This window comes from Melanaphis sacchari, unplaced genomic scaffold, assembly GCF_002803265.2.
Source record: "Melanaphis sacchari strain LSU unplaced genomic scaffold, SCAv2.0 Contig4_pilon_pilon, whole genome shotgun sequence".
In the NCBI taxonomy this organism is placed as follows: domain Eukaryota; kingdom Metazoa; phylum Arthropoda; class Insecta; order Hemiptera; family Aphididae; genus Melanaphis; species Melanaphis sacchari.
Window position 1 is genome coordinate 3223930 of NW_020271335.1, and position 141945 is coordinate 3365874.

The 141945-nt window shown below is 24.2% G+C and overlaps 7 protein-coding genes across 12 annotated transcripts; 3 read left to right on the top strand and 4 right to left on the bottom strand.

Annotated features, from left to right (window-relative positions):
- Window positions 1-4644: 4644 nt before the first annotated feature.
- Window positions 4645-20296, top strand: LOC112599095 (A disintegrin and metalloproteinase with thrombospondin motifs adt-1-like). The gene is made up of 17 exons (XM_025345829.1): window positions 4645-4707; window positions 10340-10409; window positions 10850-11103; window positions 11157-11483; window positions 11938-12199; window positions 12628-12733; window positions 13178-13312; window positions 14074-14323; window positions 14628-14830; window positions 15609-15675; window positions 15747-15861; window positions 15921-16057; window positions 16605-16886; window positions 17821-17935; window positions 18018-18175; window positions 19938-20091; window positions 20159-20296. Exons 1-17 carry the CDS (start codon window positions 4645-4647, stop codon window positions 20233-20235), a joined length of 2775 nt encoding a protein of 924 aa, XP_025201614.1. The 3' UTR covers window positions 20236-20296.
- Window positions 20297-20966: 670 nt separating this feature from the next.
- On the bottom strand, window positions 20967-81672 carry LOC112598965 (multiple C2 and transmembrane domain-containing protein). Of its 4 annotated transcripts, XM_025345645.1 has the most exons (20): window positions 81319-81672; window positions 65607-65646; window positions 46014-46381; window positions 42383-42403; window positions 42099-42252; window positions 41727-41839; window positions 41324-41432; window positions 41108-41250; window positions 35813-35892; window positions 35317-35425; window positions 35001-35143; window positions 34782-34937; window positions 30477-30923; window positions 24662-24875; window positions 24443-24588; window positions 22637-22877; window positions 22465-22571; window positions 22197-22404; window positions 21672-21762; window positions 21156-21242 (listed from the first exon to the last, which is right to left on the bottom strand). In XM_025345645.1, exons 1-19 carry the CDS (start codon window positions 81337-81339, stop codon window positions 21700-21702), a joined length of 2883 nt encoding a protein of 960 aa, XP_025201430.1. In that variant the 5' UTR covers window positions 81340-81672; the 3' UTR covers window positions 21156-21242; window positions 21672-21699. The 4 variants fall into 4 exon arrangements, with proteins under 4 accessions (XP_025201426.1, XP_025201427.1, XP_025201428.1 ...); XM_025345641.1 differs by lacking the exon at window positions 21672-21762 and having other exon boundaries at window positions 20967-21242; XM_025345642.1 differs by lacking the exons at window positions 21672-21762; window positions 65607-65646 and having other exon boundaries at window positions 20967-21242.
- Window positions 81673-92697: 11025 nt separating this feature from the next.
- Window positions 92698-95281, bottom strand: LOC112598735 (gastrula zinc finger protein XlCGF46.1-like). The gene is made up of 3 exons (XM_025345315.1): window positions 94759-95281; window positions 94555-94687; window positions 92698-93695 (listed from the first exon to the last, which is right to left on the bottom strand). The coding sequence occupies exons 1-3, from the start codon at window positions 95176-95178 to the stop codon at window positions 92770-92772; spliced, it is 1479 nt and encodes a 492-aa protein (XP_025201100.1). The 5' UTR covers window positions 95179-95281; the 3' UTR covers window positions 92698-92769.
- Window positions 95282-96060: 779 nt separating this feature from the next.
- LOC112598736 (sorting nexin-24-like) lies at window positions 96061-97164 on the top strand. Of its 2 annotated transcripts, none has more exons than XM_025345316.1 (4): window positions 96061-96173; window positions 96245-96542; window positions 96614-96786; window positions 96898-97164. In XM_025345316.1, the coding sequence occupies exons 2-4, from the start codon at window positions 96402-96404 to the stop codon at window positions 97034-97036; spliced, it is 453 nt and encodes a 150-aa protein (XP_025201101.1). In that variant the 5' UTR covers window positions 96061-96173; window positions 96245-96401; the 3' UTR covers window positions 97037-97164. The 2 variants fall into 2 exon arrangements, with proteins under 2 accessions (XP_025201101.1, XP_025201102.1); XM_025345317.1 differs by having other exon boundaries at window positions 96296-96542.
- Window positions 97165-97194: 30 nt separating this feature from the next.
- On the bottom strand, window positions 97195-99946 carry LOC112598738 (caltractin-like). The gene is made up of 2 exons (XM_025345321.1): window positions 99780-99946; window positions 97195-97690 (listed from the first exon to the last, which is right to left on the bottom strand). The coding sequence occupies exon 2, from the start codon at window positions 97658-97660 to the stop codon at window positions 97256-97258; it is 405 nt and encodes a 134-aa protein (XP_025201106.1). The 5' UTR covers window positions 97661-97690; window positions 99780-99946; the 3' UTR covers window positions 97195-97255.
- On the top strand, window positions 98626-105699 carry LOC112598737. 2 transcript variants are annotated; one of them, XM_025345320.1, is made up of 3 exons: window positions 98626-98775; window positions 102846-102972; window positions 103471-105699. In XM_025345320.1, exons 2-3 carry the CDS (start codon window positions 102886-102888, stop codon window positions 105337-105339), a joined length of 1956 nt encoding a protein of 651 aa, XP_025201105.1. In that variant the 5' UTR covers window positions 98626-98775; window positions 102846-102885; the 3' UTR covers window positions 105340-105699. The 2 variants fall into 2 exon arrangements, with proteins under 2 accessions (XP_025201105.1, XP_025201104.1); XM_025345319.1 differs by lacking the exon at window positions 98626-98775 and adding an exon at window positions 102136-102238.
- A 1508-nt stretch (window positions 105700-107207) lies between these two features.
- LOC112598769 (sialin-like) lies at window positions 107208-112112 on the bottom strand. The gene is made up of 8 exons (XM_025345370.1): window positions 111660-112112; window positions 109756-110219; window positions 109599-109686; window positions 109237-109460; window positions 108992-109144; window positions 108764-108896; window positions 108458-108696; window positions 107208-107532 (listed from the first exon to the last, which is right to left on the bottom strand). The coding sequence occupies exons 1-8, from the start codon at window positions 111673-111675 to the stop codon at window positions 107305-107307; spliced, it is 1545 nt and encodes a 514-aa protein (XP_025201155.1). The 5' UTR covers window positions 111676-112112; the 3' UTR covers window positions 107208-107304.
- Window positions 112113-141945: the final 29833 nt, after the last annotated feature.

The following is a 141945-nucleotide window of genomic DNA, read 5'->3' on the forward strand; positions in this document are numbered from 1 at the left end:
CTTATACTTACCTAATAGTTTCTTTTGAATATTTAATGGCATATTGGTATAGTTTTCTAAATAAATAAATGTTACAAAATACATAATAAATGGACAATAGAATTATTAATATATAATTATGCGAATATAATTATGGTTGAAAAGGATTAGATAAAACTGTATTAAATGTTAAAAAATAGTTTTATGATTGTAATTTTAAATAATAATATTATAACTAAACGATTTAATCAATTTTGTGTTAAATACATTATTTTTGTTTGATAAAATAATATAATACATTTTCAGTTAATTGATGTAACCTGCATAATAAATGCTTAATTTAGTTTTATAAATATTTTTTTCGTTATATATCTGTGTAAGCAATCTATAAATTAGTAAAGATTAAAATATTAATTTAACATTATAATTAAAAAAAATAAATAGTAGGTTAAATATTATATTATAGTCCATTTTCAAATAATAAAAATAAAGTTATAATTAATTATATTTGTTAGATACATAAAAAACAATGTACCATATGGTTAAGTGTAGTATTTAAAATTTAAATAATTACATATACTTAAGTAAGTTTATATTTTGATGACGTCTTATCATAGGACAATGAATTTATATATTTATAAGTCAAGAACTACAAGACAAAAGATAAGGAAATTACTTTACGATTCAAACAACGATAAATAAATATTTTGAAGAATTCGTGGCTCGCATGACAAACAAGGCGTGGAAGTTCGATTTCATAGACATATACGTACTATGTTTGGCTAGCGTATTATATTTTTTTTTCATTGACGAAGGACGAGCTACTATATGAGGTATAATGTATTTTAATTCTTTTTTCACGGATGAATTGATGTACGTTTAGTAGGCATAGTAATCGGTATAATATGTTAAACCTATTGAATGCATCTATCAGTTAAAATTATAATTCTCACGAATACAATAAAATGCAGATCATGTAATAATCAGACAAGGGGCTTTATGTACTAATTTTTATTATTATTTTAGCATTTAGTGGGTACTAGTTGAATTTGCAATAAAACTAGTTGTTCTGAGAAAAATGTATTTAATAATGGTTTTATGTTAAAATATGTATATTAAATAATTTATATGATTGTTTATTTACAGTTAACATTTTTTTTGTAATATTTATTTATATGATAATAAAGTGATTTGAACATATATTTTTGAAATATTTAATTTTTTTTTTTTTTTTGAATAAACGTAGGTTCATAAGTAGAATACATACTTAAATTATATTAAATAGATTTTTATAGACTATGTTCATTGTTAATATTGTCTGAAAATAAAATTTCACAAGTCAGTGGGCCCCATTCGATACGCCTGTATCTGAAACATGTGTGCAATTTAATACACACCCTGCATACCTAGTTTTTACGGTACCTACCAACGCGAATGTGTAACACATGTATAATGTATATTTTTTTTATTTATGCATAATTTACTGTAAATAAACCTATATAGCTTTAATATATATATATATATATATAATATGTAAGATATATAAAATTAAAAAGCGTGAATTAATTACACATACATAAACATTTGATGTGATGATTCATATGATAAACTTAATTACCTTTTACAAAATATTTCATTTGAAATTTAATTAAACAAAAGTAAGTCAAACACAATTAATTCGCGTTTTTATTTTTAATGATTATATAATTTTTAGTTTTTAAATAAACTCCATTATATAATTTCAATATCGTGAACCCAAAAATAGATAAATATGTATTTTTAGTTAGGATTTTTACGTAGACATATAATGTTATATTTGTTTTAGTAAAATAACGGTTTTAAGTAATCAAATTTGTTTTTTAATAATGGTAATTTTTTATGTTACATTTACCATAGATTATATTTTTAAATTGTTGTGATATAATTGAAAATGCGACATAAAATATGCCAACTACATGCCGATTTCTATAATCATATTAGGATGCTTATAGAGATACTTTCACAGCATGCTTAACATGATTATCCTCTTGATAGTAATAGCTTTCGAAAAAAATAGAGATTGATAGTTTCAATTAATCTTTTTATGTAATCGGAATCCGGAGCATTCAATAATAATTTAATAAACAATAGCATACTACCCACAATACGCCAATCTCATTTTTGTAGTTTTACAGCCTTACAGGTATAAAAGTATACAACATTGTAAAAAATATTACACTTATAATACATTTAAAAAAAATGGTTACCTGCTTTAATTGTATGCAAATAAATTACAATAATTAATATAAAATAAATATATTTATTATGTATTATTCTACTGCACTTATAACTAACCTTATAAATTTAATTATATTATATGAGTTTATTATTAGAACAATAGTCTATACTCTATACTATAATCTATAATGTCTTACAACATATGTCAATAAATAAAAAGCAATATAATTATTGGTTTAAAATACGTATAAGTGATTGAATTCACTTTAAGTACTTATAATAATATCGTATTATAGTAGTAACTAGTGAGTCTCATATGTTATATACTAAGATCTTAAATAAAATTTTGAAGCTTATAGAAATCATAAATTTTAACATTGTGTAGGTCTTATTCATTAAAACGCATTGTAAGTAGGGTATTTTGTGCTTTGTTAAAATATAGGGGGCCCACGGAAAATAAATGACTTTTGAATAAATAATACTTAATTATTTTTTTAAATAAAACAATTTATAAACATTTTATTGTAAAAATAATTTTATTCACAAATCTTATAATTCAATTAAATGTATATAATTTATTTTATTTTTAAAAATTATGTCAATTTTATGGTAAAAATGTTGTTTATAGCACGATATGTGTTCATAAAGTTGAGGTGAACATACTCTAAGCTTTTTAGTAATGTGTTCATCAGTCTTTACAAATTGTTGAAAATAAATAATGCATAATAATGGGGGTTATATAGTTTTAAAATGACGTGTAATTGTTAAATAAAATTAGCGAATAAAATTATTTTGAATTAAAAAATAACTGAGTACAGTTTATTAAAAAATAATTTGTGTTTTACGGGTTTCTCTGTGTGTACTCTGTTCTATGCATATACGAGTACCTAGTAATATTGAATATTGCACATGAAAAATTTTAAAATTTTTATAACGTATTGGGTACGTATTTGATTTTTTAAATATACACAGATTTATGTTAATAGTATTTTTATTTTTTTGTTTTTAAGGCTTCAAGTACTTAGATTAGCCTACCTATATTTTTTATATTTAAACTAAACTAAATAATTTGCTGACAGAATATGAATAGAGAATAATCTTTATAAAAAATAAACTTTATTTCAATTATAAACAGTCATGAGACCTAAGATATTATAAAGAATTTAGATTCTTATATCGATTAGTTATAATTATATAATGTATTTTAATTTTATTATTAATCAATAAATAAAAATGCATATGATAACAGCAAATATATTTACATAATATAATATATTTATAATTGAATGTACTGTAAGTTTTTAAGACTGTATTTTATTTTAATTTAAATAATTAATTGTATGATTTATTTCAACAATCGTTTTACTGATTTATATCTATATCACATAGTTTATATATTTATGAATATAGTACATTTATTTAATATGAATTTTCGTTAGTTTTATTAAACACCAAATACTTAAGTAAAAAACATTTTTTAATATTTTATTATTTTATCTGTCTTCATTATTTGTTTTAACTATAGATTTGCAATTATTTTTAGTTTTAAATTAAAATTTGATAAGAAAATTATAAAAAAAATGTTGAGGTTTGTTTTTAATGAATAATTGATAAACCAACTTGTTAATAATTCATTTTTCTCACATTTCTCAAAATATTTAAAAATTTGGATTAGAAAAATTAATGTTTATTACGTACTATAACTTACATAATTTAATAGAATTTAATAGCTATGTTATAATTAAATTAATGCATAGTTATAGAAACACAACATAGTATAATTTAATAATTATTAAAATCTATAAAACTAAATGAAATTGTGATACTTAATATAATTAATGTATATATATATATAATAAATTGATTTTAAGTTATTTTATTGTTAAAATATTTTATATTACAGACGTTCAAAAATATCACATACACACTTTTAGGATTATGCAGAAGAACCAGTTTATAATATTATGATTACTGTTATTAATGTACGAGTGCGTCAAAACGACATCAGGGAAGTAACATATAGGTACACGCTTAAACAATCATTATGCTGTAATTTTTAAACAAGTGGCGGTATTATTTTTTACCTGTAAATATATATATATATATATATATATTTAGGTATACACAGTGCGATAGAGCAGGTATACCGGCAGTCAGTTTCCAGCAGAACACCATTCGTTTTAGTCTAGCGAATGAAATGGTTTAGTGCGATTATTTATATTTTATCGTGTTTTTCACGCAATTGATTTATTATATTTTTTTTTCTGATATCGTTAAATTGTACGATATTATAAAAAGTGTAATGTGTTATTTAACTATTGTAAGTTAAGACAGATAACATGCAGTCTAACAACTGTAACTTACAAAAGTATCAGTGCAAAATAACCATATTATCAATGTAGATTTAAAATACATTTGATAGTTATGAAACTAGATGTTTGAAAAATAATGCAGTTATTATTTGATTTATTTTTGATATTATGGATGCTTCAACCGTTAAAAAGTATTAAGGTAATTTTTATATCATATTTGTAATTTTAAATTGCGTTATAAATATTTAATTTATATGAATAATAGGTATTTAACACATAGATTATTTAGGTACCTTGATACCTAGTTATAATTAAATTTAAATAATTTTATTCAGTTAATACTATTTAATAAATAATTTGATTTAAATATTAGCAGATTTGTTAACAAGGAAATACGTTTCATGCAAATTATAACTTTGTTATAATTTTGTAATTAACTAACACGTCATAATAAGACGTAGTTAAACAATTATTGTATAGAATCTGTTATATAAATAACATAACTTTATGAGAAGTGACTAAATGGTTGAAGACTTTAAAACTACTACAGAATTTATTTAATACATAATGTATTAAATAGATATCCCCTCAAATTACAATTTTAAATCTTAAGATATCAATCTTAATGACTGTATAAAAAAAAATTATTATTTTTTGATAATGAAAATAAAAATATTAAGTATCAATCATAGTTTATGAGTATGGTAAAAATTTAACAGAAATATTTTTCTATTTTAGATTTTTTTTTTTTAAACTCTAGACTTAAAGATTTTAAAACTATTGTTCCGAAATGTTTATTTTACCCACTAATAACATAAATAAAATTCATTTTTTTTTAAAATATTAAATTCAATTTAATATGCATTATTATTATATAATTTATGTGTTTATATATAAATTACATACATTAAATTTTTATAGTAATTTAATTAAAATTTTCATTCTGTCATGATAATTTTATGCATGACCACCATATGATATTTTTCATTAAGAAAATTTTCATTTGCTTTCTTATTAAAATTAAAAATAGGAATTTTCTGAAACTTAATTTCCAGTATTTGTATTAATACAAAGACACGTACTTTATTTCTATATTGATATATTATGTTTTGAGTTGGGTCAACTGTGGAGTATAGAAAAGTAAAAAAAAAACTTAAGGTACATAAAATAAATAATATAAATAAAAAGAGATTCTATTACTTTGTAAAAAAATTTTAGTGATAAGTAATTTTATTATATTTGAATAGTGATGTTTCAAGTGATTTAAAGATTTAAATGGGTATTTATAGGTATCGCAGTCTATATGTTTTTTTTTACAAACCAACCACACGATAATATATGTGGCTTTTTTTCATTTTATAATTCATTCATTGAAATTCGAACTTAATAAATTTTAGTTTTTTTAGGAATCTCGAAAATATTGATAATTTTATATAAAAAATTAAAAAATAAGTTTAACTGTTTAATTAATGTGTTAATTAAAATGAAATACATTATAAAATATTTAAAAAAAGGATTTTAAATGTACGTACATAAAATACGTAAATATTTAAACATTATTTCGATGTACTACACTCCGTTTCACGGATTAAGAGTAATGTATGTTTATGGATAAACTTCGATATTACGTTTATATACAAATAATAAATTGATATATTAAAGGTTTATTTACTGTACTAAACTGATAAGTTTCGTTGGTCTTTGCACGGCAAGGTCATTGTTAGAACACAAATAGTTTTAAATTAGGCATATGTAATCGGCTGTTTAGCTAAACGATTATTTTTGATTTGTATGTATAATAAATAATTGAGAAATTTCTCGACAATGGTTAGAAAACTATAAGAATGTTCTTTTGTTTTAACTTACAAGTTGTTTCTGTGTATAAAGTAATTATTGTATTTTAAAATCATTCTCTCCAGTGTTTAAACTCATCATTTCATAAGACATTTCTGGATCGATTAACAAACATAATCGATCCGAATAAGAGTTTTCTTTTTTATCGTATATTCATTACATTTATTATATTTGTTATTCGTGAAGCGCAACGGACCACAGACGATGTGTTTCCGTGAAGGAAAATCGTATGCGTTCTCAATAACAGTAGGTATGAACAGAATGATTATCTTACTTGGAAACCAAACGCAAGGAAAGTAACGATTCGGTAATAACTTTAAAAATTGCCTTCGTATATAGATACTATATGTCTATACGCCTTTTACTTTCATAGCACATCCTGTCTTAGGTCCACTGGACCATTGTTTTTATAATCCAATTGCTAGAACAGAGAATATTTTACTATTTCTCTTTATGCTAAATATAGGTAACTGGTTCTGATACCTAACTAACTATTACACACGAAATGAAAAATTATAAAAAATGGTTGGTTATCAATTTGATAAACATGAAATTGTTAAAATGATGAGAAAAGACCATTAGTATTCGAATACTCGTATAGTAGCAATGCTTATGTTCCGATAACCTTGCCCATTCAGGACATATTTGATTTGCACGCATCAGTGACACACTTTATAGTAAATAAAAAAAAAATTATTTTATGTAGGTATCCAAATATTGAATATGATTATACATAATATTACATTGTTAGAGCTAGTGCATTTTTTTTATTTTAGTCTGTTTAGATAATAATGTAAAATTCCTACTATTGTCAGGAAATATTATAAAATAAAACCATTTCTATTCTCTAGGTTGATAACCTTAAATATTTCAAAATTAGTTTTCAAGGATAAATAACAATTTATAGCTAATAAAAATTATTTTGAATATATGAGTTCAAATTAATTATTTACTTCCAGTGAAGAATAAAAAAATTAAATAGTAAAAATTACTTGACAACAAAAATTAAAATAAATTTTATAAGAAAGGTGATGTTGATTGATTATTTGAAGTTAATTACCTATACTTTTATAATTTATTAAAATTGAAACATTTTATAAATATATATGTATACTTGATTTATAAATTTTTACTTAGTTGAAATATATATTATAAATATAGTTAATTAACTCTTAAGTAGACACTTAAAGTTGATCTTAAGCTTTAGAAATATGAATTAACTTAAATAAATATGTTTGAATAAAGTAATATAGTTGATTGTATTTAACTTTTTAGAAAATGTCAGAAGTGAGAAATCTCTATAATATGAAATGTGTTAAATCTTAGTTATTTACAGGCTGAAAAATGAATTATTGAGAAATGTATTATACTTAATATTTTTTCTTATAAAATTAGGTTCAGTAAAGTATTTTTAATTTCACACTACTTTAAAAAATATATAATATATAAAATAATCATTTTATAAAGTACTTATTTTTTATAATAAACATGAAATTTATAAATTTAACAATATAATTTATTGCAATCGCTTTGTATCATTATAAAATAACCGAATGAGTTTTTTAATTATTTTTTTCAACAATTATATCATTGCTAAAGTTGTATTTTAATGTGCAGAATTTTTCCTATTTCTTTATACTTAGGAACATTTTTTGGGGGTTTTCGCATTAATTAGATATTTAAAATACTTAAAAATAATTTATTTTACTACTTATTATTGATAAATATTTCTTTTAAATGTATTTATAAAACAAAGTTATATCACAGTTGTAACACAACACTATGATAAACTTCATGTAACATAATATATTATAAACTTACTGATGAACACATTATACATATTAATGTCAATGGGTTGAATGACATAGACTAACTTTAAGAAAAAAAAATAAACAACTCAGTCAATCAGAAAATACACTTTCAAATTACTAACATTAAAGTAATACTCTAATGCTATAACATGTCATATCTTATCGTGTCTAATATGGACAATTAAAAATCTTATATCAGATATCCTATTATTCTATAATATTTTGGAATAAATAATATTTTTTAATTTTACTATCTATTATTTTATGCTTACTATTTAAGTAACTATAAGTCTGCACAAATACCAATTAATATAATATTATATATAATATTCATAATATTCGTGACTTGAAGTTATTTTAATTTTGATTTAATTAAGGAATTCCCCAATATATTTGTATACCTAATACTTATTTAATTTATTACTTTGTTAAAATTCTTGTAATTCTTGTAATAATCTTGTTTTATTTATATATGTATTATTTTGCGTGTCTAATATTGAAACTGCTTTCGTATAAACTTCCATTTTTTTATTTAAAAATAATTTATACATATTATTATCATGCGTAAATAGTTATTGATATAAATTATTTTCCTGAAATGTTAAATAATAATATAAAATATAACACAAATATATACATACTTAATTAGTAAGGTACCTTTTTTTTCAAATATGAAAATTATTTATAGATTATGGATCCATGTACGGACGACTTAATAAATAATGTAAAATATAAATTATGCTTCTATCGCTAATAACACTGTTCGTGTCGTGAAAAGGATGTTTTTTGTTCCAATATTATTCAATTCGGATTACAAGGCCATAACTGTTACATAATATATTATCATTTTCTTGAATAATTTTTGTTAATAATAAGTTGATTTAAATTTTTAAATAAAATTAAGAAAAATTGTCATAAAAAGAAACCCAAGACTAAAGCCTAATTATATATTTACTATAGGTTATGGGGTAGTAACTTAATAATATCATAATAATGATTGTGATGCAATATTACTACTAATAATAATGTTGGTGACTATTAATGACTTGACCAGAAATTTATTTATAACGAATTTATGATTTATGTATTATATACAAATTTTAATTGTAACACTTAGTAACATATTACGTATAAATGTATAATATACGTTTTTATATTCGTTTTATCGAAATTTTTAGAAGAGCTTCATTCCTTTCTGCCTTTCTTATTAAAACCATTAGTATTTATAGTTGTTACAAGTATTTGCTAAAAGAACTAAAGGGGATTATTTTCATTCACCGGATTGTGATTTAAAATTTTTGAAATAAGATGATTTATTTTGAGTTCAAACAAAGTTCATAGTACTTATATTGTTCAATTAGAATAACCTAAGCAGTTAATAGTTGTTTGGGTTACAGAGTTTATATAAGATACGTTTGATACTGTTTAACATCAATGCAAGAGATTCCATCACATTTATCTACTATGATCATATCTATAGTGATGGCTTCACCAATTTTATATAATATAGCAATCATGATGTTAAGCTGAATATATGGAAGAAATTTATAAAATCTTAAATACAATGTACTTTATATATTATACTTATAAGTTTTTTGAATAAGTATAAAATGATTACATGATGCGAGTTAGGCACAACTGAAGTATTGTAATGCAATGTATGCAGTGTGAATATATTACATTGTATTTAGATAAAATAATATATATTTACAATAAATTATAAATCTATTATAATAGTTAGATTAGATTTACATATTAAAGAAATTATTTAATAAATGTACAGAAAATAAAAAATTATAAAATAAAATATATTTTTTCAATTATCAGAAGTTATAGCCGTATTAAAAACTATGATTTTCTAAAAGAATTTTATTAGGTACCCTCATGTCTACCGTAAAAAAAAAAAATTTAAATAAATTTGCGCCAGGTTGATAGGCGTTATAAAATATGTTAAAAATATATCTTAAGTCTATAATTGAATTATATATTATTCTTTAATTCTGGTAATAATCAAATAGTATTATAAGACATGTATTTACTTAGTTTATTTTTTCAAAAACGTCACTTTAAGTAAAAAATTGTCAACCGATAAGTTTATTGTTGTTATTAAAATTTACTTTCAATAATAATCAAAAACAAATCCTCTAATGTAATAATTATTTTTAGATTAACGAGACGAATCTGATTGAACATTTAACACCATCAGAATGGAGACATTTCATTGGACCCAATGCAAGTAAGTAGTATTGGTTATGCTTTAGTTCCGCACAGCAATTATTATTTGAACATATATAGAGAGGGAGAATGCAAAAGAAAAAAAGTGAAAATGTGTGAATTGTTATTAAAGTTGTTACAAAATATTTGAAATAGGGTGGGAGGTATGCATATATCTATGCTTAAAAGAATAAATGTTAATCGTTATGGTTCCGTGGGTTTCCGAAGAGGTCAATAACACGTGGACAGTATTATAATTGTTGTGTATTTACACGCTATAGATTTAGATAGGGTTTTCTCGTTAGTTGACAGCGTTATCTTACAGGAAAAAACTAATTACACATGAATTGCATACTACCTACCTTTGTGTGAAAAATTCTGTTTTTAAAATTAGATCTAATTGATATGATGCACGTATGATAAAATTGCATAATACAATATGTATGTTTTAAATTATTCCAGGTCAACATTTTGGCGTAACTTACTTAAATCCAAGTATATTGAAAATCGGACTGGTCAATTTTACGTCTAACAGATTGGGACGTAATTTTCAATTAGATTTGCAAAAAAATGATGATTTATTTGACGATAAATTTGTTATACTAAAAAGAAAAAATGGAAAATCAGAAATAATAGATAATGAATGGAATGATACGGGTTGTTATTACCATAGTTTTTCACCCCATGTGGCTGCACTTGACGTCTGCAATGGATTAGTAAATTTAACCGAAATTTCAAAATTATTTTTTATAATATTGCCTTTATTTAGAGAGGAATTCTTAAATCAAGTGAGGATGATTTTTATGCCATAAGTCCATTACCAGAACGATTTCAAGGTTTGGATGAAACACCGCACGTAATTGTTCGACTTGAAAACGCAGCGAAGTTAAGAGATTCTCTTGGCAAATTTATTGCCGTGAATGAATATAATAAATCACATAAAGTTCGAAAAAAAAGAGGTATTTGGTCACCATCTGTGTTGAATCTGGAAATAGCCATTTTTGTAGACCAAGACCTTTATAGACTCATGGCCATTAATTTTGAACCAAATACCGAAAAAGAAATTATTCGATTTGTTTTGGCTATGGTCAATGCTGTAAGTAAATTATTAAACTTAATGAAACAACTGATTACTTTTCCATTTATTATAGAATATTTTTTTTTTATCAAATTTAAATATCGCCAGGTGTATGACGAGAGTTTGTCAATAATTTCACTTTGAGTTTATACTTAAATATGTCAAATCCTCATAAATCATAAGATACTCTCTTGTCTAATTTGTATATTAAAAATGATGCAATTTAATGCTTGACAACAAATAATTATTATCTAATGACGATGTTCAATGAACAATATTATAATAGCGGAAACAATAAAGTAAAAAGTGACAAACGTATTTAAAAATGGTATCAATAATATTGTCACATCTTACGCATGAATAATAATGGAATCGTAACAGTTGTAGTATTATGGCCTAGTTGGATCTTACCAGTGTGTCAGAAAATACGTGTTAAAAAAAAAAAAAAATAAACGGTTTTTGGGTCATTTAGGTTGATTTGTTGTACCACGACCCTTCGTTAGGTCGTCAAATTAACTTTATTTTAAAAAGACTGGAGATCCTTCATTCAGACCCCGAAGGTCTGTCAAGGTCTAATGATATAGACCGATTCTTAAGCAATTTTTGTAAATGGCAACAGACGGAAAATCCACCGCTAGATTCGGATCCTCTGCATTGGGATCATGCTGTTATACTGACTGGCCTTGATTTGTTTGTGACCGGAAAAAATGGTAAAATCAGTAACCAAGTGGTAGGTAAGTAGACGATACACCGCATATTATATTATATATAATGACCAGTGGTGTAACTACAAAATTTTGAATTAAGAGTGAGATTTTCAACACTTTCCCTATCCATCTAGATATTTTATACGGGGGTCAGAGAGAGATGGTGTATTCATCTTACTAAAATTATTTTAAACATTTTTTCAAAAATATCATTGCATTTATTATTTATTTAAAATTATCAAAAGAAAATCATTGTACGTATTATTTTGGGCCCCTAAGTAAACTGGTCTAGGTGTTCCGCACACTCTGATTCCTCTTAGTTATGCCACTGATGATGACTACGAATTATTAGGATAATATATTATTTATAAATGTATATAATAAATTTTCATTGGTAGATTTATACGATATCTTTAAATCACCTATTTTATATACTAATCTATATGATATCACAGGTCTCGCTCCAGTTGCCGGTATGTGCACGAAAACTAGCAGTTGTACTGTAAATGAAGGTCGTCATTTTGAAAGTGTTTATGTGGTTGCACACGAGATTGGTCATAAGTAAGAAATAAAAAGTTAATATATTTCTATATAATATCAATTTTATACTAAAATGTAAAAATAAAATTTATATATGTTGTGCTCAGTGAATTCAATACTTATGATAGTGAACTACAGTGAATATTATATAAATCTTATTTGAAAAATTAAATGTAATAACTAATAAGTTATTTTTTTGTTTTTTAATAAAACTAAAAAACTGTATTTACAGTAATAAAAAGAAAAAATTTAATTTTTTTACGCTCTATTGTAATATTATTTTGGTATTGATAATCAACAAATTTGTTGGATAGTGTAAAATAATTATAGAAATAAGACTTCAAGGGCACGACAACCAGTTATACGTGAAGAATGTTGATTATTTAATTTAATAAACTATTACCATGGTTTATACAAATGAATTATCAATCCATCTGGTTAATAATTTATTTATTTTTTGTGTAGTTTGGGAATGCGACATGATGGAACTTCATCGGATAACAATTGTGATCCAACAAGTTACTTGATGTCACCGACCCTGGGAAGTGGTAAAATTACATGGTCCACGTGTAGCCATGAGTACTTAGAGAAGTTTTTACAGTAAGATTTTCAAGTTTTTTCAGAAACTATTATTTATATTATTTAATATTTATTAGTAGCACAATATACCTAGATAAATATAGTTTAAACCTATTTGTTTTCAATTTTTAATTCTTAATTAAGTGTATACAATAATAATACGTAACTAGAAATATAGCAAGTTATTTAATCTGTAAAAGTTAAAGTGTTTATGTTATTTTTGATAATTTAAGTTGAATAAATTGTATTTTTAATATTTTATCATAAAATTGAAAAAAAAAATTATGGTTAATTAAAAATATTAAAACGAATATATTTTTATTTTTTTATTGTGTACAACACAAATAAATAGTTGAGCTTATATTATTATTATTTTTTAAATAAATTATATTATCTGAGCTTAAAGACTGATTTTTATTACCTACTGTAATTATTAAGTATTAATAACTGTAATAATTAATATAGTTATATTATCATACGTTATATTTATAATCTAAATTAGCAATACAATATTGAATATAGTGAGATTTAAATTCTTTTAATAAATATCATCATTGTAGGAATAGCAAGTCACTTATTTAATTTTACGAACTATTTTAATTTTAAATAAATAATATATATTTTTAATGTATATCTTCATTTTTCAAAAAAAAAAATAATAATATAATTCAACTAATAATATGCACTATCAAAAAATATGTAACTATTTCAAACATAATACAAACTTTAATTTTATTGTAAAAAGTTATATAATAAGTAATAATAATTTAAAATATGTCTAGGAGTTCACAAGCAGGGTGCTTATTTGACGACAGTGGTACTTCTGGATACATAGACCATAAAAATTTCGGTCGTTTGCCTGGTGAGCGGTTCGACGCACACGAACAATGTCTGCTTAAATATGGACGAGGAAGTGTACACGCCACTAGTCAAGATTTGAGTGAGGTATGTCGGGATTTACATTGCCAACGAGACCGATATACATGGACTTCGCATCCTGCATTAGAAGGAACTCTGTGTGGCCCAAACAAAGTAAGATTTTAAGTGTTGAATATAGCCAATATAATATATATCGCGTTAGATAAAATAAATTAAAATAATTTTTAATTTAAGAATGCATTAAAAAACATGTATTGCATAGTACTACTTATAAATTTAATGTTAATACATAATATGAGAAACTAATTTTGTTTAACACATTTTAAAAATTAAAACTTATCATTTATTAGAATGTTTTATTATTTAATGAAATATATAAATTATATACCTTTCATTTATAACTAAATAAAACGTATTTATATTTATTTATTATTGTTATTTTTAATAATAATGTTAGTGGTGTAGAAGTGGTCGGTGCATACATAAGGGTTTGTCTGCCCTTCAAGCTGGATTTGCACCACATCAGAGTATCGATGGTGGATGGAGTGATTGGCAACCGTTCTCAGATTGTGCTTCATCATGTTTGTTAGGTGATAAAAATGATCTAGATAGCGGTAGCACCGGCATAATGACCTCGTTAAGAAGATGCAACAATCCCAGGTAAATTTTTACCATGTAATAGTTTATTTAGTGATGTTTATATTATTTCAATCGAATAACCAAAAATATAATATTGTTTAATAAATTTAAAATAATTATAAATATTTTTAAAATCATAAAATCATGATTCTTCTTTATTTAAATAAAAAAATGAAAAATTCTAGCATTATTAATGTTTTTGATGAAGTATCTTCTACTTAATGCTTCATAATTTCAAACATAGTTTTTTTTATGAACATTCACATTTGGTAAAATATAGTGCAATATCAATGTCAACGCTGTATAAATTATTATGAGTATGTGCTAAAAATAATAACTGTGTAAAGGAAAGCTGCCCAAATGTTTTCTCAGGAATCCAGGGTATTATTAATCACTATATGTTTGAAACAATAATGTGAACCAAAAAAATTCGAAGTAAAAGAAACAAAGAAGCGTAGCTAAGCTTTTGATAATTATTACAGTTTTTAGTTATTTTAATTTTTAGCATTTAATAATATACATTTGTGTAAACAATTCACATAAGCGAGTATCTAAAGATTTATATTTGTGTAGTTTCAACTAATGTAAATAACGAATACTTAAAACAAAAGAAAAAACAAAAATATCTTAGATCGGAGATATAGTATACAATTTATGGTAAAGTAAAATTATATTTGTATGTAAATATTTTATTAAGAAATTAAGGTAATGATGTATAATATCATATTATATTTTACGAAGTTGTTATAGTAATTTTTTAAATTATAGAAATAGTATTTATTATTTTAATGATTTATAGGCCAGAAAATAGCGGTAAATCATGTTCAGGTGGTGATCAAAAGTACAAATCATGTTCCACAGAACAAGTAAATGTTTTTATTTTTAAATAAAAATAAAAATAATTGATCAAAAATTAATTAACTGGATGACTTTTTAGTGTATAAATGCACCACAGCTTACTATTAAAGACTTCGCTAATGAGATATGTTTAAGAGCTAAAGAATACGATGTGGAGCTTTTGGGAACTGGTTATCAAAAAATTAGTTCAGATCGTATGTATAAATGTACTATTATTGGTGTTATTACATTTATATAAACAATTTTATTTTAGCTAAAGATGCGTGTACTGTTTGGTGTCATAAAGAAAAGGGTGGTACTAAAAGTCGAGGTTGGTCTTTTCCAGATGGAACAACATGTCAAATGAACAAAAATAAGGAATCTACTTATTGTATTGGTGGTTATTGTAAGGTAAATTATAAATACAATAAAATTAACTTCTCAAATATAGGTTAATAAAATAATTATTAATTGATTACGAGTTACAAGAATAATTGTTGTAAATATCGATCGTTTATTATATCTAGTTATTAAAAAAAAAAAAAAAATTAGTACTCGTAATTTAATGAATTTTTAAAAAGAAGATAATTATGTTCTTGAAATATAATAAATTATTATACTTAGGAATTATATTTAAATGTCATCTGTGTAATGAAGATGTTACATTTCCATATAAAATATGCACCTTCAGATTTCAGCAATGTATAATTTAGTCAATCGTGAAGATATAATTTAATACGCAATACATAATGATTTATATATTAAATATTAATAAACAAAAAATAGTTATTACGATTCAATTATTAGCTTAAATAATAATTTTATTTCTACCTTAACATTATTTCAGTGTAATTATCATATTTTAATTATATCTCTATAAACAACTATTAGATGCTAACTATACTTGTTTTATAATTATTAAGTATTACGATAAATTTGTTTAATTTTGTGTGCAAAGGAATTCCTTTGTGATAAATCATCATCACCTGATACACTTTACATTGAGGAGGCAAAAAAATGTGAATCAAATGAACCGCCAGTAAATCGGTTGAGACCGCCTTCTCAACCGTTGCCGCTTTTGCCTGCGGAGTCCAGTATTGATGGATGGAAATGGCAGCCAATTTCTGTGTGCCACTATAGTTGTATGATTCCGGGCGTCGGTCTTAAGCTGGTTGAAGGTAAAACGTGCAAAACGTGCGAGCCAGTTATGAGCATAAAGATTTGCCGTCCACAAAAAGAAGCGAGTATACATTTTAGATAAGAGTTTATTTATGTTATTTAAACAGTAAAGAAACGCATAGTACTATTGTCTGTTTGTCTTTGTTTACCTACGTCTTATTTTATTCAATAGTATATTATATATGTGAAACGAATCGAATACAAGAGTTCAAATAAATTGTTTAATAAATGTGAAATAAAAATATAATTTTTAGTATTTAAGAGCTCTTGATTAAACTTTGATTTGTTATATAATTCGTATTGATATCTAAATATTAATTAATTTTAATCTCTATTTTTAAGCAAATAGCTGATCAAGGTCTTATTTATGGTTTTAATATAATTATTCATTACGTTCCTTATTTATTGAGCCAAATATCTTTAAAAATTTTGATTTATAAAGGTAGAATATGTTATGGGTATTTCTACTTTTCGAAATTCGATAAAAATGTAATCAATAATGAAATCGATATCTAAATGTGTATAGCTTAGCTTTCTTTAAATTCTAAAATATAGAATTTTAATAATTTTAAAATATTATTTATGAGTTTGGACTTATTTATAATGTTTTGATTTTTTAGTTTAAAACAGATGAATTATAATAATTTAAATTCAATAATAGTATTGCTTATAAATTTACTATAATTTAGTGAATCATAAGAATTTTGTATGAAAATTTTTTGAGGGATGAATATTCATTATAACTTCACAATATTTTAAAGATCCTTAAAGAAATAAATTAAAAAAATTTATATTTGAGATTTAAGTTGTGAATGACTAAAGGTTTTTTGATTTTCAATTTTAATTTTTGGTTTTATAAACTTAAATTTGGGTATTAGAAACTATAATTAATTTATTTATCGAGTGAGTAGTGAAAATTTTTAGTTTTACAAAATAATATATGAACATTAATATTGTAATCATTTTTTTAACATTTATCTTTTGCATTATAATAGCAATGCAAAATGGGTTTGAAATCCGTAGTAGATTATGCAACTTCAATCTGTACTAAATATGGTCAAAAAGTGCAGCGACTTTCTGGTTTAGGAATGCAACTATCATCAGTACCAGGTAAAAAAGTGTAATTTAAAAACATATTTTTCAATAAATATAATAAATTAGTTTTTTAAATTTTAATATTAACGATTTATAGAGGATAAGGATAGACCATGTAGACTTGCATGTCAAGATCAAACAGTGCAGCACAGGTTTTATATTGTTAATGGAGAAGTTGGATGGTTTCCATTCGGTACGGATTGTGCTCGAGGAGATCCGGACCGACAGGCATTTTGTTTGAGTGGAAAATGTTTGGTGAGTACTTTTATATAATAAATTAAATAAAGTAAAATAATTAATATTCTGAACTAATTTTGTACTGTAGTTTTTATGTATTCTTTTATTTAAAATATAAAAGTTTACCATCTGTACAAAATATACTTTAAGTATAGGAAGTAAATTCAACGGAAAAAGGGATCAAGAGGTATGAGTGAGGAAGTCGCCTAATGGCAGCACCCTATATGAGATTTTTAAGCGGAATGTAGGTTTTTCCAGTTTATTTTCAGATGACTGAGTGGTTGGTGGTTTATCTTGATTTGTTTAGAGGGGAGACTATTGGCGATTGGATTTGAAAGGTTACTAAATTTAGTTACCTTGCTTTATTATATGTATATATCATTATTTGCATCGTATAATTTATTATTTTATTACACTCTAGGATTGTATAATATCATTTGATTTTCATTTGTCTAAAATTAATACTATTTATAGTCCAAACATAATTTTTTAATAGACCTGATATAATCATTAGACGTGTTACCTCGTCATCTATAAATAATATTGAAAAGACACTTAAAAACAATCGAAAGCACCAAAACCACTAGAACATTTTGTTTATAATTATGAATATAATTTTTTATTTTTGTATAATATTCATACTAAATTATCACAAATAACAATATTTTCTTCAAATTCTTCAAAATATTTACCTAAACACATGGAATACGAAATATTAAGCTTCGAAATTTCTGAAGAAATTAAATAAATAATAAACCCAATTTATGTAAAAAAACAAAAAAAATACATTCGTAATGAATCAATTAACGCAAAAAATAATTAACTACGTCCTTTTAGAACTTGTTACAAGTTTATGGTACATAATTTCTTACTTACATTGTATATTTAAATATTAAATATTACAAACAAATTAATTGGATACATCAACACAAATTTCGTGATAAAAAAAAAAAACAATTACATTTTTTGAGCCTAATCATGATATTCATATTTGTATGTCTATATCAATTTTTGAGTTGTAGTAAAATTTTAGAAAACAATTTATGTCCAAATTGTGTCATAGAGAATACCATAATAAATTTAACGTACATATATATACATATATATTTTTTCATTATCAATATTATAAATAAAAGACTTCGACTGCACTGATCATTGGTCGTTATTAGTATGTTACACATTGATTTTTAAGTAATCATAAGGATACTAGTTCTTTTTTATTATTTATTTAGGTACATTAATTAATAATTAAAATCCAAAATAAATAGATAATTTTAGAGATAAAATTGAAACGTTTTTATTTTTATTTTATGGTTTTGTTATTAGTGTTTTTGAAGAATTTTAGTAAGTTATAAATGTTTAAAGATTTATTGTTAAGGCATTCGGAAAGGCTGTTTACGAAAATATTATATTAAGAAGTATTATAGGGATTTCATAATTTATAACATTTTTTTTTAGTAAAATTAATTGCAATTTTTTATTTAAAAAGTAAGTTATTCTCGTTAATCAAAACTAATTTTTATCTATTAATTGCACGTTTGTGACAGATATTTAAATCTATAAAAATAATTTTGTAATAAATGTAACACTGTATTGTTATAATAGTATATTTTTTTTAGAATTCATTTAAAATCATAACATTATGATTTTATACCGATTTGAACAATTCAAACTTTATTTAATACTATGAGATTATAAGCAACGAATTTATAAAATAAAATAAATATCAATACTTAATGATGTTAAATTAATGTTTGTACTTGTTTATATTTTTTGTCAGGATTTTGGACCCGATAACATGCCACTATCGGTAGATGAAATTACATCACATAATAATTTCAGTTCAAATAATCGTATAAAAAGAAGTTTGTCGACACAGGATAGTGATTATACCGTGCAACAGATCATACAATCTTTCTTTGATATGAATAGAGGTATGATGTTTATTTCTTATCATAGGTATATGTTTATAAACTCTTTTTATTTTATTATTTATTGCAGAGAAGAGAAAACCAATAATAGATCATGAAATTATATCGTTAGACTTTGAAAATCCTGTAGAAATACATACTACGTGATAAGATGTAAAAATTACATTATTATTTTGCATTGAAAATATAAAAATGTGCTATAAATCAATTTGTGTGTTAACTGTTATTGTTTTCTAATTCACCACGGCGTCATATATATGCAATTTTAGTACACGAATGTGTACACGCATAATAATATTATTATGGTAATATTAAATTTAATATTAATACGTACGTACTTACATATTATTATAATTTATTATAATTAATAGGTCCGTATGTGCTTATAATTTATTATAATCGACCATAGTCTATTATAGTCTATTATAATTTATCTAAAATTCGCAATAAATCGTATATTTTTTTTTATATAAATATAGGTAGAATTCTTGAACTTTATTTTAACCGGACTATATGACATCACAATATTTTTAAAAAGTTATGTACACATGTTCATGTATTGTAGATCAAAATATTTTATTCAAATTTATTATATATTTATATATAAATAATTTAAAAATCACTCAATAACAATAAATACGTTAAACAGTATCGAATAAAATTTAGAAATAAGTAATAGTAAATAATAACTAAACAATATGATTTTAAAACAGTTATTACATTTTATATACCGATTTGGGTAAAATAAGACCAAACCAATAAAAAGACAAAAAGTAAGCTTAAAAATAGTTCAAATTTTATACAATACAGAATTGTTTAAAAAATATAGATAAAAATTAAAGAAGGAAAATTTTTAAGTGTTTAAAATATAAGCCCATTTTTTAAGTAAAATTAAAAAATCTTAATATCACACAATTATTTCAAAAAAAAAAAAGGAATTAAGTTTGAATCGATGAAATCAGATTTAAAAGTAATATTAATAGTAATAAAATAGCGATTGTATATTATAAATTTAATTACTAAGAACAACCAAAATTAATACCTTGCAAAATTGTAAAAAATAATCACAGTTTCTGTTTTCTTCTTAAATCCTTATTATTTGATTTATCACCACTGTCCACATTATCGACAGTTGTTAATTCTTTGTAATATATCTAAACATAAACATTATGAATATTAATTTTATTGATATTTGTAAATAATATATACTTTGAAATTAATGTATTAAAAATAAATAATAAATAGTAAATTGTTACAATTTTAATTTTAAAATTATTTGCATTATAGTACCAGAAGTAATAAAATATAATTTATATTTTATTTTTAACTCATGGAATTCATTGTTTTTTTAATAAAAAAAATGATTAAAAAGAGGTGACTCAAAGTGTTTGTTTATTTATAAAATATTATCATTTTAGTTTTTAATTGATTGTAAAATAAAGATATATTATACTGGGAGTTAATTATTTTATTTTTTGATTATTACAGAGTTATAAATTTTTTATTATTATTCTAATCATATAATTCTTAAAAATAAATTGAAAACATTATATTTTAATACAATATTATTCCAAGTTACGTACCTTGAAGTTCATTATATAAAAAGATCATCTATTCTATTTGAAACCATTTTACATTTTTTACTGGCTTATATTTAACTTCCTTGTAATGACGCTGTGCAAAATATTTATTTTCTATTATTAATTTAATATTGAATGGGATTAACATTAATATTTTCACATAATACAGCAATTTTTTGACGTATGCACTCAATTCAATTGAGTTTTTAACTTTTTTACATGCTTTATAAAATTAAACTATATTGAAATATTATGGTTTTTAAATACATTTAAAAAACATTACATTTTATTTTTACTATTTTAAATTTTTAACTTTTTTTAAATTTTAAAACTACAAATATTATGTTATTATATATTAAACTAGTCGTTTATTATTAATAATCTATAAACATTGAAAAACTTTTTTTTTTAATGGTCAAGTTACTTATATGAAATATTTCATTGAAAACCAAAAAGTTTTACTACAAAAGTTTGTTTAAACTATTGATTCATGTAATGTTTGGATATACTTTACAAATTGATTTTTACCTTCTCTTCGTTGTCGGGTACCCTAGAAATCAAATCCAAGAGCTCGTTGTTTGGAATTGTATGTGGACGAAGTATTTTCCTGGTAAACTTATTGATGCCCCAACCCATAATCAGGTATCTTATTGGAATATAATACAGTACTATGATTACGGCAATCAGTAACACGATGGCCAAGTACGATAAGAATGGTACGGAAAAGTTTAAAAGGCTGTGGTATAAAAATAGAGTATTAAGCTTATTTTATTTGATAAATTTAAAAGATTTTTACTTTTTAATTTTTTCACCAAACGAAGCTATGTCTCCGATTGTGTTCTGAACTAATTGCGTGACTTCTTGTACAGCGGCTACTCGTTCTTTCAAAGATTTTTTTTCTTCCTATAAATATTTTCATTTAGCTATCATGTACAATAACTTTCTCTACATTTATATGTACAAGTTACCTTTGCTTTTTCGTCATCTTGATCGTCCTGTTGATCGTCTTGTTGATCGTCTTCATCGATCTGTTGATCGTCATCTTCGTCAATTAATTTAGATGCACCCCACGAATATGATATATAATATTTAAGAAACACCAGTAATAGAGCAATAGGTGCCATGTACGGTTCAAAAAATTGACAAGCCACCACGAATCCAATTAATACTAGAATAGTGTGCATCGGTGACTCCCATTCTACCCAGTACCTGGAGATAAGTTATAGTTAAATATAATTTTGTTTAATAACTTAATAGCATAATTAAGTAATAATTAATGACATAAGAACAAACACTTAAGTAATACATAAATATTGAATGAAATTTCACCTAATATAATATATCATATTTTATGTTTGATGATAAAATTTTAATAATTATATGAAATTTTAAAATTTGATATGCAAAAGTACAATTTGTATATAATACTACCACGAATAAGAATACGAATGTAGGTCAACGTGTTGAAACTTTTATCCTAAAAACAAAACTATGGCACAACCACTACCATTATAGTAAACAGAACACCGTTGATTTATTTTACTACGGTAGTGAAGTTCTAAAATATATGAATATTTAGTATAACCACTTAGTCTATCGAAGAAATAATGTATAATTAAAATTACCAAGGTTACGGATGAAATTAAAAGTGTTTTTGCATTTATGACTTATTATCAAACTATCTGCATTATATTTACTTTATTATATTAGTATGGTTTTTCCTAAAATTAATAAATTATACTTGTTATTTATCTAAACCTTATGGATTAATATAATATACTTATGTATATTAAGAACGAACTTTTGTTAAAATCTTTATTTAAAAATGGAATAAAAAAAGATAGAACACCGTACAAAGAATTTATAAAAGTCAGTTGTAAAAAAAAAAAATATATATAACTGTTAAAAGTCGATCGATCAGAGAGCTCTTCCGAGAATTACATACTAGTGAACGATATGAACGATATAAATGGTTCATAGGTTATACATAAAAAAAAAAGGATCATAAAAAAAGTAAAGTAGGTATATCAATCGATATTATATTATGTTTGGAAAATTACTTTATCTATACAAACTGGTGTGTCGATAGTGAAACCAAAAGAACCTTTTGAAACTACTTTAAATAAATAGAATGTATTATTTTGTTAATAGATAAAAAAGTAAATCGATAGATTTTTTTTTATTGATACAGTATAATAATATGGAAAGAATTTTTAGTATTTTTAATAAAATATATTGGTGGAAAATTCAAATGTTTAGATAGCTACTCTAATTTTATTTTTACATATTTTAATCAACGAACTGTGAGAAAAATTTAATTGGATGAACAATCAAACATAACATATGTGAGTTGTAATTTAAAAGTACAATTAAAAATAATAATGTTAAAAGAAAAAAAAATGTAACTAGTTCATACAATTAAAGCAAAGTATTATAAATAAGAATAAACAAAACACAAAATTGTTGTAGCTTATATTGCCCAAGTTTAACTGGAAAATTTTAAATAGATAAGGCAATGAATATTTTTGCTTTATTATCAGTTAAATTGGCCAGTACACATTGCCAATTAGCATTTTTATATTATCCATATGTATTTTTAATATATTTCTATCTATCTCAATCTCTTTGTACACATTATACATATGCATCAGACATATCTTATAAAGTTTATTATATAATGTTAAGTAATGAAATAGTATGACAATATTTATTAATAATTTCTACAATATTTAAAGTAAATATTATTTAGGGCTAAATAAAATTTAAATATTTACTCAAAGTATTTTCCAATATCTATAGCCCATAAAATGAGCTGTTTGAGCCTCATAACATTTTTGATTAGTGTTTGTCTTTTAAACTTAATGTCTTGTTGCATATATTTTTCCTCTTTTGGATTTAATGTCCTGATAAATGCTCGTATCTAAACTTAACCAAAAATAGAATTAAATTAGGCAATATTAGAAAAAAATATTACACAAATTTAGTAAAGATACCGGGTTCCAGATGAGCCGCATTTCTAATAAGATTTTTGGGTCGTTTCCTTTAGCTCGGCCCGATAACTTTTTATCCTTGAGAGAATACCATTTTTGTATACCACTATTTATAGAAAGCAATGGTATGGCAACTTTTCCCAAAAACTCTACTTTATAATCAGGATCTTCATCAAAAACTGTCACTTCGAGAACAGAGTTAATATCTTTAACGTTGCTGAAACAAACAATTTGTTAAAATTAAAATTTTTTTTTTCAAAATATCTTTAACTAAAAAATGTTAAAGATATGATTTTTATTTTTAGTGATTATTGGAAAAATAAAAAATAAATAAAATTGTGTGTTACATTTTATATTTATAGGAATTTAATTTTCAAAATTAATATACATAATTTTTTTAACTATTTAAATTATATTTATGTATTTAAGACTAAAATTTATCATTTTAATATATAATTAACTCCGGTTTATTAACAAGTATCTAATTTTAGATTAGTCTTTTTAGAAATAGATTTCTTGTTAATACCTACGGTTATAATATTTAAAGTTGAAAATTAATTTTTAGATTGTTTAATTTACAAATCATTACCAATTGTATGTATTTATAATAGTAACTATTATTAGTATACACTAATCATCTTAAACAATATAGATATTTTAAGACTGAAAAATTAAAATTTTTTTTTATATAATCAAAAAATACCTTTTTTAATGATAACGAAGCGAATTTATTTATTCATCATTCTTAGCGCCGATCATTTAAAATTTGTTAAAAAATTTGTCATGTTTTAAAATATAATACATTTAAAGATATTAAAATAACACATTTATTTTTTTCCTCGGGACAGATAATCGTCTCCATTTTAATGAAATTCATTATTGTATATGAAAAATAACAATTCTATGTTGAATATTTTATCCCAACTTTTGAGTTAAATATAACATTTTTTTTTAATTATTTATTTCTGTAGACAATGAAAAATACCTATATAACAAATCAATTTGAATGACAATTTATTGATTGATCGCAGTACCCATCTACCAATTTTTGTTAGTACAATGAATTCAAATCGTCATATTTATTGTTCGTAAATCCGAAATTGTAAATATCGTGTATTATGTCTACGTTATTAATCATTTCACAGGTATGCGTGGAGTATGAACTAATTAATAGTAGGTATACACATTTCAGATTTTATAAATACAATTATAATTGCCTATATTTCTATGGTGACTTTAGAAGAGTAAGTAAATTAAGTTACAGTATAAAATGTACGTATTATTGCTTTATTTTAACATAATTAAAATTTATCATTTATAATTAACCTTTTTACTCGGTCAAGATTAGTTTTTTTTACAAAAAAATTTTATTTAATCTGACAAATATTTTATTTAATGACATTATTTTTGCTTTTTTAAGAACTAACTTTTAAAAACTTGACAATTATTTGTTTAGAAAATAATACTTCCATTTTTTTTTTTTTTTTTATGGAAGTGTATTTACTCGTAGTATTAACCATTGCTGAAATATTAAAAATACTAAACATTTTGTAAGTAATAATACATTTTTATTTTTATTTATTTAATCTTTTTTTTTTTTAATTTTAGATTTATTTAGTTTCGTTTTAAAATAGATTATTCTTAGAGAAAGTTATACCTAACGGATTGAGAGATGAAGGTTTGAAATAATTTTTTGTTGAAGTACAAAATAGTTTGTTTTGTTATTTCTGTTTTAAACAATAAGATTTTAATATTTTAACTATCTATTTTAAAATTACTTTTTTCACAAAATGCATATAATATGTTGTACATTTATAAAAATATAATAAGAATCTTATAGTAGAAACTGTCTCCAAAACAACACGATTACTCAAGCATAGCATAATTTCTAACAAAATTATTTTACATTCACACTTAAGAGATAAGGGAGGGCAAGAGTTAATACATTAACATAATTTATAACAATAGAGTTATGTAAAAGATAATTAAATATATATATATCAAAAAATAAATGGTTTTTTAGTAGAATAAATTTATAATAAAAATAATATATTTATAATCAAATTTATTTTCATAAATTTGATAAATTTTATAATATGCTTGAAATCGTATACCTAATAAATTATATAATTCAGTTCTTTTAAAATCATGTCTTTTAATATTATCTTTTGTATTAATCGATGAACTCTGTAAGATATAAATATTTGTATTGCACATAAAATTATTAACTGTGACGATATAATATTTCAATATTTCTCTTCACCAAACTTGTAATATTAGTCAGCTGAAATACGTATACTGTACAATTTACTGTAGTATTTTACATACTATACTCAGTAATACATGTACCTATGTATATATATATTTTATATCAAAGTTTAAAACAAAAATTCAAACCATAAGTTAACATCAGCAACAAAAAAGAGTGTTTTCAAATTTTTTAGTCGATAACTTTTTTGTATTCATAGTTTGTTTGCAAATAGTTAAAATATGTTAGTTAAACCCACATGTTTATTAGATAACCGAAAAAATTAAAGTATTTTATAATTTTTACACTAATAATTTTTCCAGAAATAAATAAATAATGCACAATTTTTCGAGAATTTGTACCCACTAAATGTTATTATGATATTAAAATATAAATGTATACACGATTTTTACTGTTATTAAAATCTTGTAGATACGGTTTTAAGTTTAAATGTAAAGTATCTATTTTTTAGTATTTATAATTACACATTAAGGATAATATATTATGTATAAAATATACAAAGAATACATTTTAATAACAAATTAGAAATAATTTATTATGCATTGAATGCAAGTTTGGTTACGCCCTAAGATAGAACATAGTACTTACTCTAAATTAAAAGATATATGCCATTTTTTTTTTTTTTTAATAGAAGGGTTATTGTTAATTCATTAGTAACCTTCTTATGTCAATCGATGTTTGATCGAGTGATTGAACAATATATTGGGTCAAGCTTACAATTTTGTGATGGAACAATGAAACTGAAAATGTTGAAACAGTAAACTTGAATAGTTTATAGATTCATATTTTATGATACAATTATGATATTTATTTGTTGGTATCTATATTTTTAGCAAGCTTAAATATCAGAGGTATTTAGAGGTTATTAAGAGATAGATATAATTTGAACGAAATTATATACAATACAAAATTTAAGGTTATATGATTTAAAAATACAATTTGTTTACAAGTGCTTAAAATATTTATTAACGTGTTTATAACACCAAATTAATTTTTTGTTTTTATTATTTTGTGTATGTTATTTAGTTAATTTTTGTTTAACAATTAAAAGTTATATCATAGGTTGAATAAAATAAAATATATGTTAAAGTGGTTATTTAGATAAAAATCCCAGATAGTCATCCAACCGAAAAAACACTTGGAACAACAAATGATAAATTTCAATTTCAAATGATCTCAAAACTCATTAGATGTAATTTTTCTTTTTTATAGTTATTTAAATGATATTGAATAACTTTATACATCAAGAATATGATATTATTAAGTAAATATAGTTAGTTTTTCTAATAACATTAAATATCTGAAATGACAGTTATTATTTTATGAAGATTTTAAAATTTAAAATTACTTGTTTTGTATTTTTCAATATTGTATAAAATTATTCTTCTAAAATTGTATTTGATAAAATAATAAAATTTTGAATTTTGAACATAATGGTTTAAAATAAATATCAACTTATAGATTATTTTTTAAATATATTGGATTAGTAATTTTTAAAATATACCTATAATAAATCTATAATGAGATAAAAAATAACAGAATTATTCCTTTTTTAACTATATAAATTCAATTCAAAAATTATTTTAAAAACATATTTTTAACTTGACGGAATAAAAAATGTAATTGACTTTAATATATATAAGTTTTAAAAAAGAAAAGAAAAATATCTCTTTTTTTTAATCCGATTTTAATATTTTTATTTAATTGTTTTTGTAAAAAATAATTAATAATGCTAACATTAACATAGATTTTGGGTACTATAAGCTAAAATAAAAAACTGTTTAAATATTTGTAATAATACTTCATAAGAATTAGTCATTGGAGATGACAAATTATGAATGTAATGTTCCATATTTCCTAAACTGATTGAATTATATGGTATACGATGATTTTCCATAATTCGACATAAAAATGTTAATTTGCCTAATATACAACAAATTAGTAGTGTATTTATATCATTAGATTATTATTGCTGTAGTAAATATTTATACGCATTAACGTAAAAAAAAAAATTGTATTAAGTTTTTATTAATAATATAAATTTATTACTTTAGTTTTATATAAAAATAATTAATTTTAAACCGTTGTATTGAATTAAATTACAAATTTATTTGATAAGTACTGGGATTTTATTTTAAAAAGATTTTGTTTTTCTCATTATTAGGTATTTTTTTTTACGTAAATTAAAAATAGATTTAATGATGATATAGTATTAGGTAGGTACTTATTAGTTAATAGTTATCATTGTTCAAGCTTTGGTTTCATTAATATTAATAGGTATAATAAGTATTGCTTTATACTATAGATTTGTATAGCTGATTTAGTAGTGCATTTAGGATTTCTCAAAGGATCAAAGTGATTTCAGAAGAGGATTTTCTATTTACAATATTGGTAGTAATTATTTTGAATTAAATATTAAATTAGTTCGAGGAAATTGTGAAATCGAAATTATTTAAAATTAAATTTTTTTATACCGAATTTAATATACACTAAAAGTTTGTACTCAAATATCTACTATTTTTTATACAATTATACAGATATAGAGATAATAAATAACAGAAAATACTTTTTTTAATTAAAATATAATCAAACTTGAGAATGAAAACTTTGGCAATATAAATTTGTAAGAATATATTTAATACACATTTTTTAATTTGTAATAATATATTTGGGGAAGATTAAATTTTATTTGAAGTACCGAAAATATATCATGTTAGTTATTAAGTAATAATATAAATACTTTTATCATTTTTATACATTTACTTATCTAACTTCAGTTTTATTTTAATTGTAGATATATAATATAATATAAATAAATTACAAAAGTAATAAATATGTAAGCTAATAATTTTCTACTTTAAACTAATGATTTATCACTTTGCTAACATATTATCCTTTATACAATGAATCTAACGACACGTTCAATTAAAATAGTTGATGTATTTATAAACTATGATATACTGGGTGAGAATAAATATTTAAGTAATAAACATGACATAAGTTTTGAGATTTTAAGCACACAATATATTAATTATTCGTTCAAACATTGAACAATACTGATTATCGTGTAAAGGTGTTATATATTTTCGTGTCTTATGCTCTTCATAATTTGAATTTGTTTAAATCATGCATTAAAGTAAATTGTTTTGGCCATTGTGTTTTATGAATATTGCTCGTATCCTCAAAAAGATAGGTGAACAATTAAGTAGATATACGAGTATATCGAAATTCCATAGGTAACTATTGCTTACTGCTAGCCGGTCGTGAATATCAAAAGTTTATACGATTAACGATAATAATTTCAAAGTTATATACACATTAATGAATAATATAAAAATTTATAAAAATAATAAGTTTTAGAGGAACACAATAACGATGATATTGTAATATTATAGGCTTGTTGCATAATTATAAAATTATAGGGGCTTCCTATACGACCGAAACTAACAATGTATTTAAGGACAAAAAGAAATCCCTTGTCGAAGAACTTAAAACAAAAATCAGTCATCGGGTGGTGATGTAATTACCAACTAATATATAATTACTCACAATGTAAATATCTTGTCCCATGTGGGTGACAATGTTTTGTATTCCGTGTGCGTCTGAAGTCGGGCGTTGACCAGCTCAAGCACGCAAAACGGGTCGGACTTGCCACACAGGTCAGCTGACGTCAGTCCTTGGGCTTTGTACACGCGGACCGTGAGCATGCCGATGTCGTGGAGGTCACAAAACGTCCGGCTGGGTGCGTACTTTTGCCGGATATGTTCCTGTTCCGTGGTGTCACGTTCATAGTTGGACAAGTCCGATACCATCGCGATCGTTGAAGTGCCGCTGATGGTCAGCAACAAGTATAAAACACCCCCACAGGTCGCGTCACGTTGTTGATGAAGATCACCACCACAATCATCACCTACGCAGCTGCTGCCACCAACGTTCAGTTTGTGTTTGATTTTATGCGTCTTTTCCCGTTCCAATTTACTCAGGTCCATGATAGTACTGTAAACAAAAATTGCAGTTGATATAGATATGGGTACTTAAAAATATCTGAAATTAAGTCATTATTTCGGTTTTATTTTTTATGTCTGTTATATATTCTATACTTTATAAGCGAGTGTATTTGATACCAGACGCGTAACCAAAATTTATTTTTAGAGGGTTGTGTTAATTGTATGCTAAAATATAACTTATGGGGGATTAAACATTCCATTTTAGTAAATAATATCAAAAAATATATGAAATAACATCATATGACAGCATGTAAAAAAGAAATCGTTATTTATTTATTTATCAGTAAAAATATGAAGCTAACAAAAAATATCATATAATTTTTTCATACATAATTCACACACATTTTTAATATAAAATACACCCTTTTCCTCCTCTAATTGTGCTTCTGCCTGATATTATATAACAGTGTTGTTTTCTCGTTAAATATTAAAACATTAAAAATATTATGTAAGAATAATGAATAAATACTTATAATTAACCTGAGAAATCTTTATGTTTACTTTGCATAATGAGGAATTTATTGATCTTGAATGATGAGTTTTTTATGCTTTTTATTACTTTTTGTGAATACTCTTATAATAGTAAAAAATATCTTATCAAGCTTTAAGTTTACTACACTTGCTATACTTTAATATATTTTAAATTTTGTTTTTTGATTCTTTTTATCTGTATTTTTCAAATATATGAAAAAGCTAGAGAAAAATATTAAAAAATAAGCGCGTAGTTTATTTAGCACGCACGGTTTTAACGAGCTCCACCCATATTAGTTTTTTGTGTGCGATAATGTATTATTACTTTTAAATTTAACATAACAAAACATTTACTCAATTTCTATATCAGCACTTTTTTGTTGATATTTTAGTTTAATGTCATTTTTATCTTTTTAGATTCTAAATCTAGATATTTTAATACATAGTTATATCTCTATGCAAGTTTTTATATTCAATAAATTATTTAAGTATTAATTTGTTTTATTATACATTTATGGTTTTAAAAATATCCTATGAGAACTACAATATATCGTGATACGATCAGAATCGTTTATTAAAAAAATATGAAGATTTATCATAACATTAATTATTATAACTAAATATTACATAAATTTCCAGATATGTCAAGATGAATGAAGATGACCAATTTTGAGAAAATTACTCTAATTCCCAGTTTTCATATTCTATGTAATAGGTTTTCTGTCCAGTTGGCACCACAAAATTATTGAAACTATCACTCAATATAAAATATCTATGCTACAGTGTATATTTTTTGATTCATTTCAAAATGATAGTATTAAATTTATAGAGTAGCATGTTTATCGAATCCTTCCATTCATTATGCTCATGGAAGTAGTTATTTAATTACCTACATGGATAATGTGTTATATATTATTCAAAACACGATAGATATATTTAGTAAGTTAATTATCATATATCAAGTTAAAATAGTTATTTTCATGTTTGCTAAAAAGAAATATAAAAAATTAATTTTGAATGTTAGTGTATGACGTCATTAGTTATATGAGTTGGGCAATTTTTGCAAAAGAATTTTAATATTTATAAAGAAAACATTACATGGTTATGATTTTCCAGTTGCGAAGCGTTATAAAAGACAATGAGACAATATCTCCCCATTTGGAAATTAAAACATAGGACAAATCATTTTTTTTTATAAATTATTTATAAATTTGAATGTCATTTATGTTATAAATATGAGGGTATGTTTTAAAATTGGTTAAAATCGGTTCTTCGTTGTACAAGTTATAGTCTTATAGAATTCTTAAAATAAATTAATTGTGCGCGATACAGCTGTGCATACGGATCATTCAAAATGTCATGGAAGGTATATTATACCAAAGAGACATTGCAGTGCAACGTTTCACAATATGGGCACGCGGGTACAGAAGGAATTTTAATGTGATTGGGGTTTACTATGTACGCTATGAGATGCGTCTCGCAGTTTGTATTTCCTCAATTATCGACGTCGCTATCATCCTCTGCAAATCCTGATATAGCCGATAGGTATGTGCTTTTTAATATTTGTTGTTTTTATAATATTTACGATTTGTAATTTGTTCTCGTGGCCTATGACTTAATTAATGCCATTTTGAACGATGGAATTATTAATTACTCATACGAAAAAAAATTTGAATTAAAAAAAATAAAAGACCCTGTTCTATGTTAAATTTAACGGGAGCTGTAAATTGAGGGAAAATCAGTTTGTGTGGTATTCAAGATATAAATAGCTTAATGGTAGTCAAGTTAGAAATAAATTATATTGTTATTATTGCCTATTATTAATAATAGGTGTTATTAGTTTCATTTTTTCAATGTCTCCCCAACCAAAAACTTACGCCTTGCCACTGTTATTTTCTTATTCCATAAGTCTATTTTTTTGTGATTTTTTTTTTTTTTTGATTCGTAATTAGTGCAGTGAAGCTTTAAGATTTATGACAAGCGTATATACCATATTTTAAAAATTTTACAAATTGGTATAAACATTTATTTATTTTAGGTTTTTGTACGGCGTCAATAAATATAAAGTTACAAATCGAGAAATTATTTGTTTACCTAATGTAATACATTTTAATGATATTTTGCCTGTTGTATACCTATAAAATATATGGCCGATAAACACGAAATATCTAAAAAGCTTCCAGTTAGTAAATATGTACCAAAGTTATGGTTACTTTTCAAAGAAAATTGATTTACTTAAATAATCCTTTCGAAAATATCGCTTATAATATTATCCAAAATTGTGCCTATACATTTTATTTTTTTTAAATAATGGCTATGATGTTTTTCCATTAGTACTTATTATATTAATTAAAATAAATTATAATGATTATAAAATCATTATTTTCTGTATTATTACTTTAATTGCAATTATTAATATTTTTAATAATAAATTCATTGTTGTTAATAGTTTATCAAGTAGAATTGTTTAAAATCTTTTGAGTTTATGTGTTTTAATTCTATTGGAACTTATAAAGTTTACTTAGTATACACATCATTCATGATTGAAAAATGATAAGTATATATAGTATATCTATTACAGCTATTTATATTATGTATATTATACATACAGAAAGCATCTAAATATTGTATTCATCCCATATAAATCACTAATTATATAATATTAGGCTCCGTAAAAGGATAACCGAAAAACCAATAGACTTTCAACTGTAATGGACTAACCATGTATTTTAACAAACTACTCGTATTTGTTAACATATGTAAAGCTTATAAGTTTTAATTTATACATAAATATTATAATAACAATAGGTGCAAGTAAAATGATGAAAAAGAAATGTTTACTATTTTTCTTTTATTAAATATTAATTTTTTTAGTTTTAAATTTAGAGATAAAAATAAATATTAAGTCAAAGAAAATCGGATAAAATACTTGATGAAGAAATATGCCAGGGAAAAAATCAATTACCTCTACTTATAATATTAGCCGAATTTCTACTTTTAATTGACTTTAATTGACAAGATAATAAAAATTTAAGAGATAAAACTAAAACTTCGTTTCTCATTGTACATTAATACATTGGTTAAATAAAACTAAATAAAAAAAACTCGAGAATTCAAAAAATCTAGTACATATTCTTCTAAAGTTCTTTGGAAATTGTTTATGTTACGTAGTAAAGTAATGCAATATTTGTATAATAATTTTTATGAAAAAATGTTAACAAATGAAATCGGAGAAGTTTTTAAATTTTACACTTTTACAGTATAATAAGCTAAAATTGTAAAATTTTTGGAGGACTTTGCCTTAGAAGTTAAAAATTAACCATAACGGTACACAACTATACATTATATGGTAGCTTATTAAAAAATTAAATCATACCTTGCTACTATTTCTTCACGTGAACGTTCTTTCGCACACACGTTTATTTCTAATTCTTGAGTTTGATCGTCAAACAAGTGTAAATCGAATTGTTCCAGCCAAGTAGGCGTTGGCATTCGATTACTAACTTTGCTCTTGAATTTTTCTCCTCCCAATCTATGTACAAAATAAACTTTGATAATATAATGGAATCCCTGACACAAACAAAAGTAAACATACCTGAAACGAACGTAAGGGTCACATAAACCTTCAGGTATTGTACAGTTTTTTATTTTGATTAAGACAATAGTTACTACTGAACTCCAGACTTGACATTTGTACTTTCTACCTATTTCTGTTACTTTTCCTGTCTTTTGGAGACTCTATAGAAATAGTATAATACAATTTAGTGATAAATTAATTTTATTTTTTAATTATATTTTAAATAATTTATATATAAATCTTAATTCTTACGAACACTAATAAAAAAAAAATAGTCAATTAATAATCATTTGATATTGTTACAGTAAAGTTATACATTGATTATATAATGCACCTGTTCACGTTCTTCTCGGGATTGAGGCGTTAAAGTTACATCTAGATAAATTTCACCGAGGTATTCAGCATTTTGTGTATCTCGTAACTGCAAACATAACTCGTGCTGTCTAAAATTAAAACAAGAAAAAAATAAAAATAAAAGAAAAACAATATTAAATAGTAAAGTTAATAATATATGATAAATCATTTTTATAAAATTCTTATTTTTCAGGTATTTGGCTATTACTAATAGCATTTTATTAATATTATTTAAATCGCGAAAAAAAAAATTTTGAAACGTTATTTTAATCATGAAAAATACTAACACATATTTTACGTCAATGTTACTTGAAACTTTTTCATGGTTTAAAATGTTTTCTTATTTTGACTAAATATTGTTTTACTTTATTTATCATTCTCTCTTTGGGTTGACGTTTTAGTATAATGGTGTTATATTTAGTCGTAGGCATAAATCATTAATTTATTCTAACGATATTAAGTGATGTTAAACTTACTTGCCCAATTCTAAGGTCGTCAAAGCGATCTGTGCTGCACCCATAAAGTCATCTTGAAGACCCCAATCATAATCAAAAACCTAAAACGATAAAATAATATTGATTTAGATAGTTTGAAGTTTGATGTTCTAAACTAATTATTGAAATATCATAATATCCTAAGTTAATTAAAATTAAAATACTAATTTCAATTGAATTAGGTAAAATAAAGATATTATAATATTGTATACATTTGTTGAAAATTAAAATCAATAATGATATCTAATACATAATTATTACTGTGAATTTCATAAATCAACCACTAAGAATTACTTTAAAAATTTTATTTTTACTCATCAGAAAACCACATAATCTTACTATAATATTACATGTTGAACTCAATAAAATCAGACAAGTGCTTAACAATTTAATACTTGAATATTGTTCAATTTTTTTTTAAATATAGGTTTTTATTTTCTTGTTTTTGGAAATTAATTTAATCTTAATGAAAAATATATAATTTAAGATTCATGATTATATCATGTATTCATTTCATAATTTTAAATATATGAAGTTAATTCAAAGTATTTCATGTTTTTTTTATAAATTTAAAAAATTTAAATATTTTTGAATACCTATAAACAATTATTACTTTTACATTAAAACTTATAGGATACACACAAAGAGCGTATTATATTATTTTCCCATCACTAATATATGGCTATAAAAAATTATATATTTATATTATATACTAATTGAATTTATAAATTATTAAATTATATATTTCAATATATTTTGAGTTAAATTTTTTTTTTTTTTTTTTAACAAAAACAAACATTCATTGATATCATTGTAATTAAATAATTCTATAAACAGAATAAATTTGTTGCCAAAATTTTTGTAACTTTAATTTATTGCTGTAAAAAAAAATAATTTGATATAGTGCATGATTAATAATATCTTGGAAAAAATAGTGCATATGAATTCTTAAATTATAGAATTATACATTACATTTCGTGACACGCTCTTATTTTCAACAGCGTTTCGTGTTTAATAAACCTTTTACCGGCTGGTAGGCGGTAGCTAGGCATAATATGTACACAAAAAAAAATATGAAATAAAAATCGAAAGTAGACAAAAATATTTAAGTTAATATTAGTTATCTAAATTGGGTCGGGCAATGATAGAATTATGAGATATTAACTTTATTTTGAATTCTGAATATTGAACATTAGTATGATTGACAACGTAACAAGTAATTCAATAAAAAAAATTAATAGAAAATATTTTATCATTGTTAAATTTTTTTTTTTAAGTTAAAATAAAAATTATATTAACACATACCTATATAAAATTAAATAAATTCATTTTTAACACCTCAGTAAATTTGTATTTAACAAATTCTGCTAAATGTGTAACCAATTATACTAATAATTACTACATAAATTCACTGAAAATCATTAATTCCGTGTTGAGTAATACATTTAATGATTATTAATTAAATAGTTTTAGTAAGTAGAGATGAAATTATTAAATATTTAGGTCCATAGTCCTTATTTTCTGATAAATCATGAATTTTGATTGAACGCATGTTCTGGCAATTGGTTTTTAAATAGTTATTTTAATTTATTATTATTTATTTTTTAATTGATTATACAACTAATATTTATACAATACATTATGATGTGAAATAAATAAAACTTGTAAGAAAAATAAAAATGCCTTAAATTAAAAATATAATTATTTATTATATTTATTATTATGTTAAGTATTGTTACATAAAAAATAGGTATTAATTTTTAAATTACACTAAAAAAAAACCTAGCTAAAAGTTTTGAATATTGAATTATTAAAATTTGATTATTAATTATCATATGAAAATGGTTGGACAACCCGATAATTATCTACCTGTAATATGATAGCTAAATTAATTATTTTTGCTTTGATTAATAATGAATGATTTTCTATAAATTTATGATCATCGTAATGCATATCAATAAAGTTCGAAATATACACAGATTTTTTTGAAAAAAAGTATTATTGAAATAGATCGTTCATGATTGCAGTTAACCACAATGAATAGCAGTTTTCGTACAAGTACTCGTATTCATAGCTCAAAGCTCACATATTTAAAAGTACTTGCATAGAATCAATATAATTTATTTAACTAATAACATCCATTATTATAGTACGCTTAAATAATATACAATTGATTATGATCAGTAAAGATTAACGATAATATAACTGTATTCAAATTTTAATTATTGACTGTAAATGATACTGGATAATAAAAATGTCTACGAGTCAATATCGTTTAATTATGTGTTGGCAACTACAGTATATTGTTACCTATTTAAATATAAATCATTCAGACTTATATAGGTATTATAAGTTAATAACTATTGATAGTTTTAATAAATACTTACAAAATTAAATAAATTTACGTGATTTTGTAGATAGGTATTTCAGCTGTACTTGATGAGTATTAAATTAAATTAAACTCGAGTAACACTAATTGAAATACTTTCATGACCAATTTGCTTTATTAACAAGAAAATATTAGGATGTGGTGAAAAGTAAAATAACTGCTCATTGTACTTTTTATATTGCGTATAAAGCTATACCTTAAGGTACGAGTAGTATTCACCATTATTATTAAGTTATAAAACTACATGGTATTTAATATATATAAATATTATACAAAGTACAACTAACGGTTATTTTAATAGTCAATACTTACATATTATAAATACGAAAATAAAAAATAAAATAAAATGAGATAGTTGTTATTATGATATGGTTACGAATTTCACAGTGTAAACTTTAAAATATTATCTTTACGATTGGAAATTAGTTTAGCGAAACCCTTAGTCTTAATAAAGGGGTTAATAAACTGCGGGTCCGCGCTCAGCTCCATTTCTATAATCTTATAAAAGTATAATAAAATGAAATCTTCTATTTTCAATATAGTTAATTTTTTTAGGATTTAAAGTCAATATTTTAATTATTATAACATTAGTAAAAATTGAATAACGGCAACAAAAATGATCAAGCCGTGGGAAAACATACATATTTTTATGTAATATATATCATCATAAAATTAAAAAAAAAAAAACATTAGTTTGCTCATCATAATGATTCACTGTGATTGAAACCTGAGTTTGACATTCAATTATTCAAAGTACATTATGTAACAACATTATGTATTAATTTAAAATGAAACCAATGGAATATATTTTATTAAATCAGTATTAATGGAATATAAACAAAGGTTTTACTATCTATTGTACGTGATAAATACTTATAATATAATATTTTTAACCTGCATATAAACCTGATTATTTTTTTTAAATTTTATTACCGATTTAATTATTTAAATTAAACAATAATTATCTATTAATAATCGAGCAATATATTATACATAATGTTGCAATTTCGAGTTGGAGATTTTTCGTTAATATGTATATTATGTAAATATCGCAAAGGTAAATTTATTTATATGAAGTCCTACTGGTCATGAAGTTTCTATTTTTATGAAAATATATTTTTTTTATGACATATTAAAAATAATATATCAAAGTATATAAATAGTATATTTCAAAAACATTTTAATTTAATATGTAATTTAAATCGAAGAATCATCAATCATCGCTCATTTGTAACCATAATATTATGGCAAATTGTTAACGAATATTACTAATCAAAAATAGGTATACATAACAAACATTAAACTTAGACGAAATTCAAATCAATAACATCGTACATTTTTTACTTAAAAAAATATGGGTTTAGAACGCAGTCAATAATTATTGTAAATACAACGAAATATGAAGACAAAGAGAACACTTGAACAAATTGTACAATTGCGTACGGTCTGCATTCATTGGATCGTGTATAATTTTATGACGCATGAAACAATAAATTTGTTCAAGTGTGTAGCCGTCGTCAAATTACACAATAACAAACAGATTTGTTTCCATAGGAATGTATTATTCCTTAATAAATTTCGGTAATTTAAAACATTATAGATGTTTTCATTTTTATTGTACAAAAAATATTGTGATTTTCAAGTACAACTTCAATAGCTTAATATTAAATTTAAATAAGAAACTTCGATGACACACAATGAATATTAAATTGGCCATGCATTTGTAGCAATAGAATTTTAGATATCATGAAAAATATTTTTATATATTATATGTTATATGTATCTATTAAAGAGAGTTCATCAAGCATGCCTTCTTTTGTTCTTTAATAATGCAGTTGTTTAAAATTTATAACTTTGAATTGTTTAATATGTTTCCACCGCTCAAGGAAAACTTTTTCCATTTAAAGATATTACTTTATGATAATGTGAGGTTAATTTATTTGGCAATTTTATTCCAATATTAAAATTAGGTTAAATAAACTGTGTGTTAACCAATTTAGGGAAAACACTGAATTTCTTTGCCGAAATTTACTGATATAAATAGAAATTATTTTAACTAGCTGGTGGTATAAAAAACACATTTATAGATATATTTCAAAATTTGTATCATTTCGGTATGCGTAATAAAAATATATATTTTTTAAAAAGCAACATCTATTTAAAACACCAAATTCAGATAAGCCTATTTTGTCAAGGTAAATTTGATATATCAACAATGGTTCTAAATTAAAAATTGACTGAATAACCTAACACGTGTTATAAACAAGATTAATATGGATATAAACTTATTTATTAAATATCGATTATTACTATAGTTTGTTCCATTATTTTCGATGCATAATTGAAAAAGTTGTAAATATCCTCCCATAAGTTGCTGACATTATTTAATGTTCAGCAAGGTCATTATACGCAATCACGATTTTATTTTTTTAAATCTGCTAGATTTACTGGCTGATCTTTGTAAACTATTGTTTTCTAATGTTCCCATGAAAAAATTAAAAAATGAACCAATATTAAATAATTATTAATGGTTGAATACACTTAAATGAATAGTAAAAATGTATTATTTATTGAGTTGCAGTATACAAATTAAGCTTTATTTATTACTGAATTGCTTAATATTTATAATAATTTAATAGCTGTATAACCCAACTTCGTCGTGAGAAAAAAGAACAAATATAAAATAATACAAAATGTAAAAAACTATACTTAAACAAATTAGTAAAAACCAAATAATATATTAAAATATAATACATCGGAAAGTTTACATTATGTTTTTAATTTATTTCTAATAAACTGTACCATATTACCATAGTTTTTACCTTCCACTTATTTAAATAAATATTGTTTTGTATATTTTGGTATTTTAAAATAGAATAAATTCATACCTTTATTTGAATTGGTTCAAAGGGATCATCTAGTAAGTGTGTAACCGTTTCGTCCCAATTTGGATTTAGACTTTTATACACAATTTTTGATTTGTGAATCTGTCTTCCACCTATCTTAAATTTCACATAGGGATCACTGAGACCTGAAATATTGATTAATTTTAGTAAGACAGTTTTGATATATTTTCTCAAAAAAAATTTATTTTGATTAACTACCATTTTTATCTCGAGCTATGAGATCTTTTCCTTTTTTCAAATGTATTTTTACTTGAAAAAAGTCATGTTTTCTGAGCAAAGCTTCATTTTGAATTGGATTTTTACCTTCCTGAAAAATCCAAATTTATCCACAAAATTTAATTTTAAAGCATTTTATATTTTTAATAATAAATTTGTTTTAAAATATAAATTATAAACCAAGTAATAATTATATTTTATAACTCAAACTTGTGAGATTAGTATTTATCTAAATTAAATATCTTAAATAATGAAAAGTTATTCTATTACAGAAGGTTTGTTTTTTGTAGAAATTTTCTCTATTCTATGATAGGTGTATATTTATTATCTATTAAATTATATTAAATTAATAAAATTAAAAAAAAAAAAAATGGTAGAAATTTACTGGTGTAGTTATATCGATTTGTTGCTCAGATCTTATTGAATTTTGTCTTCGAAGCCGAATTTGATGATCACGTGAAACGACTTTTTGGAACCAATTCTGAGTCAATCCAAATTCTAAAATACAAAATAGTTAAAATTATAATTATTCTTATTTTTACAATTTGATTTAACTGGCACTATTATACATAATTAATATTAAAATTTAAGTATAATTTATAACTGTTTGATAAAAAATAATAATTACTATTTTCAATTTTATTTATAAACAATAATTGGCAATATTAAATCATAATACATTACAAATTTTTCATGTTAATTTTTTATTTTAAAAAGATCCACATTTTCAATTTTCAATTTATTTAAAATACTTTACCACTAGTAATTGAATTTTGAGTATTTTTTGAGTCTGAACTTTTAGTTTGTTGTAATGTATCAGGACGGACTAGTCTTGCTAATATAGGAGATTCAGAGGGCGACTCATCAGTGTCAGAGCCTCGTGCTTTGTTTCTTCCTTTAGCCCATTTTTCCTAAAAATAGCATCATATTAAATGTAAATGTATATCAATTTAAATAGGTTTCAGTTTGAAAAAAAAAAATATAACGTATAAACACTATAAACTAGTAAATTTTTTAAATCAAATATAAATTTTGATTTACCTCAGTAGAAAACCACAGATTCTTATAAAACATAAAATAAAAAAAAAATTGTTAATTTATATCAATATTGCATGATATTAATTAAATTATTTAAATAATAATAAAGTTTAGTAAGTTTATTTATTTATTATGTGTTAAATACTTCTCTATAGAAGCTAAAAATCAGTTCAGTTTATATGCATAGAAATACAGCGTTTAAAGATAAGTTATAAGTACTGAATACTTAGATTGAATCGTACTTTTTTATGTACCACAATTCAAAATTATGCTTAACAAAAATTACTGAAAACATAGTTTTTATATCATAAATGTTAAATATTATGTATGAAAATTCTTAGTTATGTTACTATACTGAATTATTTTCCTTAAATTTCTAAGTTACTAAAAATATATACTTTGTCATTATTAGGTTCAAAGGTTTGGTAGAACTAACCCTAACCTAAACTGGTCTAATTTATTATAGTAGGTTAGCCCAACTATCGGTAATATAATAGAATTTGTGTCAAAATATAAAAGTAATATATTAACAGCTATATGTAGCTGTATGTACCTATTTTTAATTTGAGTACAAATTCGTAGTACTTGAGAAATAAGTATTGAACAAAGACATTTTAAAATCTTTAATTAATTTGATACATAAAAAAAAAACTCGATAAAAAGTTTAAAATTTATAAATAATGATTATGTTATATAATATCAAGATGAATAAGTACACAATATAATATTTTTCATTTATAGTGGTACATAAAGTGATAAATACTATAGTGATCGAGCATGATATATATTTTCTGAAATAAATTGTTGTAAATACATTTATGTTTTAAATAATGTTTTGGTTATTTCATGTTTCAACGAAGCCATTTAAAATAAAAAAACTAATGAATCATAAAATATAAAATAAATGTTAATAAATGTTATTCATTGAATTAATTGGTTATGTTAACTCCTCTTCAGTCCTCACATAATATTGTTTAATTCGTAAAATATTAAAAAATTTAATAACTATATAAATATATCGTAACCTAACCTAACAATATTGTTCCTAAGTAATTTTTACCAGTTCTTGCTTCTTTTTTTTTCTTAAAGAAATGTTATCAAAACGTAATATATTTTAAAGTTACCATTTTAAACTGTTACATTATGGTAATAATAATATTTTTGAGTTAAATTAGATAAACTCTTATTAGTTTCAATTCAAAAAATAAATAAATCCAGAATGCCAAACTGTGTATTACTAGAAATTATTTACTGTATGCAACAGATTTATTTTGATAATAAAACATGTGTTCATAACTAAATTTCTATTAAAACATTAACTATATAGTCAAAATGTAATTTCAGTATTTTTATTTTAAAATTCCAAAAAATAATACTATTTAAGTATTAAATAAGCTTATTTGGCAAACGTGTTATAGTTTTAGATGTAAGTTTATATATATATATGTTACGGTAAATGATGTTAAATGGAAATTAACGTTATTCACCGGTTATTAACGTTATTTACCAAATATACAGGTAATTATCGTTATAAACTGGATAATCACGTTAATGACCAAATACACAGGTAATTGATGTTATAAACCAGATAAGCGCATGAATCTCAAATACTACAATTTGAAAAATTATGTAAGTACCCAGATATTTTTAAAAATAGAATAAATGCATTATTATTTTTATTTATTTTTACAAGTTTTACTCCCATGACATTTAATATAACATAATTTTTCAGCCCCAAGGTAGGCACAATGCTTATTATTATTACAACTAGTCTTGCAATGACAACGCTGGTACTTTCGAGGGCTCGCAACCGAATTATTACTAGCTACTTCCCTCAGTGTCAACTGTCTACCATCTGCTAATTTTATCACATTGTCCATGTCTAATAGATTTTATTTGCAAACAGCTATTTTTGACATGTGAAATAATATTTAAAAAAACTATATTCCGTACTTATAAAATAATAAAACAAATTTTAATTTTAATAGTATATTTTTTCATTAAGAATTAACTTACAGAGTTTGTATAAATCATGTTCAACTTGAGTGACAACTTTACTGATAGTATATTTTGCATAGAACCACGAGCTCTATCAACGTTTGGTATAAATACACATACAGTTAAGCCTATTTCAAGCTGAGGAAACTTTTCTTTAGAAAATTTCATCATTTCCTCTCCTTGTTTTTCTAAATTTTTTTTTGAATTTTTACATGCAATACAAATATTTTCTTGACAATCATCAAAAAAATATTTAAAATAATTTTCAAATATTTATATTTTAGTTTTATTTTTGTTATATTTAAAATTCGGAAATTTATCGTTAAATAATTAAAAAATATTTAAGTACCAAGTTCCGAATTTTTTTCTGCGATTTCTATGATTTAATTTCCGATTTTGTCTTCTTTGATGATTGGTTCTTTGGTTATTTTTTTAAATCTTCCGCAATAACCTCTTTTATTTTATAATCAGATCAAAATTTCCCAAATCATACGGTTATTAACGTTATTCACTAGAAAATAACGATAATTCCCACATTCGTAGGTAAATAACGTTAATAACCGGCGAATAACGTTAATTTCTGATATAACATCATTTACCGTAACATATATATATACATACAATATAACGTTTATATTGTTAATATGATGTAAACTATTTACCGAGTAGGATCCAAATTTTTAATAAAATTATATACCTCATACTTTTAAAATTTAGCAATCAATAATTCCACAACAATTATGAAAATTGGATTTGTATTAAACTGTTAGTAATTTGTTTATGGTTGAATGATCTAATTCTACTATTCGAATTATTATCATCTAATATTATTACTTATTAATTGTATTAAATGTATTTATGCGTGAACTTAAATTTAAAAAAAAACAATTATAAAAAACAATCAATTTAATTTTAATGCTATTATTTTATAAGTTTTGTACAATTAGATAAAAGTTACAAACATGAAAAGACCATTCGAAAACAAATAGAATCAAAATATATTGATTTTACGGTCGTATAATCCTATGGTATGCTAATATTATTCTGAATACTGTAAAATACAAATGCTACATTATGTAACTACAAATTACAATAACACGTGTTTGGAACTCTGGTGTAATTGTATTATTCATTTTAAATACCACAGGTAAAAAAAATAAAATAAACATTTATAAATATTATTGTAATATAGCGGAAATGGCTTTTAGTATTTTTTTTTTTTTTTTTTTTTTTTTGTCATTGGAGTATCTAGTAATGAAGTTTGCATAATTTTTGCCACACGGGTATTCTTGAACACTTTAGGGACGCAAGTAGTTTGTATATTATAGATAAAAGATAATATTACATAATTTATAATGTCTTATTTTTTGATAGTTTATCATTAAGCAAGAATGCATATTTTTTATTTTAATAATTGTATAATTGACCTTATGAAGCACGATTTCTTTCAAATTTTATCTACAGACCCTCTTTTCAGATTATAAACCGTTCATATTTAATTTTATTTTTCATAAGAAAATACTAATATCATTCATTAGAAATAATTATTATAAAGTACTCATTCATTATTATAATTTCCATTGAATTTTTATCCGATTAACTACAAGTATGATTAAACGTGAGATGTCGGGTTTACCTTCAAGGAATTGAAAAAGGAATGGGTCTTTTGCACCACGTTGATGCTTTGTATAGTAGACTGAGCAGTAACGCTGGCGCAGGAAGACGAATTGATTGCGGATGGACAGCACCCTTGACCGGCACCTGGAGTGCTCGGCGATGATGACGATGCAAAGCTTTCCATTGTGACATGCCGCCGTTCTGCAGCTGCAAACTTCTTACACAAATAATCCAAGTCTTCGGGAAAACTAAGGTCGAAATCGGACTTCGACAACGGTCGACGTCGGACCAAGTCACTGGTTCCCGATTCATCAGGTACTGACGATCGGTGATGACTATGTTCTCTCAAAGATTTCGCATTAAATTTCACGTGGCATACATTCTCAGCTAAAGTAAACATAAATAAGAAAACGGTGCTATAAATAAAAAATATATTTCTTATAGACATTTTATTACACAGGTTTGCAAAACACCCATTTTATTAGAGCTCATAACTCAGAAAAGTTTTTATGAAATATTAATAATTTTTAAATGAACTAAAAAGACAATTTGAATTTTAAATTATTGTGTGGTTTATAATATAAACATATAACCTAGAAAAAGTACAAAGAGCGTTAAAAAGACTTTTGTCCAACCCTGAAAGTATAGTTCATATAAAGAAAGAAATAACACACAATATACCCTATTGCACATAAAAATACCACAGGATCACTCATCCAGGATTTAGTAACGTCTTGTTGGCTTCATGTCTGATAAGATATTCCTCTATTACACAGCATAGACACATTATTGTCATGTGAAAAATAGAAAAGGCCTTTTTAGGTCACACATAACAAATACTTATTTCAATCAATTATTAAAATCGAATACTATCGATTGAATTACTAACAATATATTGACTATCATAAAATATAATTAAATAATATATTGATAAAAATATATCAAAAATATTAAAAAATATAAATTTGCATTTTATTTAACATAAAATCTTTAAGAATTATATTTAAATACAGCAGTGTAGGTACATTTGACTTACTACTTAAGCATAGTTAATAAAAAAAAAACCACTAAAATAAAGAAAAATCATGTTCCATTATAAGCAAAAAAACTAATATTTTACATGTCAACTTATTCGGAAATGATTAATAAAGTATATTATAATGAAAAATATGATTCTTTTATCACATCATTAAATTGTTGAGTTAGATAATTCAATTGTAAGATTTTTTACGACGGACTTATAAAATTCAAATAATCTTCCATTGATTGACCGATTATAATCTTAATACAGCAGTAGTTCATTATGAATATTTTATGATAATATATAGTTCCTATCAGAAATACTTAATTTTTTTTTTTTTTTCAAAATACCATTGTTTTATTATTATTATGCTGCAGCAGCTCAGATAATACAAACATTATGAGATTATATCAACATACTTTAATTAAAAGGAATAACTTTAAAAACCAGACAAAATTCTTTGATACTTTTATAAGTTTGTATGGTGATATGAAGCAACTATTGTTATATTAAAAAAAAAAAAAAAATATTAGTGTATATTTATTATTTACATATGACTATCTAACTTGCAAAAGGCTTAGTAATAAACATTTTTTTGGGATATGCATTTGCACACGATTTTAAATTATTTTTTAACACTATCACATTGTTGTCCTATAAATAAAAAAAGTTAGGGATTAGCCACCAGTTTATATTTTAATTGCTGTGATAGATAAAAATCGGAAATATTTTAAGAAATCCCTAATACACAATTAGATTAAAGTTATATTGTTGAATAAGAAATATAAATAATTTGGATAGTTTTATTTGTATAGTATACAATATACAATATTCTTCTACTAACATATATAAATTTAAGAAAGAAAATGATTTGGATTATACCTATTAAAAGTTAAATAATTAGATTAGAAAAAAAAAACAAGATATATATTGTTATAGCATTTTTATTTAAATTATAATAATTATTTAATTCTATTAATATATTTATACCTATTTTTTATTAATTCAATTTAATCACTAATTAAACTATATTTCTAATATTTATTTAAAATGTTTCTTACGTCAATAAGTATCGGAACATTCAGAACATTAAGATTATCTAAACTCATTATAATATCTTTTTACATTTATTATTTGTGTATCAACTTACACCGACAACTTAAAATTTTTAAACATGCAATAAATATTAAAAATACCACGCAAAGTTTATTTTACATTCGTGTAAAAGCAATATAACATATAGTAGGTACAAGGCGATCGACAAAAATCTAACGTTTTTCAGATTATATCTGCATTCAAAAGGATAGGCACCACCTACCCAACATTATCTTTTAAAATTAACAAATGTTTCAAATAGCATGTAACTTGGAGTATTAAATTTCAATTTTCTTTAAAAAATAAAAGTTATTTTTCATTTCAATCATGTCAGGTTTCCGTCAGTCACCAGGCATACGCTATATATATAAAAATATCAAATATGTAACACTACCTAATATTTTTAAACTAGTAAGAAACCCATTTAGATGTAAATCTGAACTTTAAACTGTCCGTGTTATAGTTTATATCATTATACTTACGAGTATTTTCCGATTACTTCTTTCTTTGCTTTTAGGAATCACTACTCGTGATCACTATAAAATATACCTAATAGTTATGTATAGTAATATACCGTTATATTACAGTTAAAACTTCTAATAGTTTTATGTTACTATAATATTATCGTTTATTATTATTCAAATTAAAACTCTCAAGTTACGGTCGTGTTTGTGATATACATAAAAACAGAAGAGCAGTATGAGTTCAAAGTTCAGACAGCTTGAAACGCAAAACTTTTTACTTTCTCTCACCCGTACAAAATACTAAGTATTTTTAAAATAACTCTTTTGCTAAATAAATAAATCATCTTACATTCGCCCAGATTTTTGAAGGTATACAACATATATGTTTAATCAACTTAAGTAGACGTCTAACTAGTGGAAAGTTCAATGGAATATTTGAATGTTTACTACTTACTATTATAAATTTATAAAACTACATATGCATTCACTTTAAATATGAAAATGTCTAGAGTTAATTTATATTCTGTAATTTTTATAAGAATTCTATAATATGGTGTTTGTATTCTTATCGTGCATAAAATTCGTTTAATTAAAAGCATGATACTATGAATAATCATTACAATGATAATTGCCTTTATGTAAAAAAAATATACGAGTACTTATAATTTGACTATACACAATATTAAAATTTAAAACAATTGTATATTAATTTATTCACATCTTTAAAATATATACTCTTTTAAAATTTAAAATATTATTTTGATGCCTCTTTCTACGTATCATATATTTATTTATAAGATATAAATATGATAAGATTGATTTTGAAAAATTTTGGTATGTTATCAAAAATTAATTTGAATGTGTAATGTGTTTGTAAAGTTACAGTTAATATTATTGTGTACATTAGACAAAACTATATGACACAGATTTTATACAATTTTAAATTAACAGTTTTTTGAAATTAAAAACACCCTGATCTTAATATAAAATCAAAAGACTATTATTTGTATTATTATCATTAACGATTTAGAATTAGATATATAACTGGTTTGATCAAAATAAATTAATACGAGTAATCGAAATAAATTGATTTATTAATTTTATAAATTAGCATAATTCAAATTTCCTTTGAATTATAAATTTCATAATATCTGAATTATAGTTATTAATTCCTTGTAGTATACGTAATATTGTGCAAAAACGTATGTTATTGTCAATATTGATTACTACGATTTTTTTAAATAAATAATAACTTAATTCAGATCAACTAAATAGTCAATTAATTATTTAAATTGTTTCACCTTTACTAATTTCATATTTATTAAATATTTTTATTTAAAATAGTGAAAAGTATAAATAAGAATAAAACAAGCCATACGTGGTATAAAGATACTTCTGTACTTATAAATGAAACAGTTTATAATTTACTACAATACTTATAAAAACTAAACTAAAACTAAATTTTAAGCATAAATTAATAACTAAATACTAAATTAAATATCTTTTTGATGATTCATTTTAGAACAATTTTCCATCTAAAAAGTTGAAGTGTAAAACTTTTGGTGTACCAATTTTACTCTAAAAAATAATTGTTATGTTCATTATAATAACAAAAGAACTAATAACTGTAAAGCTTATACTTTTTTAATTTCGCATAGAATGTTTTACTCGAGGTACTACTACAGTTAATAAGATCTTTATTTATTTGAATAAATTATGTATTATACTTATACTTTGCTGCAATTAAAAGATTAGTAACGGATCGTGAGTAAATATTCTGGGGAGATTTAAACTTCATACAACAATGAACAAGAAAATCCTTTATATTGAAAAATGAATTATACTTAATACTTAATTAGCTAAACAATTGTACAGGTATACATACATTAGTATTGTTTAATGTTATAATGATTTAAATTTTTTGATAAACTAATTCAATTTTACAATCATTTATAATAATAAATGAGGTGTTGGGCAATTTTATTAAGTTTCAATTGATTTTTTGTTCATACGTTATAATATTAAAACCACTGATTAATAAAAAATCTATTTCTTGGTCTTTTTGCATTTCGAAAATAGTTATAAATATTAAAAATTTCGAAAATAATAAATATCAGATAGTATAAAAGTATAATAATTATTAAATAATAAATGTAACTAATTATGATGGTGTACAGAGACAAACAATGGTGCGGTAGTACTGCAAATATTGTTGTGAACTCAATTTCAATACATAACGTCTATAATACGTGGCTTATTCTCCCCAGCCAACCAGGAATACTACTACATGTTACAATTGAAACTGCCGACCGACAGTTTCACTGAAATAACTAAAATAATATTTTCATTGAAATAACTATTAATAAGTTTTAGGTTTTGTGGACGTCAATAATAATAAACATAAAAAAATATATAATACATTTTCAATTCAAATAAAAATATTTCTATACATTTTATTTATAGTTAATTATTATTTACAAGTAGTTGTTTTATTTAAGGAGAGATGCAGTTTCAATCACCCTTGGCAAGCCACCCTTATAAAAGGTATCGTTAATTTATTTTAATTATATTTTAAATATAATTTAATACAATTATTATAAGTTATCATCTAATAAACCCGTATCATAGATTAGTTCATTAGAATAAAACGTACAATTTTATGTTCACCTAAATACTTTTATTTAAATGTCGGTAATATTTTAGTTTCAAAAATTATTTTGTTCTATTTTAAATACTACAAAGGTTCTACACCATTTTTTAAAGAAATTATAAAAAAATATTTATTGCTTGGAGTTTAAATTTTATCAGGTATCTGAAATAAGAATAAAATAATAAGTAGATTGACGTTTTGCAGTTAAGAGATGGAAGTGTAGGGAGAAGTTATAGATAAATGGAAAATCGAAAAAAGGTTGATAGATACATTATCAAAATGGGTGTACATGTAAGAATAACGTGAAAAACGAAAAAAAATCGACATAGCACGAATCAAGGTATTTGGCGATATAAAAAAGCTAAAATAGTTCCTCTGAGATTTCTGATGATTGAATACGAATGTTTGAATTATGTAAATAATCTTTTCATTTTTTATTTTTTATTAATTATACACTGTGCATAAAGTTGTGACAAATAAACTAAAAATATAAGAATAATATAAATGTATTACCACCTAGTTTATTGTATATTATTTTGTAAACATTTAATAATTTAATAGATAATTATTATAAACAAATTAAATAAAAACTATAAAATATAGTAATATAATATAATTAAAACATCCTAATACTTACTATTTACAAATGATTCATCAAAATCATGTATAGAAAATACATAGTGTAGTGTGTTAAAGTGAAGAGTTTCTCGTCATTAGTATATGTATTATGTCTAATGTGTATTCAGGATCTATCGTGAAACATCGTTGAATAATATCTCTACTAAAATTTAAAGTTAGGAGAATTAATTAATTTATTCAAATTATTTTTTTACACTGTTGTTACATATTACTCTTATTATATGTTTGTGAAGTTCATTGGTATGATATTACTAAAATGATACAATTTTAATAAAATAAAATATTTACGTGATAGAAAAAATAAAATGAATTATGAAGACACTAATAATAATAAAATTAAGTGTAAATGATCGGCACTACCATATTATAATTATTTTTATTTTTTTGCTATTTAAATATTTTAATGAATTAAAAATGTATCATTTAAATAATATTTACTAATAAACTTAAAAAATATAATATTATAATTTAAAACAATAATAATTAATCATCTAACTTTTAATCTTAATAGAGATGTTACTAAACGATTCGTCACAAAATTGTATCATGCAATGATACATTACAACAGTCCTGAACGCGTACATACACTAATAATGATAAACTTGTCTAATTAACACACTGTATTTATTATACACGATTCTAATGAATCATTGCTCAAATTCTCAAAAACAAAATTTTTGAAGAAAAAATACAATTTAAGCCTATTTTAAACGCTTAAAATAACAGCTAAAGAAAAATATTCTATTTTTTTTAGATTGAAATCTTCGTGTAGATATCACCAAAAGATAAGTCATCTTAAAATTCTATCCTAAAATGATGTGTCGCATAATTTAAAAAAAACGTATTATCAGCTTTACTAATTTCATATAGGTAAGTATAAGTTTACATTTCATTTCATTTTAGAAATTTTCATCCAGCTTTGTGATGATAACCATTTTTACCTATCATCAAAAGTCAATATCTATTTAATAATCATAGTATTTATACTAGTAAGATTATCATCAATACACATTAAAATAAATGTAAAATAGTCATACATTTATCATTATTTTAATATCACCAAATAAGTTTACATGCCATTGTAGTCATTTTAATGATACGAGTACTTTTGGTTAATATCCTCATGCGATTTCGTAAACCAATCACACAACGTTAATACAAAACCAAAAGTTCTTTCACCCATGTGTCCGGTGGTGATAAATTTTTCAAATATTATTGTTAGTTATTTACAAATTATTAATTTAAAATATTCAAAAGAGCCTCATTCCCAATAGTTTAGTTTAAAAATCTAAATTAATACTGAATTTTAGACAAGAAACTTTAAGAAATTTTTAGTATTTTCTATCTTTATTTTATCGGAAAATAATTTTTACAAATGTTTAGAATTTTTAGATCTTGATTTAATATAATAAATTTGGTTCAATTTGAAGTCATTAAATTTAAAAATCGATCCGTCCTAGAGAATTAAGGTTTGTAATATTAGTAGTTAATTCTTATCTATATTGCACTGTGTAGAATACTCAAATTACACAATTTTCTTATTTCTAAATTCTGTACTACGGAGAAAGATTAATGGAGTGATACTTTGACTTTAGAATGTCAGATGAGAAAAAATGACGATCAAATGTCGTGTCAAATTTCAGATATGTACCTTTTATCAAGATAAACTACGTAAATTAACCATCGTTTAGATAATAAAATGCAAAAATGTTTCTTTCTTTTGGCAACTAATTATTCAATAAAATTATTATTATTATTATGTATTCAAATTATACATAACTTTACAAAAAGATATTAAAACCGGTTCTGAATATGAATGCAATGATGATAGAAGTGAGAACTAAAATTTAGAGTTTCACGAGTGCGTTTTGAAATAAACCTTTTTAATAAGTACGTCCGAAATAAAGTATCACCCGAGTGCCTCCCAAGAAAAAAAGTCATATTTTTGGCAAAGCCTTAGTGAGTCCTTGTCTATTTAGTTATCCGAGGTACACCATAAGGAGGTGAACTGGCTTACGCCTCAAAAAATATTTTTTGTTTTTTAATTTATGATAATATCTTTTATTTTAGTTTACACTCTTAAATTTGGGCGAGCGTACTAATTATTTTAAATGTTTTTTTTTTTTTTTTTTAGTATATCTATATAGACTGATGTTTAAATGCCATTTTTTTGACAAAATCTAATCTTAATATATTATTGTTTTGAAATTGATAAATATTGTCTTTGATGTATGCAATTTTCTTGCATATGGATTGAGAACGCCCTATGGCTATTCAATATAATTTGTTAATAAAATTGAGGGAGCACTAGGACCATTTAAAAAGTAAAAATTAAAAATCAGACGATTGAGATATTCACGAAATTTAAGCTATCAATTGAGAAGTAAAAAATTGTCGTTCAGTCGTTAAATTGACAAACAAATTTTTTATTAAAATTAAAATTTTCTTTTTTACCGATTGCAGTGAAGTCAATACATGTGGTTTTCGATTGCGTCGCTGCAATCACCCGCGAATCGGCACAGAGAACAAAATTATAATTTCTGTTCCGTTTCAATTAACCACCGTTGATTCATTGCAGTTTCAGTTGAGCGTGCTGTGGCACGGCAAAAAGTTTGTAGGCACGAGATACTCACAGGAAGGTCTTTATATGCAAATCAATGTCGGTGGTTTGGCTCATAGAGTTTCTAAATTCTATAGACACTTCTGTAATCTGTTGAGATCGAACATCTCAAGTAATAGATTGATGTCGGCTGTTAAACTATAATATTATTACGGAAATGCATAACAACACATACAATACGTAAATCAATAGTAATCGAATGTTGAAATAAATTTCAAACGATGTTGTGTCGTCACAAAAACTTGTTATCCTTGTGTTATTCGTTAAGCTGTGGGCCCATGGACGACGGTATCGTGTTCTTTTATACGCTCGTGATTCCAGTTTCCGCGTATTTCACGTCATGTGTTATACTCGTATTTATTTTGATTTTATACACTCGTTTAACAAGCAACAGTGCATTTTTTAATATTTATTTCACAATATTTTAGGAATCAATTATTGATCTCGAAATTATTTTAATAGTCCCTTATATAAAATAGACGATGAAACCTTAAATTGTTAATTACTTGTATAATATATCATAACAATTCTTATTTCAGAGTAACATCAGAAGGTCTAAACAAAATCGGAGATGGCTTTACATTTCTCTAAATAATCTTTAATAAATTTAATTTACAATATATTTGTGGGCTAAGTTTTAATAATTGGGGGTCTATGTTACACCCTACTTGTTGGGTACAACGAAGGCTTCTAAATTATTTTTGCGGTAGAGTGATTACCATATATTTAAAAACTCAATCGCAAAAAAATTAATGAATATACCTTTCATTAATTTGTTTATCTATGGTAATATAATAAATATATATTATACTGAGATAAAGATCGAGAAGATAATTCACTAAATGTTTACGACAAAGTCTTGAGTACTTACTTTTATTTTTCATGTAACTTATGAGTACATAACTAATTGATTATTAATGACTGATATATTATTTATATTCCTAGTAATATATAAATAAAACATTGTAATATTTTATTACGATTAATTCGTTAGTATAAAACTCAGTTTTTAACAGAGTAGTATGAAATTATAATATTATTTTAATCAATAAAAAATGTATTACAAATAAGGATTTTTTTCTATTTAATGATTAATAATATATATATAGACTTTATAAATGATTATAGCTTAATATATAATTGAGTAATAAATAAAGAATATAAAAATTATAATAAAATAGATTTGATTTTACATAATATAGGTACTATAAGAAATAAGTTTATTTTAATGAATATTTAAAGAACAAAATTATGCACTATTTTTTTTTTTTTTTAATAATATGCATTTAATAGAAAAACTGTTTTATTTAATATTATACCCTATAGTTTATGTCATTATTATTATAATATTTCATGCTACTAAGATGACATACTTTCATAATAATATTTAATGCTATTAGACGCGAAGCTGTTAACAAAGTATCTAAAACAATTTTTTTTTCAATTTCGGCTATTTTTCTATTTATCTTGTTAGTTTTGTGTAAACTTTTGTCAAGATTGGAATTGGTCCAACTATGTAACAATGTTTAAAAAATAAAAAATAATAAGAAAATATGGTTTTGTCTTAATATCCGTAAACCATTAAATTCGTAAGCACGTTAGCGTTTTCGATTATAAATATGTTATAAATAAAATAAGTTCTTACATCTATGATCTATATTCTATAATACTATTTACTAATATATTTATTTAATTATAAAAAGTTTTCACATTAAGTTAATTATATCTAATAAATAATGATATAACGTATGATTATAATATTTCTATTTCATTTAAACTATCAATGTTAAAAACAAAAATTATTTTTACAACAAAATTATATTTAATAAATAGTTCATTAATAAACTTTGAAAGCAGTATATCTGGTATAAAACTTATTCATTACTTTAAGCAGTATAACAATGTGACGTATAAAAAATTAATGAATAAATAATATTTATAAATAAAATCATTTTTATTAAATAACAGTTATTATGTATTATAATTTACTATAGAATCATCGATTAAATTAAATAAACTGCTTATATAATTAACTTCGTTCATTTTCATAAACAAATATGGGTGATAATTTGTTTAAACTATATATATAAAAAAAAAAAAATAAACCTGATGCAACTATCAATTTTCAATTTTTATTCATAATATTTATTTCGAATTAATTTAATATGCAAAAAAATTGAAAAGTATAAGTGAATAAAGTATGATAAATTGATATCTAAATTTAAGTTTGAGTTACTACTAATCAAGCATAGATACTTATTTATTTTTATTTTTTATTTCTTTATACATAAATAACTGTTAGGTGGGTAAGTAATATATATATATATAAATATTATTGATGTTTGGCATTTGAAAAGTATAATATTTGGCTAAATTATGTTAGTATTTAGTTCATTATTATTTATTCAGAAAATGAAATAAATTGTAATATGGAATATGTAAGAATCATAAATTATCTTTATAATAATATAGTATATGCATATAAAATATAAAATATATTATATTATGTATATAAATATAACAAATTCAAACATAAATAAATACAAAAAAAAAAATTAATTTGATTTAAAAATAAGTAGTAATTTGAAAATATAAAAACAGTATTAAATTTCCATAAACAATTCAAAATGAACAAAAGAGTTTTAAATTATGTATTAGGTACTTAAATATTTTATAGGACATAATAATTTTATTTTAAAGGTTATATTATTTGTATAAAAAAAAAAATATTAAATAGGACATATGTAAAATAGGTTAAAATAAAATTATAGAATTCTTTGTATAAAATATTCCTGGATTGTTGATAAAAAAAAAATTTGTATCTCAAACTTTTTAAATATATGATTTATAAAATGAAAAATCAGTAATTTGTTGATTTTAAAATGTTGTAATATTTAACTATAAATGACCACAGACTAACTAATAACAGTATTTATAGGAACCTCCTTTGGTATTTTCGTATTCTACATTTTGTAATTTATTATCACTTTTTAGGACAGAAAAAAAATTGCACCAATATGTAAGTTTAAGAAACTAATATTTATAAATTTGATTTGGTTGGTAACTTAGAGAAGTTAGTTTTCAATTTTCAATCATTTAATTACTTTTGTTATAGAATTAGGATTTCTATGAACAAGGTTTCACACTGTTTTACTTCTACTATAAGGTATCATATTTATTAATATAACCAATTAATTTTCAATTTACCTTATGAATTTATTCTTAGATGAGTTTCAAAAATGTTTACTATATAGTATATACAAATAAATATATTTATATTTTAATGCTATAATGAAAATCAAACATTGTTTTCAAATTAGAGTACATGACATATCAATATCTAGTTTTGGAGATAATAATAAATAAAATCAAAAATAAAATTTAATTACATTGTATTATATTTTTTTTTCAGCTAACCTTAATGGTACATTTTAAATCATAATTTTATTTATTTTTAATAATTTAATTAACAGAAAAAGTTATTTTTTGAATGTATAAAACCATTAAATGTATTATTCCTTACTTAATTATATTCCAATTAGTTTAAAATAAAATAAATTCTTTGATTTTTATTGATTTACAAAATAAATTAAAATGTTTGCAATATCATCAAATAAAGGCTATACAGGAAATTAAAAACTTAACATAATATTATAGTATAGATTTTCTGCGTTTAAATCTTTTTATTATGATTTAATTTGACTAAAATACTGTAGATGCACGAGTTATACTCGAGTCATTGTAAACAAAGAAGGTTGAAAGTAATAAATAAATAAACGAAAACTATTTTCCTTTTAATATTATTATCTTTTGGTAAATGAAAAATGTTACTTATCGTAGAAAAATTATGAATTTAATTATATTTAATAAAGTTCATAGTTAAATGTGGTAAAAGTTATAAAAATTAAATTTGATATAAATATAATTACAGCATAAGTAATAAGGTAAAAATATAATATTTTTATAGTTATGTATTTGTGATAAGAAGGCTCGTGCCGACATTGTTTAAATTTGATACATGCAATTGGATAAAATGTTGTCAAATGGTGGAGTATACTTAAATAAATAACGATATATTATTACGAACAAATTTAAAAATTTTACTAATTTATATAAAATTCAAGCTTATTAATACTTAGCGAATAAATCGAACATACTAAATATATAAATATTATGATGTAATGTTAGAATAAATACATATTTTTATTATATGACAATATATGTTTGTATTATAAATATTACTTTGTTGGCATGTTTAATTTTAGATTTATATTTAAATTACACTATAATACTATGCGATTCTTAATATTTATTTATTTTTAATATTTATATACATTTTTATTTTTATACTGCGATCAATTTTACTAGTGTTTTAGTACTACAAAATCTGTGTCCCACTTATTAGCATTATGCTTATTAAATATTACGTTTTAATGGGGAGAATATTTTGATGATTCGATGATTTAAGTCGACTGATTAATTTTGATCGTATAAAGAATTCAATGAGACTGTATAGATTAACGAATACATTTTGTTATATTCACAAATAAAATAATATTTTTAATGTAATAAAGTTTAAAACTGTTCAATACACATCAAAAGTTAACCAAGATGGCAAGATATAATAAAAAAATGAATAATTTATAATGGTTTTCGTAACGTACACGCGTATTAAACTCAAAACAAATATATATTATATTTTAAAGGTGGTAAATAAAAAATGAAATATAAATATTTTCGGAGAAAATTTCACGTATCTATGGTAACATGAAAAAACAAAATCAATTTTCTTAAAAATAGAATTTGCATAAAAAAAAATTTTTTCTTTAATTCTTTTTTTTTGTTTTAACAAAAATAAAAATAAAATACTGAGAATTTTTAATTTTGACTACCATAAATTACAAACTAGATCCAATTTCTAATCCAAAACCATCCTCAACGTTGGAAATTAAAACATTTTTTCAATTATTTACTTTATACACGCACATACACATAAAAAATGCACATCATTGTAAAATCTATACAATAATATACATCACTGCACTCAAAATTTAAAATTAAATAATAAATTCAAAATATTTTAATTTACGACTTCCTAACAAGTAATTGCTCAACTCAATTTATAGTTATTGATTTCAAATTATTTTTTATCAATCACATGTAATACACTACAGAGTTTATTTATAGTCATAGTAAACACTGCATAATGTATTATATCTATGAAGTACGAATATAATTTTTTTTTTATATAAATAGCTTAAATAATGTACTTTCAGTCAGTAATTATGTAATTTCTATGAATATTTAGTGTCAACATATTGACGAATAAATAGACATATGTTTATTCATAAAAACCATAAAATGAGTAAGTATATACTACAATTTTATTTAAATAATATAAAATAATTGTTACAGCAATATTTTATACGAAAAAAAAAATTGTACTATACAGTTTCAGTTGTATATAAACATCATTAGACTAAGTAAACAGACACTTTGAATAATAATTTTATCAAATAATGGCTGGGATAAAAACATTTGAGTAAACAAAAAAGTAGTGACACTATCTAAACCTACAAAAATAATAGAGTTATCGCCATCCAATGTATCTATAATGTTTTTGATAAAATACTAAATGCTACAACTGCCAATTCAGATATTAAATCATGAACTATAATATTGTTTAAATGGGCAATTATTTGAAGAGTAAAAACGCATGATCTAGAAAAGTATCAATATCACATATTTTGTAACGGAACACACAAATCTAGCATGTAGATTTACTAGTCGGTACGGTGACAGATATACGAATGCACTAAAGCAAATGATAGTCAGTAATCTTCCAACCCTAAAACCATCAACAACTTTAATAATAAACAACACCATGGATTTGAATACTAAAGAATTAACAAAACAACAACTAGTGACCATTACTGGCGAGAAACCGTTAGCAGCCACCGCCGACTGCTGGTGAATGACCCAGCTAACCACGAACGGAAACAAGGAAACGTTGCTGACCGCGGACCAGTAACTGATGTGAAGAACCACGGCGTCTTTCATCTACGGACAACGAACCACCACCGAATGCTTATGACTTAGTCATCCGATACCGGTGGAAAGTTGTGAGTTACTAATGACGACGTACAACGGGTTATTGTGTATACTTTTTGTACGATTGAAAACCGTCTTTTTAGGACCAAACCGAAGTAAAAGCCCTTTAAGCGCACCTACTTAAACCACGCTTTACTGAACGAGAGTTGTACGTTGATGTTACTTGTTTCAATGGACCTGACACAATTAACCCAGTCTTTCTATGCTCTTGTAAAATCTGTAGTTATACTTCTATTTTTATTGTAACGAGATCTACGGAAATACGATTGCCAGACTACCGGGATCGGCTGAGTTCGGCGACGATACCTCACCCCTAATTAAATATTCTAGAAATAAAAAAAATGCACTACTTTAAATTGCAACCAGCATGTTTATATTTCAAAAAAAATCAGTAGCACAGGAGTATACCGATTAACGTTGGTTTATTACGCCACCCATTTTAATTTTAAAATTTGTATTTATATTTCGGTTTGTAATTATTAAAAATCATGAAACATGTAAGTTAATGACAAAAGTTTTTTCGCATACTCGTATTTGTGAATATTTCATATAATAAAGAATATTAGATAATATATAGATTCATTTTAAAGATTTTCGATATTTTGTGTTGCAGTGATGTAAATATAATAAATTATATGCCTAATTATATAGTGATATAGATCGTATTATATATCGTATCGTATGTATTATAATTATATCCAGTGGTCTATACGACAAATACCCAATAAGCAATTTTTATTCATGGTGAATATACGGCCGTATTTACCATATATCCTACATGACAATAATCATAAAAAATATATAAACTTTTATAAAATAAATTTAGTGACCAGCATAAATTGTAATATCAGAGGAAATACGAAATTTTATTATTTGAAAATTAAGTTTATATTATACACCTTGTTATCAAGCGTTCATAATCAAAACTCGTGGTATATTATCTATAGAGTTGTATGATCTTAAACAGTCGACTTAAAGAGTAGGGTTATTACTTATAACTTATTATGACATATTATTCTATACTATAGTCGACCCAAATCTCATTATAAAGTAGTATTTTTATTAAATATTGTGGTTAGGTTCGCACTATAACATATTATAACATGTACTTTACAAAAATGTTTGTTAGGTATGTGTATATCGGCGTTTTGTAAAATTTAAAGTGGATGAAAAAACAAAGGATAACTTTACTATCATATTTTAACAAAAAAAGCTAAAAATTGACTTTATGCATTGTACTCGTATAACACATTTCGCAAAAACGAAAAAGAGCTTAAACATAAATAGTACGATTCAGGTAATTATTTTTGAAAATGGAACACGTTCTATTTGTTCATTAGGTAGTCAAGAATTAAAAACATATCAAAGTTTTTGAAAAATGTATCCAAATTTATGCTAAAATTTATTAAAAGCATCAGAAGAAACTAAAAATAATTTAAATCAAGAAGAAAATATCATGGTTTAAAATCAAGATTAGCTAGTCTAGAATTTTTAACCGATTTAGCTATTATGTGCGACTGTCTTTAAAAATTAGCCATTTTATCAAAACAATTACAATATCATTCTACAATATTCAATAATGATCAGAAATACATCAATAAACAAGTTATTAGATTATTAAATTTATTTGATAACATAAGTTTAAATTTTTGAAGATTAAAGAAACGATGAAATTCAAAAATATTAAACCCGTTACTAAAATAAAATAAATTAAAGTTAATACATCACTAGCCTAATTAACAACTTAAAATCTATACTACACGAAAATAAATAAGATGATATTATTATTCAAGATATGCAAATAATAAATACTACTAACTGGCCAGAAAATATTGACATAAGGTCTAAAGAAATGAAAGTTAAACGTTTATGTAAACGTTTTATGCTCTACCAAGAAAATACGATAGATGAAATCAGACAACTTATTCATAATTCTACAGTTTTACCAAAAAAGACATGTCAAAATTCGATAACTTTTTTTGTTTCAACAGCGGAATGTGAAAGATGATTCAGTTTATGTACAAAATATGCACTAAAATAAGAGCAAGGTTAACTACAAAGAATATTTCTAATCTAATGTTTATAATTATTAATGGCCCTCCATTAGAAAATAGGAACCCACAAAATATGTAAAATCATAGACGGTTAATACAATTATAGATCAGCAGAAGATACTAGAATCAAATTATGTCAACTAGCTGCTAGTTCAAATAATAATAAAAATAAATTAAATCTTTGAAATATTTTATAAAAAATAAAAATATAAAATATTTTGATTAATAATTTTAAAAATTATTTATTGTTTTTATATTATATTTTACTTCGAGCGAAGTGAAAAACATTGCTTAACACTACCATTGGATCTCTCGATGTATTTACGTGTAAAGGCGTATCCTCATGATTTATTTTACCAATACATCACTGATTATACTCTATATAGAAATTGTATGGTTTGTAGTAGATAATAATGCTCGATAAAAAATTAATTGGAATTATACTTTAAAAATAAGTCCAAGCGTCGTGTATGACGTACTATTAGTAAGGTAGTTGGCATATTTGAGTGTAGTTTTATTTTATTAGTTGCTTGTTTTTACTTGTCTTGTTGTCATTTTTCATAATTTTCCAAAACACCATCAACAAAATTAAAAAAAATTATTTGCACAATGAATATTATCATTAAATAAAAATAATATAAATTTTACAACTAATAACACAACTCTTTTTTATCAAATGCTTAATAAAAATAAACCGTACGTTAAAAAGTCTCAGCTATCACAACATTTAAATATATCTTCACACTAAAAAGCGCTAAAGCGTTAATTAAACACGTGAAAACAATTGTTTTCATCAGAATCAACTTCAAAAAATAATATAAATTAATTTTATGTAGATATATGTTTGAGTTTTTATTGTTACAATATTGTTCCATGGTATAAAAATAGCAAAATCCACAATTTTGGAAATTTTTAGAAAAATATACTAGCAGACAAATCCTCAATGAAAGTTTATTAAAAAAAAAATTATCTATTATATTGTTATGATAAAACTTTATCCAATATAAAGATGAAATAAGTAATAATAACTAAATTACAATTGATGAGACAGCGGATATGAGTGGCCATTAAATGTGGTGAATTTATTGGTAAGGATTCTAAAATCAAATCATTAGGATTCGTTCTTTTTTCTAAACATGTAAAATTTTAGAAAGGACTAATCTTTCTATTATGGCATAATTTGTGAATTATGGGCGAAAATGATGAAAAAGTGTTGTTAATACTCTTAGATACTCTTCCGTAAATGGTGAAAAGTGGGCAACCATTAGCAGTTTTTATCTCAATTATTTAATTAATGTTTTATGTGTAGCTCATATGTAGAAAATGGTCGCAGAGAAAGTTAGAGCAATGTATCCAAATGTAAATTAATTAATTAATAATAGGTATAAAAAAAGTATTTCTAAAATCTTCTTACCATATACAATGTACATGTATAAAGAAAATATTACCTGATATTCCGTTACCCCTGAACCAGTATTAACTAGATGTGGAACGTGGATGGAAGTTGCTATTTTTAATTAGAATAATTTTCAAGGTTCAAAAAAAGTTACTAAAGAATTAAATAATTAAAAGTCTCCCAGTCAGTTTATACTTAAATATAAAACAGGTTTTGATCTGAAAACCGTAAAAAATGATCTAATATTAATTATTAAACTCCATTTTTTTATGCTTATAACAACCATCAAAAGTTTAGAAAACTCAAATGCATTCGATATATCTAATTGAAAATGTATTTATCAAACTTCAAATAATACTTGGAAAAAATGTAAATAAAATATGTATTAATCAACTACAATAAAAATTCAAGCACTCATAATTTTAATTATACAATCGAAAATTTATTTTCTAAACATTTTTTTATTTAATGTGTCTTTATGATTCGAATAATTATACCAAATATGATCTTATACTGAATATAGATACCTAAATATACTAAATAGTACATAATAAATATACAACTTTTGATAAAAATTCACTCATTGTCATATTGACCTCTCTAATACCCCTACATCAACAGCACAATATAAAAATTATACAAACATGATGATAACCAGAATTAAAACGATTTTAATGAGGATTTTAATTTCAACAAGTATGAGCCGACTGTGTTATTTAATACTAACTGTTTATTATACAAGTGTAAACAAAATGTATGTATATTATAAATGTTAGAAACAGTAGTATATAACATTTAAGATTGTTTTCGTAAAATAACCTTAGTAAATCCTTTAAAAAACTTGAATTTTTATGGTTTCTTTGTGCATTAACTATTGTAAAATACGTAATTATTATTATTTTTTTTTTAAAATATTAATCGTTCAAATTTCAATTAAACACAATACACTCGTTACGCAGCGTACTGGTTTAATAATATGTGAACCTAATATACATTTAAAAAGATATTATACATAATATGTTATATACCTTTAGATGCATAAAAATTCAAAAGTTCGCTCTTTTAGAAATTTTAATTTATTAAATATTTCGTTATTTATTAAAAAAAATAAATATATATATCTAATTACTTATAAAACAACCTTCCAAAATATTAAGTAATTTTGATTACTAATCTGGATTTAATTATAACTATTAATAAAGGTAAATTATTTTAAAATCCAGATTGTTAATTTTTTTTTTTTAATAATATGTATTTATATGACTAAGTAATTGAATAAATTGATGTGGTTATTTTTTTCTAAGTCTAATAATGCCTTAATTTAATAAAAAAAAAAAAAAAGTGTGATCTATTTAAACAAATAACAACTAAACTGTGTTCAATATTTTACATACAAATTTAAAACTATAAATTTTTAACAAAACTATAGACAATTTTAATATATATTATGTACTTTACATATTATTTATAAGCGTGTAGTTTATATATTAATAGGAATTTTAATTAATTTCCATTATAAGCATAGAAATATTATACTTAATAAAATGAACGTAATATATTACCTGATAAAGAACGTAAAACTATAACAGGTGGTTTTATTTTCTGCAAAAAATAAAAAATACCTAATTTAAAACATAATATTTTAAATGAAACCAAATTAAAATATATTTTTAATATCCAAAAACAAAAACCGTATGTATTCAACAAAAAATTTAAATTATTTTTTTGTGCAATTTGTCAGTTGACGTTAATTAAAATATAATTTAAATAATTTAATAAAAACCAGTTTAAATATTAAACAAATTTAAATTTATTTGACTGTTTTTTTTTTTAAATTTTATTTCTAATACGAATTAAGACATTCATACATGATGACCATGATGTTGAAATCTTGAAATGAATATAAAATAAAATAGACAATGCAGAATTCGTCACGGATCAAATAAAGTGTACGAATTGGTTCCCGAAAAATTATGTTCCAGTATACAATTGTTCGAATTGGTTCCCCTATAAAATTGCTTATAAGTATATATAACTGATATGCTAGTATATACAAATTGATAATATTATAATGTTTTATTAGGTTTTACGATGTCTAGGACAGTTTATAAATATAATTTTATATCTAGTTAATTGATTATGTTTGTTTATCGTCAGCGTCAGTCTTGTAAAAACTCACCTAGTTACTCGTATCTTCATTCAAATATAAGCACGTGCGTTAAAATGGAAGTTATGTTAATTGACAAAAATGAAAAACTGTTACGAATCGTTTCACGGAAAACTAAATTCACAATTATTCCGTCCACCCAAATATTTTTTATTGATTGAACAATTAAAAGCGATCTAATGAGAAACGTATATAAAGCAAAAAAGCTTTCTAAAATTAAAATCAAAAACAATTGCTAAAAAAGAAAAGTATATTAACAAAAGTATTAAAAAATTAAAAGACTGCCAAATTTTGAATTTACAATTCTTTAAAAATGTATGTTGTAAATTCATACCATACTAGTTTTTAATTTCAATTAATTATTACAATTGATGTAAAAAAAAAATAATATTTTTATTGATCATTACTAATGTAGCGTATAATATATTTATATTATTATTATACTGAGCAATATTTTTAACCATACCTAGGTATTCTAGATAGTGTTTAAGTATGAAATATTTCATATATCTATAATAATTCTAGACAGTCATAAATCTGTATAAAATGGAAAGGTAATTGATGCTAAATTCGTAAATCACATGTAGATAACCTGGGAACCAATTTGTAGTCGTCCAATAAAATTATTATTATGTATTTAAACAAATAGATAGTAAGTTTAATGGTAGTTTAATTAAAATATAATTTCCAAATTTTATATAGTAACGTTATAAATTAATATTATTTAAGAATATTGACTTAATGTTTTAACATGTATAAATATATATTGATAATAATAGTAATTTATTGGAAATTTAGATAATCATAATAATTAATACAATGTAATGGCCCTAATTACCACTAAGGTTATCCTCTTATGGATGATGTTAAAGTACTAATAAAAGGAAATTAATTAATTTTACATTTTATTTCCTAATATATTATCTCTAAATAAATATATATTTATAAACCTAGTCGTCTTTGACAAATACTAGATATTATTTTATAGGTTTTATCGATTGATAGAAACTGTAATATTGTATAAGCTGAAAAATATATAGTTCGTTAGTACAGTAAATATTTTATGATTTATTATCATCATAATGGACTAGAGGTCTATCACTGCAGGTAAGCAAGCGTATTTGTTACACGCACATAGGAGTACTTTGAAAATTAGCTATAAAGATTTTATTTTTTAAATTTTTATTTAATTAATTAAATAACCTTAGAATCGATAAGTATAAAATTCAATACAACAACTTTGTTGAAAAAAAAAACAGTGCATTAATAAGGTTTACGCTTAAGAATGACAACAATAGTATGGTTTACCTATACGATATTACAATATAAATTATAATTTATCATAGTTTATTCTTCGTAGTTAATTTAATTAAGAAAATGTTCTTAAAAAAAAAAAAAAAAAAAGAATAATAATAAAAATACAACTTACAAAAATCAGTAAACTACCAAAATTTAACTTAAATGATGTGCGTTGAAAAACGAAATGTTTAAATAAGAGAGTTTTGTAAAAGATTACTGGTCTTTGTTGTGAAGAAATATAGATTTTCGTATCGTTATACACTTTTTTTGTCATTAAGGCAATATAGGTTTCACCAATTTAAACGACAAAGGTATTACTACTCATATTTCATTACATTTTAAAGATAGTTAAAAAATGTTCTTAAGAATTCATCACGCTGTTTCATATTAATAATATATTAATGTTTAATTAAGTACAAATACAAAATTTTATTTACATTTAGTAATAGAATTAATTGTTTTAATCTTTAATTATAATATTTTTAAGGATTTTAAGACAACTGAACCATCCATGAAAAAATAAATAAAACCTTATAAAATGTAAGTAATATATTATAATTATATCCATTAATTGTTATTATTTATTAATTTTTAATAACTACTTATCTTTGATGTTAATAAATATTACCTATTAATGTCTTATATAATAGAATAATGATACATTTTTAATAAAAAAAAAAACCTCTAGGGGAAGAAAATGTCCAATGCGTTTCTATTTCTGATGACACGATCTCAATTTTAAGTTATTTAAATGCTCATTTACTTAATAAAAAGCACAATTTTACGGTAAAGAATCCTTATTAAAAAGTCAACACACCCTACCTACTATAACGATTTATTTATAAATTATCTACCAGTTACCAACAAAAATTAATTATTCAGATTATAAATAAACTACTTGAGTGCACCACAAGGGGGCCTGTAAAATAAAAAAAACTTTTAAAACACAAAAATTCTAGTTAAGTTAGAAAATAGCGACATCATCTAGAGTATTTAACTAAAAACCTATATTAAGACGTAACCAGTCTAATCAGCAAACCACAAGGTCACGAACAGCAAATACCACTGCTGTCAAAACAAAACCGAAAATAATCTCTCTAGATCTAAAAACAAATATTCAAAACATACGTTTAGTTAACAAGAAAAAGATGATTGACATTTCAACATTCAAACTCTGTCATTTTATGACAATTTCATTTTAATCCGTGGATCTGTCACTAGGAAAATTTGAACATTCATATCTTCTTTAGATTTCTATTCAGTAAATCGATAATGTGCTTTAAGGATGTTGTAGAAAATTGTGTTAGAATCTGATCTACTGATTGTTGTATAGATAATCATAATACGAATGTTGTTACGCTAGTCCCGCCTTTTCGAGTACAAAATTTACTGACATTTGATACATTTGTTAACATTTGATAACATTTCGTATATTAAGATCAGTGGATTTATAAATCATGAAAATTTATCATTTATACTAGAGCAAAGTATTGACGATAAACTATTTTATTAATACTAGTAATTGAACACTAAAACATTGTCATGCGGAAACTCGTGATATCAACGCTATACGATATGACATGACGCTGTACCATATCCAAAGAATATCATAATGTTATGCGTCACGCTCTTAAGGTATCATCAGCCTTTGTATATCCACTAAAACCATGTAGAAAGATCGTTATCTCGAAATAATATGCGTCAAAAACCGTAACATTATAAAAATTGAGTAAAAGAAAAATGATTTTCATAATTATTAATATAAATTAATGTTAATTAAAAAAGAATCTTTTAATTTCAATACTACGTAAATGCGTCATAATTTTTATAAACTTTTAATGAAGCATGTATAAAATATGGAGGATACAATTTTCATTGGTGTAACTATGACTTTATTATAAATTGGAAATTATTTTCTACGCAGATGTTTAATTTTACCATTTCAAATATTGTATTTTATATTTTTAGGTCTAAGTACCAGCGTACACCCTAATTAAAATATTTACTCGACTATATTAAACACTTACATGGAGTATTTGGTAAATCTGAAAGGACGGTTAGGATAAAATGAATCATCTAATTTTAAAAACAATTGCGAGCTAAGACGTTGAAGTAGTATAAGTGTTTTGTTTTTTGTTTTTTTTTTTTTTTTTTAATGATGTAACACTTTTGAAAAACACCTCATTGCCACTAATTAAATGTTTAATTGAATAATGAATAGGCACATAAAACAATATTATCAAAAAACAAATTCTCATAATCATTGTTGAATCTTCATAAGCTTACTAAAATAGTAAAGAGTAAATATGCTTTTGAAATTAAAACTGCAGAGACAGCTACAGAATGACAATAAATCAAAGGAATATAAAAACCATTCAAACCACAATGAAATCTATCAAACAATCTACTGCAGTAATAAATATTAAACAATTAAATTCAATCCCAACTAATGAGAGAATTTATCTAATTTTCATGAATAACAACATAAAATAAGAAGGGAGATAATGGAAATATACTCGGAAATATGTATATTTATGTATATTTATTTTTATATATTTTTGAATCCATTTTGAAACAACTGATTCAGTATGCAGATTTCTATTTACGTAATGAAAACATTTTTTAAGCCTTTCTCACCTGTCTTTGAGATTGCGTTGATCCTCTGTTAACGTATAAACCAAACACAAGATGTATTGGTCAAGTACCATTCACGCCAAAAGTCACTTTTTGATATTATTGAAAGTGCAATATAAATCATATAATAATAATTCGAACAATATGTGTCATGCATGCATGCATGCAATTACTCGATAATTTCGGTTGCCTAGTGAAAAATTATAATCAATTATGATAACGTCTGAATACAATTATACCATTAATAGAGAAATGCGTTTGGGTAACAGACACAGCTACGAGACAGCATAACCACCGAGTTTCGGGTGGTTGTGTGGTAGACCAAGCACACAAAAAAGGCAGTTTAATTACAACGAAAAAGTTAGTTTTATCGCCACGACAAATCTGTAAAAATAAAATGTAGGATCTCGCATGCCGTGATAAATTATATTACAATAACTTAGACCGTAAAGCAAGTTTAATAGTTGATTTTTACCCACTTACCAGGAGTCAAATTATCCTAAACAATGTATAATACTCCTTACATACTTGTTAAACGTATTAAAATACTTAAATGATAAATTAAAATTAATCCTTAAAATATAATTTTTAATAAATATACAAAAACAAATAGGTACACTCAAAGTAGTTTGTTTTTTTAAGTTAGTAGGGTAATATTAGCTTTTTCATTCGTATAAGTTTAGATTTAGGTAAAATTAAATAAAGGTAAAAACTAAAATTAATAAAAAAAAGTCTTATACAATTTACACAAAAAATGTCTGTAATTAAGATTTTTAAATACAAAAATAACATAAAAATTAATTTATGAAATAAATCTAAAATACAAAACAAAGTACCTATTTAAATAATAAATACTTAATAAATAATATTAAATACCACCTACGTCTACATAGAAAAATTTGTTTTAAAACATTTATACTAACTACAACCAATTAGTAAACACAATAATTTATGATATATTTTCTTACTCCTAAATCTTTATTATTACATTTCCACGAGACAGATAATAGTAAACACTACTCATTTTACTTTATTTTATACTTTAAAAACTGTTAATATTGCTTGTTACAATAACAAAAGTTAAAGGTTGATATTTTATAATATTTATTGTTAAAAATAAAAAGGTTTTTATTTTATTCTCAGTATAGAAATTATTGTTCTACAACCATTTGAACGCAGTTTCTTAAAGTTAACATTTTCGTTACCTTTTTTTTTTTTTTTAACGAGTCATTTTTATATGAAAATGCAAAAAAAAAAATCGATGTACTAGGGCTGAAAGGGCTAATAGACTATAAGATTATAATGTATAGTAACGAACAAACATAAACGATACGACAATACATTATCGTCATATTATTGTTGTTTATTAAAAACTGATAGTAATACTGTGTCTGTGGTTTCACCTGCGATACGGTTAAAAATAAACAACACGTATTGAGCACGGTTATCGTAAGGCCGGAGAAATGGTTAAGTTATGTGGTATGTAAGGTATGTTTATTATTTTGAATATTTAGATTAAGAACCAATATTACACAATATTACACAATTAATTTGTATATATACTATTATATTATAATTTTCCATTGCGAATACGAAAATATCGTTTTACTTTTTATAATAATCATAAAAATGTCGTCTCTCCTAACATATGCTAGGCTGGGCTATAGGTCTCCGAATCACTCCTTAAATACGGCCCTACATATACTATTAAAAGTTTAGCACACGTATAATAACATTATAAGACTATTAAAATAAAAATAACTAAACATTTTAACACGTTAAATTTTTAATTTTATTCTTAAAGCATTAACAAACGAGTATAAAATTAATGTTTTGGTAAAATAAATAAATTTTTAAAAATTTAAAAATCAGATAGAATATTATAAAACGCTATACAATATAACAAATTAAATATAATAAATATACAAAATTTAAGTTTATATAGACGACGTAATGAAATGTGTAAATAGTTATGTTGAATGATTTTATCATAAATCATACGATTACATTTTTAAGCGTTGCTAATGTAATAGTTAATTATTACAATTTAAAATAGAATTTCTAAACAAATTTATTATCCGTAAAAATTAGAATAATTACATAGCATATATTTATGCTTTTAAGATTTTGCATTACAATTAATTAAAATTATTTAAAAAAAAATAATATTAAACATAATATATAGTATATTATAAAATATTTAAAATTAAATGTTTAGCTTAATTTTATCTAAATTAACTAATAGTATGTAGATAAAATCTTATATTTACATCTGAATGTAAGTAAAATCTTAATCCTTAAAAATAAGTGAAAAAATTTGTAAATGTAAAATACTTAAAACTTAAAATTCAATATTCTTAATACATTATCTTTGTGTCTTTGTGCACGAGGCATAATTTAAACAAATTTAAATAAATACATTAATACACAATGTGCATAGTATTATAATTTATAATCCTCGTAATAAACCATGAACGACTGAATTAGAATAATATCTGGAAATAAGTATTCAGTTCAAATAAAAAAAAATAAATTATTGATTATCGTGATAGACATCAAACCATTACTCAAAAACGAATGAACACAAATATTCAAAGTTCCTTAATCGTTTTGAAATATATGCCTATAATAGCCTATAGACATCAACAAAATAAGGTTGGCAAGTGGATACAGCTCTGATATACGTTAGGAATCGAGTAGGTTACTATTATTATAAGCGCAATGGATTTGATTTTCGATGATATATTATGATTGTACACGAAAAATGATTCTGAGCAGAAACGGTCCAGCAGCCTATATTACCAAATGATATATATTTTTTTTTATATATATATAATATAGCTTCGAAAGTAATACATTTTATTTATAATATTACGGTAGATTAATATATTTTTTTGTTGGAACACAGTGTTTCTTTATTATAATAATACACATTTGTACCAAATTATACCAACATACAACTCAATCTATTTGCATCTATATGCAAATACCGTAAAATAGTAAAAATAGATTCATAATGTAAATAGTGATTGTGATAATATCTTAAAATCAAAAATTCATAATTTAATAGACCTACGTAAAAGTTAATCGTTTAAATAATTAATTTCATCCAAATTTGAAGTTACAATATCTAAACAAAATAATTGTCTTCATATATTTTTTAGGTTTTATAATTTCGGTAAAATTCAGGTTCGTATTTATAGAAGGTCGGGGTAGATCATTGCCCCTCCCCCAATAGAATTTTGTTTTAAATATTGAGCCATTATGGTTATAACTTATAAGATATAACTTTAAAATTATGTAAAATATTTTTTTTTCTCATGTAATATGATTAAAGTGGAGATTTCTCCAAAGCTTATTTTAAAATATTCTCTCAAATCTATTTTAATATGAATAATTTAATGGATAACTGATAACGATATTACGCAGATATAATCCGCCAGCCAGCCCTATTGTAAAACACAACATAATAATAGTAAATATATTTATTTTACTTTTATTTAATAGTATAATACCTACTTGATTATCATTCTGAAGTTACTATAGCTATCAATATTTAACGTTAGACGTGTGCTAAATAACTATATTATACTTCATCCTACTATCTAATCTATTTTATTCAAAAAAATACTAAATAATTTACTCTCTTACAAAACCGCAATGTTAGGTGAAAATCTACGAATTATATTTTTTAGGGTTTCAGCTGAACCAGTTTTTTAAAATTTCTGTACTAACCTCAGAACTGTTGATTCAGAAAAGCTTCCTCACATCCAAAAGTCTTGCGAGTTTACGGACAGTACAGTAACAGCTACACACTCACCGTTTTTGTAGTGGATTTTCAGTATAAACTATAGTCTATGAGTATAATAACGCCAATGGTTACTGAATCGCTCCATGAAAATTAAATTTAATAAAATTGAATTACCTTCAAATCGGGATAATAATAATTAATAGATGACAAATATAATTAAAACAGGGTTGACAACCTTCGAAAAAAACAATCCCACGCATTTCAAAAATTGTGCACTTTATGAAACACCCTTTACAAATTACATTGATGTGCGAATAAATAAATTGATAATAATATCATTATTTAATGTGAGCAATTTTCAATAAAAATTTTCAATGTTTAACTAATTTGTTATTCGTCGTTATTTGATAATTATTCAATAATTCATAATAATATTTATACCTCTAAAGTTTATGTTATAAACTTCTTTCTGATTGAAATTTTAAGTAAAAAGCTCAATAGCTGTATTTAACAAAAATTAGGTAAAATTAAAAAAATAGTATGAAAAAAGTATAAAAATAATGTGAAACTTGATATCATATCCCAAAGTAGGTAAGTTTAAATTTGGATAACTAACATTTAAACTAGAGTGTATACTTCTACTATTAAAAAAATGAATTTCATTGAATAAATATAAATAAAGCATGTTGGTATTTGTAGACATTTTTATCAAAAAACATTTTAAAATATTTTAATGGACAAATGCTTTATTTTTTAATATTTTTTCATGTTGTACAATTCAAACAATAATAATAGAAATAATCGAATTTAGTTGCTATATAAAATAAATTAATAATATCTACCCAGTTTTTAGGAGTACAACCAGTGGGCACTGTCCATATTGTTGCCAGATAAATAATAGATAATATTAGGTAGGTTTTTTATAAATATGTTATATTTAATGAAACTTATACTGTTTTTATTATTTTTCTATGAAAAAGTTATGTTTACTTAAAATTAAGAAAATAATATTAATTGATTATTTTGTTTGTTTAAGCATTGAATTTATTGATTCTGTAAAAAATGTAAATTTACCACTTATTGACCAATCTTTATCAAAATGTACATCCACTAGAAGTACAAAATACAAATGAAAGTTTAGAATCTTAAACTGACTATGAAGTTAATATTTTACGACCACCCAAATTTGCAGATTTGTCAGAGTAAATAATTTAATTTAAGAATTGTACCTGATATTATTAAAAAGAAAATCAATAATATTTACAAATGAAAATACCAATTTTATTTAGAATTTTAAAAGCTAAAATAAAATAATTATTTTCGAAACTTGTTTTTAATATTGATCCTGTTTTATGGATATTAAATGAAGTGACTAGAGTTTTTATTTAAACAAAATACCAGTGTATACATCAAGGAAAATTTAAAACTCACAATAAGTACCTAAGTAAAGGTTTATCTAATATTAAGATATTTCAAAGAGACTATCTTTGATACTAAGTTAATACTGGTAAAATATACTGTATCCCATATTATTTGTTTGAAAATACTTCCAATTTTTTACATAAGAGATTTTCAGACTGGAAACATCCAAATACAATTAATAATCATGAAAATTTAACTATGCATAAATACGATATATTTAAAACAAAGCATCATTCATCCAATTATGGAAAAGTAAATTTACAACTTACATATAAACTTCAAACTAAGACTGATTACTAGATTAAAGTACTCAGTAGAGTTTTGTCATGGATTATCATTCAAAGCTGGAAATGACAGTTTTGAATTTTTGGCAAAAAATATGGCTTATTGCTGAGTATGACCCTTTTTATCAAAACATTTATTAAAATATGAAAATCCAGGTAAAGGAAGTACACCATATACGTAATTTTTTACTTACAGTTGATTTATTAAAATTATATCTAAGAAAGATGTAATAATAGTACCACCATAGGCGTAGTTAGAAGGGCTTGGGGGGGGACTAAGCTCCCCAGTTTGGAAAATAGCCTCCTCCAAATGCAGACGAAGCCCTCGACGAGTCGGTAAATGTCTACCCCTAAGAAGGTTACAGCCCCTCTCAAAAAAAAAAATCTTTCTACCCTACGCCTATGAGTTTAAATTAATATCTTCAACATATTATTTGATTAGCATTGATTCGACACCAGATATATCAAATATTGATCAATTATAATTTATTATAATTTATAAGATATGTAAATATTATTAGAACATTTTTTGGATATTTTTTTGAGGTTAATGGAAAATATTCGACACAAAGCTAAACATATTATAGCAGAAGCTATTTCTTTATTTTTTATATAATATTGTCTATTGATATTAGAATTCTTAGAGGTCAATCATATTATGATAATGGCACCAATATATCTGGTGCTTATATTCAAGAGCTCAAGCTCCAATTAAGTTAGTAGCACCACTTACTGATTTTGTTCCATGTTTTGCTCACTTATTAAAATGTATTAGATCATGTGCAACCAGTTGTTGTAACAAACAAAATGTTTGTTTAAAATTGATGTGTTTTTTCATCATCAACACACCACTGGATAATACTAAACCAACATGCTAAAAAGGCATGTAACTACGTAGATAGTCTGCTAGAAATAATGCAAAATAAAAAAATCTGAGTATGTCTCACAATCAATTAATAGCTAAAATGTAAGTACCATATTTATTGACGAGTTTAAATTGACTTTTGTAGAAACACTTATATTTTTCGATACATGTAGTTTAGATACAACACAAAATGCTTTATTTTTATCATATTTTTTTTTATTAAAAATGAACAAATATCCATAGTTAAAAATTTAAAATTTAAAAGAATAATTATTGACGAATGAAGCTTGGTACTCACTTCACACAGACAGTGAAAACTAACATTTATTATACAATAATACGTGTATTTTGTAATCAGCTGCCCATTCCTAAACCATAGTTATACGTTTATACATTCATTAAAAGCCAGAACATTGAATATTGTCTGATAAAATATTTGAAGTATCTATGTGATGTTTATAGGTTTACTACAGATTATCTGAGATAATAATATGAAACACGAATAATATAATCTTTATCTTATGTATTTATCTATCTGGCTACCTATGGTGTTAATAAACGATAACAATTGTATATTATAACTAGAGCTAGAAATTATATGCAATAAAAAATTGTAAAATATGCATTGGGTTCATTAAAAACATGCAATTAATATTTTATATGCCAAAAAATATAAAACATACTCTAAACAAAACAAAAAAATACGTTTTAAAGTTAATAAAATAATATCTTCAACTACTCACGCTATAAAAATATACTACACAAAATATTATGACGTTTTAAATTTTCAAAACTAAATGATCTTCTGTTAGACCTTAATAATATGTTCTTATATAGGTATTTTTGAACAGCATCAATACATACTGTTACTCGCTAAAAACGTACAAAATATACCATAAAATATGCATTTTTCGCGTTTTTGTAATCGAAATATGCAAAATATTAATTTTATTTAAGAAATGCTATAATATGCATCTTATCCAAAATATGCAAAATAAAAACACCATTGTTTATCTCATTATGAAGTGATTCGTAAACATAACTGACAAATGTAATAATCAGAAATTGCAACAAAAAAACAATACTGTCACACATAAATTCTAGCCCTAATTATAACATAGACCCTAATGCATTTTTATATTTACTTCATATCTTAATAGTGATTTCAAAAAACAATTTGTCTTCATAGTTAGATAATTTAATGGTAATATTTATTGAATTACATGTTCATATAATTTTTTTTCCAAGGAGTAGGGCAAGTGCCCTGTCTTGCTCCCCTCTCCCCCAAATTGGAGCTTATGATGCCAGTTTTAATAAAAATTGAACAGGTGAAACAAACGCATTGCAGAATTCAGTAAATTTTGATAGTGAAAAACTACTTAAACGAAGTGAAGCCAGTGAATTTTTACGAAATATAAATAAATGATAAACTGAAATCGCTATTGTATGAAATGACATTTAAAGAAATTTTATATATCTACTGTTATTAGATCCTAAGATAAGATATTAATGTATTAATCATACAGTAATGTATGTTTATTTGAAAACAACAAAATGTAGAAAATTGTTAGGGAAAAAATAATTATTTTATGGATGAATTAAATATCTGTATGACGTAAAATTATTAACTTGAAATAATCATAATAAATTAATTCAACATTCCAAGAGAATTTTTTTGTATAAATAGGTTTAAAAACTTATAAAGCACCTCTTATTTTTAAATTTAGGTTTAAAAATTTTTTTTTAATTTCTAACTGTGGAATACTTTAGTTATTTTCGTGATTTTTATAAATTTTGTAAAAACAAATTAACTACAAACATTTATATAAAAATATTTTAACTATAAATGTTGTATGCATTTTTATTAAAAAAATAATAACTTATGAGAAGTTTTTAATAATTTTCCAAGAATTTATTATTAGTGAATAATTTTTTTATCGAGATTTATAAATAAAAGAAACTATAAAAAATTAAAAATTACCCATATTTAAAAATTTCCTAAAAATAGATAATAAGTATAAAATGATAACATAAGCATTAAAAATTACAAGTGTCTATGATTGTTTTTCATTACTATAAAAAAACAAAATCGATTTTGTCAAAAATATGATTTGTATAAAACTTCTCGTTTTTTAAATTTTTTTTTTTTTGTTTTTCCTAATCGTGAAAATAAGTGCTGAGAATATTTTATTTTGACTTCTTTTAAATACAAGCCAAATCTCATTTTTTATTTACAACCACACTCAAAGTTAAAAATCAAAGAATTATATCAACTAATTATTGAGAACACATAGGCACAAAAAAAAAAAAAAAACACAAAATTGAAAATAAATACTTGCATTGCTACGCTAAAAATCTAAAACATTAATTTACGTTATAAAATATTTATATGATCTATTTATCACATAAGTTATGAATACTTTTTTATCCTCGTTTTAATTATTTTTTTATGCATCAAAACGAATATAATGAGTATATTGTCTGTTTTAATGTTTGGCTAAAAAGTTGTAATTCATTTGTTTAATTTATATAAATATAACACTTTATCAATAAAAACAATTAATTAATCACAAATATTCAAACATTTAAGTTGATATAAAAAACACACTGTCACTGCATGAGCTCAGTTTGAACTCGAATAAAAATAATGTATTAAAGAAAAGGTTTGAGTAAACTGAATATGACAATACCAATTGTTTATACATTACTGAAATTGTATTGAATTTTTCCTATTTAAATAATACATTGACTTTTTTCAAATAGTTTTTTCTCACAGCATTGTTAACAATATGGCAATAAGTCTTCCACTTTAACTATATCATAATAGTATTGTACTCGAGGAGAAATAATAGTAACACAATTTCTCCCCCCGTGTTCATGAGAAAAAACAATATACGATACATTTATTGCAAATGTGTTTGATTAAAATATTTAGAAACAAAAATTGTATGCTTACATGAATAATTATAAAAATTTTAATTAACAAAAATAAATCATAAAACTACGTACTAAAGGTATAGTTGTAAAATGGTCAGATTGTGGCTTAATAAGATTTTCATGTTTAGTTCACCATGGCAAGAAAAAAAATCCTCAAACGCAACCTGACCGTAGTTATACCACTGCAACTGAGACCACTCATGTGCATAGATTGCATGTTATACGTTTTTAAAATCAGGTTTTGTATACTTGTTTCTGGGTCATTAAAATACGTAAACACATAAAATAAATTTGACATTTGTCGTTGAACATAGATTATAAAAATCACAACCAACGGTTCATTCTTTTTTTTTTTAATATTATTACCTAAATAAAGGGTACCTATTATAATTATTGAAGTACAAAAAGTAAACGGTTTAATACATTTGACGATAGTTATAAATTTTATCACAACCGTTCCACTCATTGTTGATGTCACAAGGTAATTTGGAAATAATTACTAATTATAGTATACTATTATGTTCATATCAAATTTATATATTAATTGGGATTGGGCATTCTGTGAATTAAAATTAAATCTGATAGTTTGGATATCTGACAAGATCAATTCACATTTTGTATTATATAAATTAAAGATAGTCGTTGTATATTTTAAATCTTAATTTTAATTGAAACCCTAACATTTGCATTTAAGCCATTTAACGTTATTTAACTTTAGCTGGCATGAGCGTCTCCAAAGCGGGAGCAAGACGGGGCACTTGCCCCCCTAAAATTTTAAATTTGTTACCTAATAGTAATAATTTAATATAATAATAGCGAAAAATAACAATGGTTTATAAATAAAATATATAATAACAATACTTAAATATAATAATTACGAAACATAATAATGTACTATAAATAAAATGTATAAAAAGATCTTCATTTAATTTTAAATGAATTTTCCCACCCCTAGAAAAATGTCTGGAGACGCTTATGTAAGCTGGTAAATTGAATAGATATTTAACAATTTACTTTAAAAAAATATTTGTTTCAAATATTAATTTAAAGTTTTTTTTAACTAGTATTGTCTCTCGTTAATTAAAATTATTTTATCTATTTTTCTACATAAACAACTTGGAAAACAAAATTTTACATGGATAAATATTACCTAAACAAAAAATAAAATAAAGAATACCAAATGCATAAACGTGTAATAGGTTAATAAACTGTTATAGAGTTGTGAGCGACCGACATGTAAGTAAATACATACCGACTGCAGTAGTTATTAAAGCGATCATGTTTAAACTTGGTGTATATACATTTTTAATATTTATAATAAAATACTTTTATTCTTTGTAATTATCAAACTATAATGTTAAGTATTTTTCTAATAGAATAAAGTAAGAAAATCGGGCTTTTTTAAGAAATTTACAATCTGTTAATACCATATTTTAAATTTCTTTTAAATTTTACTGCCAAAAAAATAAATGATATATTCCAAAACAATGTTTGTTATTGCAGATAATATACAGCAATTTGGTAGTTTACCAACGTTTTCACAGAGATTAATGTAATAATTCGTCCCATTAAATAATATACGAAAAGTTCTACGTTTACGTTTATTAAAAATATGCGCAGAGGAAAATATTTTATTTATAGAGAGATTGAAAATGTTGATTATAAAATACCTTGAATGTCTTAATATTATAATCTATTGAATTTACCGTTAAAAAAACTTTATTGGAGCATAAAAATATAATATGCCGAGCATAGGGTAACAAAACAAATTGTATACGTACAACGAATTTCAACTCGTTTACAATCACACCACTTCTTCGCTCAATGGTGCCAGTTACGTGGTATAGGTATAACAATACTATAATATGTGTATATATATATATATGCGTGTGTGTATATAATATTGGCTATTTACCGTCGACTGTGACGTTTTCATCGCGTCCGCCGGGTAGTGCGATATTTGATGTCATTTAGTGGAACGAGCTACGACAACTGGCTCGTTTCACGCGGCCATAGACGATCGCGTTAAACTAGAACAATATTACTTTAGGCGCGAGTTAAAAATTAAAAAAGTAAAACAATAATAACACAACCGCGATGATGACGAACGCCGCCCGGTCGTCGTCGTCGGTGTATAAAGCGCGCGCGAACCCTATCACGGCCGGCCCACACGCGCGTTTGGGTGCGTGCGGTCGCGTGCACACCGGTATTACGACTACCGCACGACGGGCTCGGCAACCGCGGTGGCGTCTCGGTTTAGGCTACAGCCGTCCCGCGTAGACTGTACAGTGTACGCGCCTCGCGCTTTCACACATCCACACGCGGGCGCCGCCGTCGCCGTCCGACCGTCGAAAACCTGAAAAATCGATCCACCGCCGTCGTTGTGTAGCCGTTGCGTATCGTAGTTGCAGTCGTCGTCGTCGTCGTCGTCCGCGGCAATATTATTCAACGCGTGTATAATATTATCTAACCCCTTAGTACGGTGTTTTTATAAAAATATTATGAATAATATTATTTGAGGTATTGGGTAATTTTCGATGTCTTGTATTCTTCGACGTGGTTGAGGTGGGGCAGGTATGTGCACGACCCACCTATCCAATACTATGAACGCGATTATTCGCAGATAACCCGCAGCAAGCGGGACCCACACGGTATAGTCACACCGAATTTATCGATATTGTACTTATAAATCTCGCGAATATTTATGGGATTTCGTTTAAACCTTTCGTTTGTATTTTTTATGTCCATGTAATCCGATCTTTATACTACATTTATTTTATTATCCTTAAAACTCGGTTGTATACAAAGTAAAAACAAACAAATATAAATATATTCACGTTTACGTTTTCATTGTGAAAATTTGCATAGATATCAAGGGGATTTAATTGCTTCCGTATTTTCTACTAGTCCTATAATTATGTCAACTGATATAATGGCATGTGTGTACCAACTACCGAGTGTTCTAGTCGTCATATTATAAAACTTCTGAACATGTATTTTAATTCGTTATGTAATTTACTTGAAAATGACTTTTCTTCTTTTTTGAAAACTAACCCCTAATCCTTTAAAATTAAATTAATTTTTTAATTTTTCATATCAAGAATTTTAAAACATTAATAAATAATAATATTAAAAACAAAAAATTAACTAAAAAGTATTTGGGAATTGTCTTTCTAAGTAAATTTTTTTTTTTAGAAGAAGAAGAAGAAAATATACAATCTATATCTTAGACATAATAAGTATATGTGCGATAAGAGAGACAAACAGATAGGGTGATATACATAAATTTGAGGAAAGAAGCCACTCACTGATGACACTTTCTACTTGGTTTAGTCGTGTGCGATTTAGTTATATATTAGTATTTATATTATAAATTATATATTTAGTTATATATTATATGTTATTATTTAAAGTAATAAATCTGCACCATTAACGTTTAAGTCGCCTTGGAGGGCTACCTGGGATTGTGAGGGATGATAAGTTTTTAATGAGTGGATTTGAATGAGAGAATAGATAGTTATGAAATTTTTTATTAAAGCGTTTAGCTTCATCATGAATAGTATTTAAGTTATAATCTAAGTGTAGGGTATGGTTTGATATGTATGGAGGTGCGTTAAATAATTTCCTTAAGGTCATATTTTGGAAAGCTTGAATCTTATTCAGGTTTGACTTTTTAGCATTTCCCCATAGCTGCAATCCGTATGTCCAAATGGGTTTTAATAAGGTTTTATACAGGAGAAGTTTGATATTAATAGGAGTGGCTTTATTGCCAATTAAATTCTTATGCATACGTAGCCGATTGTTTATGGATAGTCTTTTTTCACGTATGTGTTGAGCCCAGGTTAAGCGTTGATCGAGGGTTAGACCAAGGTATTTTACTGAAGGTAATTAAGGAATAGGGATGCCATAAAGTAGATAAAGTAGTGCCCTTGGACAAGGTACTTATCTTAGTGTAAAAGTCGTGTGTACTGATTTATTTTGATTTACTTTAAATTTCCATTTGGTATACCATCTTTCCATTATGCCTAGATGGGTTTGCAAACATACGGAGGCCAGAGATGGGTCATCATTAATTGAGATAATCACTTTATCATCCGCATAGTCTGCGACTGAAGTGTTTGGAGACATGGGTTGATCAGATGCAAAGATATTGTAGAGTAATGGAGATAAGATGCCACCTCGAGGAACTCCAGCATTTATATTTGCTATTTCAGACGTGGCAGTTCCATAGCAAATTTTAAAAGAGCGATCCGAGAGATAAGATTTGAAAAGTAGGAAGTACGATGTAGGTAGGAAGGATTTATAAAAATTTCATGATAAATTAAAATATATTTTTAGAAATTTTATTGAATAAATAAATTTAAATAGTTAATAAGACTGGCAAACAATTAAAACTGTTGACCAAAAAAAAAAAAATAATAAGTAATATTCGTTTAGTATGTGAACTATTTCTTACGCTATTTTTTTTACGTAAATACTAACGTGACACTACATACACTAATGGCCACTTACTATGTACGCATTTGACAAGTACACGACCCGTATCCACACTGCACATAAAAAATTGTTTATGTTGAGACGTTGAGTTCCTTAAAAACGGTCGGGACACCGGAACTGCATTCACAGCTACATCGCTGTCGTATCGTATTAAAAGTTTAAATCGGCCAAATTTTCATAGGCGTAAATTTGGTTTGTTAGTAGGGGGAGCTAAAATTATAAACATAGAACAGGCCCACGAAACGCTTTACCTCTCGCACCCTTTAAATATAATTTTTACAATTTTATCGTAATATTTATTTTAGAAGATGTATATAAATACTTCAAAATTATTTATTTAACAAAACCATATTTTAATATATTTATTAATGACATTTTTTTCTGTATTAATTTAACATTATTTATTTATGTTCATCTGCAAACTTATTAGGAATAGTCACTTTGTTGATATTGTTGGTATCACTTTTTTCTATATATCTACAAGATAGATACCTGATTGAATATTGAATCTATCTTGTGATATGGACGGAACAAGTATTTTAATGTAAAATAAGTAGAACTGTGCATTTGTAGGAAAGTGCATTTTTTTTTTTTTTGGCGATTGTAAAATGTATTTTTGTAAGTACAAAGTCTGAATTATGTAACATCGAATCCATTTATGAAAATTTTATTTTGCATTTTTTGACGTTTTCAATTTTTTAGTTCATTTTTTTTGTATTTTTAGGTCATATTTTCCTTTTTTAGTTCATTTTCCGGTATTTTTAATTTATGTCCGTCAATCAACATCTTTAAAGACCTAATTATTAACAAAAAAAAAATGTAAAAATTTTTTTAGGTGAATAGCATTATACAAAATTCAAATTAGATCAAAATTATTATTATTATTTTTTTTTTTTATTAAATCAACACATTTTTATGCGTGTAAAATGTAATGTACTAAATTTATAATATTCTAAATATCAAAAATTAAATCAAAAACCATTTTAAGTGTATTTTATATTATAATTTTTATCGTATTTTACATTTTAAGAGCATATTTTATTTCATTTTTTTGACATTTTTAAGGTTTTTTAGTGCATTAAATTCACAGCCCTAAAAATAAGCTTTAAATTATCTGCTGTTAATTCTTTTGAAGTACCATATGTTTGGATAATATAATTTTTAGCAACGGCTATTTCAGCTTTCAATGAATTAACAGAAATACTTAACAAATCCTAAAGAAATATGAAATATAAAATTAAATATTAACCAATATATTATCAAGTATATGGTTCTCATAAAATATTATCTCTAAATTTACTTTACAATGATCAATGAAATAAGTATTGTTCAAAATGTAGATTGAAAAAGTTGTTATATAATATTAACGTAGCTCAATCGTTCTAATTTTATTATAAATTTACAATACAAAATTCATGCATAATGCATGAACCTTAAATGTTCACTTAATACATATCTATCGGATATCTTGTTTGAGAACTACGTTGTACATTGTATAACTTTCTTTAATATAAAACCTGAAATTTGTTAAAGAACTATAAGAATTTAGGTGGCTATATTTGAGGGGGGGCTAAATCCCCCTAATCCCCCTCCCAATTTACGCCTATACAAATTCTGGAAATTTAAAATAGTCGGTTAAAATACGAAAAAAGGTACACGAGTACACGATACGACAGATGACGTAGTTGTGAACCTACTACCTAAACCTAGCTTTACTCACAATAAATAAAATAACCAGGGTCGGGGCAAGAAGTATTGGTGCCCTGGGTGAAACCATGTTTCGGCGCCCTTACAACCCTCCCTCCCACGCCTAGTTTGAATAGTTGTAAAATTAAGTCTTTTAGTAAGTTAAATAAAATTAGTATGTATTTTGTAACATAACTTTAAACTTTATTACCTGATCATAAAATATTGTAAAAAGGTTATACATATTATTTATTAAATTATAAAATTGCAGTATTTCGTAAAAAAAAATTCATATATTAATGATAATTTATTAAAATATAATATTATTATAAATAGTCAATAGACCACACAAATTATTGTGCGATAGCGATCATCAAAATACACTCTATAATATTATAATATGTAACAACGGTCGTCGCTGCCAAAAATATATTATGGACTGCTAAAAAATATTAAATCAAATATATTATTTTACGCCACCACTGTCCATAATATAAATATAATATAATACTGTGTTTCACTAATTACTTATTAACTAAGACAACCAAAGAACGGAATTGATTGTAAATAAGAAATCAAAATATTATGTACAAATTTACTAAACAAAGTATATAAATATTGATTATCTGTTGGCAGTTACTTGTTAGTTTTTACATTTGATATTACACAGCAGATCGTAAGGCGTACATAGCGAGAGCTCATCGAAAACAATAAATAATTGTGCGTGTGTGTATTAGTGTGTTTCAGACAAATGTGTCTTTTTGATTTACTCTACACTGTGGTATTTTCGCCGTAAGGTCTAAATGGATATTACCGCCACGATTTTTCTAACAAATCTAGACGTAATCGTCTAGTTGTATGAATTTATTTATAAATGGTAAATATTATAGGTAAATTAAAATAAATATTATGGCCAGCTACCCGCTGTATCGATGCACTGATATATTCCTACATTATACAATGCAGATGCAGATGCATCTTAAATTAAAACGACATTAGATAATGAATAATTAAAAATTGCATAGATTGTTAATGCGTATTAAAAGATAAATTGAAAAAAAAACAATTTTCAGTTTGGTGCCCCTTCTGTGTTGGCGCCCTGGGCAGTCGCCTAGGTCGCCCATAGCTTTCGCCGGCCCTGAAAATAACTGTAGTTTACGTAGTGGCTCAACAACTGGGGCAGATAGGTATGCTGAACATCGGGACCCCAACACTCAAAAAGAGCCTCACCGTAGCCTGTAGGCGTGAACTGAGAGGACATTTTAACGGGGAAAAATCAACAATCGAATCTGCCATAATTTAAAATGTTGAACACGGTGTCACGGTGAATGGTAATACTGACTACTGATCGAATAATAATAATAATTAATAATACTGTGTGGCACGCGCAACCCGCATATCAAAGTAGTAGGTATATAGACTATATTACTATTGCCATTAGTTTATTAGTTTAAATATTATGTATTAATACTCGTTAACATTCTGAGAAAAACAGCTAAATCGACGAAGTTGTCGTACGGGTTTGTCGCCGGCGGGGGCCAGCGTTTATTTTCCATGTTCTCGAAAAATATTATTAATATAGGTATATTAATAAATATCAAAAAATACAGGTCAGTTATTAGAATAGAAATTATTATTTATATGAGAATAATAATACAATGATACTACTAACAAAACAATATACTATAGTTATATTTTTATATAGTAGGTATGTTATATATTTATCGGCCTTCTTACGAGTTGGGGAGTTATTTTGGAATTCCATGTAAAATGATTAATTGGTTGATACATGCCATACACTGTTTTGTCTGTTTAAAATGTAAAGTAGTATAGTACCAAAATTGATGGCTTATTCTAAATTTGTATAATACCTACTTTACATCGTATGTTTTAAGTATTTTGAATTTATTAATTCTTAAATTAATTTACTTAAATATTAAAATAATGCCACCAAAAAGCAGTTATTGCAAAAGAAAAGAAAAAACAGATATGATATTTTATTGGAGACGCCTAAAATCGTATGCACAAAATGGGAGATTCTACAAGAATTTCATTTATAAAGATTAAAGTTAGAAAAAATACATTTTGATGAAGTAGATGATGAGTGCCGAGTGGTGACCGTAGATTAAATATCACACAAATTTAATTGAAAAATCGAGATTTTTCTACCAGTCATTGATACAATAGTATTTCAATTAGACAATGGATTCCAGGGCTTAAAAAAGATAATTGAATAATTTGATTTTTTACAACCTTCATTGGTTAATGGTAAGGAATAAGATATTATAAAAGCTTTTTATGATTTCATCCATTTTTATAACGTTGATATTGGCGCATATTTTATTAAGCAACTTTTGTGTATAAAAAATTTAATAAATTTGAAAATAAATACTACAAAAAATACTAAACAATAGACAATAGCCATGTTTTTTATTGAAAATTATTTTTGAACCACCTACAGTAAAGTATTAAGTGTTCGTATTATACGAATATCTATGTCTCACGTTACCAGTCACTGTCACATCAGTCGAGTGCACATTTTTTAACCTTAAATTAATTAAAAATTGTTTAAGAAATGCATTTGGGCAAAATTGTTTATCAAATATTGCTTTGTTAAATATCGAAAAAGAACAAGCTGCTAATAACCAATATATAAACCAATTATAATTTATCAGTTTTTTGAAGCCAAAGTAATAAAAGTTAATTTACTTAATTATATTTAAAATACCATAATTTATAGAGAATATTATATATATATATAGGTACTAGATTTGTAAAATAAAATAAAACTGTTTGTGCTAATGTTTACAAGAAAAAAATGATAATATTATTATTGTTTCCTACTTCTAGGTAAAATATGTAAGTGTTACAAATACTTAAATAATTATAGCACTTACCTTCTCATCGGGGATTCAAGTCTACTTGCACCATTTGGGGTCTATCGTCTACGGACCCCTAGAAGTCTGAGATATACCCAACTACCCAAACTCAAGGAGTACTTGAACTCATCTATAATTATTGATTTTAATATTTTACTAAATTACTACAAAATTATAGATACTTTAACGAAAAATAACAATTCATAAATATTATTCATAAGCATAAAGACTTGAAACTTTTGTATAGGTATGTATGCATTGGATCTTCACATTTTTTTATAAAGAATGATGTTTTCAAAATAATTAGATACCTACCACGAGCGGCATGAACCTATTAATCATCCTACCATAGTTCATAAGTCGATATTAAGTTAAAAGTTAACAACAATTATACATTTTATGAATATTTACTAGGTATTTTAATAATTAAATATTAACTATAATAATGTTATCATAAATTCAATATTTTCAGCAAAAATTATATCACACTAGTACATCATCATTCATCATCATATAAATTACTTTAATAGCAATTAGTAATATCAAAAAACATCATAAAATATACACCTTATTTTATATTAATTGTAAATAGCTAGTAACAATATTATGACGTCAACTGAAAAATAAAATTATTATTTATTAATTTTAAAATGTATCAATACCATAAAATATTATACCTAATAATTATTAGTAAGTAAATACTATATAGTTGCCATTCAGTTGTTCAATTAGCAATCACAAAGATTAACCCAATAGAACTTAAAATTTAGATGTGGGTTAATATCTTTATTGTAAAAAATAATTAATATTAATAATTATTTATTAAAATTGAGCACTTTGCGGTGGTTATCTGATGCACGATTCTAAAGATAAATAAAATTGCCGATACGATTTCTTGATTTAGATTTAAATTATTTATAGTAGAAAATACCGATTTGGTATGACAAAATTCGTAGAAACTTAGTTTCCAAATTTTTTCAATAGTCAAATTTAATTTTTATTAAAGAAAACAGTCAATATGTAAATCACATAACACCATTTGAATATCGGGATTTATACTAACATATCAACTGTCATTAAGTTGGTAATGACTAAAATTAAGGTTTCATCAGGTACCTATAGGTAATTAAAATCTGTTATTACTTCTGTAATTAATATTTTTAAATTTAATAAAGCATACTGATTGATTTTATATGAAATGTATACAATCATATTACGATTTTGTAACGGTACTTAATATTATTATGACTTTTTTTTTATTTTAAATCTTCTAACGGAGGGGAAGGCTTTGAGGGCTGCATTGCTGCGGGTTGGACCACTGTAGGCTACAACATTGCATTTTGGTTTTAGTGCGTATCTATCAATCCACTATTATCGCTAATTTTTCTAATAGATTTTTACAGTCATTATTTTAAAATTAACTGAAAAATTAAGTTAATACAATATCTAATTGTATAGGCTCGACTTCATCAGGGAATAATGTTTACTATTTGTTTGTATTAAATTTAAATCTAGATAGATGGTTCTACTATTTTTTTTATATTTTATCACTCAGTATTTTGTAGAACAGAATTGTATTCATAAAACTATGTTTATAAGTTATAAGTTATAACCTACTTTGTAGAGAGCACACTTTCATTTAAAATCCAAATGATCATCGGACGAGTTGTTTCCAAAATAATTGGCATCTAACTATATTAGATTCATATAATAGATGTTGTTGAAGATATATTCATATTAAAATTTCTAAAAACAAAATTAAAGCGCTATTTATCGGGTCCATTAATTAAGAATCTAATCCATCCATAGACCCATTCTAATACACTAAAAAAATTCCTTAAAATCTATTTAGTAATTTAGGAGATCACTGCTCAGTAGCATACACTAGTTCAGAAGAATCATGTACGTACATAATAGAACAGTATAAGATAATACCTAGTTAGGTATTTATTATTATTATATAATATGTCTTAAATAGTCATAATGGATCCAAGTACCAACCAATAAGCACATTTTGTATATATATAGCATTGATAATAAATACTAGTAGGTAGTTATTTAATATATATAAGTACCTACTCAATGATATTCGGTATTTTTTCCAATTTACTTCTCTTGACAAAACTATTTATTTTAGTAATAAACAAAACAGTTTATTAATGAGAAAATTATAAATTACTAACAGTGGTCTTTGTGATTTGCATACTCATTTTGATAAACTTTTAATCATACAATTATTTAGCATAATTAATTCAATAATCAAACATAAACCTACAATTTATCTTTAATAGGTACTTAGTGAATAATACTATTATAAAACAGTGGCACTTAGTAAAAAAAAAGGCTAAAACCATTAGAAATCACTGACTACAATTAATAAATATTTTTGTCTTAACTAAAAATTAAAGAAAACAGATTCTTATAAAATAGTTATTTTTAATAGAAAACAAAATAATACAAATATATGTTATAACAGCCTTGTTTATCAATTTACTAATATTATTTTTAATTAAATACAATTCATTAATCCAATACATAATTCATATACTTTAAGAGGGTGTTAAACAATATTTGTTGCCTTTAATTATATATATTTATTAGATATACTTGGGCTCATATTTTCAAAAAATGGTATTTTATTTCTTGATTTTTATTTTGACTACTTAAAAAATAAGGCCAAAATCTTTATCTAATAGAAATACACAGACTTTTTAGGTTTTAAATTCTAAATAAAGCAAAGACTATTATAATGATTTTACAATAGATCTCTTACTAAATATTATTTTTTTTTTTTGTATACCTATATATGAATTATAAATATTTATGAAATATTAAAGTAGAATGATATAATTTCATGGATTTTAATAATATATGGAAATCAAAATTATTTTTAATGAAATCTTGTCTAATGTGAATTTGAAAGTAAAAACTTAAAATTTGAGGAAAGTGATACCTATCAGGAAAGCTGTAATCTAGAGAAGGGAATCTAAATAATGTAAAAAATATGACCAACAGAATATCAGAAAATGTACATGAAAACTTTTCTAGAAAATTTTAAATTGATTTTTGAATGGATTTATTTATATTGCTTTCAAATTTATAAAAAAGTTATGGACATAATATAAAGTAATTAACTCTTTAAAAAAAAAAATAATAACATACTCATGTGTCTAGTACTAACTATAGCTTCTTAAATGAAAATTTAAAAATTAAAAATAATCCAAAATAAATTCTTGAGAATAGGAATAAAAGCCCTTTAGTTCAAATCAAGTAAACAGAAATATTATGATATAGAATTTTCCTATTATATACTATCTATGAACATGGATATTTATTCAATTCAAAAACTTTAGCGATAATAATAAAAAAAAAAAATCAAGAGCTATCCATTTCATATCATATAAAAACATTTAGATCTATATCTAAAATCATGCCTACCACAAAATATCTTAAAAAAAGATTAAATGACCACTAAGATAGCTTATTGACAAATTTCTTTCTTTTACTATTCAATAAATTATAACTAAAGCGTCATGATTCATAAATATAAAATTAATTTATAATATTATATAAAAAAAAATCAAGTATACATATTAAATAAAAAAATAAAATACTTAGGTTGTTGACCAATTTTAAAATAGGTAAAAATATTTTTATTTTATTGTTCAATTAAATGAAAAACATGTATTTTGTTTTCAAACATTAAAGTTAAAATGTATAAAATATTAAAAATTTGGAACTCAATTTCAGATATATTTTTGATTTTTCAAAATAATGGTTCATTCCAAATACACTCAATACTCACACTAACAATTTTAATACACAGTAGTAAAAATTTACTCTCAAAATTGAATTTAATCTAAACAGAAGAATAATAAATTAATAGATGTAACTAAAAAAAAAAAATGAGTTGTATATCATTAAAATGTTTAAATCTAACAAATTACATTTTTGATATTAAAAAAATGCTTATAATTAGCTATGAACACATAACTGACACATGGATATTATTTTAAAAGCAATAAGAAAATATTGGCAGTGATACTGTAGTTGCTACAAAAATCAAAATCTTTGTTCTTTTTAATAATAAATGTTTTTCAATTAAAATTAAATTTGTTAGATATTTCTTGAAAATATGAAAATGATTTTATACTAAACATAATAAATCCAGTAGACTAGAAAGTAAATCTCAGTTTAATTTTCTAATATTAATATTTTATACAATAATCTTTTTTTTAATTACAAAAAATTTGTTGTATCATTAATTATTATCTCTAAATGCAATTTTGTAACATTAAACTATTTTAAATATTCAGAAATGGAAATTGATGAGGAACATCATAATCAGATAAGTATTGCTGTGAAGAATCAGGAGATAAATCTACACCATCATTTAAGCTGCATACTAAAGAAGTTTCAATAGGAGGATGAATTCCAGGAAAACATGAATTTTCTTCACATTCTATCTTATAATTTGATGCTGAGGCTACTTGAAGTACACTTTCTGCTATATCAACACTGCTTAAATCTAAGTTATCAGGATACGCCATCAACGAATATGACACAGTGTCTTCTAATCTAAGGTGATTGATATTTTTTTGTTTCAATCTTTGAGTTTCTTTTTCTTCATTCATGACCGCTGATGGAGATGAACGACTAATATCTTCCACAAAGCGTTTTATTTTAATAGATTCAGTAAATACTTGATTGTGGATGTTGATTTGATGACGTCGTAAATTGGATGCAAATTTAAATATACGTTTACAATGACACACATATTTTTTGGTTTCAGAATGATTTTTCATATGCCTTGTTAAAATGGATTTTAATTTAAAATTATTACCACATATATTACAAATAAAATTTTTTTCTTCATTGTGTATAGCAATTTGATGATCTTGCAAAGCATGTTTGCGATAAAAACAAGCACCACAATGTTCACAAACATAGTTTCTGACTTGTACATGGGAATCTTTGTGCCTTTTATAATTGTTTGCATATTGAAAACTTCTTCCACACAAATTACAAATATAATTATTGTACTGTTTAAAATGTACTTGTTTCATGTGTGATGACAAATTAAATTTATAATAAAATATCTTTGGACAATGAGCACAATAAAATGGATTATCGACTTTATTAGTAGAGTGAACTACCGTTTTCATATGGCGTTTATAATATTTTTTTTTCTCAAATGATTTTTTGCACTCGATGCATTCATAAACAATACCTTAAAACAAATATAATAATATACAATTAAAACAATAAATTTAAAAAGTTATAAAATTAAGATCATAATAAACAATTTTAAATTGGTCTTGTACTCTTGTGTATTAATAAAATAAAGACAAACTATGTCTAATAACAATCTGTTATATAATTAATTCAATTATTAAGAGAATAGCAGCACACTATTTTAAACCCACAAGCTAGTAAGCAACATTGCAGATTTGCATTCAGTACTCAGCAGAATCAATTATGAGTTGTTACTTGTTTGCTTAAATATTAAAATTTTTACTCACCATATAACTTACTTATTGGTTAAGTTAAGAACATAACCAATATAATCGCACTGCCTTTTTATTCACAATATTTAATTTTTTTGTGATATAAAGATTATTGATTATTTTTAATTTGTAATTTGTAATATTTTACTTATACAAATTTATAAATTTAAAGAAATTTAAATACTGTAAAAATATTTCCAAAGTATAAACATAGATAATGTTTTTAACATTAAATTTGATAATAGATCAACTCACTATAAAATGAAAGTTAAGTAACAACACAAAATGAATTCTTCTTCTCTTGTATGTAAATTTTCCATGTTACTTATAGATGAAGGAGAAAAAACAAATAGTTTGTCAACTTCCTTAAAGCTAATATTATTTTGAAATCTATATTATAACTATCATTAAGCATTTAGAGCTTTTAATTTTCAACTATAATAATTAATTATTAAAAATAAATAATAACGCAGAAACACATTACAATTTTTGCTTAAACTTTAATAAAATTTCATTAATATACTGTTTAGTAGGAACTTAGATATACAAATATATTATTATAAAAATGAATTCTTAATATACCTGTAGTAGACTGTTTACTTTTAGAATAGTTGTCAATCGGTGGTATTGAAATGCACAACTTCAAATGTTTGCTCAACTTTTTAGAATTTGCAAATTGTGCATTGCAATTGAAACAACAGTACGCATCATGCCTCTGTAAATGGTTATAATAAAATAATTAACTATATTTAACAAAATATAAATGTCAAAAGATAAAAATTTTACTTGTAAATGTAATTTATATTGTTGGCTTCGGGTGAATACTTCACCACACTTATGACATATGAAACCATCACCATGCTTAATTGTTTTTACATGATCAGCAAGTTCTTGTTTGCTGTCAAATGGTTGCCCACAATCAAGACATACAGTACCAGTGTTTTTGTGCACAGTTTTGTAATGCAAGTACAATGAGCGTTTTTGAACAAACGTTTTCATACAGTACTTACAATCCAATACAATTGGGTCCAATTTGGATCCATGGGCTGTAGACATATGAGAAACCAACATCTTACGGCTGTTGCAAGATAATCCACAAACACGACAAATGTTCCGCAAATGACCATCAACATGCAGATTATAGTGTCGACGATTCGTAAATGTTTTTTCACAATGATCACAACCATAATTCTCAGGCATTGTCATGAAGCACAAGTCAGACTTTTGGATAAGTAACTACTTTTATTTTATAATAATATTTACTGTTACCAAAATTAAAAAAACAAATACCTGTGGACTATGGTAGATTTTGAATTTAATATATTTTAATAGGTTTATACACTAATATAGTAATATCTAATATGTATAATAATTTTTATTTTTAAATCGAAATAAGTATTAAATATTATTTAATAATTATCTAATATCATAGGAAAATATTAAGAAATTACAATTTTGTTATTAATATTACTATAAATCCTATAATTAATGTTACTTAAAAGTACTTTGCGAACAAGAACTGTTAGTGAAATACCTAGTGAATAGTGAACACTGAACATTGAATGGCAAGAATATAATCACAGAATATATTAAATACAATTGCGCCAATTTGATAAAAAAAATTCGATATTGTGATAACTACCACTAAAGAAAAAAAATACCATGGATGTAAAATATAATATAATATAAATATTTCAATCGATATTTTATACTTCTAAATTATTCAATATCGTTTTGCCAAGATGTATATTATGCTTACACACATATAAACCTTGTGTATAGTTGTATAGCATGTAATTTAAAATTTTGTAATCCGCTCAATATAGTTTATTGTATTAGATTAAAAACTTACAGTTTACACAAGAACCGTATTGTCAATATTATCACAGGACATGGACCATTATTATGAAAACAAAAAATAATTTTTTAATTTTGTGCGTTGTGGTATTATAATGATAATAACGTTGACTATATTATCATAGAATTTACATATTATATTGTATGGATATGAATAAAATAAACACAGATAACTGATAACCGCGAGTTATCATCATAATAATAATAATATTATCTGAATCGTAATAAATATTTAATAATTTAATAATAATTAATAATCTGAGTAATCATATTTCTACACTCAATGTAGTTTCGAGTATTCGATTATTTTGTTTCATTTATTACTGTTAAATTTTTAGAGAAAGGTAAGGTATTCAATATCAATTATATTTTATTTGATACAAAAAAAATGGTATTATAAGTTTTACATACCAAGGATTTGAATTGTTTTTGTACTATCCCGCGCCAACACGGTTTGCATATTCAGTCAGTGACGAACAGACTTGTCCGAGTGACTGATTTGGTCCATGGCGCTGGCTGCCTAGTGCCTGTTGTAGTTTTGCCCACATTAAAGAAAACATGGCCACGTAAATATGACCGAAATTACTATACCTAAATACGGGCTGGTGCAAGACATCAAGCCACATTATGTGTACACGATCAAGGTGTTGTCAGCCGGCTACCAGGAGTGTGTGGAAAAACGGTATAGCGCTTTTCACGCCTTCCATAGAGAGGTATATTAACCCAATTCAACATGATTCATTGTTGTGTTATCACTACATTCAATTTTTTGTTTGTCTTATAGCTGAGAAAATCTATATCCACACCGCCATTTCCATCAAAACGCATACGATGCTCACAGCCAAAAGTCCTCGAACAAAGGAGGGCTGGTTTGGAGAGGTATTTACAAACAGTTTTCAAAATCGAAGGTGGATATAAACAGGTCATGGAATTCCTCGGGCTAAAGTATCAGCCAAGGTATGCTATTTAATTTTACCCACTTCTTCAAAAAACATAAACATAAAATAAATATCTATATATCAATATTTTTACTGTAATTTATTACATATATTACATTTTATTGTTTAGCCATAAAATAGATGTCAAGTATCAACGTCCAGTGTTTCACATGATAAGTGAACACATTCCATCTAAAAATAAACATGAAAAACGTTTATGTTTACCAGACATAATTACAGATGGTGTTCTTAAAGCTTTGTATGGTTAGTATTTAGCTCTTGAGAAATAGTGATGTATTATTTAGGACATTTAGGTATATCTTTTGTACCTATATTTTTTTATTATTTATACAGATAAACATTTAAAATCAAACTTAGTTTTAGTATTTTTGTTATATTTTACTCATACAACATTGTTTATTTTAGAAAAATAATGACCATAATTATTATTTTAATATAGTACCTACAGAAATAATAAATATATTATATTATAACACTTTTCTAGCTCTATCTATAATCCTTATAAACTCTGTAAGGTTCACTTGTCCATCTCCATCTTCATCTGCAGCGTTTAACATATTGATGATTTCCTCATCGGATACTTGTTCCCCTAGTATTTCGGCAACATTCTTTAAATTGTTAAAATCTATTTTGCCTGTATCATCTTCATCGATTAATTGAAAAGCTTTAATCATATCAATCTTAATATCTCTTTTTGGTAATACTTTACGCATTTCCTCTATGAATATTCTCTTTTTTATAAACCCTTTTTGGTCTTTTTCCATTCTAGATAATAATTGTATGTATTGATCTCGGGGCAGTTCCAATCCCAATGCCTTTATTGCAAATTTAAAATCTCTTGTGCTAATTGTCATTTGCCCATTTGTGTCCATTAAGTCAAATGCTTCATTGATTTCAATATCCTTAAAAGAATAATAAAAACAATTTTAACCAAATTAATTTCAATGGTATTTAACTTATTATAAACCTGGTTATCCATAACTCTCTTATAGCTTCTTATTTGTTTTTCAGTTTTAATCAATCGTCTTTAGATAATGTAATTATGACTGATATAAATAATGCATTTTATATTTCAATATTATGTATATAAACATTAAATTAATTATTTATGTGATATTTTATTTCTCTATGGTAACAATTATTTTTAATTTATATATTAATAAAATATATTATGTATATTAAGAAAATACCACTATACACATTTGGAAAATATGACAAAACAAAATACTTACCTAAAGTATACATTATAAATTTATAATTCTTTAAGTTGTTGAAATCACATGTTAGAAATATAAAATACTTGAATTACAAAATAGATTTTAAAACCTTTTTATCTGACCTATTATTAGTTTTAATTTATACCCTTTACCAGCTTCCCCTTTTAAAATAATCATTTTTATAATGTTTAGTACAGATATATTTTTTAAATATTCCAATGTTAAAAGTATGTCAATATCTAGTTCTATTTATTCATTCATATTATTTATTGACAATTTATATTTTAATTATCAATTACCCACAAAAATAGCAAAATTTGGAAACAGAACATTCAACCTCCATAATATATTACTAATACTAAGTATTTAATTTTTTTGTGTATTTTATTGGTAAGGAAATCATACCAACTACAACTGATAGAAGTGTAATTCAGTTTATGTAAAAGTAATAATAAATTTAATTTACTCAATAATCAAATGCAATATTTAATTTTAATAATTAACACCAAGTCTATCAATAATTACACACTTTGTTACATATACTATTACAAGGACATGCCTACTACCTAACCTTGTTGAATAAACTAAACTTAAGTTATTTCAATATTCTATGTTTACAAATTGATTGAATTGGAATTGGAACCTGAGTTACGATTCATAAGTGATACATTTTCCTCATTAATTATGGGCTCCTAATATTAAAAAATATCCATAAATCTAAGTCATTCATGGGTATCTGGATGGGCTATATGCCCATATCAACATTGGAGGTAAGTACAAATGATTAAATTTTAATGTAAATTTAAAATTAACATTGTTTAACATAATAAAAGGAAAACATTTATAGAGTAAGTATTAAACAGTTGATTCATACCCATTAACTATGTAAGTTGGTTTAATAATAAGTGCAAAATTTTCCATTATTCATGCTGCCTTTAATAGTAATACTTATTGAGTAGGTATTCAGTTTCTTCAAATAATCAAAACAAATTTTTCAGAATTATCTCTAATAAACATTATTTTGTTTGCAATTTAGTCAAACGTTTAAATACTTAAAATAATTTAAAAACTTGAGTTGTTAATTTAGTTTAGAAATACAGTGGAACCTTGATAACTTGAATTGATTAGGGCAAAAAAAAATTTGAGCCGATTCGAGTTATTGAAAATATTTTTTTTATTTAAAAATAAAGATTTTATTTTATAATTTTATTTATTTATGTATTTAATATTTACTAATAAATGTATTATGTATGTAAATATGTATATTGTATTAAAATTTAAAAAAAAGTATAAAGTAATAAATATGTATGTATATGCATAAATACATATAGATACACATAACCACGTAGGTACTGAAGTCTGAAAATAATAATAATAAATTAGGTAATAAATAATAATCATTATTCATGGATTAATATTAGGATTCTGGATTATTGTTGTATGTGTTTTTAAAACTCCACGGAAAATATAGGTATTGTTTTTAGTTACAATGGGTGAAAGGCTGTTCTTTGCAACGAACATATCTTGGCGGGCAGAAAAAATATTTCTTCAAATGACCATATTCCTGGTACAGTAATGACTAGGGCCAACAATTATATGCCCTAAAAATCTATAAAATATGCATGCAGTTATGCCTTAAAAAATACCAAAATATGCCCTTAAAATATGCTCTAAAAAAAAAATGTTATTTTATATTTTTAATTAAATGGTTTATTTTTTTTATATATTAATATATTATTCAGTATTCTATAATACAATTATTGCTAATAATTACCTAACAAAAAAGTGTGGTATTATAAATCGTTTTTCACATGTAACCTTCACCTCGCATATTTTACAAAACAATATATTCCCATCCAAAGAAAATATTTTTTCTCCAAATTCAGAGATGTAATTATTGACACGACTAGTGTTAGAAGTTTTCACTTTGGCATTTTAAAACGATCGATTTAATAACGCACCACACGTGTAAAACCACGACTAACAACTACGATAGCCGATAGGTAAGATAAAATACGTATAATGGCATACGGGCATATATTTGTTGACCCTAATGATTAGTGATTAAGATTAGATTTTTATAAATGAGTTGAATTACCCATAGGCCATAATAAAGTATACATTATATTATATGAGTGAAACAAATTAATATTTTATGATTATTGATTCCTAAATGTTTAAGATCCTAAATATGCTGCAAAAATAAACAAAATACTAAAAAATGCTCTTAAAATGCAAAAATGCTAAAATATGCAAAAATAAAATTTGTATACAGCATCGTTAGGTTATGAACCAAATTTTAATATAAGCTAGTTATTTTTTGGACCAACCAATAAAAATATGCAAATGCATATAATTGTTGTCCCTAGTAATGACATTGTAGTATGTCTTTTCGTTTACGCGGTATTTCGATTTTTATTTTAGTGTGTAGTAATGAATTTATCCTGCATGGCTGCATATGTCAGAATTGATTGCTGCTGGCTCAAGATTTACAAAAACATTAAAAGATTGTTTTTTGTGGTTTTTTGAATAACGTTAGTGACTTGAAGCATTGATAGACCAATTTCTTCTATAATAATTCCTATTTTAACTATCAGTGTTGACGGATGTAAGTTATGGACTACAATTTTGAACGGTTTATCTTTAAACGGTTGATACTTGATAGCCAATACCTGATGAGTGATTTAGTATTGTACAATGTTTTCTTTTAGAAAGTAAATTATTTTCCGATAAAATTCAGGTTGGGTAATTTGAACTTTTAAATTATTTGTTGACTATTTAAATATGAAATTTACAGAACCAATCAAATTTATAAGTTGATTACGAAAGCCAACCAAGTATTCCACGAACGGCACGACTATACATATTGGTGGTGGTAATTTTATTTTAAGCATTTTAGCAGAATGTTTATTATGTTATATGCACAAGGTTCAGTACTCAGTAGGTTGGTGGGTATTGTCATATCAGGTACGTGGAGAGTAGCGATTTGCTTTAATTAACATTTATTTATTAATTATTTATTTTTTATATTCTTGTGTATCAGATTTCGTCCGTCTCGCAGATACGGTGTTACGGCAAATTTGGAATTCATTATATTTAATCAAACGGTTGTACCAATGTACCATTATCGTGTATCAGATGAACATAATTATATAATAAATAAAAATTCACAATAAACGTTAATGGAGCGCGCACGCGTATGTGTGTGTGACCAACCAGCTGATGTTGACTGTAAAACTCGTCTGTTTTTTGCTATTTTGCTGCTGAGTGTTGAGATATAAAAAAGAAAAATGTTATAGGCCTTATAACACCGATAGATTTTGGATTCGTTTGTAACGTTAACCTTATATTACATACTTAATAATCGTTTACATTAACAATGTTTTTTGGTTTATGATTTTTCGAATATTAATATTTTAATTTTTTTTATGACTCAACTAAATAATTTTTAGTTTAATACTTTTAGTACAAAATATTTTAGCACCGGATCAAATGTGGCTCATTTATCATTGGCTGTTTTTTACTAGAACAAATGAATGATAAATGAGATGACCTAATACTTTGTTTGATGTTTTTTTTAAAAATTCATTGTAATATTATTTTGCAAGGATAGGTAGTTAATTATATTAAGCGATAAAAATGTAATTTTCTCATGGTAAATTGAACATAATACTTTTAATTAGAAAATGAAAATGAAAAAAATGTAATGTGACATAGATATAACTAATTAACCAATTTTAAACAAGATATACAATTATATTTCTTGTAAATTTAAAACATATTTACTGGAATCGTATTTGTATAGTGAGATAGATTAGTGGTGTAGTCTAAGCAATGCATTTGAAAGTTGATAATGTGTTAAATATTTAGATAATAATTTGTACACATATTTTCGCGAGTAGGAATGTAATTTTAGTTGTATACTAACATGAACGATTATTCAGACGTGACTTTGATTGTATTATTTATGAATTATTTCATTTTTTCTCACAGACGAAGTTAAATAAATAATTTAATAAAATTTACACTTAAATATCAATCATTGACTTTGGCACATATTAGTTTGTGATTATATTTAAATATTCTCAAAATTATTCAAGCTTTATATTTATTTATTTTTACATCAAAAATGTGTTATTTTTTTTCAAATAATTACAAGTTATTTAGCAATATTTATTTATATTACAGATATTTTTTGTGACTTGGGAAAGTCAATTCTCTATCACTATTTTGGTAACAAATTGATTTATTAAATTAATATAAAAGTAATTTTTTATAACTGTGCAGTAATAACCATTTTATCTTAAATAAACATAATAAAATATACTCGTTGTTAATCATTAAAATGTATGTCTTCAGATTTCAAATAAACCTATAATTTTAAATAAATCTTTTTAATTTATTTTTCTTGTAAAAATTACCAAGAACAGACATACAATTCTATTAGATTTAGTACTATGTATAGAACATTTATTGTATTCAATTATTTTATTATAACTACAAATATAAAGACCATATTGTTTTTGTTCACCATTTTATGTTAAATCTATGATTTTATTATTTGGACTGTACCTCTACAAAATAAAATCGTTTTTTATTAAGTTAGAAGTAGGGTTTCAAATCCCAGTTATTTTTGTTAAATTCTTACATCTTTTAATTGAATAATTTTTTATAAAAATTTTACGATTTTGAAAAATGTATCGGGTGATAGATCCTTTTACTTAAAATAAAATCAGTACATTGTTTATAATTGAATTTAAGAAATTAACAAAAATTATACGTAACAGATTTAATATACATATTGATATATCAATAATAATTATCATACTTTTATTTATAGATGAATAATAACCTGGAACATACATTATTTGGGCGACATCATGTCCAATCGCAGAATGTTAAACAAAAATAAAAATTATGTGAATTACTATTTATTGAATGGACTACTTGTGATGGTTTATATAATGGTAAATACAAATATAAATTGATAATTATAATTTAGAAATAGAAAAAAACATTTTAATTTTATTTAAATGTATAATATCAACATATTTGTTTAATAATACCTACTTTAAAAGTTTGTAAAAAATAATTTTAAATTTCAAATAAACATTGATAAAAAAAAAAAAATCGGTATTTTATCATATTCAACAAGTTATTTTATTCTGAATATATCTTAGTAGTTAGTATTTAAAAAAATTGTTTAACAGAATGATTTGAAACTGAAATTTATATGTAAGAAAAATTAATATATATGGTGTGAAAAGTTTAAAATTATATAAAGTATCTATATGTACATAATAAATATAATAATAAATAGAATCTTACCTCGTTCTTTAGATTATTTTGCGTTAATAATATTAGCCTCTTCAAAATTATTAATATCAAAAAAAAAAAAAAAAAAACTATTATAATTACGTATTTAAAATGTAAATTAAAAATAATAAATGGTTTTTTTCTATTAGACTTTGATGTCGGAATCACATAGTAGCACATTAGAAACGGAGTCAAATACCAGTTGTTCAGATGCAATAACATGCACTAAATGTACTATTAAAGCGCAATGTCAATGGCTTTTAAAACAACAGGAGTGTAAAAAAAAGATTTTAATACATTTTTCAAGTTTATTAGTTTCTACTACAGAGGAATGTCCACAATTTTCAGTCGATAGGAAATATCATTATAACGATTTTGTTATTAAATTGAAATATACTTTTAGAGTATCAAATGATTCATTAGGTTTCATGAATTATCTTCGGACCAGTAAAATTAATCTACAAAGATCATTAATCAGAGATAAAATTAGTTATAACGAGATAACATATGATGGTTTTATATTTTCATTTTACATGACGACATTTTTATTCAAATTAAATATTCCGTCGATCACTGAATTTATTTTTATTGAGTTCAATGACGTCATGCTGCGGTTTGACAACGTCGCCGATCGTTATGTTACATTTTATAAACATGATAGATGTGCTGACGATGAGGACAAATACTGTGCGTCTTGTGCATGGAATTACCAAGGGTGCCCGAACTACTTGAAATGGTGTTCACACGAAAACAGCTGTGAGGGTCGAAAGCAGTTGTATCTAAAGAATAACACCGAAGAAATAAATCTTTTAAAATCTTTTTTTTACCCGCAGAATAATGAAGCCTACGTGACGAGCGACTGTCCCAAAGTAAACATAATAGCGGTCGATCCGCTGTCTGGACCGCAGACTGGTGGAACGGCTATAACGATCACGGTTAGAAACCACAGGATACTTGCGGAGAACCAAACAATATTAGTGAAGGTGGCAGGGACGGAGTGTACAAGCCTCAAGACGTTAGGACCCGAGACGATCACTTGCACCACGTCACCATGGGTGAACACCACAGAAGGATCACTAACCCTCGGTCCGATCTTGGTTAAGTATTCGTCGAACCAAGGTGAATTAACGATTGAATCGTCACAGATATTTCAGTTTGACGTCCCTCCTATTTGCGGCACGCCCAGTCCTGTACTGGACACGAACCAACGACTTAGAGCCTTGGAATCGGGTGACATCACTGTACCAGTGCGTGGTGTCCATTTCGTCAAACCATGTGTTGTATCCTCCGCCCGACTCTTCGTCTTGCTACCAAACGGTACCATGCAATTCGCTTCCAATTATTGTGATATACCAGTCAACGACACGTTTATGGTCTGTCGATCGCCGATAGTAGAGAGCCGTGTCTGGATGGACGAAGACTCGCCCATTGAAGAGCTGGTGCTAAATTTCGGGCTGAATTTGATGAACTTCATCGGGAATCAATCGATTTTCGTGCAAGGGCCGTCGTATGGTTATCATGTACTCTTTGATCCGGTGCTAGTGGATTTTAATATAATAAACAGTACTGGTTCAGTAGTCTTCAACGGTCGCTACTTGAATCACTTGCCGTCCGACGTCATCTTAATACGAATTCTGAACTCATCGGAAGCGGATTGTGAATCTATATCAGATTGTTCAATTATGGCTGGTTGCGAAAATGTTGTGTTTTCACAACAAAAAATCATATGTGAACCAAACACGACTATTGCTTCAGCTGCCATCGCATCGCGCAAGATTTTGATCATGATCGGTGATTCGTTGTCGTACACCGTGTCCAATAGATTGCCACCCCCCGATCTTTCCAATTTTACCTACCTCAAACAACCGTCGACACTTTTCGGTTGGTGCCGAGCGATAATCGCCTTGTCCACGTCGCTGTTGATTGTTTGCGCGTTAATTTATTGTTTAAAAACCAAAAATCGATACGACTTACCGGAAACCGTTTGTTACCCACTGGTGGCTTCCACAGGATTATAAGAATATGGTCTACATACTGCGCTGTAGTTTTAAATCTTTAATTCATTAGTAGTGTGTTAAAAAATAATACGAGTTTTCCAATTATCTTTGAAAATGAATTTATTTTGATGAAATATGTATAAAATAGTTTTTAGAATATCTCAAATAATTTAATTGTGTTCAATTTGTTGAGGAAGCCCTTAAAAAATTACCAACAACAATGTGCACACTTTGGTCTATTATTTTAACTCGAATAATTCTTCACCAAGGAAATTTTGAATTAAATATTTTTTTTTCTTCTTAAAACATTTAAATAGTTAAAAAAACTATTCAGGGTTGGTATTATGTCCAAAAATTATAGTATGTAATCACTAATAACTAAATGAGTATTTCCAAAAACATAAGTTAAATATTAAACAAATAATATAATAAAATTATTTATTTTTTTTTATACTTTTAAAATATATTTTATCAAACAGTGCAGGCATATTTTTTTTTTAATTTGACGGTGAATGTAGAATTTAAAAGTAATATTGTATTTTAAATGCTAAATTACGATCTTGGTAAAAATAAATGTATGTGCTGTGCTAGAAAATAATAGCAAATTACCACTAGATTTTTGTTAACAATTATCATTATAATTAGTTGATAATATTGAAATTTACAAAACACTGTCTAATTAAAATATTTAAATCATATGTTCAATTAATAATCAAAAATGTTCATAATGTGATTAATTCTAAATATATGAAATACAGCTATTTAAGTTAAGTATAATTTTATAATTAAATGTAATCCAATATTCCACATACTTTTAAATGACATAAACATCGTAATACATACGTATGTGTGTATAATATTATATAATTTGTAAAAAATATTTTTCAGTATTAATATTAATTTAATAATTTTGATAATTTCTACGTATTACTTAGGTATAAGTATTTTTTGTTTTGTTTTGTTTTTTTTTTTAAAAAAAATTTTGATTATTATTTATATTTATATCATGTTATATGCATACATAATATATTTATAACTTTAAATTCACCAAATTCAACTTTGTTTAGTTTTTGGGAAATGATAATTATTGATTTTAACATGTTTAATACGTATTTATAGTAACGATGAAATACATTTTTAATTCAAGTCCAAATCTGTAGAAAATTATGTATCAATATGACAACTGATGATAGTTTATAATGTAGTAATGGTCATTAAAACCTATGTTTTCAATGCTTTTAATGGGAGTCAGTTGAAACGTCGACAATCAAAATATTGACAAGTTAAAATGCCGACGATTAAAACATCGGCAAATACAAAATGTCGACATATTTTATAACTATTTGATTTAATACTGAGGTTAGTGTTCTCCGTCAAGTTCTTCGCTAGTTACAAACTTACATTTTTCAAAAATGTGTTTTTTTCAAAATTTTGGTTTTCCTCAAAGTTTATTATCCTGTTAACTAAGGTATCATGTGTAATATAATAACCCGTGATATAAAATATCCAGCAAATAAATAGTATCCCTTCAAATATAACACCCCTCAAAGTATAATATCCCGCTAAGTATGGTATCACGTGTAATATAATAACCCGCGATATATACTCTCTTGCTGAATATTGTATCCTTTTAAATATAGCTTCCCGCCAAAAATAGTGTCCCTCTAAATATGGCATCCCTCAAATTTATTGAAAATAAATAAATAGAATCTCGAGTTATTTTTAAAGAAGAGAAATGTCTTCAACAATTACATTTAATTTAATTTAAAATAAATTAAATTTTTTATTATACAAAATATATAATATATTTTTCGATTATTATTTTTACATTTTAAAACAATTAACTGGTTCTAAATATACCAAGTATTTACAAATTAAACAAATATTCACATAATTAAATTATTATAAATTAATAGGTAACATATTATTTTAATAATATATAATTTACAGTGTAGGATAATTTTGTATGTCAAATTAGTCAAGGTTCTAATTATTTGGTGATTTTCCATCTTCTATGGATCTTGAATAAATTATACTTAATCTTTCGTCCATAGGTAAACCTCTCTTTGCTTTTTCCTTTTCTTTTAGATAATATTGTTCAAAGTCATCCCATGGTTGTAATTCGCCGGTTCCAAAGAACCCATATATTACAGATGATGCTGTCATAACTATCATCATAATCCAAAATACTAGACGCCACTCTAAAACGGTTCTCTGAAAAATTACAAAAAAAATTATGTATTATTATACATTTATTTACATCAAGTAGTTGCAAATAATATTGAATCATACAAAATCTAACTATTAAGTATTAACCCTTCGTTAGGTATGCAATATATATATTTTATAACGTCAGTGGTTGCATTGAGTACAATTATTATATGCCAATACTATTTATTTTTTTAAATTACTCAAATCATATTTAATTAATTATCATTATAAATGTAGAACTTAAAAAAATTATCTTTATATTTTATAATATATTAGTGAAAAAATAAATTTGCATTTAAGAAAAACCTATAAATTATAATTTTTATAAACTAGGTATATGTTATTATCTACAGAGTTACAACATTTGAAACATAATAAAGCAACTTTTCAGAGAAATTAATGATTGAGGTAAAAAATATTTATATGTATATTTATACTTTTAAATTGTTCATGTTCATAGGAATCATAAACTTTAAAAAAAAAAGTTATAGGGTGGTTAGTCGTATGTGGAACATTAAAATCTAGTTGACTTTGACAAAAGTATACAAGAGTATGAAATTATTTAATTTGAAAATAAAAATATATAATATTGAGAATATTTATCCGCGAAGAATATACAAAATTTAACAAACATTATTGGTTGTTTGCATTATAAGACCTTGAGGTACAAATTATATACCTAGTACCTATATACCCCATGTGAAAATGTAAATAACTAAGGATAAAAATTATATCATTATTTTAAATCGGTATACATTCTCGAGGATTTAATATTATCAAAAACTAAATTTCAACATGAATAGTAAATAAAAACAAAATAAAACAAATAAATTATGCATTAAGTTATTAACGTAGATACATTATTAATATTAGCGATATTACATATTATAATAAGCCAATAAGTATCTTCTATCTACCATATACTTACATTTGGTGTCAAAATTCCAGCAACGTATGGAGTGGCCATTCCTGATAAACAACCAATGCCATTGACCAATGCCATTATAGTAGGAGAATAATTGGGAGACAAATCAAGTGAATTGATACGAATACTAGGATAACAGAATCCCATTAGTGCCATACCCAAAGTAAAACACAAAGTTGCGATCATTTTGTCACATCCGACAAACGAAGCACACATCACACCCATACCAGGCCCGACAGTTCCTGAAACCAAGTTATTTGTCAGTTCCGCGCATTATTATAAAAGTGATATTTTAATATTCAATCTCACCTATTATAGCGTAAATTTTTCTGACTGCAGTGACAGTCATTATTCGTTTGCTAATCAACCGGTCAGCTAATATGCTAGCTAAGATCGATGTTACCCATTGAGCAATGTATGGAATGGACGACAATAAACCGTTCTGTCAAATAAACATCAACGTTTTAAATTACTACTATGTACAATCTATACTGCAAACCATATCCATTAGGAGTCTCAAATGTCGATTAAACTTACCTCAGTAATGGAAAAGTGTAATACGTCACTCATATATTTAGGAAGATCACTGATAATTGTAAAACCACCCCAATCATGTCCTGCTTCAACAATGATTAGTGCCCATACTGGCCACGACGTTAATATAGACTTCCATGGTGTGGGGGGCAAGTCCTGTTAAAACCAATCAAATAAAAATTATGTCATCTTGAAAACATTGTTATAAAATAGTGACAATATCTTGTTCATTATAACGTTACACGTATTTTTTTCCTTTCTAGACTTCCAATCGACCGTTTTAAGTAGTCACGCTCCATATCCGATATGAACGGGTGGGAGTTCGGATCGTTGTAAACGAACAAGCACCAGAGCACAAACCAAATCAACGAGGTTATGCCAAAGAAGTAAAATACGTTTGGCCAACCACCGGGTATGTATTGTATGATAAAACCACTCAAAAAGTTTGAGAAAATATTACCAATCTGTACACCTGTTAGATACATAGGTTATTAATATCTTTCTAAGTTATTAATGTGTATATTTAATTAATGGTCATTAAAATGTTATTGATAATATATTAAGTTAAAAGGTAATTGTGCGTTTTTTATGTATATAGCATATATTTTACCTGCAAATACCAGCGTGGAAAGCTTTCCTTTTTCTTCAGGCGGGGCCCACTGTGCTAGGAGTGTGCATAGAGCCGGAAACGTAGTGCCCTGGAAAACAATTATAAGTTAGTTGTAACTCGTATTAAAATCTATGACAGTTCCAATCATCATTTTTACTTCTCCGAGTCCTTCGACGAACCGTAGGATGGTCAGTGGTCTGGAACCCATGTATGCAACGTACGGTGTCAGAAGCGTAAAGATTGCAGTGGAAAGTATTCCTAAGCCCATAGTGTGTTTACCACCGAACTTCTGAGACAAGATGCCGCCGGGTAAATGCGTAATTATGTAACCATAATAGAACGCTGACAGGACTTCACCCTGCGTCTTCTCGTCCCAATCGAATCGATCTTGGAACTCATAATCGACCATGTTTGTCTTATTGGACTTTAAGTGGTTATGCGACGATGATTTTGGCATTGGGCAGTAGTCGTGATGAACATTGGATGTTGCACTATTATCGACCACTATCACAGGCCTGACCATTTGCGTAAGCGTTATGCCCAAACAGGCCCGCATTACATATGCCATCGTCACTCCCGTCATCCCCATCACGGCCATCACCCATCTCTGAGACACTTGTCCTGTAATAAAAAAGAATTTCATTCGTCAGTCGATCATTAATTCACTATGTAGAAACGTTTTTTTTTTATATAATCTTAATCGTGATTTTGAAAAAAAAAAAGAATTAATAAGTTCTAGACAGAATGATAGCTTGTGTCGGACACACAACAAGGTTGATATGTCCTGTTATATAGTCGACGAGTGAATGAGAGGTGTTTATATCAAAACTATACGGCTGTTATTATCATTTAGGATCAAGAATAGATTATTGATGTTGACAAAACAGAAACCACCATTTATTATATTGTCGTATACAACAGAATGTTATCATATATTCGTATAGCCTTTATACGTAATATGTTATATAGATACGCAATAGTCTATATTACATTCACTTTTAAATGTTAATAGTTATTATAAATTACTTTGTATTTGAAACACAGTAATAACAACGTGGAACCAACCAAAATGTTAATAAAATATAATTGAGTGATTCAAATATTATATAAATGGGATAAAATGAATAGTGAGACGATATGATTTTATGACTTTTAAAAATATAAATTATTTTATAAAACCCTAATTAGTTATAGTAGGTGCATTATTAATATTAAATAATACATTAATGAAATTATATCTCTAATTTATAAATTTACAATATTACTATTATAGGTATTATGTTAATAATATTATGCATATTTTGAAGTCATACAACTTTAACTATGTAATAAGATAAAAAAAACAATTAAAATTAAATCATTTTAATCGAATGAATTTAATATTAAATTATTATAATGAAAACAATTTATTATTTTCTATAATGATTTATTATACTATCGTATATATTAATTTGTTTGATGTTAATGATTTATGAATTATCATGTACCTACTACCTACAATAAATTAATTAATAGTGTAAATAATTATTATTATAAACAGGTAATTTTTTTTTCGTACTTTGTTAATTGGAAATTTTGCATTAATCATTAAAAATTTTTTATTTGAAATGTTGTAGATAATACTTTTCTTTTATTTGCAAATCTTATGTTAGTTTTTCTTCTTAATTTGTTTAAATATTATTAAACTTATTCTTTTTAGTTTTTATAGGCTTTGTATAATACATTAAGATATTAATTTCAATAAAACATTTTTTTTAAATTTTTGTTTTTACTGTTTTTTTTTCTTCAATAAGTTTAAAAATATCTAAGTTTTCGAGTAAAAATAATAAATAACTGAAGTTCTTTCCTAAAATATTGTATAATATCGTGATGTTAAGACATAAAATCTTATCTAAAAACAGAATATTTGTTAATTTTTATGATTTTATTATTATAATTATTAATAGGTACTTATAAATTATTTAATTGTTTACATTTTTTTATCTATAAATTCATTAATTGTTATTATATTATAAGAACATAATATTTTATTATGCAATAGAAAGCTAAGCGTTTACTTACGTGAATTGAATTTCATATTGGTAGACAGTTAATAGTCGCTTCGGTGTTATTTACGTTATTTACACGGTAGAATTAATTAGGACGGAATTTTCTGAAGATCACCGAGATAAATAGGAAAGACATTTACGAATTAGAAAACATTCACTTGGGTTCTTCTTAGTAGTATTTCATGTACGTAATACCATCTGAGTAAATGCAGTGAATTAAAACAATAATATTAAAAAAATTATACAATAATAAATTTAGATATATTATATATATATATATATATATGTATAATATAAAATATGTTCCCGCGAAATACAACGAATACGTGGACTGTTGCAATCGGCGAAAAAAACGCGACGTCTTCAAACGTAAACTTTCGTCTGAACACTGTTAACTCGTCAGACTGAGACACAACATAACATGATAATGTTACTATGTGATTCGCGTGGAGTGAGTGGGTGATTAAGATGTTCGCTTCTTTTATTGTATTCCGTTGGCCTTATCTGAATATTTATCATTGGATTTATGTTTTGTGTCGATTGAAAGCACATGTTCTTGTTTGTGTATAAATGTTTTAAGAATTTATGATATATAAGGTATTAATTATTATGTTTATTGGCTTCTCGAACAACAGTAGTTCGTAATGAAACGAATAACAAACGTCTTGCAATCGTTGAACTATTATTAAATATTAATTATGGTATTAATAAAATACGTGAATCGCAAATCTAAGAAATTCAATTCAGCGGCATAGCTATGGGGTGGGGGGATGTTGGGGATAGATCCTTACCCAGTGACTTTTTTTTAATGTTTAATGCATTAACGTATACTCGATATAAGATTGTTTGATTATAAAATTACTCATATTATGTTATTATCACAGATATAATATGCAATATTTTATGTTTATCCAATAAGTTATATACCCCCTCCCCTTCCCAAAACAAAACCATAACTACGCCACTGATTCAAATTCACCAAGTGGTTACCGAACAGTGATAATTATAATGGCAACACAAACAACGTGCACGATTCACAATTATTATTATAAGCGGTACGTATTGTATTAAACGGACACACAGGTTCAATAATTGTGGTTCGCATGTTTTTGTTTGTTTGTTTATACGCGCATAAATTTGTGTTATTAATCATTGGATACAGGATAAGTAAGTATGTAAATATATGGCGGGTCATGACTGATGATATATTATAGAATTTTTGGATTTTTCTCAAGGTTTTCGGTTATTTTTTATCGGCAAGTCTTAGCCCATATAACTACAGTCAATAGTACTGTACAGTTCGAAATGCGTATACCATTTTTTTATAGGTAGGTCATGTTATCGATCACTAAGAAATTGCAAGGCTCGGTCAAAAGATTACAGCCACAGATTGCGAGTCGTTAATCATTTACTTTTATATAAAATTAACATTATAATAGCTGGCTTGTGTAGTGAACTCGTCGAAAAATGTAAACCTGTTTATAAAGAAAACGTGTACCCATAATTTATTAATTTTATATTCATCGCTCATCGGATATACTGAAAATGTACAATCAATTTAGTTTCTTTATTTAGATTATCGTGGATCGTTGACCTAACACTATTAAAAAATATTACCTGTCTATTATATTTTAAATTTTAAACGAATTTATGAGTAAGTATACAAAATGTAATTTAAAAAATAATTAAAAGTATCTCATGTCGCTATAAAAATATCAAAATAACCAACAATGTCCAACAACACAATATAATGATTTTAAAATCCAAAATAAGTTTCTTTGACTCAATAAAAACAATAAATATCTGTCGTGTTATACAAAATGTAAATTTTATTTTAAAATATGTTATTTGTGTATGTTGGATGACTACTAAATACATAACATTTTGTGACTTGTGTCGTTTTTATATTTTTATTGAGATTGAGCAATGAGTCGTAAAATAGACACGCTCAAAAGAGCTTTAAGTTTACCAAAGTTTACCAAGAGTAAAATACAGGTTTACATACTTCGGAGGTGTAGTATTCATTGTACTTTTAGCGCTATTTTTACTGTAATTTTCGACAAAATGTCTAGAAAATAACTGTACCTAATATAAGCTAAGTCACAAATGCCCTTATAATAATTTTATTGTAACTATATAATGTCATATTTCAACATAATTTATATTCTATTACATTTTATGCGCATGTATTAAATAATATCACCTATGTAAAAATTTAGGGTTGGAAAATATAATTGACATTTTGGTAAAAAAATTGAAACACTATTTTTATTCATAAAACTTTATTTTAATGTTCATACGCAAAAATAATTGAGAAAAGTTGTGTCTCCAAGTTACACCTTCCATACCACGTGATAATGATGTCAACAACGGGATTGTCTACACTCAAAGCATTTAAAATTAAATTTTGCAATAGTAGTTTAACGAAATTATCAATAACTTATGCTATAAGTGTTCGTGGCCGCTTAATGTATATTATTTAATTGAGACTATACAAGCGTGTTTTTCGTTTCTAGGATTAATGTACAAGTAGTATAAACCACGTGTTTTTCAGATGCATAATAATATCTAAATATACTTATAACCACCTTATTTCATTTTCATTACAATCAGTTCCAATTTATATTTATTCATAAATTTTAGTGAATAAAATCGCAGTATATTGTCAAGACATATTATCCTCCTTCCAACAAATCGTATTACATAATTTATTTTTATAAACTATTAAGTAATAGGCATGTACGTATATAATAATTAATTATTGTACTACGAAATTATTTGATTTTTGTGTCGTTTATATTTATTACTAAGTATCTAGTATCTACTATTTTTTAGAATGTCTAAATAATACAATGTCTTAAAAACTAGTAAGTGCTTACCTAATTATTGCTTTTTATGATAATTTAATTGTTTATAATTTTGATTTACAGATTTTAATTAGCACATTTATATTTTTTTATAATTTGATTCAAATCTAAAATTAAGTATACATTTTAAAGAAAAGTGAGTTATAAATTTCCATAGTGTATTTTAACTGTGTAGTAAATTATACTATAAAAAGTAAATAACACTACAATAAATTAAAATTGTTTTATAATACTATGTATGTAAAATATTTAAAGTAAAATAAATCACAAACAATTTCAATAAATTTGAAAAAAATTGTACTCAGAACTTACATAAATAGCATAAATAAATTTATATTAAGAAGGCAACCGCTCTATTGTACAGTAGATTTTGAATGTACTTCGTCCTTAAATAGGTCACAGTAATGGAATTATAACTTTTAGTTCAATGATAAGATACTGTATTCAATAAAAAAAAAAAAAAAAAAAAAAACGGTTCTAGGCGATGACGGTCTAACTGTTTGATATCGAAGGTTGCTATAGGCTATTAAAGTTTGATTATCTCAATAATATTAGAATTTTAGAAAATACTTATCATACCCCTCACCGATTACTTTTAAAAGTATTAAGAATTCAGTACTTATTAAGCACTGAGTTGAACTTTGACCTCCCAATAGTACCAAATAAATTTAATTTTCTATCAGAAACCTCCCTCAAAATTTATAATAGAAACATTTTTAGAAAAAAGTATTCTATATACAAGAATAAATAAATTTAAAACATTCATCATTTTAAAATTAATACATATCAATAAATAAATCATGATTTTATTATCTACAATAACAAATTGCTTATGATATAAATCCAGCACCACTTGACAAATTTTAAAACTAATATAAACTATTATAAAGTGATTTAAACTATTGTATATTAATTAAACAATAATAATAATAATAAAAAAATAAACAAAATATAGACTTTGAGTTCAAAGTTAATCACTTTTTAACAATGGTTCTATGTTGTGATGCTTACAGTTTTATCAAGTGCGGGTAATAAATTTTATAAAGACTTCTGAAAATCTCAAATACATACTTGATAAAGAAAATTTTAATTTAGCATTATAATTTATTTTTCGTATAAGTTTACATAAACTCAAAAAATAAACCAGGGAAGTCGATTTGTTATTGTTGATTTCTAGTGTACCTCATTATTGAATATGTTACTATAATGAATACATTTAATTATATTAATAATAATTTTAATAAAAATAAAATATGAACTATAATAATAATAATAATTAATAATAAAAAAATATTAACTATAATAATAATGATAAATAATCACACACGAAAAATTATTTTGAGTGGAAATTGTGTACTATATAATACGTGCATACATAAATATCACTATTAGTAGGTATTTGATATTTTTTTTTTTTTAATTTTTTTTTATTTTATATTTACAATCTGTTGCATAAAATTGAACAATAAGTAAAATAGATAACTGAATAGAAGTAAGTGGCTTAGAGAATGGAGAAGCCTTCCACTGAAGACACTTGGACAGCTATTTACATACGTTTTTTATGAATTTACAATGAAATAATAATAAGCAATTGTCTAAATTAATAGGTCCCGACACCACCGCCGTTTTAGCCTTTTCCTAGGATTGTCGGGTATGTTTGTCAACGCAAGTTCTTTGATTAGGGGATTATCGTGGTTCTTAGCAGTTAAATTAAATCGTCTATAAAAAGTTCTAGCTACATCACAGACGGGTGGGATGGCAAGATCGTTATGTAGGGTCTGGTTGGATACGTAAAAAGGGGCTTTGGTTATGGCACGGAGCGTTTTGGATTGGAAGCGTTGAATTCGGTTTGTGTTTGAAATTTTTGCAAAAAAAAAAAAATTAATTTAAATTAATTTTAAATTTTTTTTAAATTTTTTTTTTTTTTTTTTTTTTTTTTTTTTTTGGTATTTGATATAAATTTAAAAACATCATTTGCGGTGTATTATTATATTATTTTATATAATAATTATTATTGATATTTACTTATTAAGTTATTTCTATTATTTTATTTATTATTAAGTTAGTACCATACTACCATGCGTATTAGAATAGTTTTAATCGGTTCATAGTATAAATAGGTAGTTTAAAATTAAATACCATATTACTAAAAAGTACCTATGGCTAGTATTTTTTGAATCTCCATAAAATAACTAAAACCACTTATAAAAATTTTATTTTTAGGTATATTGAAGTCAGGTTTTATTAAAACTGATATTTCATAAGTAGATATTTTATGTTTCTGTGATTATTTTTAGTTTCTTTTTACTGTTTTAAAAAGTACTTGTAATTGTGTTCACTCATTAATATAGGTATAAAATTCCATTTTCTTCTAAAAACAAGATTTAACAGAGTGCTACCAATACCCCGATGAACTTAAAAAATGCAACATATCACCCAACATGTAAGAAGCATTAGGACCAGGCACTGAAAATATTTCAAATATGTTAGCTTTCCAAAATAAGACCGACCTTTAAAATAAAATTTAAATCTTCTATTAATGATAACTATAATATTAATGTTAGTAGTAATTACATATAATAAACAACGTATTAATAATTGTATAATTTTAGTTATAAATACCACGTAATAAGTATTAAACACAAAAATTGTAAACTTTGCTGTTGATGTTTTTTAAGTTCAATAAAAAAAAAAAAAAATTTTTTATTTTAAGATTGAAATAATTTTACTGCTCCAAAAAGTGACGAAAGAATAATAATAATAATAAAAAAAAAATGAAAATATATCTTTGTAAAACCAATACTTATATTCTTCGCTTTACTCAGAATCTTATCACCATGAGTTATAAAATAATTAAGAATGTTTGTTACCAACCTTAATTAAGTAATAATGTACCAAAAAGGTTATTTTGAATTGATACTTTTAAATAATATTTAAATATACAAACAATTTATTAAAATCAATCTTGTAAATATTATTGGTACTTAAAGTAATTTAATTATTTAAAAACTTTTAATATTGAATACAATTAACAAAATAAATTTAAATAAATTTAATGGTAATATAAAATCAACATTAATTAATAATAGTGAAAAAAAAATAATGTAATTGAATAAAGCAACACAACAATATAAAAAACGTTCAAAAGATATGTACCTACCTATGGCTTTACAATTTATTTTCAATTGCTTCATTATTGCTATACGTAATTATTTTAGTTACAATCAGATTTAATTTCAATTTTTTCATGTTTTATAGTTATTAATTTTTAAAAAAAATCAATAAATATAGAAAGTAATTTAGAATTTTCGTTAATAATTATAAAATTTTTAAACAGTTTTAATTTTTAAAAACCTGATGATCAATTTTTATCAATTTTTTTATAGATTGAAATGTTAAAGCACATTTGATTTTAAAAATCTGTTTTGAAATTAACTTTATTTTCTATGCACTGACAGTTTGACAATAAAATAGGTAACATATACTTACACTTACAAACACGCACACGACTGGAGGGCGAAAAATTAAATTATAAATTAAAATATTAGGTTGTATAACCACATAATCTATTTTTGAAATTAATATATAAGATTATTTTTAACTTATTTTTTTTATATTAAATGCATTTGATGATTCAGAAAAATAATTTAACTTACTAGCCTTGCACACACACAAACACACACACACATATATCATAATATTATACCTTCACATCCGTAAAAGATTTAAACATTTCAATGAGTTGAATGTTCACTCCGTTTTTATTTAGGTATAAATAATAAGTAAATATACATATATTTATATACAATATATATTGATAAATCTATGTATAAAAAAACACAATATAAATTAAATTAAATGATAATATTCTTATAATCTAGAATTGCCTAACTATTGACTTAGAACACATATTCCCATGTTCTTATAAGTAGGCAATAATATCACTCTTACAACTACGAAACGTGATGTTTTCATGTTAAGCGTATAAAATACAAACATCTAATATGTTAGCAAATATGGTCGTTTATCAATAATTAATGTCAACATTATTAATCAAATACTTTTATAGATGTACTATATATAGTACCTACGTACTATTAAACATAAATATGTAGTACTTACAAATCAAAATAGGTAGCTAGTTTAGCTATTTTATGGGAAGACTGTTCTGTGAATAATTAGATCACTATAATAATCCTAAAAGTAATTTTACACAACTCGATAAATCAATAATTTTCAATTGTTTTAAGGGATAGATAAATCATAATAAAATATTATTGTCTTAATAATGTCTGTATAAAATTACTCAATAAATAAATTAGTTGATTAATGATTAGTATTAAGTATTAAATACTTTGAAAAGTATATCAGATTTGATTCATTATTTACTTTAATAAGGTTTATATATAGCTGATAATGTTAATTTTATTTATTATTAACTTTGCTACGAAAATAATTTAAAATTATATTGAAATAATTTAAACGATTTAATAAATATAAGCAGATATACAATACGCCTACTCACTATTGTATATTTTATAATATGATATAAGGTATGTTATTTGCTTAAGTCATTTGAAATATATTAAACAATATGTTTAGTTATAATTTGTAGTGAAATATTTAGTTAGGATAAATTATTCCGCTTCAGTAATTCAGTATATTTTCTGCTAAAAGTTAAAAAGTTATATTAATGATAAACATTCACTTTCATTTTAGTACGATAGTATAATTTTTCTTAAATTAAATTAAATTAAATACTTAAATTAATTTTGATCTTCTATTGATTTTACAATCATTTAAATATATACAGCAACCCACTAATATCTCTTGTGTCTTCGGTCACCTATGAGTACAAAACAATTGTCCAATAAATGTTTGACTTAATCATAAAATGTAAAGTGTTGATCTACTTATGAAAATTAAAAAATAAAGTGACCTAAGTTTCAATGAACCGTTATAAATGGATATTGATTCATATAAATTCTATTACTTCTACTAAATTTTAACTTGAAACAGTGATCAATCAATCAAGTCACTTAAGTGTTAAAAATAATTTAACACATTTTACTTGCACCAACTATTGCTTTTTAATTTTATTGATTGTAAAATAAAATTATATTGTTAGATAACAAAATTTTTTTTTCACAGTTACTTTTATATACTTCATTTTATTATAGTTGTTCCACAACATATTATTTTTAATAAAATCACATTGCATTTAAAAAAAAACATTTTTTTTTTAATGTGTCATATTTACTGGACTAAAAAAGATAATCATTAATTACAAATGAACTATAATTAATACTATTGTATTGTTGACTATTTAATTTTGATATTATTATATAATAAAATGTAAATTTATCGTTTCAGCTATTTTTGACATAACAACAATAATACCCTTTCAAATAAGAAGTTGATCTGCGCTAATGGTACAGGAGTTATTGTCGCTAAAAAATCATTAAACTAGATAATACAACATATAAGTGATTATAATCTTATAGAATGTAGCGGTATATTATATTATTAATTATTAAATCATTAGATACTTACCTATACTTCATTAAAACTATTTGTGGAATTAAGTACTTATTTATTGATGGGTTTTGTTATTAACTTTTTATCGAATAAGCGCATCAAAACTAACTTAATGCGTATAAAATAACTCGAACTTTAATAATTAAAAAAAAAAAATCATTAATACATTAGCATGTTTTTTATTCTATATCCAACTACGTCACAGGCGTGACACGTACAAGTCCTCAATTGACACGCAATACACACTTCAACGAATTAATTTTTTTGATTAATAATAGATTTTTAATATGCTTCAACGTACGTTTTAGACAATATTGTGTTTATTTTGTTGTTGTCTACCTTCAAAAAATACAGACTATTTCGATGTAACGTTTTCGATAAATTAATATAGTACTTAATTATATAGGTAGTATTACAAATTACACAAGTGCTTGACATATAAAATAATATGACGTGTTATACGTATGAAGATAATAGGTAGATAATGTTATTTTTATTTAAATTTTCGTCTCTTACAAATTAAAAAAGATAATTAATAAATATATACGTATTTACTGGCTATTAAACAAAAATTACGTAACAAAGTAAATAATGAGTCTCAGAAAAATTATCAAGGAAAATAGAAATACTTGGAATATGTTGCCAGGAAAAAATCAATAAATAATAATACTTAACTAATTAGTTGAATCGATCTTGGTAATATGATTTTATGAGCAATGATTAAATACATATACATAAAAAAGTGATTCTTTCATCATGAACCGCTTAATATTTCAAAAACCAAATATTTTTGAAAATTTTCTATTATTTAATTTGTATCTTATTTATCCATTATAAATCTTATAAAAAATTTCAGTATTATGTTAATAGTATATTTCTCTACTCTGTTAATCGAGTACGGAATTTAAGTATTATCCTTGTAAGATAATTTTTTCCTGTAATGTCCATATTAATTCAAATTATGAAGGCTACATGTTTTAAGGCTCATCGAAAGCGGGGAATAGTAAGTTCCTACACGAGAGTAGCAGGTAAACAATTACATATGTTAGTTCCTACACGGCGGAAAAAGGTACATATTATGTATATACCCAATTAAATATGTATATACGAATTTTCAAAAATAAAAATATATTATGTAAAATAAAACAATGTAAAAACAATTCAAAAAATTGGTTCACCGAAACCGTAGTTCTAACTTGAGTCATTCTGTACTAAAATACATTGAAGTGTCACAGCACCAACAGGCGCTATCAATATAATATATAAATATATTTGTTATTGAAACTTTAAACGCTGGTATAGCTAACTAATATACATTCAAATATACTTCATTTAAAGCAAAACGTATACGAAATTACGGAAAAATACAACTGATAATTAATGTACATACCTGTTTTTTTACCGTGTAGAAACTTACTTATGTACCTTTTTCTATCGTGTAAAAACTAACATATGTATTTTTTGTACCTGCTACTCTCGTGTAAGAACTTACATTCGCCCTCGAAAGCACTCTGATGTTAATGATAATTTATGTATGAAATAAATTACTATTTATTGTTGTCTAGTAGAGTCATTACTTGAATATGGTACGGTATTATGGAATCCTAATCAACTAGGTTTAATTAATAAATTAAAAATTGTTTTATGTTTTTATTTATACAGGTAATACTTAATAATAATCTTATCATAATACTGATGAGATTGCTAACTTAGTAGGTTTGAAGTCACTAACAACTAAACAGTTAGTATTTGGTGTCATCTTTGTGTAAAAATGTTGAATTGTGTTATTGATTGCCCTGAATTGTTATTAAATATTGGCCTTAAAGTACCCTTTTTTAACTCCAAAATTAATTCACCTTTTGCTATATTTCATTTTAAAAATCATTATTTTACAAATAGTCTAATGTTTCAATAACCAATAATGTATAATCAAATTTAATACTTTGATTTTTTTTTTCGATCCCTATTCTAAGCTATAATCTTGTATTTATAACTTAAATATTTGATATTCAATATGTACTCATAGGTATTCTGTTATTCTCTTTAAATGTTAATCTTATGATGGTCGTTATTTTGTTTTTCGTTTTCTGTACTCATACCCTTTGAAGTGTTATATATTTAAATATTTATTATTATTTATAAATAATTTTTCAGACAGACGCTTTCTGCTTAATCTTAAAATTATTTAACAAGATAGAATGTTAAAAATACATTTTTTTAGTTGATATTAATCATATATTTAAATATATTTGTTCGTTTAGTATTGGTCATGAGCTCACTACGTTTACTGCTATAAATAATCAAATCATACTATATTTTAGTTGTATTTAGGTATTGATATAGTTTTGCAATTACTATAAAAATCGTAACTCATACAGAACAGCATCATTTTTCAAACGTTGGTTCAATAATTAACTTACATAGAACAAGTTGTATACAATTACAAAGTTAACTTTCACTTTAAAGTCTAAATTATTATCGCAATGCCATTTATCGACCTTTCCCCAGTTTTTTTTTTGTCCTGTCCGTCCTTTGAATTCCAATTACCTACACATGATTTGTGTATTCATATTTTTTTTCTATTTAATTATTTTCCTTTCTTTTAACATACCCAAGGTACAGTTTCTATTCTCATGTAATAAATCCATAGTATTAGTCAAATATAATCAATTCAAGGTATTTATTTGAATTTAAATATTATTACCTTTAATAATAACAAAACTATAAAGATAATTTTATGATTAATGGTTAGTGTGTACAATTATTAATTCGTTATTTCTCATTGTAATATTATTTACATAAATGATATATTATGCTATTATTGTAAACAAAAATACTACAATAATATCTTAAATGTATCACAAACAAGTTTCTTTAGATTTATTGATGTATGCAATAAAAAACTTAAGTTACTTAACAAATATAAAATTTATTTTTTTGTGGTATCTTTTGATGGACATAAGTTATGCCATATGGTCAAATATATTTAAGTACCTAAACGTCAAATTTATTTAGTGATAAGATTAATTTAGCAGTTATTGTTCTATTATTTTTACCTAATATTATTTGATAATATTTAGATAAGTCTAGTTTACCATAGATTAGAATATTAGGTATTAAATTATACTAAATAAATAATCATATTCATTTTATGCTTAGACATTTTGAAATTTAAAACAGATAATAATTACTATAAATTCATTAATCATGAATATAAATATGAATTATAGCCTACAAGTTACAATGAATACATACACGTTTGTTGTAAACATTTATGTCAAGTATATGTATATGATTTTGGTTGAAAATTGTTCAAAAAATTAAATTTTAATTTATAATTAATAAATATACCATCTTATAATATTTTTAATATATTATAATTATATGCACCATGTAATAATTTTCTGTTTTAAAAATATAATTTATGTTTTGATAATATAGTCAATTTATTTAATTTAGAGTTAAACTGTTCAAAGAATAACTTTTATCTAAAATAAGTATTTTAGTATATTAATTATATTTGTTGAAAGATAATTTATCATACCTCTCCTAAATAATGTACCTTAGACATTTGATAATGAAAAAAAATGATTATATGTTAAAATAATATTACTGCAAGCTACCTAAGAAGTAGTCATCCACAATCTACATAGTATTATGCACCTTACTTTTCTTTAAACTGTTTATTTTGAAGTTGTTTTGAATTTTATTTAAATATATTTTTAAATTATAACTCGTAAGCAAATTTATGTTCGTATACTTGAAAAAAATCTGTTTAATTAAACGAAAAAAATTTTAATTAATATAATATATTAATAATATTATTATTAAACTATTATTTCACATCAATAAATTATGAAGAATATAAGTAGTGATGTGGCTTAATACTTGATATAAAAATATAAAAAATCAAAAAAAAAAATCTTTACAACATATGATTTACACTGATTATTCGATAACATACAATTCAAGTTTGGATTTAAAGGTTAAGAACTATTCATATTTGTTGATTTTTCAAAAATGTATTAGTTATGACTATTAATAAGTAATAACTAATAACTAATAAATATGATTATTGTAAAGATCTAATATACACGACATGTATATAATGTTCATGTCCAAGATTTACAAGTAACTTTTATATATATGAGGTCAAATCAACATTTTAAGTTAATTACTCATAAACATAACAATAGAACCAAATGAAATTCAATATTTAAAAAATTATAATCATTATTAACTGACACTGTATTACAATCATTATCACAACACGTGATAACTATATTAAATTGGCTTATAATATGTAATATTACATAGATACCTGTACAAAATACGATTTAATTACTTTAATGGCTATAAAACAATATTTTTCAATTATAGATAATAGATAAATAACATTAGAGTTTAAAGTTAAGACCACAGTATTGCAGCATAATCCAACAAACATAATATAACAATAGTTTTTTTTCAATTGATCAAAAATTATATTATATTTATAAAAATCTTAATGAAATATTAAACAGATAAAAAAAATATAAATAACTGAGATATAAAATATTCCAGTGTTTCGTCAATTGCATTGAATTTGGGACACTACCTGTATGGTATACATCTATTACGTCGGTATAAAAAGTTGTATTAAAAAGGTATACATCAATTGCGATGGAGAATTTGACAATGACACAAACTGTCTTAATTGGTTTTAATTTTTATAATAATTATATTATATTATATTAATTAAATATTAATTTATATTATTATTATTATATTAATTATCAATGACTGTATAAGTTTTAAAATATTTGATATAAAAGTAACTTATCTGGCAACATCAGCTTTATCAGATTGTGAGGCAATTAAAAATATGTCGAACAAAAGGTCAAATATCATATTTCATTTTGCTACGTCTAATAATTTGTCATGTCGGTTAATTGTATTAAACAAGTTTATATAATAATATATTTAAGAATCGATCAGCACAATTGATCTACATAATTTATAACATTGAAATACTGATTGGCGCAATTGATGTATACCTTTTTTCCATCCCACAATTTTTTTTTTTTACCTGTGATTTTTGGCACAATTGATTTATATCAAAATATTCTATATATTTGTACAGTGAACAGCGTAGTACTAAAAAAAATCAAAAATAATTAAAGATTTTTGTCATACAAAGTAAATATTTTGATATTTTTGCTGAAAGTGACCACTAATTTATTATAAATTATAATCAATCATTTATTGGAATCAAAAATGAAAGTCCCAAACCAAATCTTATGCTACTAATGTTAACCTTTCAATTCGAATCACCAAGAGCTGAAAAATTGAATCACTTTTATCAACATTCCTATCGTTTTTAATGTTTTTACAGTATTTCATACTGATCACTTAACAAGACTAATTTTACTTTCAAACTTTTCAAAATGTAACAATGTATCGTTGTACACTACATTTTCAGTTATTTTTGTACGTCGTATTATCGTGTCGTTTAGTATATTATACATAGTTCGTGATCAAACATTTTTCTAAAATGTCGAGCAAACGCAAAGATTTAATAAAAGAAAAAATAGATTTAATCGTTCATTTTAATAAAATATGAGAGAAATATTCTCAAAGAAAAGCCGCATTAGCTCTGAAATTTCTACAGCCTATGTTAAACAACATTTCATATAATCTCAAGGAAGTTATTTAACATGGAGAACAAAATTTGCCTCTTTCTCGAAACCGGAAACAAAATGGACAAATAGTCAAAGAAGAAAAAAGTTTATTTGGCTACGATGGTTTCAACAAGCTAAAAATTTAAATATACTGATCAGTAATTCTATTTTAGAAAAGAAAATTTAGCTTTGTAATTAGGTGTAGATAGTTAATAAGTTCCGAATTCAATAAAAATAATTATGTATATTGTATACTTTTTCACATTGATTTTTGAAGTTGATTTTTTTTTAAATGTAATTTTATGTTTTTAAGTGCTTTTTATGCTTTTATATTGAAGATACTAAGTCCCAAATCCTAATATTACGTTATATGATAATATTTATTTATTATATTATACCTATATTTTTTTCAGTTAAGTTGCAGGTACAGAAAGTAGTGTGTTTACATTTATCTGCGTATACGAAATTACATATTAATGTATTCTTATTCATATTGGAAAACTTACGTATGAGTGATTTTATCTGTATTTATATAATATATATATAATCGTTTACCTGCTATGTTGTATATGGGAACTTCGTGTTAGGTACACAACACGAGTAATAGAGGGGTGAAACTTGCACATCGAAATCGTGGAGGGTGATAGATTGTTATGGTAAGATGCCTTACCCAAAATAGTTACATTATCATTAGTCTTATGGAATTAAAAGTTTTGTATAATATCATAATAATATTTGTTTTTTTTTCATTTATCATTATTAAATATTGTACCTTTAGTTGCGTTAAAGCCGTTGTGCGGGGAAAATTTTTATATTCATTTTTATATGCCGCACTATTAGTTAAGTGTTACATGTCGCGCGGAACTTCAATTTTATACTAAATGTAAAAAATATAAATTATCATTATTGTCAACTAATATGAATACACAGACTATTAAGTGGATCCCATGGATTTTTTATTTTTTATTACGTATATAAACTATGTTATAGGTTTAATGTCGATAACGAAAAACATGTAAATAGCTATAAATTTGAGACCAATTATTTATAAAAAGAACAATTTTTTTATAATAAATTTGTTATAAATTAAATTTAAAATGTTTAGACAAGCTTTAGACGATTTTTTTTAAGTTTTAAGAAATATAATGAAGTATTATAGCATCAAATAAGGTATGCAAACGCTCATAACGATATTTAGATGGAAATATTTAAACATCTTACCTAAAATTACTTTCAACTTTCAAACACTTAATACACTACAATATAAAACATTTATGTTTACAGAAGTGAGAATAGTATAATGTCTGTACAAAGCACAGCATAATTTCTATATAAATTTATCAATATTATAATATATCAGAGCACGTCTCGTACGTCGAGGTAAAAGTGGTTGCTCACGGTCCAGTTTGAAATTTTTATAGTTAGTCCTACTTATTGAACACTGGTGTAATGCAATTATTGACAAGTCTGCGTTACAGGTTTATAGTTTTTCTACAGTATATTGGACTGTTACAGAATGAAATTATGTGTTCAACGAGTAGAGAGAGTTTGAACTTTAAATCATGAGCATAGGCTTAATGCTAGAAGACTAGACTACTTAATAGTTAATACTAATAGATTATATTAATCCATTAATCCATGGTTATATATTAATATTTTACCTACGGGCTATGGTAAACTTATTCATAAATTCTGATAAAACATGAATTTGTTTGTGCTTAAAATGTATTTATTAAAATTGAATTAAAATTTATAATTTAAATATTTTATTGTTAAAATATATTTACTAAATACAATTTAGTTTTATTCACTACAGTTACAAATAACCAGGAGTAAAAATTTATATGGGTGACCAGTATCATGATTACCAATTGTCACCCAGTAGTCTTTAATAAGATTATTATTTTTTCAATGGAGATCATAATAAATAAAAGTTGATCCATTAGTTTTGAAAAAAATTATAACAGTATTTTCGTATTTTTAATAAAACAATTTAATTCAAAACTTTAAATCTCATTTTTTTAAATATGGCTTCAGTGGTTACATACAAAACTTTTTGTCAGTGATTAAATGTTATTTTAATGATTATTATTTATTTTATGAAAATACGGATATTTTTATGCTGAGTCAGTTTTTGTTAAAATATATTTCTTTATTATTTTATAATTTAAAAACGAATTACCACAGAAACTTGAAATTTTCACTAAATTGTAGTAGAATAAAAAAGAAAGAGGTACAGAGGCGGGAAAAATAAACGGAAGTGGCTCTCAATACATGCGGCAAGATGAGGAGTTTGTTTTTGATAATAATCGCATTGTAAGAAGTCAAATGATTAAATTTAAGTATAGGTACCTAAATTGTACATGTGTATCCTGTTTTGCCTATCCATTATGCCGTGTAACCAAAATGTTATTTTATTGAAATAAAGAAAAAATAACATACGTTATATTAGATCACTTATCAATCCCAGTGATCACAAGTTAATATTTAAGAAGGCCAGTTTAAGAATTTGAGAAATTTTCGGGAGCCATCAAAATGTAATTTATATGTTTTATCCAATGATAGGTAATAAATCAAAAAATCAAATTAAAATAATAATGAAACCTTCAATTAATAGTAAATTTCATTATTAAAAATATGGTTATTCAAAAAATAAATTTCTTGTCCGTGAAATACATTTTTTCCACGGTGCATCTAAATTGTACTTATATATTTTAGTGCAACGTCATTTATATATTATTACATCATATATAATATTCAGTGTATATCATTTGTATTCTTAAATCAGTATTTTAAAATTATATTAATTTTTTATTTAACTGTTATAATACTTACCAACAATCTTTTGGATATACCTGGATAATAAATAATTTATAATTCACTATTCCCCTGCGATGAAAAATAATAATTATCAGCTTTAAATACCAACTGTGAATTCTAAAATAGAAATACATTAATACATAAAATTTAATGATCACTAATTAGTGATATTTCTAATTAATCTATTAAAGTTTAATTCTTATCATTAAAATTAATACCTAGTTAACAAAATTATTTACAATCATTCATATAACACAATACTATAAAAGGTATGTTCTATTATATAACAGTTTATAACATTCAAGAAACTAAAACTAATTTTATATTCATCTCTAATTACTGTAATAAATATTAATTATAGTTTAAATTGTGACATAAATTGTATTGCTAACTTTATTATTTTCCACGTGTGTAGCATTAATTCAAGCAAACACAATGTAACAATAATAAATTGTACACATTGTAAGAACTCACAGACTTACAGATTATTAAAATTATAAATACAAAATTTTTATAATTATAATTTTTATCATGCATATTATATACTAGAGAAAAATTAACAGATTTTCCATGACTATAAAAAGTTGAATGAATAAAATGCAAGTAAAATAAGAAATCTTATTGTTAGAAAATCAAAGAATCCAGAAAAATACTTTACCGAAACAAAATTAAGTTTAAATGGTAAGCTATATAATTAAGAATTAAAAACAATATGTTGCTCATTTAATAATTCTTAATTTAAACATGATTATAATTAAGTTATGAAATTATAACTATAAATATGAAAGTTATTTTAAGATGTCATTATTTTTTATTATGCTATTATCATTAGTGTTTTCTATTATTATAGAAATTACACAAAACTATTTAAAATAGGCTAAGTAGGAATCAAGTGATAGTTTAAAATTGTATATATTACCGAAATGTATTATTCTTGATACTCTGTTTAATGCAGAGAAGTTTATTAACTAGTTCAAACAATATTTTATTTAATATTAGTATATATAATAAAAATATAACTATTGATACAATTTGTCTATTTGAGTAGTTTAAAACTTTAAAGAAGGTACAATGTTAAGTCTAATATTTTATAGTTTTGGTAATATTTTTATTTTTTATAACTCAAGAGTATTACTTATTTATTTAATTTTTTTTTTTTTTTTTGATAATGTTTATGTTAATAGGTAAATTTTGGATGGATGCAAAATCTTAAGACAATTTAAATCAGATTTTTAAAATGTCCATTGGTAAATTTTTTTGTAAAGAATGGCTAATTACACATTATACTAAGACGTTTATTATATAATACTAGTGTTTTATGAAATTTTAAGCGTTCGAAATATACACAGGATAAGCAATTTTGGTTGCATATTGATATTCTACTGGTGTTTAAGTGAAGATTAGAAAACATTTAAACACTGGCTCTCGAAAGAAAAATAATATACGTTGTTTGTTTTGGAATTAACATAAATAATTCATATTATTGTTATATAGGTATCGCAAAATCATAATGTTTCGTTGTTGCAAAAATTATACGTCACCTATTATTAGTAAAAATATTCCGTTAATTTTTTTTTTTTGTAACACTAAATTATCTTCGCTAATTTGCACCCACCGTCACATTGACAGAAGCGAATAATATTTGTTCATGTTTAGAATTGAAATTGTATATTAAGTAGCATTAGTAGTATTTTCAGGGGAGCTTGCTGAAAGGCAAAAATTAATGTTAACTAACTATATTGTCTTAGATTATTTTTTTCCAAGTATACAATAAAATTTTATTTTACTTTAAAACACCATTTGATATTTTTGAGATAAAAATTATTGACAGAACAGCAATCGACTTTGTTTAGTTTTACATTCATACAATTTCGTTTATATATGTAATGAGAAATATAAAAATTGGATTCTATAAGGTATTTGTATGTTATATTAAATGAGCGTGAATGATTTTTGTTCATTTTAGATTCTAAATAAAGCAATGTTAATGAATTTTTGTTATTTTTTTTTTTTTTAATTAATTTTTTTAATGCCCGTGTAATTGTTTTATAGTTGGACTTTGATTTTTAAAATAATTTTAAATGGAAAATTATTCGAATAAAAGAAAATAAAATTGTGTATTTTTACTCTTTTTTATAGTTATTATTTTCTGGCATCTCATCTAATGCAGAAGCAACATCAGGGTGTGTAGTTGCACTCTTTACTTTTAAAATAGTACTAATTGTCCTGCTTGTGTTGTAAACACAACATTTTTTTTTTTGTTCTAATATTATTATTATTTATTAACAAGGATACAAGATCATAAGTTTTAACTTTTATCATATATATAATATAAAACGAGCCATTGCTGTCGCTTACGTAAATGGAATAGTTATAAACAAGAGATTATTATGTAGCAGCTAAAAAATTTAAATTATTAAAAACATAATAAAATATTACTATGTATTATAATATAATTTTAAAAAAATAGGCTAAAAAAATATAAATATTAAAAATAAATTATTCTTTGATATAATTAAATATAGTAACAATAACCAACTGATAAAAAATAAATAAATACTTAGTTTAAAAATTAATTGTTTGCAGATATAACTCTAAAAAAAATTATATTAAGTTCCTAACTATTTATAATTTAAAATTCAGAGGTCTTTTTTTTCTGTTGGTAAAAATATCAATTAATATATTGATATAAATACCAATAACAAATAATTTATCGTTATCATAGATTTACTTTGATTTATGTTAATATGTATATTAATGATATAACCTATAAAAAATTTTTGTACAACATAATACGGGTAACCAGAAAATAAAAGATTTTTGGTTGGGGTAGGCTCCTTGACTACGGCACTGATACTTATCTTCATTCTGGAATAAACTATTTTTTATATTAAACTCTATATCGACTACTCACTTACGAGTTTATTTTAAAACATATTATTCAACTATTCTAAACTAAGTATATTAAGTTGTAAACTGTAATACAACTATAATTATAATTATTGAACGAAAGTTAAAAATATTGTTATGTGAAAGTTGAGAATTATTTATGTATATTTAAAACTGTTGTGGTAAAAATGTATTTTATTATAATGATATGTTTTATACTTCAAATTTATAGCTACTTTAGAAAACAATAAACATTTGATTTTCACAACACATTTTTACAACAATATTCATAGTTAAAAATTGATAATAAAAAATATCAATTAATATATGTTTATGCGAGGTTGTTCAACGTGGTGATTAGATAGTGTTAAGGTGTGAAATTGCACTAGAATATCTGTATCACTAGATATTAGAGATGCCAGTTTAGTAAATTATATATATTTTACCAACTACATTTTTTTTACCATTCTCAAGATTCAGTGACCTCACATTTTATGTATTTCTACCAGCATAATGACTTTTACTTAATATGTACTATTTATTCTAGGAATCAGTAAGAAACTATATAATATATACTGTATTTTCACATTTGTTAATGGTTTCCTATATACAATTTTATGCATAGTTAGTAAAAACAGAAAAAATTATATATGAGTACATATCTAATAAAAGTTTTGAAAAAAATAAGAAATTTAACATACATTGTACATTATACAATAATATTATCATACATTATTTAAATTTGAAGAAAAAATTAATTTACAGTATTGTATGTGAGTTTTACTGATATATTTAAAGAAACAATTTTATTGATAAATTATAAAAATGTAATCACTTTGAGTTTAATTAGGGGTCTGTATAGATTACTTTTATAGTAGTCATGTAACTTGGATAGTCTCTAGTAAATATATACGTTTGAAGCACTTCGAAATCTACCAAATTTCCGTTCAGTGTGTCCACAGTTATTTAATAAATTTAAAATACTTATATTATATACAATATACATACTATGTAGCTATATAGTATAACAAACGCGATGTTTACAAATAATATTATAAGGTATATATTGTTTATTTTATAATTAATTATAAGAAATGGCCGTTGTAATAATGGGAAGAAGACTTCGTAAAATTAGATTGTATCTACGGTAATTTACGTGCGTCGCTAAATAGTTTTTTGAATAAATATCAAGCTGTAATATAATTGACTGAAATTTTTTTTGAAATTATATGGTATGGATAGCATATTTATCGCAAAAATAATTAAATATTCTAAATGAATCGAATACAATATTATGTTAATTTGTTAACGCTTCGTATCTCACATGTGTTTATTAGATTGTTATATAGTGTACAAATGTACAATTGCATTGTGTTTTACTGATAAAAACTAAAAGTTATTATAACAATAAAACTATGGACACTTTCGAATTTCGACAGCAATACAATACAATACAATAATAATATGATAATATCATACCGTATAAATTCACTTATAATACAAGTAGGTACGTCATAAAAATAAATGTTTCTGACAATACCTACAAAATACCATCCGCGAATAAACAGTGCAAACATAAACCCTCATAGATCCCATTAAACCCTTCACCATAATCATATCCAGTCTAAACCAACACTAATTCTCACTGTTTACAAAGGATTCATTCTAATATCGTCGCCAGCGCCGACGGAAGGGCAGGGCAATAGGGGCCCGCCATTTTAGGGGCCCCACACCTTTTATGGCGTTTAATAATTTGTTAGTCTATACTTTTTTTTTCAAATTTAAAATACAAGTCACGTCTGTATTGTTCGTGGTTTTTTTATGATGAAGTGCATATCTAAAGAAAATTTAATCAATATACTAGATATATTACGAATAATTTGATGAATACTTAATTACAATGTCGATAGAAAACAGAAACGCGATTGTTGTTTTGAATTTATAATAATTATCGACAAACATTATCAGCTGTTAAACGAGTGAGAAGTAAAAAAAGTTTTAAATCTGCAAAAACAACTGCTAATAATTTAGTAGAGGCTATAGATGTTTCTAACTGATTTAAAAAAAAAAAAAACCGTATACGAACCAAAAAAATAAATAAATAATATTTTCATATGAAACTCAAGACGAACCATCTAAAAATGAAGAAAATATTTTTATCAAGATTATTTTTTAACTATTGTTGATCAAACTATCGTATCCATGAATATGAGATTTTCACAGCTTGAATCGTTTAATAAAAACTTTGATTTTTTATATCGGATTAACAAAATACAACTCATGGAAAAAAAGAATTGATAAAATGTTGCTATGATTTACAAAACATTTTAACTGATGGTAAATTAAAATATGGTTGTGAACTCTATGAAGAATTACTTATTTTTTGTAGTATGATTTCTGAAGAAACGACAGCTTTTTAGGCTCTTTCAATGCTAATAAAATGTTGTGGTTCTTTTCCAAATATTTCGATAGCACTCGGAATAATACTGTCAATTCCTGCAGTAACATATATTGGTGCGGAAAGGAGTTTCTCCTAATTGAAAATAATTAAAAACTACTTAGGAGTACTTCATCACAATGTTAACTTACAAGCTTAGCTACTCTATCAATTGAACAATAAGTTACTGACTCATTAGATTTTAATGAACTGATTGACATTTTTGCTGCAGCTAAGGTTAGAAAAAACAATTTTAATGTTTAAATCATGAATTTTTTCTTTTTAATTTTTATCTAAAACTTGCATTTAGTGTACCTACTTAAATATTTAATTTTTACATATTTTATTTTAATATAAAAATATATATAATAGCGTTTATAAGCAAAATAATATTTGTAGTTAAATGTTTTAAAAAATAAATACATATTGAAGAGTGTACGTTTATTTAAATTTGTACATAAAAAAAAAAAAAAAAATAGAAAAAAATTTCATACAAGTAAATATGAGGACTTGTCAAGAAATTTTTTTTAGTCTTATAGAGTTTACTAAACGACGTATATTATTGTACTTTTTAGTTTTATTTTATTTTTATAATATATTATGTTTTATCATTTATTTGTCCTCATAATTATTCACTTGTTATATAATAAGTATATCGCTACTTTATTTTTAAGAAATGCTTCATTATTTTTCTGTGAAAACATATAGCTTTAAATGCATAAAATAATTATAAATGTTGATACAATTTTTCGGATTTTATTTTTTCAAACAGAAAGCTCCAAATCTGAGTAAAATTCCCAAGGCATACTTACTCACCCATAAAGATTGCCTTGAATACGTTTTAGTATTATCATTGTTATTTTTTATTTGCTACTAGATTAAGTCCTCAAGTTTGCTGAAATTTTAATTCTTAATTATCATTTTACATTTTGGATATATGGCATAGTTAAATATAATCAAAACTTCTGCATAATACGTAAATGAATAACTTTGAAAATTTAAAAGATCCTCCATCCTTCAGGTAGAAAATAAAGAATATGAATAAATTAATTGAAATAAAATGCAATTCATCGATAATTTTAAAACATGATTTATCTAATTTTTCGTAGTCGAAGTATCAATGTGAACTTAATACAAAGTTTTAATACCCGAATGATCTGAAAATAGATTCTTAGAAAGAATGTGTACATTGTGTATTTATAACAAACAAAGACTAACAATTTGATAGAAATAACACGTTCTCACTAAAACTTAACATAATTATATTATAATTTAGCAAGTTGATCATTCAGATTTATATATTATTTTTATATTATATTTGACTTCACATTTATAGTCAAATTTCCACGACAGAAAAAAAATGTTTATATATCATTACATGTAAGGAAGGTAAAAATACGATTTGTATATTTTATATTATACATAAACTTGTATATTACTCGTGCAATAATTTTTATCCATGTAAAAAATATGTTAAAGGATACTTTTCAATTTTAATCTTGAGAAAAAGGGTCTTTAATCAAAACCATTTTTGTAATTTAATTTTTAAATAATTATGTACATTACATTTTAAAAAACCATTAATTTTGTATCAAGGTTAATAAAATCATGTATGTATTATGTATAATTTATTTTTAAAGGTTCATATATTTTGCTCCCAAGCACCGTAAAAATAATAATGTAGCTAAAATGTCTCGTTTATGATGACGCACTCGTATTCAACAAAATCACTTATTACACTACGGAATACAATAATAAATAATAATAATATGACGTGTTAACATTGTTTACATGTGTACAATAAAAAACATTTTTGTTTACAATTGTGTTTTACTATAAGACGTTATTTTTATATCATTAATTAGATTATAAACTATGATTCAAGCTATTGGTTTGTCAAAACATTTTTAGTCTTGCCTACATTTTATCTTGTATTATTTGTATGTAGCAATATAATGGCTTTAACAGTTTTATGTAAAATAATATTGTAATTTAATCTATGAGATTAAACAATTTTGACACTTTACTACCTAAATAATAATTTTTTAATTAATAGATCGGTAAACGAATTTCCGCAAAAAATTGAAATATTAAAAGTTAAGTACGAATTTTATCAAATAAATTTAGGTTTTTTTGATGAAATTTATTTACAAAATAGTAACCTTAGTTACTAAGATTGTATCATTATTTGTATGCTATATTATCTTATACACCTATTCTATAATTCATTGTTTTTAGTATACAGTCTTATGTATACATTATATAATATAAGTAGTGGGTATAGGTACATGATTAAAATAATTATGTACTAATGTACTCTGCAGTTCGCTATAACGCCATTCAAACTTGTTTATTTATTTCAATATTTTTATTTTTAATATCGACTTAATCTAACAGAGAATTGGATTTCAAATGTTAAAAAATTATTTATTAAAATTGTGTTTTGTTCGTGTTATTAAAAGTTAATATATTTTACGAAATTATCACATGGCTTAATGATGCTTAAAAAAATATATTTGTTAAAAAAGTAAACAATATATTAAATATCTTAGTTAAATTAATATTTTTAATCTTACCGAACACTAGTATGCTGTATGGTCAGTATAGATTTTTAACATCGTGAACCTAAAACTACGGAAATGGATTTATAATACCATTAACAACTTAACAAATTAAATACAGTAAAAACAATAATTTTATTATTGAAAATAATGTGTTTAATTATAATGTAATGTCGATAATGACACAAATAGATCGGTATCACTGTTGCAATAGAATAAAAAAATCACAGTATAGTATTTATTTTACTCCTATACCTACCTATTTATTGATATAGTTATTGGAATAAATTTAATATAAAATATTAATATGATACTGCAAAAGCTATAATTTCTAATTGTAGTTTGAAATGACATTGTTTGTTTAAATGATTTTTTTGTGTTGTGTTGCATAAATTATATGCAATTTTTGTATAAATATTATGTTATTTAATTAGTGATTATAGGTATCATTATAAAATTTTATTTTTGTAATATTTACAGTGCAATTTTATATTTTTCACTTTGCAGTGATAAACTAAAAAAGAAACTTAAATTACACATTTCAATATTGATATTTAGTAGTTTTAGCACGTGGAATTGAAAATATGATAGAAATATTTTGTAAGGTAGCAAGCAACTACATTATAAACACATGTTATTTTTGAAAACACCATCAATATTTTAGTAAGTAGTGACTATTCTGATTAATAAATTATAAGAACAATTTATTATTCATTATTTTAATGGCTTAAAATATTATTGTGCAATATTTATTTATAATTTTCACACATAATTATTATTTATCATTTTCTACGAAGTCAGTAAACAGCGAGGCTCTAAATTATAGCTTGAAAAGCGTTTTATTGGGTACATTGACTCGGCCAGCTGGGTAAGGTATTCCTATTTTTGTTTATATAATATTATATGACAATTTAAAACAATCCACATATTCAAAATAATAAAACGGTAAAATTATGTATGTTGTTTTAACTTATATAAGTATAATTCTCAATTAGGTATATATTAGATCATGAATGCTCAATAATCATAATCCTACGTATTTATAAATACAAAATAAATTACTCGGCACTTCGTTATAATATTAGTATATCTGAGTATACATCATAATGTTAAAATTTAATAATTTTTTCTTAAAATTATTTTTTATACTGAACTAATAATTAAAATAAGTATTGCTTTTTAATAGGATACAATTATACAATTTTCTGTGTTTGGCTATATAAAGTTAAGCTATCTACGTTTCTTTTATGAAATATTTTCATAGTTCAGTACAACTTCAAATATATAATTGAAATACATTATTATAATAAGTATACAATGAGTAAGAGTAGGAGTTAAAAATAAGAAGATAAGATGTATAATAAATAGTTAGCGTAACGTAACTACGTGATGTAACTTTTTAATTTTGGTAGTCTCTTTATGGTAGAGTAGATACCTACCTATTCAGAAAACGTAGAAACAAAACTAAAATATCAAAACCGCACATAGACACAACCATGATTAAAACTCTATTAACAGTACGTATATAATATAGTTACGTAGAATATTATAAAATTATATGACGTATAATTTGTAAAAACTGCTGTATGAACTAGGATTAAAATTATTACAGAGAAGAATAAGTTATTAAATGTAAAATTAATATAAATAAAAAAAAGTTAAAATAATTTTAATCCTTAGTATGTCATATGCATAATAGATGATTATAATAATAAAATATTTAGGTAAGTAGGTATAGTACAGTGCACGATTTTATAGCTTTAATAATTTGAAATACTTTAATACATAAAATATAAAAATATTTATTTTGGTTAATAAATCTTTCTGTAGAATAAAATAATAATAATAATAATAATAATAATATTTTTGATAAAATAAAAATTTGATTACACCTAAATAAAAACTAAATATTAAATGGGTACTTAGGAACGCCTAAAGGTCGTACAGGTCATAATATGTTTAGCAATTGACGTTTATCCGGTATCTGACATTATATAATATTATAAAGTAATTATTGCAATTGTAAATAATTATAAGTAATATTATATTATAGTAGTTAGCTACTTACTTGTTGAATTAATCTATTAAAGTCTTAAATCACGAGTGACAATCAATCATTGAGAGTAACAAAAAGCATTTCACAACCAGAACGTTGAAAATTTGGCCTTTACGTTATTATAAAAAATGTATGAAATCAAAATAAATCATTTTGAATGATATATTATACTTCTTAATAGTATATAATATATATATATATAAGTTCAATATCAAAATAGTTATGTATATCATAATCAATAATACTATAATAGTATACGAGTATAGTTAATAATAACGTTACCCTTTAAATGTTAGCTGGAACTCTTTTTAATTATTTCAATACCCATATAAAAATATCTTCCATGAGATTCCAAGTATAAAACTATTTATTAACTTAATTATATGTAATAGATAATGAATATAGGTGTTGTATGTTACATCTTTATTTTCATTAATCAAGTGAATACTTATAAGTAAAATTCTCCTGCTTTACACAGTGAAGTGTTGAAATTTTATAAGCGATAATTTATAACAGTCGGTATTTAGTATTTTAAAATTTAGAGTTCATTATCAGGTATAATGAGTTTAACATATAAATTGAATCAATTACTTTATAATTATATTGTCGATGTTTGTGAATTTGTGATATTATATAATTATCAAATATAATTAATAAATAATTTTATTTCCTGATTAATTTAAAATTATTAAAATCATCTTATGTCGACTTTAAAATAATATGTTATTTAATATTTTATATTATTTATCATAATTTAATTTTAATGTGTCTTTTTCTTATGTATTTAATAATAATGTATAGCTATTGCCATATGATAGGTATTATTTGATTACGCATTAGAATGTATAATTTACGAAATAGCAAAATGTGTTAACTTCATAGCATATCTGCCTATTATAAATATATGTTTTTTAAAGACATATAAAGTTTCATGTCTATTAATCTTTTAAATTTACTCATACTTTTTTACTACATATATTTAATACTTAATACATTTCAATAATTTTTAATTTCAACTTTTTTTAACAAATTCATTTTTTTTTTTTAATTGTATTACTATTGATATTTCAATGTTTAAGATTTTTTCTAACATGTTAATAATAACAAACATACAGTGCCGGGGGTTTAGAACAAGTGCCGCTCTAGGCCATTTTAAATATGCCACCCCAACCCCAAGAAAAAAAATGTAGTATTTATTTCTTAAATTCATAGATTTACTTCTATGTTTTTAAATATGTATATTAAATATAATATAATGTTAATTTACTCAGTCACATAAATGCATAAAATATTTATATGATTTTTTTTCTATTTTTTACAAAATATGCCACCCTAGATCCGGGCCTCACAGGCCTAGGCGTAAATTCGGCCCTGCGAATATATAATAAATGTGAATACGTCGCTGCGTTATGATTACGAAACGTGTAAACTTAAATTAAAGTCTCCATATTTTTTTTACGAAATTAATCTTATTTTGACTTTAAAATTTTTTATTGAATAAATAAATTAAAATGTATTTAATCATTTGATTTTTTTGTAATATATACCAATATAGTATTTAAAAAATAATAGATAAAATACAAAATGTCTGTACGGAATTTATTATCATATACATTATACTCTATAATAGAGTTAAAGGCAATTTTGTATTAGCAATTTCTAATTAAAATATATGTTTGAAGTAAAGTGCCACATCTAATATTTGAGAGCTATTATTGTGCTTAAGTTGTATATTATATATTATATATTAAACGTATTTAAATAATAAAAACAATTTTAAATTTCTGCTTTTTTAATTTTTTTCACTTTATATCACATAAGATAGTTGGAATCTTAAGTATAAATTTATTCTTTGAACAGTTATAGGATAAAAAATAGACATTAATCAAAAATTATTGAAAATTATAAAAATTTAATTCTCCTCTTGTATCGGTGTATTAACAATTTGAGTAATTATTCCAGTTATTTTAAATGCAGAGGTTTCCTAAAACTATGTAGTTCAATAATATTTATATTAGTATAGGTAATTCAGGGACAATTATTGTAATTATGATTGTTGGTTCTTCGACCAATTTTTTTTTTTTTTTTTGATATTTAGCTACCTTGGACAAATATTAGTGGTTATTATTATATATGCTTTGCTAGTGTCATTATTTATTATATTACATTTAAGATATTTAATTATATTCATTTAGTTCATACAGGTTATCAATTTAAAAGTGAAAGGAAAATATTATATTATTTGCTAGTATGTTATATAGCTAAATAATTATATTTTTATACTGAAATATGAACACACATATCGACATAACCATGTAATATTAATAGACATATCTACTGTAAATAATTTAATAATTGGGAATAAAAGAAATAAAAATATACTTTAGTGTAAAATATTGTTGATAGCAATAAAAAAAAATACCAAAAGCTTCATATGATATAAGACAATAATTTTATTCTACCATTGATTTAGATAGTTATCAGTGTCTAATTATAGGTCATATTAAAGATAGAGAAAACAGACAGTATAATATGATTAATATGATTTTACTTGGTCACTACCCTGTAATGAATTTATTAACAATGGATTGTATGGTGAAAATTTTTTGTTTTGTTATCATTGAACAAAATAATAAGATTTAACTTTTTACTATTCATAAAAGAAAGGAATAAAAGATTAATTTATTGTATTCTTGTGACAAATGACAATAATGACATACATTTAGCTGCTTTTGAAATTCCAACGGACTTTTAACAAAAATCAAAATAAACTACATCTGTTAACAATACAAATGAATTTATGTAATATCATGTTGTATTAATTATTTAAGAAATAACATGAAATTCATAAAATAATGAATTTTTTATTTAAAAAAATCATCATCTACATTTAGTCTAAAGAGATGAAAATTGTTTGAAAATGTTATTTTGTATACCTTTATAAAATACGAGGATATTTTTATACTTATCGTAGTATTAGGTCAGTATGTTGTATTCTTATATGTCGAGTGTACCTCGTTATAGAGTATATTCCACTGTAATGGATGTATTAAATTTTAATTTTATGATTAACAATGTATATAAACAACGATTATGAGCGAAGATGTTTTATCACTTTAAATAATTAAGTATATTTTAATAAATATTTATATTGTTCTTAAACATTTATCAGGTTAAATTATTTTTTTTCGAAAACATCGATTTATTTTATTTTAGTATATCTGTAAGCCTGAAACCCATCAATTTCATCTAGGCTCGCACTAATCATTAATATTTGAAAAAATAGTGATATGAAAATTATGTTATGATAAAATAATTATTATTGTAAATTTGATTTAAAAAATATTATTCAAATCTTATTATTGTAATGACTTCGTAACTATACGAGGTAAAATTTAAAAAACTTTAATCCTGTTTAAATAATTTGGAAATAACCTTTGTTTGGTATTGACAGTTAGTAATTGTTTTTGG

Excerpts from the sequence above, each read along its gene's own strand:
- LOC112599095 (XM_025345829.1), top strand. The coding sequence starts at position 4,645 with ATGCAGTTATTATTTGATTTATTTTTGATATTATGGATGCTTCAACCG. Across the intron at positions 4,708-10,339 it reads AACCGTTAAAAAGTATTAAG|ATTAACGAGACGAATCTGAT; the intron begins GTAATTTTTATA and ends AATTATTTTTAG. Across the intron at positions 20,092-20,158 it reads TTTCTTTGATATGAATAGAG|AGAAGAGAAAACCAATAATA; the intron begins GTATGATGTTTA and ends TATTTATTGCAG.
- LOC112598965 (XM_025345641.1), bottom strand. The coding sequence starts at position 81,339 with ATGAAAACGTCACAGTCGACG. Across the intron at positions 42,404-46,013 it reads CCTTTTTCAATTCCTTGAAG|AATCTGTGGTTTTCTACTGA; the intron begins GTAAACCCGACA and ends ATGTTTTATAAG. Across the intron at positions 35,893-41,107 it reads TTGAACCAATTCAAATAAAG|GTTTTTGATTATGATTGGGG; the intron begins GTATGAATTTAT and ends TTATCGTTTTAG.
- LOC112598735 (XM_025345315.1), bottom strand. The coding sequence starts at position 95,178 with ATGACAATGCCTGAGAATTATGGTTGTGATCATTGTGAAAAAACATTT. Across the intron at positions 94,688-94,758 it reads AATATAAATTACATTTACAA|AGGCATGATGCGTACTGTTG; the intron begins GTAAAATTTTTA and ends AACCATTTACAG. Across the intron at positions 93,696-94,554 it reads AAGTAAACAGTCTACTACAG|GTATTGTTTATGAATGCATC; the intron begins GTATATTAAGAA and ends ATTTGTTTTAAG.
- LOC112598736 (XM_025345316.1), top strand. The coding sequence starts at position 96,402 with ATGACCGAAATTACTATACCTAAATACGGGCTGGTGCAAGACATCAAG. Across the intron at positions 96,543-96,613 it reads TTCACGCCTTCCATAGAGAG|CTGAGAAAATCTATATCCAC; the intron begins GTATATTAACCC and ends TTTGTCTTATAG. Across the intron at positions 96,787-96,897 it reads GGGCTAAAGTATCAGCCAAG|CCATAAAATAGATGTCAAGT; the intron begins GTATGCTATTTA and ends TTTATTGTTTAG.
- LOC112598738 (XM_025345321.1), bottom strand. The coding sequence starts at position 97,660 with ATGGACACAAATGGGCAAATGACAATTAGCACAAGAGATTTTAAATTT.
- LOC112598737 (XM_025345320.1), top strand. The coding sequence starts at position 102,886 with ATGTCCAATCGCAGAATGTTAAACAAAAATAAAAATTATGTGAATTAC. Across the intron at positions 102,973-103,470 it reads TTGTGATGGTTTATATAATG|ACTTTGATGTCGGAATCACA; the intron begins GTAAATACAAAT and ends TTTTTCTATTAG.
- LOC112598769 (XM_025345370.1), bottom strand. Across the intron at positions 109,145-109,236 it reads GAAGTCTAGAAAGGAAAAAA|GACTTGCCCCCCACACCATG; the intron begins ATACGTGTAACG and ends TGGTTTTAACAG. Across the intron at positions 108,697-108,763 it reads AAAAATTTACGCTATAATAG|GAACTGTCGGGCCTGGTATG; the intron begins GTGAGATTGAAT and ends ACTTGGTTTCAG.